The sequence below is a fragment of the Lepisma saccharinum genome, chromosome 13 (genome assembly GCF_977018435.1).
Source record: "Lepisma saccharinum chromosome 13, izLepSacc3.1, whole genome shotgun sequence".
NCBI lineage: Eukaryota > Metazoa > Arthropoda > Insecta > Zygentoma > Lepismatidae > Lepisma > Lepisma saccharinum.
In genome coordinates, this window is record NC_139241.1 from 75,994,482 (window position 1) to 76,135,632 (window position 141,151).

General features: G+C 38.5%; 2 protein-coding genes and 3 long non-coding RNA genes across 5 annotated transcripts; 2 read left to right on the forward strand and 3 right to left on the reverse strand.

Annotated features, from left to right (window-relative positions):
- Window positions 1-24,801: 24,801 nt before the first annotated feature.
- Window positions 24,802-44,818, reverse strand: LOC145997057 (uncharacterized). Its single transcript, XM_083133679.1, has 3 exons — window positions 44,713-44,818; window positions 37,159-37,441; window positions 24,802-25,080 (listed from the first exon to the last, which is right to left on the reverse strand). The coding sequence occupies exons 1-3, from the start codon at window positions 44,737-44,739 to the stop codon at window positions 24,899-24,901; spliced, it is 492 nt and encodes a 163-aa protein (XP_082989805.1). The 5' UTR covers window positions 44,740-44,818; the 3' UTR covers window positions 24,802-24,898.
- Window positions 44,819-53,183: 8,365 nt separating this feature from the next.
- On the reverse strand, window positions 53,184-56,967 carry LOC145997058 (uncharacterized). The gene is made up of 3 exons (XR_014442859.1): window positions 56,943-56,967; window positions 55,607-55,760; window positions 53,184-53,936 (listed from the first exon to the last, which is right to left on the reverse strand). It is a non-coding gene; the product is annotated as an uncharacterized LOC145997058 (long non-coding RNA).
- A 14,459-nt stretch (window positions 56,968-71,426) lies between these two features.
- Window positions 71,427-79,739, forward strand: LOC145997060 (uncharacterized). Its single transcript, XR_014442860.1, has 3 exons — window positions 71,427-71,498; window positions 78,240-78,369; window positions 79,595-79,739. It is a non-coding gene; the product is annotated as an uncharacterized LOC145997060 (long non-coding RNA).
- Window positions 79,581-83,869, reverse strand: LOC145997061 (uncharacterized). Its single transcript, XR_014442861.1, has 3 exons — window positions 83,785-83,869; window positions 81,450-81,615; window positions 79,581-79,964 (listed from the first exon to the last, which is right to left on the reverse strand). It is a non-coding gene; the product is annotated as an uncharacterized LOC145997061 (long non-coding RNA).
- A 5,390-nt stretch (window positions 83,870-89,259) lies between these two features.
- On the forward strand, window positions 89,260-90,195 carry LOC145996827 (uncharacterized). Its single transcript, XM_083133359.1, has one exon. The coding sequence runs from the start codon at window positions 89,260-89,262 to the stop codon at window positions 90,193-90,195; it is 936 nt and encodes a 311-aa protein (XP_082989485.1).
- Window positions 90,196-141,151: the final 50,956 nt, after the last annotated feature.

Below are 141,151 nucleotides of genomic sequence, written 5' to 3' on the forward strand. Positions count from 1 at the left end.
ATCACGGCATACTGACCGTCAGGATCAAAATAGGCAGACGGAGGATAATCATGGGAAAAGTAATCAAAGAAATACTGGTTATAATCAAGGTTCGTCAGCATTTCGTGGGTCTTACAGGGGCAAGTCAAACAATGCACAAAACAGTGGGAATACGTCGCGACAATGCTTTACGTGCGGATCTACCGGTCACTTTGCAAGAAACTGTCCTAGGCGTGTTTCATTTACACAGAGGGGAGGATATTCAACTGATCGTGGTCGTGGATCATTTTCTTTTCAAGGCAGAAATTCACAGAATAATCGGCGAGGAAATTTCAGCAGGAATTACAGTAGAGAAACACGAAGTCCTTCTCCCTTCTCTGGAAATGCAAAACCCCCAAACATTTAAAGGGCCAGCGAAACAGGGGTCGTTTTAGCCCAAGGGAAGGAAAACCCCTGAGGAAACGAGCGTATCACGCCGAAACTTGTTCGTCATTCTTGTCAAATAATGATCACTCTTCTCAAAGACCTATGATTAATGTTAATATTTTCGGGAAAAATATACCCGCTCTTATAGACACAGGTAGTACTTGCAGTCTATTACATTTTGGAATGTTACCTCCACATTTTAGGATTTATGCACGAAAAACTGGATCTGTAACCCTATCCACTTTATCAGGAGTTGCATCAAGAAACACTCCAGTTTGTAATTTCCATTTCAGAATCGGGCAACATAAATTTACAATGCCATTGGCTATCTGTGGTAATTCTTCATTGCGTAATCGTATTATTTTGGGGGCTGATTTCTTTAACTGTTTTGTTAAGTATTTGACTCCAACCGGCGTAATGTTACGCAGATCACGAGATTCATTCATACCAAACGTAATCGAAACTCAGTTACCAATGAGTACAAACAAGATTCAAAACCGGGACAAAAACGACGATCAATTTAGTCTAGAGACGACAGTATTAGCTGCAGACAGTCAATATCCCAGACAAAGTAAAGATACTATAATGATTCCACGTATTTTTAATCATCCGCGTAAATTTATCTCTTTTGCTTTACCAGCTAATCGCGACGAAGTTCCACAGCAGGAAACAACATTCCGGCAAAAGGAAAATAATCCGGACGAAGACGCGGAAACACTCACGGACAATCTTCCTTCCGGAAGAAAGAGTTTTACACTGCCGCATTCTAATGATGTAACAGATAAGACTCTTTTTCGAGATCTTCCGTTCTGCGACAAGAAGGAAAACGAGAATAATGGAAGAGCAGCGTCTAAACTAAAGGTTTTTTTCAGCGCATTCAGTAATTTTAAAACCGTATGAATATATGGAACTGATAGTGACTTTTTCTCCAGCTGTTCCATCTAATCAAGATTTTGTTTTAGAGGTAAATAATGGTCTTTATGACCAATATCGCTGTTTAGTGCCAAGATTGCTTATAAATTCATCAACCACACTGCAAGTTCCTATTATAAATATGAACCATTTTCAAGTCCCCTTTCCACAAAACTATGTTCTAGGTGTTTTGTTTAAACCGGAAGTTATTTCTTCTCCTCCGGAAGAAACGTCACTTGAATTTATCAACGCAATTCGTGACGATAAATTAAAGAGCGCATTCACGTTTTCAAAGAAAGAGTTCAACGTGAAGACAGATTTGGATATTTCAAAAGATATAACTGATGAGCAGAAAAACGAATTGTTACAATTATTGGAACAATTCAAGGATTGTTTTGCGTCATCTCCCGAACAATTAGGTGTTACAAATGCATACGAGGTTACTATTCCACTTGTAGATGATATCCCAGTCCGACGTACTCCCTACAGGGTGTCCCCAAAGCAACGTGACTTTATTAAGTCGGAATTAGACAAAATGCTTAGTCTCGGGATTATCAAAGAATCCGAATCTGAATATGGAGCCCCAATTATTTTAGTAGCAAAAAAAGATGGCAATTGTAGATTGTGTGTGGATTTTCGAGGATTGAATGCGAAGATGAAGGTCCCAAATTACCCTCTTCCATTAATTTCGGATATAATACACTATTTGAGTGGTGTAAAATATCTCTCTACGTTGGATTTGTATTCCGCGTACCATCAATTGAAAATTGCCGAGGAAGATCAATATAAAACCGCTTTAGTTAGTCCGGTAGGAACGTATGAGTTCACTAGACTCCCTTTTGGCCTTGCAAATGCACCAGCTGCATTTCAGCGATGTATTGACAAAGTTTTTGCTGGACTAAAATGGAACAGTTTATGCGTATTCTTAGATGACATTATAGTCTTCAGTGATACATGGGAACAACACATGGAAAGGTTAGAAAAGACGTTCCTTGCTCTAAGGAAGTCTAATCTCAAGGCAAAGCCATCAAAATGTCACTTCGCCTTTGCAGAAACAGAGATTCTGGGTCATATTATCAGTAGAGATGGGATAGCCACCGATCCGCGTAAGGTTTCAGCAATTCACGATATAGCAATCCCAACTAATTTAAAACAAGTTCGTTCCTTTTTGGGATGCGCGAATTTTTTTTCGCCGTTTCATCCAGAACTTTTCTCTGATAGCTAAACCGTTAACAGACCTAACAAAGAAAGGTGTACCATTTAACATGGGAGAAAAACAAATTGCTGCATTTAATGAGCTTAAGCACCGTCTATCAAGTGCACCCATTTTACGACATTTCGATCCTAAATTAGCGATTGAATTACATTGCGATGCATCTCAGCTTGCCTTTGGAGCAATGCTCTGTCACGTCACAATTGACCAAAATAATCCAAAACGACATATCACACAGCCAATTGCTTTTGTGTCAAGATTGTTCACAGGAGCGCAGATAAACTATAGTATCTGTGAGAAAGAGGCCTACTGTTTAGTATTTAGTGTTCTACACTTTAGGCAATATTTAACGGATACGCCGTTCACGGCTGTCGTCGATAGCGCCGGTGCGTGCTGGCTACGCACAGCGAAAGATTTGACAAATCGTTTGGCTCGATGGAGTATTCGGCTTAGTACGTTTAACTTTACTATCCGACATCGTCCAGGAAGAGTACATTGCGTACCGGACTGTCTCTCCCGCTCAGCTAAAGAACCACTCACAGACCAAGAGCGCGATTTTATTGATCATGGAGACGCAATCTGTATTATCGATCAGCAGATCGGTACAACATCAAGTATGCGCTCTCAAGAAATTCGTGAACGCCAATTGCAAGATTCAGAGGTAAAAACACTAATTGAATTAAAAGAAAGGGACCCAACACATCTGTCTGTCCGTTATTACGACTTAATCAATGGTGTCCTATATAAACGTCATAATGACAGAAATCTACTTGTCATTCCAAACAATATGATACAGGACGTGATGTCCGAAGTGCATGACTCGCCATATACCGGAGCGCATACAGGCCAAAGTAAAACTTTGCAAAAAGTAAATGAACGATTTTATTGGAAGACAGCTCGACGGGATGTTCACAATTACGTCCGTACGTGTCAATTATGCCAGGAGAAGAACTCTCCTACGGGTGTCAAACAGGGTTTACTACATCCCATACCTACGGGTAATATTTGTGAAAATTGGTCATCAGACATATTTGGACCGGTTACTTCTTCACATGGGTATAAATATATCCTATTTGCAATAGATGCACTATCCTCGTGGGTCGTTGCACAACCGTTAAAAAACATATCAGCGAAAAATGTCGCTAACTTTTTGGTAAATAAGGTTTACACGGTGCACGGACCCATTAACACTTTGCTCACCGATAGAGGTTCAGTTTATAAGGCTGCTTTGGTAGAGAACATATTGGATGAACTTAAAATAAAGCATCTAAACACCTCAGGGTACCATCCGCAATGTAATGGGAAAGCAGAACGCATTAACAGAAGTTTCGCCAATATTTTAAGTAAATATACGGCACGTAACCAAAAGGATTGGTCCACATTTTTGAATCTAGTCGTATATGCATATAACGTAAGTCCACTAGAAGGGATAAATATTTCTCCATACGAGATAATGTACGGTAGGAAGCCCACATTTCCTTTGGAGGTAGGATTAAATTTTAATCCGACGGACCCTTTTTCCATGAAATTTAGAGAAAAGGCAAAGGATATCCAAGAATTGGTAAGAAAACTACACGACAAAAGACATCTAGCCTCTAAGCGACGTTACGATAGCAACAGAATAGAACCTACGTATCAGGTAGATGATTTAGTAATGGTTTACATGCCTGCAAAGAAAAAAGGACTTTCGGATAAACTGCGCAGAAAATACGACGGTCCTTATCGCATTACAGATGTCAGAGGAAATAATGTTTATGATTTACAGAAAGTCAGAGGACAGAAAACACTACGGGTTAATATTTCTCGGTTGAAAAAGTATTGGCCTCGACCAGGTCAATCGATAGATTAGATACGATTAACTTATCCTTCCATTATACGAACTCAACAAAGAGAAACGTATTTTTAACAGACGGGCTTAACATAGCGAAATTCGACAGAAGAGATATCAAGGGAATTTCATTTTAATCATCTAAATTAACGAACGAGGAAATTCTTTCATATAGGCAGGTCAGTAGACAGAATAAATGAAAAGAGGTGATTAATTAAGCAGTGTGATTAATCGGGACGCCGATTACATTACATACACTATTCAAAATAACGTAAGCACGCAAAGTACTGTGAGAGAATTTAATTCAGGTTGTCCGGATAACAAACCCGTCTCTCTCTTGATTACCAGTCAATTGTTTCCGTCAGGATATCACGGATGTACAGCTCGAGTAAAGGCAATGCACAACTCGTTTTAAATATTCACGTGATTCTTCGTCGGGATAACTCTTTTCTTCATTTACTTTAGACTCTTCGGTGGTTTTGTTACGCGAAAATAGGAAAGATGGAATAGACGAAACTATTTTATTGTCATGACACTAACACCTATCCTGCAGAATTCGTTTTCCGTCAACACTATTAAGAAGCGAAAACAAAATCCCTCTTCCTTATGAGTTATCTGAATACTGCGGTTGACGCTTTATCTGATTTCCGGTCGACAGCCTGAGTAGCTCCGAAAGAACACACAATTGTTATCAATCTTTCGGATATTCCCTATTAACGTGAATATGAAAATAAATTACTTCTTTTCTGAATATACAATACAAAAGGAGTGCGAATTTTTACCATTCTTATTAATTTTTTTTTTCTCTTTTCCTTATTTCAGGCGTTTATACCACGATTCTCAATAGACTTCAGGTATAACATTATATTACAAATTTACGCGCAGTTGGAACGCTTTATTTTGCTCGAGCTATTAGCATATCTTTTAACAAACTGTATATGGGATTCTTATCCTTATTAATTTTTTTTTACTACAGTAATTTTTAAAGCTTTCGCTCTATGTCGCCTAAAGTGATAGGGAAAATCACAGTGGAAGGATTAGATCTGGCAATTACGCAAGACGGCCCTCAATTTCAATCTATTGTAGACGGTTTAGCCTCTCGCCTACATGTTTGCACACCGCGAGTCCTAGAACAGTCTAAGGTTGAATCAATAAATAAGCATTTGCTCATTCTTTATAAAACACAGACGGCAGATAAATTCTTTGCCGATTGTACAGAAATTGTCAACAATTTCGTAAGGCTCCACATTAAAGCAGGTATATACAAGAATTTTCCAAGTACCATAGATACTAGAAAGGACGACAGGGACGCCGTTGATTTGTATACCCAATTCGACGAGCTCTTACCTCACAAGGCGCCGTAAGAAATATAGTTGCAGAACTCTATTCCATGGTTAATATATCATTGACCAAGATTTACACCTAAATATCTGATTATTTAAAGGCAGATTAAGTTCTTCACTAGTACATTATGTTTAGGAAGAAATAATATGCAGTCATGAGTATCAACGTTGATCATTGGTTCCATAGGTTAAGTACTGAACCATTTTTTATTCCTCCTATAGGAGATATTCGTGACCACGTATGTGAGTTAGTCATATTTTCCGAGTTGTTTTTATTTGTCAAGTTTGTTAATGGATGTGAAGTAGAGGCTCACATTAAAGACAACTTTTTGCAAGATTCGTTGCAGAGAATCAAACATTTTGTAGCTAGGTGCTATCGCAACTACGATTTAGATTTCATGTTCGACTGTGAATTTCAGGCTAGAACAGGCACGCTTGAATTAATTGCTTATTAAAAGGCTTATTAGTGAATATTTTTTTTTTTCCTTAAGATGGGCGATGAAAGTCAAGATTCTTTTTCAAGTATCACTACGTTACCCTATGTATCATCAGACGATAATATGTCTATTGCAGACGATAGTCCTTTTGAAGCATATGGACGTATACTATCAACGCATGATTTTGAGTCGGATATTCTTCCAGAATACCCTTCTCTCCCTTTTCGGTGGAATTATCCCAACGCCATGGATATTCAGGCCTGTTTTCTTCTTCCAATGCCTAATGAAGAAATTGAGCTACTTATTTTTGTTTTTATGAATGTCGATTTTATCCAGGCATTCATTTCAGGTGAAAATCCTTTCATTGACGAGGGAGTCAATATTTTACCTATGGTCCTAAATCGTAGTTCAATCGCATATGTGTATGTAACTCATGACTTTGTGAAATTCTTACGTAATGGGCTTGATATGTTATCTTCCCCACAAGAACGTGTTTCGTGGCTTAATGAACGTTCCTCAGAATTGAGGACGTTTGTAACTTCCGTCATCAATTTGGCGGGAGATCTATGGACGCTACATTCGCATTATGACCCAAGCACGGGTTATTTGCATTACTGGCCCTGCTTTCTGGAAGCATTTATTGGTCTCTATGAAGACTAATACCTTCATGTCTTCTTCATGATGTACATAGCTTCGGGTATTATTAATATATATATATATATATATTTTTTAGTAGGATTAAGGATATATTGTATTTACAATTCCACTAACCTTGGAATTTTAACTAAAAGATTAACTTACCTCTGTTTTTGTACAGTTCATGTTTCATATCGCGAGCATTACTAGTTTTTGATCGATATCATTAATAGTATTAGTTTAGTATTAGGGATTACTCTTATTAGGTTCATAAGTACACTTTGTTAGTACTATTGGGCGCACACAATTCATATTTTTAATTGTACATAGTTTAATAGACCGTTCGGCATCCCACCACCTCGCTGATAACTGGGATGGGAAATTTTCTTTTCCTGTGTGATGTCGTATGTTCACCCAGCATCTGCATACAGTGTACTCAAATTAGCGATTATTTCGTTTTACTTTATATTCATACATTTTCTTATTCGCCACGCTTCGGGACGAAGCGCCTTTTCTAGAGGGGAAAATAAAATGTGAGATTGCAGTTGCTTATACGTTCTCTAGTTTCAGAACCATGAACTTCCTAATAGTACTATTATGCGTAAATGTTGGTTGGGCTATTCCAACAATTAGACTCATGCCGGGGGCCTATTGGAGACAGCTTCCCAAAGTGATCCTCTACGAAGGAAGTGTTCCGCTCACCTACAAGGAGAATCTTCCCCATAAGGATGTGGTCGATCAATCTCTTCTCGATTTGGCAAAACAGGAAAAGGTAAATATTCTACTGACGAATCCTGAGGACGAAATCTTCAACTCATTGGATCAAATGGTAGGTAATTTTCAGCAACTTTTTGTGTTACATTTAAATAATACTGATATAGAATTTCCATCACCACCTGATGAGTTTCCAAGAGCTAAGCGGGGATTAGGTTTAAATTTTATTGGTAATTTTGCAAATTGGTGCTGTGGGATATTAAGTGAAAACCAATTCCATGATATCCTCGTGAACGAACGTACACTGAATTCAGAAATACACAAGGTCACTTCTAGCTTGAAAAATGAACATCAGGAAGTGCATTTATTAAAGTCACAAATACGCGATTTAATTCAGCAAACAAATAGTTCTTTATATACTATTGAAACACAAGTTAATATTTTAAAAGCAAACTTCGGAGAACATCTTAAGACGCTAACTGCGAAAGCAAATAACACAAATCACAAAGTAAATTTAATGGCTTTAAAATCAGTTGTTTTGCATCAATTATTAATGAGTTCTACAATTAATTCCGAAATGAGAGAATTACGAACCGCATGTTTCGCAAACAAGATTCCATTGTATTTAATTACGCCTCAAACACTGAGACGAGACCTTAAACAATTAAAATTTACACTAGCAAAAAATGGATATCAGTTGGCCATACCAACTTCTAATTTAATGAAATATTATACTGTACCATTGGCTCACTGCTTGTTTTCTCCTAAGCAAATAGTTGTTACGTTAAAAATCCCAATCACGAAAATGGGAGATAATCCTATTCTTGAAGAATTTCTCACTGTACCTTTCCGCTGGCAAAATAACACTTGCAACATAATTCACCCACCGTTATTTTCAGCCACTAGTACAAATTCCGTTCGACTTTTATCAGGTACATTTCTCGCCACTTGTGACCCACACAATTCACCAATGTGTTATTTACCTCGTTTTGGTCACGACGCTACACTTGGCAGTTCTTGCGCCCAGAAGATACGATTAGGCGCTACGATTAAGGAACTAGCAGGACATTGCATGTTTCAATGTTATGAAGGAAATAATGTTATCATTACGGAAGTTGCTCAAGACCATTATGTCGTCACAAATCCACCACCTCAGATTCATGGCGAATGTAGCGATAAGGCAGTCACTTTAGAAACTTACGATACAGAGCCAGGAGCTCTGGAAATCACTCTTCCATGCAGTTGTTCACTAACAATAACCGATACTACGGCTATTCCAAGAACATTCCCTTGTGCTAGTCAGACTAGTGATAATCTACACAGCTATCATATTCTACCCGCCTCCTGGGGTAAAATACCAACAATGAAAATAGACGTATTATTCGCAGGGAGTAAAGCGGCAGAATTTAATCACTTTAACGATTGTTTAGACGCTGATTGGCCTAAGAAAATACCATTTCTAAAGATAACAACACAAACCGAATCAGTTAAAGATAATGAGGATTATACTGACAGCTTACAGGATATCGATACCGATATCTCAGACGGAAATTTAATTAAAATATCTTTTGGTCTCGTGTGGAATGTTATCCTTACTCTCACTGTAGTATGGATAGTTTATAAATATCGTATGATAACAGCTCAATTAATGGCACTTAAGCAAGTACAACCCGCAGATGCATTGGAAACATCACCAGAATTAATTCAGGATATTATAAGTTACTCAACTATTGCGTTAATGATACTCTTCGTAATTATTTTTATGTATTGGATATTTAAGAAATATGTGAGACAGTGTTGCAGACATATAACCCTAATAAGATCAAGACAGACTGTTCCGTCTACCCAAGTGTTATTTCAGAACGACACTTCCTCTAATGTACAGATAAACCCTGGAATCAAAAGAAGACCTAAACCTCTACCACGTAAACTCAATACGGCACATAAACCTGTGCACCTCTCGATGACAGCATGACTAGTCGTGTTGATTCCTATCTTTCAGTCTTCTATTGTAAAAGTTGAAAGCTTAACCATGAGAACATTCGTTACATCTGGAATATATATGACCGAAATTGAACCCCCTATCTTGTATGAAACTTCAGTACCTCTACTATACCAACTTCATTATAGTGGGGCATCTTCTGAAATTATAGACTGGGAAAATCTACCTTCATCTATAGGAAACACTCCTATTACCACCGACCCTTCACTTCAAGGATGGAGCTATTTCCTTATTACGAAAACCCATATCCGAACTCTATTTTTAAAAGAACAAGATATCACTAAAATTCGATATCGAATCCTACAATTCCCAGCAACAGACTGGATTAATATCCAACGTCTTGATCTTGCTAATGCACCCCACGTAATGCATATCCTAATTACTGCTTGTCAAAAACGAAAGATACATCCAGCGATAATATCCTTCCACACGCTAGCACAACATATTCAGACGCTGGAAAGTAAGGTAACCAAGTATAATTACACTCTGGCTATATCGTCCAATAACTTAGGACAGTATTATAACGTACCGATTTTAGAATGTACTATTGGACCCAACTACACCTTACTCGCACTAAAAATACCTCTTATCAGGAAACACTCTACTATACAAGCATATAACTTGAGACCTTTACCTTATCAATTTGACCAGCGTGTTTGTCAAATACAATTGACAACAGACGTAATATTATTCGACGAACACGAACATACTTATTACGAACACTTTTGTTCCATATCAACTGATATTTTATGCTTTATCACGCCTGTCAGAAACATTTTTACATCGGAATATCGATGTATTGACTCTATAGTTAAACAAGAAGTTCAATCAGTAGTGCAACACTGCCCACTACAATGTCATGATGAACCGATATTAAACTTACCTGTATTATTGAATGTTTCAACTTATTTAGTATTACCATCTTCAGATGTTGAGATCACAGTAAAATGTGAAAGTATACTCTTTAGTTTTAAACGTAATTCCCCTCATGGCACTTTAGTAGTACAACTAGGATGCCAGTGTGTTATGTGTATTGCTTCGCAATGCTATCGAGCACAATTTCCATGTATTTTACCAAATCCTACAAAAGCGCAGATCTCGCAGTTTCTGCCCATACATTGGATAGATCAGAACAACACCAATGATACCGAATACGAATGTACTGCCAATATTATTGAAAAGCCTATATGCAAAGTAGTGAATCAACCTACCGAAACGTCTATACAAAATGTGACGTCCTTGGTACATATTCATGTATGGCTTAGACTAGTGACATGCCTGTATATCTTTCTCACGGCATGGATCTCTTATAGGATCAATTGCAGAAAGCATAAGGCACAAAGAACCACTTCTGTTCCTGTGGCCATAAGAACTAAATTAGATCAGGCACCTAATTATGAAGCTCCACGATGCCCAATCTACGAAAGTATTTTAGAATAACGTATGTATCAATTGCTAAAGATATGTTAGTTTCAGAGCCTGGGACAACTATAAAAATCGAAGCCAGCCTCTCCGGGGATCCGGCAGTAAACCAGCCGCAGTACCATTCCAATGGACATCAGGAAGAGGAAGTGGACTCCAGGTCAAGATGAACAAGGAAGTGGAAGTTCAAGTGCAAAATAATGGAAAATAATAGACGCTCAAATACATAAAGACTATTCCGATAGAGCAATGTAACTCACCATATATATATATATATAATTGTATTCAAGTATAATACTTCTAGTATACTAGATTCCAGATAAATAAGTGACCAGAGTAAGATAAGAATAATGAACTGCAATATAGCACAGTCAATAGTTCCTTACGCAAGGATACTCCAATACTTAATATGATTAGATGGAGACCATCTAAGCTAGGGTGGGGCGTAATGTAACGTACAGAAACCTGGTAGTTACATAATACTGGCATTGTCTCGAACTAAGGAAAGACAAGAAAAAGACACACACATGCACACACACACATACGCACATTTATCTCATCCTCAGTTCTTGGAACTTGGTCAAGGATCTACTACTTCCTATGGTCGGTGCAAGTGAACTAGGAAAACCACCAAACAGGATATCATTGTGGCTTTTGCGATGCCAGGAGTGCTATATGGCCCTGGCGATTCTGGGAATGAACTTTGAACACAACAGGATGTCATAGGTGCATCTGTTCTGGGAAGGATGCACCAGATGGGTACGAAAGTACCCATCACTTCCTTCGTAGGTGCAGAGGCACCTGCACATCCTTAATTCCTAGAAAGGACTAACTAAGTACACAAGCCACTCAGTGCAAGTGTCCCTAAGGGAGAACTGAGGGTGAGACAAAGGACATACACAAATATAAAAAGGGCTGGATATAGAATGGAAGGGGTCAGTTGATTCTGAGAGTCCAGAGAGTCGAGAGTGCAGTCCTGATAATCCAGTCAGCCGAGGGGGAGTTCACCTACATCGATACCGAGACGCTGCCAGTCTACCTCGCTCCTCTCTACCTTAAGTGGGTAAGACGACGTTCCTTTCTTTCTCTAATATAACTGGTCATTTATTTAGCTAGAGTCAGGCCTTAGATTGTTGTACGACGCAACATGACCAATGTTTAATGCAGTATACAATAAACCATATTTAATCTACCTCTGTTGTGTTATGTTCTAGCGAGTAAGATTCCTTTTAAGTAACGTTTGTATCCCCAGAGCGTTACAATACTGAAGTCTTCCCCAAAATCAGGCTCTGATTAACCGTAGTTTAGCGTGAACAATTATTTTGGAAAAGGGGCACATATATATATAAAGTCAATATATCGAAACAAAGTTGGTCACTTCAATTAATGTTGGAGAATATAACAACTTTGAATTCTCATAAAATAAGTAACATGTAGATTCCAAAAACATTTATAATTACAACTTTCTGAATGGAATGAATCATGATGGAACTTACAAAACAACATAGACAAGCGTATATAGAAATATATTTCGGGGGTTCGAACCAAGTCTCAGGAAGAGTAATAATAATAATAATAATAATAATAATAATGACATCAAATGAAATTATTACTGATTGGAAAAATAAATATATTAATATACTATTATTATTATTATTATTATTATTATTATTAAAGAAATCAGCTCCCTTGGATGACAAGGCAATTCAAGAGAATGATGAATAGAAAGAGAAGATATCACGATAAATGTGAATATTACAGTACTTATTCCCAATTAGTAAAGATGTTAAGAAGGAATATTATAATGTAAAGAAGCAATACTGTTTCTCCTTATAAAACAATGTTAATGGTGACAGGAATGCGTGTTTTGGTTTCACTTTAATAGAAAGAAGAGAGAAAATATTATCACCGAAATTACTTATGATAATGATGTACTGTTCAATGAATATTATATTGGTAATGCCTTTAGTGCGATTTTTCACAAATCTTTCTCAAAAATAAATCATGTAAATTTTAAAAATATTAATCTTCATTCATACACCAACTTAATTGATGTACCTGTTACCTTGGAAAAGGATGTAAGTGATACAATTAACAAACTAAAAGGCAGGTCTTCAATAGGTCCTGATACCTAATTTTATTTTGAAAGCAGACAAAGATGGTTTTGTACCATTGTTTGCTAAAATTTACAATAGGGTCACTATCTTCTGGATTATTTCCAGATATCTGGATAAATGTGTCTATTGTACCTGTAACAAGACACAAGGTGGCAAAGTCAATGGTATTAATAATAGGCCAACTACTATATTAAATGTCATGGCAATGGTTTTTGAATACATAATTGCTGACTCTATTTGTATTTCTCTGTCAAGCAATATATTAATGGAAATCAGCATGTTTTCTTTTAAAAAAAGGTCTACTATTACAAATTTATTGGTTTTAATAGACTCTCTTAAATCTAACATTAGGAAACAATCCCAGATTGATATTTTATTTATTGACTTGGCTAAAGCCTTTGATAGTGTCAGCCATCAGCTATTGATTTATAAACTCGACCAAATGGGATTATCACCACGATTTCTGAAATGGCTTTCCAACTTTCTACTAAATTGAACTTTCTCTGTTAAGATTGGTGGAACAGTTTCCTCTAGAAAAGAAATATTTTGTGGAGTAATTCATTTTGCGTTGTTTTGAACCGAATATACAGGCGAGAAATGACACTCCAAGGCCCACAGATAGCTCTCGCTGTCTGTCCAGCTTCCATCCCTCCTATGGCTCTCCACGCCATTGATTCAGGTAAATTGTACTTTAGAGGCATTGTACCACTTGCCCACGTTCCTCAGTCAACTCTTACACTGTCCTTGAACTTCTACTGTCAGTCTCAAAGCTGTGCACTTCAGTTGTCAATTCAGATATGACGGCATTAACGATGGGCAAATAGCCAATTCAATCCAGCAATGGTATTAAATTCCATCCAACTTGTCAATAAAATTATGAAAATATTCACATACAGTAGAGCGTCGATTATCCGAACGTCGGTCAACCGAACGACCGCTTAACCGAACTGTGTACTCGCTCGCACCTGTTACTCTCCCACCCTACCGTCCATCATCCCCCTCACTCCCAAACCAAGTTTCCCACAGTAGTCGCCGCACTGAGCCACCGCTGGCGGAACATTGCTTCTAATGGGGCCTTCATAAGGCGCTGCTGACCGGCCAAGCCGCCAGTCGCTGTGTTTCAACAATCAGCACACTTCTGTCGGTGTATGTATTGTTCATGCAAAATGCGTATGTAATATGTACATATTTTTGTTTAATAAACTGTACCACATACTATATATTCCTACTAAAGTTGCCTTCGTACGTTACTTTGTAATACTTAAAGAGATGCCTGTTTTTATGAATAAATTTACTGTACAGTACTTCTTTTTGGCAAATAAACATGTACAGTTCGATTATCCGAACAAACCAGTTTTCCGAACACCCATGTCCCCCAATTACTTCGGATAATCGACGCTCTACTGTATTTTAATTGGTGTAATTATTATATTCTTAATTATTATCATTATGATTATTAACTTAGATCATAATTACTGTTATTGTCATTTCTAATAGTAAAAGTCAAAATATTAAAAATTATCAAAACTTTCCATTTACATGAGGGTATCTGGAGAGTAGGGTGATTACACACAGAAGGCAAAGAGTTATGACATGCTATCACACATTTTCCATCTCTAGGCATCCCAACATTACCAAAAAATCATATTAGAACCCGTCCTCCCGAGTGGTAGCGACAACTTTGCCTGGCTCAAGGCCTATTAATCACTGGAATTTTTATAGTAAGCACCAATGCTAAACCAATCGGCCAGGAGTCGGTCAGAAATATTGGAATGGACTTGTACCTACCTGATCCACTTCTGAGATCGATATTCCGACCTAAAAATAGTACCAAGCAAGCCGTTTATCTCGTCCATATCTTTCTTTTGATATATTACTTGACTATATATGGATGACTTTGTGATCTGACCCTTTCTTTGGGTCACAATATGACCTTGAAGGGCAAAACGTTTAGTGACATCCACCCTAATATTTCTGCCTGACCTAGAACTGATTGATTTAGCTTGGATGCCAATTTTATTAACATTAAACATTATTAACATCAAATTTTATTAAAGATATTTTAAGCCTTTTTGCTTCTTGGCTGCTCTACTAGGTGTAACTTTCCAGAACTTTGAAAGGAGAGGAATTTTCGAAACAGAAGACGCAAGCGACAAGCGACACGGCCACTTCATACTAGAATTAAGCAACCAGCACGCATGAGTGACCAACAGACCGAGCCGACACGTACAGCATGTAGCGTCTTTCCGGTTTGCTATTACTCCTGAAGATTCGTTTCCAAATGTCGCTTCGGCCTGGAAGCTCCTTAAGAAATTTTACATCATTACTTGGTCTACAATTAAATAAACAATTGAGATATAAAAAGCAGACTTATGCGTGTTACTTTTCTCTTCATAAACTTTCATCTTCTCGTATAATATCTAAGAAACTAAAAGTTAAAATATGCTAAACAGTAAGTCTTTCCCTGATTACAAACTTTATTCATATCCGCTATATGCAATGTAGAGATGTGAAAGTGGTGCCAAAATGTCGGAAAACTAACCAAGTTTATTAGTTGCATGTTTCAGTAATGTGGCTGTAGTGTAGCAGTGTCAGTGCCAAGGAATCCTGAATTAATGCTCTTGACATCGGGTGGCATCTTTCCATACAATGTTTCTTGGACTTGACAGGATTTTGGAATGAAGATAAATTCCATTTTTTAAATACCAACTTATTGATGGCAGATATTCTAGACGAAAGAATTCTGTACGTTGGAAAATTCCTCTGCACTGTTATTGGTGACCGGGTCTCGTGATACCAGACGACATGCTGAGCTTTTTCCTAATTTGTGAACATTTCCGGTTTTCTGGGCACTGACACTGCTACACTACAGCCACGTTACTCAAACCTGCAACAAAAAAACTTGGTTAGTTTTCCAACATTTTGGCACCACTTTCACATCTCTACCTTGCATATAGCGGATATGAATAAAGTTTGTAATCAGGGAAAGACTTCTGGGACACCCGTATAATAGTATTATATGGATGCGAAACTTGGTTCCTTACATTAAAAGAGGAACATAAATTGAGAGTATTTGAAAATAAAATCCTCAGGAAAATACTTGGACCTAAAAGGGATGAGGAGACAGGTGAGTGGAGAAGGTTACATAATTTAGAACTGCATAATTTGTATTCATGTCCAGATATTATTAGAATAATTAAATCAAGAAGACTTAGGTGGGCAGGCCACGTGGCACGAATTAGTGAGGAAAGAAGAGTTTACATGATTCTTGTTGGGAAACCTGATGGTAAGAGACCTGTAGGAAGACCAAGAGGAGGATGGAGGGATAACGTTGAGATGGAAATCGGTAAAGATTGGATTGATCTTGCTCAGGGTAGGAACAGATGGAAGGCTTGTGTTGCTGCAGCCATAAAGCTTCGGGTTTAAGAAGACTAGAAAGTTAGTTAGTTAGTTGTTTTACAATTTTGCACTGAAACCTTTAAAATATTGTAATCTTTTTTTCGATAGGGTTGAGGAGAAAATAGCAAACTTTGTGACTAGGATAATTTTCGTAAATTTGGTGATTTCGTGTTGAAAACTGAGGGATTGATCATGTATTGAATTTGAATCACAAGATATGTTTTTGTAAATGACCAACTTTAAAAGTTTAGCAAGAAAACTGTAGAAAAGTGAAAATGTGATTTTCACATGACCATCCTTCATCTTGACACAAACTTGACAACACGGGTTGCTTAATTTAAGGAAAAGTAAAACTCTTTTTTTGCACAACATTTTGTCCTTTCCTCTAAAATAAGCTTCCTCATTCCTTGGGATCCGTCCTGAAAATTTTCACATTTTGCTCGAGAGGCATGACGGGAAGGAAAAACAAAAGACGAGCAGACAGCGCATCGGGGCGTGTTGAACTATAATTTTCCGCATTGCATAAAACAATGTGTGGTTACCCCCTGCCTTTTTGTGAAGGTGTTATTACGAAATTGCGTACTTAATGCGTCTCTTTAACAATGCTTAGGTTTCTAACTCATTTTTCGTTGCAGTGATTTCATGTTGGTGGTATTTAATTTTATTATAGGAGCCAGTGGCGTGCTTATGTGTTTTTGGGGACGGTCCTCCATATTTCAGTTGCACACTTGGACATGCATAAAAGTGAAGTTCTTTATTAAATTAGTAGGCTTGATACTGAGATGAACATAAATTAAGAGTATTTGAAAATAAAATCCTTAGGAAAATATTTGGAACCTAAATGGGCTGAGGGGACAGGTGAGTGGACAAGGTTACATAATATAGAACTGCACAATTTATATTCCTGTCCAGATATTGTATATTATAATTCAATCGAGAAGACTTAGATGGGCAGGCCATGTGGTACGAATGGGAGAGGAAAGAGGAGTTTACAGAATTGTTGTTGGAAAACCTGATGGTAAGAGACCTGTAGGAAGGCCAAGACGAAGATGGAGCGATAACGTGGAGATGGATCTAAAGGAAATCGGTTAAGGATGGAAAAGATTGGATTGATCTTGCACAGGATAGGGACAGATGGAAGGCTTATGTTACTGCAGACATAAACCTTCGGGTTTAAGAAGGCTAGAGAGTTAGTTAGTTAGTCGCAACCAAAGCCGGAACCACTTGATTACACGGTGAGAGCGTTACCACTCCGGAGTCAAATCTCAGGGGGCTAACTGATAGCGGCAAAAATGTATTTTCATAATATTTTACTACGATATAATTTTACCAGTGACATATTTTACATTCAGACGCAAAGGTAAGTCAGGCCGGACCCTGTGGTCGAGTGGTCAGTCGCGCGGAAGGAAGAAGGTGGATCGGTGCTCTCCCCCGTAGCGTGTAGTTGAGACCGCGTGTGTATTACTACAGCGCATTGAATAACGTAGTGTGGAAAACGACCCAAGAAACTGGTTCCCGCGACTGATGAGAACATAGATGGCAGTGCGATCAATGTCGGTGCTAATTTTCTTATGAAAGTAATGCGGCTTTGTTAGTTTTTGGAATATAATATGTAGATTTGTTTGTCTTGAAAGGCGGTACGTGAATTGATGGAAACAGTTATATTTGTGCAGTGATTTTCAGTCACGAAATGACATTAATTTGGAAAGAAAAGTAAAATAAAATTAATAAATAAATAGCATGCGTAACACAAGAAGAAACATCGCAATGTGATTCCGGACGTCAAGTGTTGGATTCTGTACTAGAGTTTTATTTTTCTATGTTATTAGAATATAAATAGTATCCTGAGAGATATTTCATACCGAGGCGACAAACCACAAGTGTCGCTTAGAAGCGAGCAGTCCGTAATCAATGCAGCCTTTCGAACCGTAGGGACACAAGCTCTGACTGCACCGTTTCCTCAAGGAGATTTTAGACCAAAGCGTCACGCGACAAACAATACGAGGATTTCACACCAAAGCGACACGGGTCCTTCGGTCCAAGGCAACTTTCATATCGAAGCGACACATGTTGCTTGGAAAGGAGCCAATCAAGAGCAACATTTCACATATTAGCGGCATGACGGGAAGCACAGGCCAGCGTTCGGTTGGTGAAATCCTCAAGCGATAAGTGTCGCGTGCCGCTTGTCGCTTTGGTGCGCAATCTCCCTAAAGCAAGACACTCATTGCATCGCGCATGCACGAACAACAAACCACGGCAACATGTTGCAAGCTATTGAGGAAATGGCCCAGTTTGAGCGACGCACAAGCGACAAAGCGACACGTGTGACTTATCGTTTCGCCTAGATCTGTTGTTGTAATGTGCGGTTTATCGTGTCGCCTATCTGTTGTTCGCACAATTAGCAGCGAACGCTTGCTAATAGACTGAAGGCACCATGTCGCTTGTCACTTAGTTGGGAACTCCCCCTGTAGCGCGTCGCTTCGGTCTGAGCACCCTTCCTTTAAGGAACTTTCCGACCGAAGTAACAAGTAGCACGCGAATACGCCATATGAACTTGTCGTTTGCTGTTTGGACCCTCATGTGCAATGAATGCTATTTTACAGTCTGGAAGTGTGTGTCACTAGTGTGAACATCCCGTGTCGCTTGTCCCATTGGTTTGAAAGTTGCCTTACACTCATGTCGATGGCACTAAGAAAGTTTTGTGGGGTTCCCCTTGTCGTTTCATGGAATCATCATTATCATCATCGCCGCGATTAGTTTAAAGCGGAAGAAAAGAGACAGTAAATATCAAAAATACAAATGCTTCAGTGTGTATATCTTTAAAAGAAATGATGATGATAATAATAATGAACCTAATTCATACACAAAAATTTAGTTGCCAAGAGCATTCCACGCGTATTTTTTCTCCCGTATTATTAAGGAAAGTATGACGATAACAGGACGTGGTCGACTGTCTAGAATGTTCGTAAATATCTTCGCGACCACTGTACCAAATATCATAGCAATTATCACATTCATAGAAATGCTTCATGTAAAAGAATCAGACGTTGCAGCGAAAACTCCATTTACTTCCATTATAAGCAGACGAATACCAAGCACCGGGTCCAACACCAGCGCCTCTAGCGGATCATTTTCGAGTGGAACCAGCCAGAGAGCGCAGAACCGTGCCGTTTTCCGCACTACGTTATTCAAGGCGCTGTAGTATTACGTAATCGTCGAGTCGAACAAAACTGAAGTCTTGAAATGGCCATCAAGCGAGTGAACACGTTGAAATTGAACTTTAGACAACGAGAAATAAGCCCACGTCAAATGAACTACATCGCTGGATAAGTACGAAATTGAAACTGAAACCAGAACAGGTTGTAAGTATAGAAGTAGACTATTATAGAAAATGTGTTTTTGTGAAGTTATTGTCTAAAGTAACGGGTGAACAGTTATTATGCGAGTCGAAAGGAGTGTGTATGTATAATGACGATGACAGCGAACATGAAGTGATAATGACGTGGGCAGATGAAAATCATGTGATAGTGCGGCTGCACGTCGTACCGAGTGAAATGTCAGATGGAGCAATATATTCTGTACTAACTAACTACGGACAGGTGATCTTCCTTGATCACGAAACGTACTTAAAAGACCACACGATGACGAACACTCTAAATACTGATTCTTTAGAAAACCTGTAAGTACATGCAATGTTTTGGTTGTTTTTTGGTTGTCGATCTTCTTTTCCTTCAAGAGGTCGGTACAGACGATTTTACATGTGGCCACGACTACACTATATATAATAATTTTACAAACAACGCCACAGGTACTGCCATTTTGGTACGACAAGGTATACCTATTAACAAAACTTTCCTGCATCCCTCTGGGCGAATTACGTGCGTCGAAATAGGTAAAATCTGGTTTTGTAATATCTATGCGCCTTCAGGATCAGTGGACCGCGAGGCACGAAACACTTTCTATGCAACAGAAGTGACGACAGCTTTAGGGGGCAACCATATTGTCCTTGCTGGGGATTTTAACTGTGTGTTACGACAACAAGATCAATATCCGGGGTTTAACTCATACCTTAGTGTCTCTACCCTGGTCGAGGCCCTTCACCTAAAAGATGTCTGGGAAACCAAGCACCCACAACTGGAAGGATTCACCTTCATACGTCCAGACTCGGCCAGTCGATTAGACAGTTTCTATGTAAGTGCGAACTTATTACCCAAAGTGACATCTATAAAGATTTTTCCCACTTGCTTCACCGACCACCTCAGTGTGCAACTAGACGTGGCAATCGACCCCAAAACTGCGGTTCGGGGACGAGGATACTGGAAACTTAATAGTCGGATTCTTCAAGATGAACAATTTCGAACAGCCTTCAAACAAAATTGGAAGGAATGGGAAAATATGAGCAGGCGCCAAACTGACATCATTACATGGTGGGACACGTTCCTGAAGTCGTCAATCAAGCATTTTTATATAGCATACACACGTATGATGCACACGGATTTCTATAAGAAATACAACTTCTATTATCGCGTACTCCACGAGTTGACGACACAACTCATACGGGACGACCCAGTCCTGCAGGAACTGAAACGCATACAATCGGTCCTACTCAGGATGCACCACGAACGACTGGCAGGTTTCGTGGTGAGAAGTCGTCTCCCAACAATTGACCCCCAAGAACAAGACAGTATTGCCCATGTAAGCGCAGAACAGCGAAGTGGGAAAAGGAAACTCATAACGAGATTTCAACAAGGAGACGAATGCCTCACACAACATTCGTGCATGCCTATATGAACACTTTGCAGCACGATTTAAGGCATCCCAGGCGGAAGAAGAACACGTGTCATACCCCGATATCCCCACGCTATCAGGGGAAGATGAAGCCATCTTAAACCAACCGTTCACTAAGGAAAAATGGAAGCGGCCATCCAACAAGCTCAAAAAGGAAAAGCCCCGGGCATAGACGGACTACCGATTGAATTATTTCAAAAATTTTGGCCCACCATGGCAGACTTGCTTATGGGGTGGCTCAATGCCTGTTTTGCGCAGAAGAAGTTAGGTCGTACAAGCTCGACAGGGGTCATGGTCTTAAACCCGAAACTGATACATCCCTTAACACGTGAACATTATCGCCCCATCACTTTGTTATGTGCCGATTATAAAATATTGGCACGAGTATTAACGCGCCGACTACAACACTATGCAGCTACCCTACTAGGCCCTCATTAATTTGTGCACGGAACTAATGGCAATACAGGGTGCTCGGAAATTCCCCTTACAAACTCCTAGAGCTAGTAGAGGGGACTGAGTAGACAATATTTGGAATAGGAACCCATGTCCGGAAACGTACCGTCTCCGTGCTACAACCATGACAATGTGTCGGATTTGCCTGTGTTGGTATGCAACCGGGTAGGCTGTACATAACGTCAGAAGATCACCTGATAACATAAAGTGTAATCAATTATTACAACCATGTCAAATGAGGTGTTACGTAAGGTACAGAATTGAATGACGTGTGACTCAGTACATAATACAAACAAATTTATTTGGTAACAATGTCAAGGGAACAAAAAACACTTGTGTCGACAGTGGAACGCAAAAATTTGTTTCTGTCTTCTGCATTGGATGTGTCGCATACGGCACTGCTCAACTACAACAGTGGCTCGATGTGAAGACCACCAACGTCGTTGCACCCATTGTACCGACGTATCATGTTCCGGTGCACTCGCTCCATCACACCTGGTGCCCCGTCAATCTCTTGTGCAGCAACCCCTCTGTCTCTACAGGAGTCTTGTACACTACACTCTTCATACGACCCCGCAAGAAATAGTCCAATGGCGTTAAATCCGGTGATCGTGTGGGCCATGCGGTTGGACCACCTCGGCCTATTCACAAACAGGCACGTGAATGGGGCTCCAGGCAGGATACCGCGGCAGGGTAGACGTCACGTGCCATCAGGTGATCTTCTGACGTCATGTACTGCCTATCCGGTTGCATACCAACACAGGCACATCCGACACATTGTCATGGTTGTAGCACAGAAACGGTACGTTTCCGGACAAGGGTTCCTATTCCAAATATTGTCTACTCAGTCCCCTCTACTAGCCCTAGGAGTTTGTAAGGGGAATTTCCGAGCACCCTATAACTACCGTCCTCACTAGCATACGAGACATCGTTACTGTAATGAATGAAGCCCCTGACTCGGAAGCAGCTCTAGTGGCCCTGGACTTCAAAGGAGCATTTGACTCATTGTACCATCATTATCTATTTCGGCATTTAACTCAGGTTGGATGCGGAGAATCCTTCGTAGAAGCGATAAAGAGCCTATACATATATACTATATACGGGTTCATTTGTGTGTAAATGGAACATTATCCCCACCGTTTGTTCTTCAACGCTCTGTTAGGCAAGGTTGCCCCTTTTCACTCCTCGCCTTCTGTACAGCTCTTAGCCCCTTCCTACACCAAATAAATCAACGACTATGAGGAATACAAGCACATGGCATGACCTACCGAGTTTTCGCATACGCCGACGATGTCACAGTGGTGGTGCGCGATCACCAGGATTATGTTAACCTAATGGAAATCTTGGAACAATTACGAGTAAATACAGGCTTGTGTGTCAACCTGAAAAAAAATCAAAAATACTACCCTTGGGGACAATGGCATGGAACTGGACAGAATCTGTCCCAATGACCGTGACGGACGTATTGAAAGTACTCGGGATCTACTTCTCGAGAAACCTGGTCGAGACTTCCAACCACACATTTCAAACCATAGTGCCCAAAATACAAGCACTTCAACCGACTTCACCAACTGTCACTAAGCGCTAGAATCAAATATGTCAACACTTATGCACTCTCGAAACTATGGTATGTGACGCAAATACTACCCGTGCCTACCCAAACGGCTGCGAGAATCCGGAGAATGATCACACGCTTTCTCTGGCACGGTCACCTGTTCCATGTAGCTCATAACACACTATGCCTACCAACTCGCCTTGGAGGACTAAACCTGCTGAGTATCGACCGACAAGCGCAAGCCTTATTTTTGCACCGCCATATCACCATGATAGTCCAGCATCAAGATAGCATTACGGCTCGTGTGCTACGCTCCATGCTGGATGAAGTGGAACTATGTGCCCCAATTTACCCAGGAGTTATACCCACTAAATTTTTCTATTTACGAACAACCATAGTGGAAATTTGTTACATGTTGATGCTCCTTCCAAGTGTGGATCCTTCTGATATAACAGTCAAATCTCTATCAAAAATGCTGCAAACCCGGATGAAACATATTCCGCGTATTGTCCCATTATTCCCCAGTGTGCGCTGGAGCATCGTGTGGAGAAACATAGCGGCGACCCACCTCCCCAATCGAGTGCGCTCCATATGGTACTTAACTGTACACGATGCTATCGTCACTAGAGTACGATTGCAGAGATACCTTATGGCAGACAACTCCCTTACCAAATGTGCACAGGACGACACCTTAGTGCATCGACTGACGACATGTGTGACAGTCGTGGAACATTGGAAACACCTCAAGAAGTTACTGGGAATCATATGCCGCCGCTCCCCGGGCGACTTCACAAAGGTAAAGGTAAAGTGTTCCCCTGTGCATAGCACCACGCCATGAAGGCGTATAGGGGGTGTGGGGGTAACGCCCCACACTTTCTTGATCCGGTCGTGAGTGGGGGTGATGTGATCAGCATCACGCCCCTGACCCCTGACCGAACCCGGGACTTCATTGCTGCAGACAGTGGCGGCGATTAGGTGGGATCGTGGGGCAGTTGCCTCCCACTTTTAACCCCGTTTACCCCCTCACTATGACTCTTTAAAGCTAAGCCTTGTGTACCAAGAGAAAGTAAACTGTCCTTGCCCTCAACGCCAGATTTAGCACCCACTTCCACTTCTGGTTGCAGACTAATGATGCTCTGGCGTCTGGAATCACAGCAAGTATAATCCTCTGGGGTGCTGTAGTTCTGTCCACGTTCATTTCATCTTATGATAATTAATCCTCATCTTCACGATTAGCCAAGTTTTAGGAATGTTATCCAAAAATGACAGTATAATGAGATACGAAAAACGTCATAGCGTAAAATAAACAAAAATACAACAGTAGAGATTACAATTCTAGGGTGTTGTGGAAAAGACTCATAGGTCACAAACTGTTGCTTCTATTTCAGTCACACTCACTCAATTAAATAAAATATAAAGATTATAAACAGTAATGATCGAACATGTATATCATGACTTTAATGTTTACAATTAAAAGAATAAACATAACTGCTGTAAAATTGAATTTTTTGGACTTAAGTATTTTTCCCCGAATAGACTAGAATTATCATACACCCGTTACAAATAATAAAACTTCCAAACTTTAATTTATTTATTTTTAAAACAAAAATAGTACAAAAATTGATAAATTTGAGCATTGTCTTCGTCAGTGTATCCAACCATGCCGTCAAGACCTCACCAAATATCGTACTGTGGGTAAGAGTATGGTAAAGGTACATACTCTGGGTACCCGTAGTCATATACCGGGTACAGGGCAAACAGCTGGTAGCGTTGAACAGGTGGGTAGTAAGAGCTGTACTGAGGTGCATACACTGGGTATCCGTAAACAGGCGATGGGGGAACATAGCTCCTAATACCTGTAAGTAAGAGATTGTTATCAAGAAACTGGATTCGTTAAAGCTAGATGTGATAACGTTACACACACCGACAAACATTTACAGCGCACAGAAGTCAAGACGAACAAATTTTTGTAACTAACCTACTTACCTCTTTGTGCGATAAGTTCAACCCTTCTATTTCATCTTTTCATAGCCAGATGGACACACCTGGTGCTGTCTTCTGACACGACCAATGTTGCCAGTACACCTAATAATTTCAAAAAAACATAGTGTTTTTTTTTTAATACGCCATAACTAATCCCTAACTAGGAGCAAATGTCGGTACTACATGGTAACGAGTTGGTTTGGATTGACTTGACGTTGAGAGACACCTAGGAGAAAATGTCGGTACAACATGGTAACGAGTTGGCTCCGCTTGACTTGGCGTTGAGAGACACCTAGGAGCAAATGTCGGTACTATATATTAACGAGTTGGCTTCGCTTGCCTTGACGTTGAGAGACACCTAGGAGCAAATGTCGGTACTACATGGTAACGAGTTGGCTTCGCTTGCCTTGACGTTGAGAGACACCTAGGAGCAAATGTCGGTACTACATGGTAACGAGTTGGCTTCGCTTGACATTTAACGTTATTTTATCAATTCGATAAATACCAACAGAGACATTCCATACACATTCTGCAAATGACTCAACAGCTGTCTTTTATCCACGTTTGTTTCTACTTCGAACAAAAACTTTCTTTCATCTCAGTAACTTTTTTGCATACTGAACGTTCATGTAGAGAATAATTTTCTTGTTTAATGTTTAAATCATATCCACATAGACAAAGTTAATACCCAGTGTAAGTTTTATATTTTTGTCGCTTTTTTGTACAAAAGTTACGCAAGTTCAAAGTCTCGATTGCGTGATTTTTTGGACACCCTGTATTAACAACTATATTATCATTATTATTATTTTTTTTAAAAAAATATGCCAAAATATGTCTGAATTTTCTCATTTTGAGGATGCATACCAATTACAGTATACTTTTTTCAGAACTACTTCCGAAACATGGTAGGATATGAAGAAAATAGCATTGTTGTAACTGAAGAACATATGATCATTCATTATAAATGAGTTCATTATGTAATTAATGAACAATGTTTACTATACCCATCAGAGGGGTTTGGACGACTTAAACCCTACCCTAATATACCGCCATGACTACTGGCGTACACAGAGGGGGCTGCAACCCGTCCAGAAATTGTAAGAAAATCAAAATTTTGAAATTAAAGCATTAAAGAACTTGGAGAAAGAAACGGAGTAGTAAATGCAAATTTCCTTTGGAATGATTATTGCCATTTTTGTATTTGAACAACTTTCGAAACGAAAGTTATTATAGTAATTACGAAATTATATATCCTGTGTTCCTCCGCCCCAGAACGTAGCTATATAGTATCCACCTTTACAATTCCAGACCATCCAAAAAAATCCTGCGTACGCCACTGGCCATGACAGCAACATACACTTTTGAAAACTGATCAATATGGCGGTTACTGGTACCATATATTTCATATTATGAGCTTCTCTTTGTTATTTTTATTGTTTTATCTCTCTAATAGTATCATTATTATTTTTACCATAAAATATGGCTATAGGTATTAATTTAACTTACTTTGTGTTTATATTATTGTCACTTTTTATTAATTATACATATTGTTTTTAAATGTATTATCATTGTTCATGTGTTTTTTTAATTTCACTTTGTAACGTTCCAATGAAGAAGGGTTAGTTGTAAGAGCGGTGGAAGGGCCAAACAAACATGCTTAAATAAACATAATAATAATAATAATAACAATAATAACTTTCGAAGCATAGTCACAACATCTTTAAAATACTATTTCTAAACAGTGGCGGCGTTGGGTGCCAAAACGGGAGGGGGGCAAGAACAGTTTACTTTCTCTTGTTGGGCAAGGCTTAGTATTAAGAGGCCATAATGGGGGGGCACAAGCTTCCCAACGCTCCCTCTAATCACCACCATCAATTACAAAATCACCGCCAACCACGGTGATGTGTAGAAAAAATGTAATATACAGTCATCAGAGGAACGTTTCTCTTTCGATTTAACAGTAGATATCAGTGAACACAATAAAACATCGGGTCGAGTGAGAGGTACATCCAGCTGTTAACACGTCGCGAAAATTGGTTGCTAACAGCAACCTAACAACGTAACCATTATTAGAATTGCAATCGTGAGAATAATGCATGTAAGTTAGTTAGGGGATTAAGTTTCGTGCTATCAGCGTATTTGAGAAACCGGTTTCCGGCAATTGTTAGCGGCTGGATGTGCCTCGCATCAAGACCTAAAGTGTCGTTGCAGGGTTTATATTTAATTTAATAATTAATTCATTTGTGTTTTGGAGTGAATGGCATGGTAGTGAAACGTAAGATAAGGCAAAGAGAAGATTTACATTTCGGAGCTCAAACCATATTGGATTATAAACGTTTCATAAATATCCTTACTGCATCCTTTTTTAAAATAAATTCAGCTACGTTTAATGCACGAAGTGTTGTTAAACTAGAATGCTACGTAGAATTAACAAACAAAATTCTCAAAGAAGAGACTGTACATGAAATTGGATAGAATTCTTGCATGCATATTAAAAGCATGCTGCATTCGTAACTAATTTTGATGCATCTGTCGTTTAAAATCTATATTTGTCTAACTAGCGACATCTATCTTTACGTTCTGTAACTAGAGTCCATTTTCCATTTTTAACTCTATATTGTATAGATGTAACTTGTAGTAATGATATTTTTTATTTCAAAATTGTTACGATATAAAGTTATTATAGCTAGCCCTAATTTTTTATGTCAGCATATTATGAACAATATTATTTTATTTGTTTTTCCAGATTTGTATGTAGTTTTACAATCATATCATGCAAAGAGATAGAAGGATATTACGGTAGATGCGAAGAAAAAAGGGAGAGGTACAAAGGTATAAGGAAAATAAGAGAGAGATATAGATAAAACATTGGAGGGAAGAAACTGGATAGAAAGAGAGAGAGACAGCAAAAATATGCAGATACAAAGACAGAAATATAAAGTAGAGAAGAAAAATAGAAAGAAAGAAAGAGAAATCGAACATAGTGCCTCCTGGTGGCGAACAGGCCTTACTACACGAACAGACCTAACTACATGGCTACAAGGTAGACCAAGAAAAACTTTTGTGAGCTTGAATCTCATTAAACGTGACGAATATGTACGTTTAAAATCGAGCACATGATTTATGCTCGCCCTGTATTTACATTGTGTTTCAAAACCGAAATATCTCTAAAATCATGTGTTCTAACAAAGCTGTAGTATCATCTTCCGGATGTATTACAAAAATACCGGTACGTAGTTCGTGTTATCTGAGCTCCGTGGCACTATATAGGCCTGGGCATGGATGTTTCATTGTGAGTGCCCCCTTATTATATCATCATTCACCTTCATCGTCGCGATTAGCCAAAAGTGACAGAAAAGCGACCCTAAACAACAAGATTCAAATCAGAGAATTAGATGGGAGACTTTTAACCTTATGATTTCCATTGCTTTCGGTGTTAAAACACAGTGTTTCGTATTATGCTCTTTTAAACCATTTTAATATATTTTTCCTGCCTATTTATACAGGGTGAGCCTAAAGTTAATAGACAGACTAAACGCTTTACATCTACAACTGTTCTTTTCGCCTGGAAGCATTTAGTATTGTTTTATAGAGAAAGTCTTGAAGTTTACGACCTACACTCAGAGAACTAAATGCATCATATGGATTGATGCACCAGAATGCATGGATTGATGCACTAAAGTGTGTTTTATGGCTTCTTCAAAGAATCAGATTCACATTTTATGCATTCGGGTGCATTTCTGTATGTCGTGAAAGAAACACCAAAATGCATCATTTGTTTCAAGTGAGGATTTATTTCAGTCGAGGAGATGCACTTCAATGCATCAGTTGATGCGTTTTGATGCACCAGAATGCATCTTTTTGGATGATGCACTTAAACGTTTCGTCTGAGCTCCAACGTCCAAAAAGATGCAGAAAGGAGCATCAACTGATGCATTGAAGTGCATCTCGACTGAAATAAATCCTCACTTGAAACAAATGATGCACTTTGGTGTTTCTTTCACGACACACAAAGATACACCCAAATGCATCAAATGTGAATCTGATTCTTTGAAGAAGCCATAAAACACACTTTAGTGCATTAATCCATGCATTCTGGTGCATCAATCGATATGATGCATTTAGTTTTCTGTGTGTACACTTTTTGTGACGTCAGCATCACGTGAGCGCCCTTGATGTCAGTCGCGCAATATGGCCGTGGGCCAGGTAGAAAAGGCTTTCTCTTTTCTGTGCGCTTGAATTTGCAAAATCAAATTCCGTTCCTGTCGTACAGCGTCGTTTTAGAACATGGTATAGGACACAACCACCCACAAGGCAGTCCATCCAAGGTGCAAGAAATTTAAGGCAACTGTTTTTTTGTGCAAGGGAAAAGTTCTGGGAGTGGAGAACCGGACTATAGCATTGGTATATGTCGTGTTATAAAAAGGTCACACGTCGGTCCACGTGACGGAGTGGTTAGCACATCGCGCTACGATGCCAGGGGTCCAGGATTCGAATCCTGGCCTGGGCATGGATGTTTGTGAGTATTCATTCATCAATTTCATCATATCATCACCAGTGTTCAGGTTTTAATCATTAATCAGTGTAATTTAGTGGGACTTGCAGCAGGCCAGTGAAGCGGCGTGAACAGTTGGCAACACTGCCTCAAGACAGTCTCAGTCGGCAGCAGTGGAACATTCTACGAAGACGTGCGTGTGTGTTGCGGGAACACAATCTAGTTGTACTTCTTAGTTTGTGTATGTAATCATGTGTATTCTTCAAATATAGCATTTACAACAAACAGCGTCTACTGCATCCGTACAAAAACCAGTATGGTGAAACAGTTTCGGCAATCGCAAACATTTATGGTCCTCCGGGCCGGATGCCATTGTGGACGTTATCAAGTGCGTAGTTTGTGATGTGAAAAACAGTCATTGCAGTACAGTTATGTGCGTGTCGCTTCAAGAACACACTCGGTACATTCGGTTAGTGTATTACACACAGTGAACAGCAGCATTATTGTGTATTACATACATTGAACATAGCAGCATACGTATATTTCTCAGTACGGGTACTGAGAAAGTTACATGAACATTTCGGGCGTGGCACATTTCGCGCGCAGTTCATTTCGTCGCGGCCAGCAATTCTTCTCGTGTTGCAGCCACTATCAACAACGGAGCTCCGAGCAGCCTTGTTGACGTCTGGAGTCAGGAGCAGCAATCAGCTGTACAAAGGTCAGTCATTTCTGCTAACACAACACCCACACAAGCTCAATTCCTTCCCTCTTGTTTCTTTCCCTTCCTTCTACAATGAATCAAGAAGCACGAAAGAAATTAACACGACAGCGCGGAGTTGTAAAGGGGCAACTTACACGTTTGTTAGAATTCATTCAGAATTTTGAGGAAACTCAAAATATTGAGGAGGTGAAATGCAGTGCTCCGTATTTATCAGATGTTTGGGCAAAATTCAATGAAGTGCAAACACAGCTGGAACTCGAAGACGACGAGTCAGAAGAACATGAAACTTACCGCATTGAAGTTGAAGAGTTGTACTTTCAAGTAAAGGTTCAAATGCAAAACATAATTTCTAAACATGCTGCAATCAATAATCAGGGTCAAGAATCAGCTAATCAGAAATTTACAAATAAAGACAACCAGCTCAAGCTACCTTCGATTTCTCTTCCTACTTTTGATGGTAGTTACGACAAATGGTTAGGGTTTTCGGATACATTTGTAGCTTTAGTGCACAATAATAACACCTTATCTGCAATTCAGAAATTCCATTATTTGAAATCAGCTGTTAAGGGTCAGGCAATACGCTTAATCCAGAATTTGCCAATCACTGAAGGCAATTACACAATAGCTTGGGAACAGCTAGTTCAGCGCTATGAACACAAGAAGCTTATAGCGGCAACACACATAAAGGAACTCTTGCACATTCACTCAGTTAGTAGGGAAAATGCGTCAGATTTGCGTCACTTCGCAAATACCATTACAAGCAATCTTTCGGCATTAAAGGCATTACAGTTGTCGCAACCTTTAGAGGATGTAGTATTATTGCAGCACTTCGTATCTCAATTAGACATGCAAACAAGACGTGATTGGGAATTAACTCACACTGAGCAAGACTTCCCACCACTCTCAGAATTCTTTACATTTCTCGAGCATAAATGTCAAGCTCTAGAAACTATCAAACCGCAAATCAGCCAGATACCAAGGGATAATAAATTCAGTGACGCAAGGACCAAACAAAACAAAACTACACAGCAGTCACATTCATATTTGGCTTCTTCATCAAATGCATGTTTGTATTGCAAACAACAGCCTTCTCATTTTCTATATGCATGTCCAGGTTTTCTCAGTGCAAATGTACATCAAAGGAGACAGTGTGTGCGTGAAAACAAGTTGTGTTGGAACTGTTTGAAGCCACATCGAAGCAGGGACTGTAAATCAGGCAATTGCAGAGCATGTTCACAGAAACACAACACTTTGCTGCACGATGATCAACGGAAGCTCGGTGCCGTTCGAAGGGAAACACAGAACAGACACACCGACACCCAAGGCTCAGTGGCGGAGAGTGAGACTCACAATCGGGAGAATATGATAGCATCATACTGCAGTTTCAAGACCAGACACACATCGCATGTTCTACTTTCAACTGCTTTGGTACAAGTGAAGGATAAGGACGGAAGATTGGTCACATGTCGTGCTTTACTAGATAATGGAAGTCAATCAAATATCGTAACGGAGGAAACCGTACAAAGACTGCGTCTCAAGAAACAAAGGGCGTACATTCCAATTCATGGGATAAATAACTCAACGTCGGAAACTCGCTTCAGTGTGAATGTGAACATTTCATCACTCGCGAATGACTTCTCAACTACAATCTCTTGTTCAGTTCTGCCAAAAATCACTGGAGATATGCCTGCAGAACACATAAACTACGATACATGGAATATTCCAACGGACATCGCACTGGCAGACCCCACATTCAATAAACCTGGCAAGATAGACATTCTTTTGGGCGCAGGGCTTTTCTACTCCATACTGAAGCCAGAACGTCTAAGTAGAGAAGGCAATTACCCTGTTCTGCAAAATTCGCAACTTGGATGGATACTAGGTGGATCCATGCCTCAAGAATGCAACTCATCAATCACGGCATGTTTTGCAAGAACAGATGACAGTTTGGAAAAACAACTTGCACGCTTCTGGGAGTTGGAAGGAATAGAGTCACCACACAGATCTAAGGAAGAAGAACTATGTGAAGAGCACTTTAAATTAAATACAACGCGTTCCGAATCTGGTCGTTTCATAGTACGTCTACCTAAACGCCCAAATCATCCACACTTAGGAGATTCAACTCAGCAAGCCATGAGTAGATTGGAACAACTGGAGAGAAGATTGAAGAGGCAGCCAGCTCTGAAAGAAGATTACAATAACTTCATGAAGGAATACGAGAATTTAGGACACATGAGAAAGTTAGAATCAGACACAGTCAAGGATGACGCACAAGTATTCTACATGCCTCATCATCCAGTATTCAAGCCAGACAGCAGCACAACGAAGACCAGAGTTGTCTATGATGCCAGCGCCAAAACTACATCTGGAAACTCACTTAACGACATTTTACTAGCAGGTCCAATTCTGCAACAAGATCTGTACTCCATCATTCTACGATTTCGCACACACAGCATAGCATTCACGGCAGACACGGAGAAAATGTTCCGCCAAATTATGGTGCATGAAGACGACTTACCATTGCAGAGAATATTCTGGAGATACTCATCAGACAGCCCAGTAGACACTTATGCACTTTTAACGGTGACTTATGGCACAAAACCAGCTTCATTCCTCGCAACAGCGTGTACACAAATGCTAGCCGAACAGCAACAACACGTGTATCAGAATGGAGCAAGAGCTGTAAGGGAAGATATGTACATGGATGATTGTTTATCAGGCAGTGACAGTGTAGAGCATGCACTGAAATTACAACAAGAATTAATCCATCTTCTACGAAGTGGCGGTTTCAATCTTCGAAAATGGTGTTCTAACCATCCCTTAGAGGCAGTACCTCATAGCCACAGAGAAGTGCAGTTACCACTTCAGTTAGATAAGGATAAAGGTGTCAAAACTCTTGGTCTACTCTGGGATCCAGGCACAGACAAATTTTAAATCGCCAACAAGGCAGCATCAACATCTGCCCACGCAGCAGAAATAAGCAAAAGAAGAGTAACGTCAATAATCGCTTCAATATTCGATCCTCTTGGATTGGTCAGTCCTGTAGTCATCAGTTTCAAGGCATTTCTACAACAGTTGTGGTTTCAACGCATCGATTGGGACGAGAGCTTACCACCGACGTTATTGCAGCAATGGTTGCAGTTGTATAGAAACCTACCACGCATCAATGATATACGAGTCAGTAGATTCATCTTGATTGAAGGAAAAATCAATGACATACAGCTTCATGGGTTCTGCGATGCCAGTACAAAGGCTTACGGTGCAGCAATCTACGTTAGGTCAAGAAACAGAAGTGGTGATGTTGCAGTTAAACTTTTTTGCCCCAAATCAAGAGTGGCTCCAGTAAAGCAGGTTACACTTCCACGTCTGGAACTATGTGGAGCAGTTTTACTTGATAAATTAATGAAGAAAGTATTAGCGGTACTCAATCTTGCAATCAGTCAAGTATATTGTTGGACAGATTCGAAGATAGTCCTAGCATGGCTGTCATCGCCGCCAAACAAGTGGAAAACTTTTATCGCCAACAGGGTGGCACAAGTTCAAGATTCAACAAGTCCTTCACAATGGAGACACGTGTCATCACATGACAATCCTGCGGACCTTGTATCTCGAGGCCAAATTCTTCGTCACACGCAGAGAAAGAAGAAGTTACAGAAGAAAGAAAGGGGGTCACATCACTAGTCATTCAAGTTCCATCGACGACCTTCATCCACAAATTTTCGTCATTATCGAAACTAGTTAGAGTCATTGCCTATTGCCAGTGTTTCATTCACAACACAAAGAATCGTGAAAATAAGAAAACAGAGCAGCTAACAGCAAACGATTTGAGATTCAGCCTCGCAGCAATAATCAAGGCAACACAACAAGATGTTTTCAGAGAAGCATTCCAGGATCTTCAACACAATGGACAAGTGGCAAGAGATAGTCCATTAAGAAGTCTCTATCCATTCATAGACGAAAACAACATGCTTAGAGTAGGTGGGAGACTACAAAATGCTCAAATACCCTATGAGAGCAAACACCAACTTATATTGCCATCAGAGCATCATTTAACAAGACTCATTATACTAGCAGAGCATCAGAGATTACTTCACGCGGGCTCTCAGCTACTGTTGGCCTCACTTCGCCAAAAATACTGGATTCCGAGAGCAAGACAAGTCATCAGGAAGGTTATACATAATTGTTTACCTTGCTTCAAGCTAAACTCATCTGTGTCAGAGCAACTAATGGGTCAACTACCATCAACAAGACTTCAGCCAGGTAGAGCATTCCTCAATGCAGGAGTGGATTATGCTGGTCCATTTAATGTGAAATCAGGAAATGCAAGAAGCAAGATTTCGAGAAAATGTTATGTAGCAGTCTTCGTCTGTCTCACTACAAAGGCTATACATCTAGAATTAGTCTCAGATCTAACATCATCTGCCTTTATCGCAGCTCTAAGGAGATTTACTTCAAGAAGGGGAAAATGTAGAAATTTATACAGCGATAATGGAACAAACTTCGTTGGAGCTTACAGAGAACTACAACAATTGCGTCAGCTGTTTGAGTCTCAAGAATTCAAGACTGAAATACACAAGTATGCAGCATCAGAAGAATTCATATGGCATTTCATACCTCCACATGCGCCCCATTTCAATGGCTTGCAGGAAGCAGCGGTAAAATCAATGAAATACCACTTAAGAAGAGCAGCTGGAAATCAGCACTTCACATTTGAAGAACTTTCAACTTTGCTTTGTCAAATCGAAGCCTGTTTAAATTCACGTCCTATCACTGCTATGTCCAATGACCCTACTGACAATAGTTATCTCACCCCAGGTCATTTCCTAATAGGGAGTCCTCGAACATCCTTTCCCGAGCTTGATGTAACACATATAGCAGAAAATCGCCTGGATCGGTGGCAACGGATTCAACTGATCTACCAACACATCTGGCAGCGGTGGTCAAGGGACTATCTCAACAACCTGCAGCAGAGAACCAAATGGACAACAACCAAACCCAATCTCCGACCAGGGATGCTGGTGCTAATGAAGGAAGACCATGTTCCACCCCTCAAATGGAGGACTGGAGTCGTCGAAGAGGTCTACACAGGATCTGATAAACTTGTGAGAGTAGTGAACGTTCGCACTACTCAGGGTACATTTAAAAGACCAATTCATAAACTCATCCCTTTTCCAACAGAGAAATAATTTGTTGTAGTGTTTTATGTTGATTTAGTAAATCAAGGAGGGGGGAGAATGTTCAGGTTTTAATCATTAATCAGTGTAATTTAGTGGGACTTGCAGCACGCCAGTGAAGCGGCGTGAACAGTTGGCAACACTGCCTCAAGACAGTCTCAGTCGGCAGCAGTGGAACATTCTACGAAGACGTGCGTGTGTGTTGCGGGAACACAATCTAGTTGTACTTCTTAGTTTGTGTATGTAATCATGTGTATTCTTCAAATATAGCATTTACAACAAACAGCGGCTACTGCATCCGTACAAAAACCAGTATGGTGAAACAGTTTCGGCAATCGCAAACAACCAGGCTTCGGATAGTTATGCACTAAAATACCTTTATATATGCTCTTAAAATGCTCGAAATATGCTCTTTAAATGATCAAAATATGCATTTAAAATTTTAAAAATTTACAAACTCAAAAAATTTAGCCGTAGCTTGTAACTATTTATTAATTCCACTTTTTACATAAGTAAAAAAAATAGGGTTTGGCTTACCTTTTTGACAATTGACCATATTTTACACATGGTTTTCATATATGTATCTTCATCATAATTCCACTAACTGTTTCTGACTTCACTGAACGTCACGATTAGCAGAAGGTGGAATTTCACCAGCTGTCTCTCATTCTACTCAGCATGCACTTAATAACTACATATTGTTTCAGATGCTCAAAAGTAAACTTATGCCTGTTATCCACGAGAATGCTTTTATACTCTGAAAACACTCTCTGCACATCACAAGAAACAACAACAAATCGGAAACGTGCAGTTCACTTGGAATACCGTCCGCATTTTGTTTCCCTTCATGAAGATAGCAAATGTCCTTTAGGAGTTTGTAGCCAGAATTCTTCGCGAACACATACTGAATCATGTTTCTGAATTGCTCCAAAGGAAAGGAAACTACAAATTTTCAGACAAAAACAGCAGAATATGCATTTGTAACAATAAATCAGTTAACTATGCAATACATCCTAAAGACACTGAAAATATGCATTTGCATATGCATATATGCATCTTCGAAAATTAACTAAAAGTGGCACAAAGGGAAGTAAAATAAAGCAAGTTAATAAATAAACAATAAATAAAAGGTTCACACATTGAACAATTGTAACCTAGCCAACTTCAGGACATACTCTTCCAACCGTCTAAGTATTTCAGCCTCAAACTCTTCTTTATGTAAAACTTTGATACTGTCTATTTCTTTTAGGCTCACCCTGTATTATGTTAAAGTACTTAAATTCAAGGTTCTATGACAGTGTTGCCAACACAAGTAAAAATAATAACCACATTGCCAAATTGTATTGCTCTGGCCTCTATTTACGCTTTTTAGTTCCTAAATGCTATAATGATGAAGCAGTGTTGCCAACCCAAGTAAAAAGTATCACCGCAATTTTTTTACTCTTCCTCGTATTTCTCTGGATAGTGTGCTCTAGTCCCAAGAATGTTAAACGGGACGGCTGGGACAGAGCTTTACAACGGAACAGTCACAATCAAACAAATAAAAGTAATGTATACTCACTGACAAAGCCGGACTTGTAATCGAACAAATAACCTAATCCGTTCGCCCCGGCAAGATCAAATATATCAGGCTTCTTTTTCTTCTTTTTCTTTTTCTTCTTCTTGTCGTCATCGTCGTCTTCATCTTCTTTTTCATCTTCCTTGTCCTTTTCGTCTTCGTCATCATCATCATCGTCTTCCTTGTCTTTCATATCGTCTTCCTTGTCCTTCTCGTCTTCTTTATCGTCATCTTGAGCAAAGGCTGTTCGAGCGAAGCATATGGCTAAAGACAGAAGCAGGATCAACTGAAAGTAACAAAAAGAAAGTACCTTTAGAGAATTGTATTGTTGCCTTGTTGGCCATTAAGGCAAACAACTTTTCGTGAAAATACTTTTTTGTGTGTGGAACGCCTCGTTTCGACGCTACGATCCCTCAAAAAACTGAATTATTATCCTGAATATGTATGCAACTACGCAGTACAGGCTTCAAATTAAAGCTGATGGATTGAATTTGCAATTGAAATGAACAAAATCCTGTGGTTTGGCTATGAGCAATCGGTAATCCTTTTGGGTAAGCCTGAAGATGTTGCTGAGTAAAAATACATTTCGTTTCAATATTCAATTTGTTCAATATTGAACAATCTCTCGAACGAGGCCGAGAGTGTCGGTACAATTCAGGAAGGTACTGGAAGGTAGAACAGAGAAAATAGAAAAACGAGAGAAAAGATTGAGAGAATGATAAGGGAGAATAAGACGAGAAAATGGATGGAATTTATAACGGAAATATAGATAAGGAAGCGGGTCTGGAATATTTTTTTTGGCGTTGAGCCCATCCTTAACAAACATCTCGAGCGACACCACTAATGCACTGGAATATTTAGATTTGAACGAAGCGCCCAAAATCAGATTGTAGTGCAAATAAACGACACTAGATGTCACGCCACAAAAGAATCACGATTTTTGCAGAATCTTAACTATGCAATGCACAGATACTGGCACTTTCTCAATCTAGAATGAGATTTCATTCTCTTTCCTAAAAATCAGGACAAATGTTGAGCGTTTAATTGCGATTTTCACCTCATTATACCTGTAACTTTGAAAACCTTTGAATATATTGCTACAGTAACAAAATATTATATAGTTGTATAATATTACGGTATGATCTTACGCTCTCAATTAACCTGCTTGTCAATAATTAATAATTCGTGATAAAAAAAAAGGTAAACTGTTCCCCTGTGCATAGCACCACGCCATGAAGGCGTATAGGGGGTGTGGGGGTAACGCCCCACACTTTCTTGATCCGGTCGTGAGTGGGGGTGGTGATCAGCATCACGCCCCTGACCGCCTTTACCCCCCAGGGTTTCCCCCAGGTACCCATGTTATTCAACGCTGGGTGGGCGCCGGGGCCGCTTCCATCGTTAGAAAAGTTCCCCGATTTGAACCGGCCGGGGATCGAACCCGGGACCTTTAGCATGGTAGTCAGACGCGTTACCGACTGAGCCACCGCGGCGGAGTAAATTAATTGAAAATAATTATAGTGAATGAAAATCATCTATAACTTATCAAGTGATTGTAATATACAGGGTGGCCCAAAAAATGTAACCGAACACACAAGGTAAAGGTTTTACATTTCGGTTACCTTTTTTGGGTCACCCTGTATTACGAAAAACCAGTATCTGAGAGACAACTTGTGTAGTGAAACACTTTGAACGGACTGGACTCCAAGTTTGCGTTCAAACATTGCCCTACTGTCGGATTAAAACTTATAGATACTCGAGTTTGAACTGCAATTAAGAATTAACCAGTAGACCAACATAGAAGCGAGTCACATCAAAAGTTAGCCCATTCAATTCTGCTTTAATCTGTGCTGGTCATTTTTTTTAAAAAGTTTGACTTCTATTTTTTTATCGTCGTGAGAACAAGAAAAGTGTAGTTTTTTTTAGTTTTGCAAAAGATCGCTCTCTTTGATATTCTATAAATAAAAAACGGGTGGTTCGATAGTGATGACATTTTAGTATGGTGCAGGAAGAAAGGTTTTTAAACAAAATATTTAATTTTCAGATTTGTAAAATTTGTCAAAATACAGTTCGTATCGATTTGACGAAACAAGTTTTTCTTAGTATTGGGTAGTCCTACAAATATTGATTGAATTGTTGTTTTAAGTCCACATTACGCATAGAAAGCTTAACGGGACTGGACCTACAGTTTTAAGTGGATTCCGTACCACTATGTGCCTCCACCGGGTATCGAACAAGGGACGCGTATTTCACATGTGAAATAAAGATTTGGGACATGGTTTGTAATGGGGAAGTTTCTGGTTGGCTGGAGTCTTTTTTTTTTACTTTGTTGAGTATTTCTATGGCGTGCCTTACAATTTGACTATAGTCTTGAACTTGTTGAAAGCTAAAAACCACTTATATTTTCCTTTCTCATGTATCATCTACTTTTAATACATTGCTTTCATCTTTTCTACTTATTTATATTACAGCTTCACTTTCACTAAATCGATACTTATCCTCCCACGATTTATTTACATTCTATTACCTTGTGGTGCCATCTACATTTCTTTATCGAAACTCCTTTCTTTTCATTTTGTGTTGTTATATCTGGTTTGTAACAACTCTTTTTAAAACAAATAGGCGCGCGCTTATACAGTCAAAATTAAGGTTTTGGCGCTAAACAAGGGTTTGATAATTTTTTTTAAGTAATAATTCAAAATGTTTCTTGCTTGCATCTCACGAAAACCGGAAAATGACCCAATATATTTAGTAATTGTATGAGAATTTTCATGCAACGCAACATTTTTAAAATTATTCCCTTTATTATTTCCAATAAGAAAGTCTACTGCCTTTCCGAGTATTGATTACTATTCGAGTACGTTGTCTTCCCCGACCAGATGGTTCTGCTTGTGCTGGGGTATAGTAGTCTGTGGTTTACAAAAAGTGTTCGCCCTAGTCTATGAAAAAAATGCGAGTTTCCTATCATATAATAGATTATCATTGAGACAGTCTGCTAGCCAATAGGGAGCATTCATGCACAAACCACGCACCCAATCTCTATTTCAATGTTCACATGTGAAATACGCACCCGGGACCCCTTGAATACAAGCAGTGATGTTCGTCTGCGCGTAAACAACGATAGTCTACACGTATTTTACGTATTCTATGTAAACAACATGGCGAAAGGTGATAACTTAGCAAATGGCGCCGTGGAATTAAAACAAAATTATACTGCGTATCAGTTGCTGATGTGTGAGGAGAACGTTTCATACGATCCCTTCCAAATTCGAACAATTTCTCACCTAGGAAGAAACCTAATATAGGAAATATTCTAGTGATTTATGGGAAGAAGACCACTCTTGCCTCACGACTGCCATCTGTTGTTGTTTTTTGCATACTATTTATCTTCTTCCATAGTTGATAATAGAAGAGAAGAGAAATTTTGTTGTAAATAGGATTCCTTTCATTTCTTTAGGAACCAATATAGTTGAATAGGTCACTTTCCCTTCATGAAACACTTGAAAATTAATTTTAATGCACTTTAGTCTATGTAAACAACCCAATGTAACCTACGCGTAGATTACGTGTAGACAACGCATGTTGACGTAAACTAGGGTGAACAGACATACTCTTTTTAAGAGTATTATACTCTTTTAGAGGTTCATATGCTCTATACTCTTTTCAATTTGCAAAAATCCCCAAATATACTCTTTTCCATTAAAACAAAGGTAAATATGATATTGAACAACATATAAAATCGAAGTCACACACAGAATGTTCATCGGTTTCTGAGACACGTAAGTTGGATAGTTTCTTCAAGTGTATTGATGGATACAGTAAGTCAATATGGTTTGGAAACTAAGGTTGTTGGATTTGTAGCAGATAATGCACCATTCAATTTTGGTAGTATAAAAAATACAACATCAGGAAATTAAAATGTGCACAGAGAGTTGGAGTGCAGATTAGGAAAAAAATATTTTGCCTATTGGTTGTGGGGCTCATATTCTACAGAATGCAATTTCTGTACCTTGTGCGAAAATAATACCCATAGATATTGAGAACTTGGTTTTCAAAATATACAATCATTTTAGTATTTTTACTGTGAGAACAGAAAATTTGAAAAGATTCTGTGAATTTATTGGGTGCCATTATGAGGGTCTTTTATACCACTGAAATATAAGATTCCTCTCTTTACTTTAATTATACGTCAGTATGAAGCGATAAAGGCCTATTTTTTGAGTGAGGAAAATGCCCCAATTGCTATAGTCAATTTTTTTTCAAGATGATACAAGTGAACTATGGCTATATTTTCTGCATGCACAGCTACTCCTGTTTAATGATAATATTTTAAAATTTGAAAGGTGTGATATAACAGTAATTGAAGTTTCTGTTTAATATTTTCAACTCCTACAGAATAGAACAGAACTTTTTCCCATTCTCAGCAAAAAGTTTACTTATGAAACTTGTAAAAGAAGGGAGTATGAAGGAGGAATATGCTTTCTCTGTTTCAAATAGGTTTTATTGTGAAGTGGTAAAATACTTAGAAGCATGGTCACTTCGTTTTTTTGAAGATGTCAAGAAACTGAGGTATTTACTCCTTCACTCAAGAATTTCCTATGAACTATTTCAAGAGTCATTTCATATATCCATGAACAAGCAAAAAAAAATCAAATTCATTGGAATTTAATGATAATGATATTCTTGACACTTGCTGTGCAATAAAGCCGTAAAAAACATCTTGAAGATTGAGAGGGGGGAGAAAAGAAGCAATGATGGGTAAGTGGAGGTCAGTGTACAAATATTTAGTAAAGGATGGGTCAAATTTAAAAGTGATTGTGCCTCTTATAAAATTCATGTTTACTCTACTCTGCCTGGTACAAATGTTGATTGTGAGAAACTCTTCAGTGTCATTAAAACTTATTGGCGAGAGGAAAAACGTACACTCCTGGTGTCAACACTAACAAGTAATGAAAGTGAAATTTAATGTGGACATGACCACAATTAAGGACGATTTCTAGGTCCATACTCAAGAAAGCAAAATCATCCCAGAAGTATGAATGATGGTGGCCATTGGTGAGAAAGTATTTGGAATTAGCTAATTACATTAGAAACATAAGTAATTTGAATCTGTAGAGTGCATGCCTATTTTAAAGGGGCTATAATAGAAGCAATAACAAATAGCCACCCTTATTTTCGTTTTCTTTTTATGTTTTGTGCATGCGCACCTTCAACCTATAGATATACTCTTTTTGGTCAACAAATATCTAGTCACCCTACGTAAACTTATAGTCTACTGCACATCACTGATTACAAGGCAACGACGTTTCGACTATGCCATCGGGGAGGCCATAGTCCTACAAATATGATCTTGGTCTTGCTTTGAAGCTCTTTGCAACTATTTTTAAAATCCCATTGTCAGTTCTCATTACGAAACCGATTTTATTCAGATTCTTATTCAGCGGAGTAAAGATGTACGTGAAACGTCGCAACACGCACTGGCTCCGTGACATCCCGCAGTTTCCACGGTTCAACGGCCGGCCATCGCTGTGTGTGGTCTTTGTTCAATATCTGAGCATCGTCAAAAGGTACAAAATGACAACGAACTATACATCAGCAAAGTGACAGATGTTCGTTGAAAGGAAGCAAGGGGAATCCAGTTTCTATTTACGTAGTGGATTCAAGTCTGAACTTGTCAAGGAGCGAATTTACAATACCGGACCCCTCCCCGATTTTTGTAATATTTCGCATACTCACTAATTGAGGTCTCCTAATCACGAATTTGAAGTTAAAATTTGGCGGTCACGTGTAGAAATTGCAAAATAAGCGAAATTAAGTGGACAGAAACCCTGGATTTCTCCACGAAAGCAATGGTTATTTCAATATTTTACGTTTTAAAACGAAATTTTAACTGTTTACTTAACCTAACCTAACCTTACCGTGAATGGTTTGTGGGGCTATGCGTGAATGGTTTGTGGAGCACCGTAAAAAAAATGTCAGTTTCGTAGCACTTGAGCGACAAAGTTTAACTACACAATCGTGATCAAGTGTTCTAAATTATTGACTATGCGAAATATGAACGAATGCCCTGTATTATTAATAAGTACCCAACTAAAAGTTACTAAAAAGAACTTACGAAAGAAAGAACTTTATTTCCTACCTTCAAAGTCGCCATCTTCCTCACACCACGCAAATTACTGAACAAGTGAACGCTACGTTGAACAAACATGGTTTCCATGCTTGTATACGGAGAACGATCCCGGTAATTGAAAAGCTTATTTTGCAACTTCTACACGTCAATTAACAATTTCAACACGTCACCCCCACATGTTAACCTCAGACACTTCATCGGGACTACGTATTTCGTGAGTATAAGAACTATGATAGAAATTACGGAAGTGTCCAGTATTGTAAATTCTTACCCTTGTCAACAACGCCAAAGTACAGCGTGTCCATAAATATACTGTCATACTTTAAAGTGGTATTACGTCGCTTTGGATAATCGTATTTAAATGAAATTGGTGACATTTGAAAGAAAAACTCAAATATTTTTGTGCATGTTAACAATGGACACCAATATCAGCAATGGACAACAATGAACGAGATCAAACATAGAAACTGAAATAAATTCACTCCTGACAACAATGGACGATGCAGGTTCATTGTTGGATATTTAGCAGGCAGGCAGGTTACATGTGAATGTTTTCCTTTAAAATTATGTTGTTGTTACAGAAGATTTAAGAACGTAGTTGGTGTGTTTTAGAACAGGAAGATGGATTGGACGTGGCGGAAATGATGATTATGTCTTCTACAATTGGCCGCCGAGGTAACCTGACTTATCGGTCTGTGACTTTTTTTTATGGGGTTACATAAAAGATTTTGTCTATGTACCCCAATTGCCTCAAAACCTGCAAGAACTGCAAATTCGCATCACTTCTGCAATCCAGTCCATCCTTGTGGATATGTTGGAGCGTGTGTGGCATGAATGGGAATATCGCCTTGATGTCTGCAGGGCCACTCGTGGGGGCCACATTCAATGTCTATGAGTTGTAAAATAAAATATTTGAGTTTTTCTTTCAAGTGTCACCAATTTCATTTAAATACGATTATCCAAAGCAACGTAATACCACTTTAAAGTATGACAGTATATTTATGGACACGCTGTATTTTCAATTCATTTTCAATTTTATGATTGGTTGATTGATTGATTTGCATTATTTCACTTCGGTTTTGTTAATTTGTTTGGCTAATTTCGAAGATGGAGGATGAGTGATGATATGATGAAATTGGTGAATGGACACTCGCAAACATCCATGCTCAGGCCGGGATTCGATCCCTCAACCCCTAGCGCTTTATGATTTTTGAAATAATTATAAAAATTGAATTTCTATATCTGAGAGCCAAGGGGTAAAATCTCACTTTGCCCCCCCCCCAAAAAAAATCCTGCGAACGCCCTTGAATCTAACCGATACTTTCCGATACCGATATTACTGGTATCGGATGATACCGACACATCGGCATCGGTCCTAACCACAACACACTGGAATTTCTTGACACGTACGTCACACTACACACACCTACCTTCACGTCCATGCTTCCGACACTCATGAAGAAGTTTGAAGAGGGAAGGAGCTCCAATTTATAGGAAGACTTTGCTTTATATATGCCGTCCCCCGCCCCCCTCAAGGTTTCGCCAAAGACTACTTTATGCTCCCCAAAGACATGGCAGGGCGCTGCGAATATTTGTAAAGCGTTTCCCGTCACGAAATTACATTCTGGGTTTGAAAGGTGGGGGGGGGGGGGGGATGATCTATAACATCAGGCAGATGGCAAGATAAAGCTTAAGAACGGAGGTATGTTCTTTTCAAGGCCTTTTATGGCGTAAGATACATGTCATCTATATTTTTAATTGGTCCAGAGAACTGGGGAAGAATGTAACGTTCCGCAATTAGTCATGTGTTAATTGACGAAGTCTTTACATAAGACGTGCATCCGACGTTCGCGTGACGATCTTCTTTGTGAAACGATTCCGCAAGTCACCTGGAAACCTTTCGCAACAATGCTCGGGTTTTGCCTCGCTGCATTGTTGCGTAATTCGAGAACAATGACCAACAATGGTTGCGCTGTTGTTTGTTTACAAACTTGGAGGTGTTTGAAAAGTTCAAGGACGTCTGTTGTGTTAAGAGCAGATCCATAGGTTTGCAGTGACCCTACAACATTTGTTTGCAAATGTTTTTATTGTCTGTGTTTGTGTGGAAAGAACAACTGAAAAACGGAACCGTAAGCGTATTTACAAACCATATAGCAGAACCTCCAGCGATATTTGGCTTCTGATTGGCTGCCATTCCGGAAGTTAATGCAGCGTTTCTTCAAGGTAACGCTAGATGGCAGGGTTCAAATTAACAGAGTAACTTTCAAATATCAATTCCAACAAGACAGGAAACCCATTTATACTAAGGTTGATATTTTAGCACAATTATTTAAATCAATGTTTTAGAAGACAGAAATCAGAACTCATCTTGAAGTGAATGATTTTTTTATTTAAAGTCACATCAGTGCAAACATTGTAACTATCAATGACAATTGACAAAATTATGTATGTTCAACGTATATAATTTTAAACATTATATTTATTATATAAACGTATATTTCTTAACATAATTTCGACAGTCTGATTACAAACTTCATTACTATATAATCACGAGTCTCATTTTTCCCTATGAAGAAACAAGGAACAATGGACACGGAATTAAACACTTCCGGTGCACACAGCCAATAAGAAAGCTTTATATACCTCTGGTTCTGGAGCACTATCGGGTTTGTAAATACGCACGTAAGGCAAATGCAGGAAAGTGATGATAACAATGCTCTTGTCTGCTAACCAGCGCTCTAGTCAAGGGTGTACCACGCTCTGTTTAATTGTACTCAATAGGGTACACCTTCTACTTTCTATTACTGTAGCTTTTATGTTTAAATGCAATAATTAAACACTTGTTTGATAATTTTATTTTATTGTAAGAATACCTTCGCTTAACCTCTTTTATGCCAAGTATGCAATCACAGAGCAGAACGGTCATTTTGACAAAATCCTGTTTCCCTGCTGGCTGCTTTCAAGGTTCGCGCTTCTTGCCCAAGCATTATATAGCCCAGTCAATAAAGATTTCATGTCGGGAATAATTCCGTAAAAGCTGAATTTTTTTGTTAGAACATTACTAGTAGTGCAAAATCCCAAAAGTCCCCCCAAAACATCAACTTCGCAGACTCTCAGTTATTGACCTATATCTCCGTAACCAATCATCATAGGCAGGCAATCTTTTTCTAGTCTTAATCCTTATTAGATGGGCTACAAAAAAGATTCTGTTTAATTTTTCCATAATGTCGGTGGTTTTCCAGTAATTTAGAAAAATAATCCGCAAAAAGTGAATTTTTTCTTGTACTTTTTAATGGTTTTCTTTTAACTTTTGAACAAATTAAATCTCAAGAAATTGTCTCGAATAAAATTTATAGCATATTTTATAAATTTTAAAGCGATATAAGTTTTAATGCATAAAATGTGTCTCCAAATGGAGGATAGTACCAAAAAGTGTCTCTTTATCACAATCCGGCGGATAAGTCCGGAATCATTGACTTTTTAATAAAAGCAAGAGACTTGGTAGAATTAATTACTGTACCACCTAAGATATATTTCAGTCGAGTAGCCAATCGCCATCTGCGTTCTGACGTCCGCCATCTTGAAAAGAGTCCGCCATATTGGATATTTTTGATTTGATATATCTCTGGAACGGTGGCACCTATCAACTTCCGTTTTCTTTTCCAGAAATGTTCCAAATAGTGCAAAATTCAATAATATATTAATAAATCTATTTTTGAAAAATTAAAAATAGTAGTTTTGTAGAAAAACTCACTATTTCCTCGAACTAAGCAATAGTATTTTATATCTTGTATGGTTACGAGATGTTTGTTAGAAGACTTTAGGCGAACTGAACCCTTAATATACGATTTTTCTATACTTATAAATTTATGTTTAATAACATTTTAAAGAGGAATACAATTTATTTACAACCGAATTTGATTTCTGAAAATGTCCTTTTCCTGTTCTTGATTGACTGGGCCAATAGATATTTTCCAGTCTTACGGCGGGCGCTCTACATGCTGGCAAGGGAAGTTGGGAGAGCGGGGAAGCGACCAATCCAGCGCGATAAGAAACGCAGCAGCCTGTAGAACGAGTTGCGCGTAGCACTTCCTCCCGCCGCGTCGTAACTCTCGGCGACACCGCTGTTGTCTGATTAGTCTGCTGCGTATTGCCCGCTCCCCTTGCCAGCATGAGGGTCGCCCGCCGTAAGAGGAGAAAAGACCTACAGGCCTAATTGGTTGTTTGACCGCGAGTTCCTTCGTAGGTAAACGCGGCAACAGAGGGTCACTGCCATGAAGGCGATCTCCATGCCGGATCCTACGGCTGTACAGCTCGGATGTTGATGACCTAAAAAAATGTTTAAAAAATGACCTATAAATAATTTTCGATCTCAAAATCAAAGCTTGATTTTTGCATAAGTTACAAGAGAGTAGTTGATTATTCCATAAAACCTATTGTTTGGTGGTTTAAAGTACCGAAGCAAAGTTGGATAAATGCAATTAAGTACTAATGCAGTTTTTTTTTACTTCAAGGTTACATGAAATATACTTTATCACTTGGGCGTAATTTCCATTAATGTCAAACTTGCTAAAACTACAATGTTAGAAAATTGTAATATCTAAGTTATGTTAACAACTATTTAAAATTCACGAAACAACATAAGAAGAGGAAAATAAACCTCAAAATTGAAGAAAAATGCAAGAAAAACAGCCAAAATACTGAAAAATACCTTAAAAGCCTGAAAAATGCCAATGTTTTCATGTTCTAACTGAAGGTTTAGCAGGCTCAGAAAACAAATATGATTTTTCATCAACTTTCGAGTACTAATTATCGCTATTCTACAATCATCAATGGCATGTTTTGATTGATTGAGTTGGTGTTTTAAGTCCACTTTATACACAGTAAGGCTAATCGGGACTGGACCTACAGTTTAAAGTGGGATCCGAAACACTATGTGCCTCCACCGGGTATCGAACCCGGGACACCTTGATTATAAGGCGACGACGCTTCCACTGCGCCATCGGGGAGGCCCTCAATGGCATGTTTTATGGAAGTTAAATGATTTGAGTCATTTGACGGCAGTGACGTCACCTAGTACAGTTCAAAAGCGACAAGTTCATGAGGAATCTATACAACAGAACAGAGCACACCAAGATGCAGGCTTGGTCACTTGACAAGTGGACTTGTTATTCATTTGTGTCAAATCGCGGAGGTAGAAAGCCATCAAGTTGTTTGTTGCAGTTCTCCTAATGTGTGGAAATGTATGTAACAGGTGGCGCAAAAGTCATCATCCTATTTGAACTGACCTTTATTTTGACATCTTGTTGTTTATATCAGTAGTGTTTTGTCAGTTAAATAGAAGATACTCACGAAATTTATTGTGTGCGAAAGTAAATAAGTATACCCCACATACAGCTCGCGAAACATTAACTATTTTGCGTGACACTTTTCCGGGCAGAGTAATATCCCGTTTTGGTGATTTGCCATCAGTGATGTGCATCTACGCGTAAACAACGATAGTCTACATTCTACGCGTAGACTACTTTATACACGTAGATTACGTAATCTATGTAAACAACATGGCGAAAGGTGATAACTTAGCAAAGGGTGCCGTAGAATTAAAACAAAATTATACTACGTATCAGTTGCTGATGTGTGAGGAGAACTTTTCATACTCCTTTTTCCAAATTCGAACAATTTCTCACCTAGCAAGAAACCTAATAGGAAATATATTCTAGTGTTTTATGGGGAAAAGACCACTCTTGCCTCACGACTGCCATCTGTTGTTGTTTTTGCATACTATTTATCTTCTTCCATAGTTGATAATAGAAGAGAAGAGAAATGTTGTTGTAAATAGGATTATTTCATTTCGTTAGGAGCCAGTATAGTTGAAAATTTCACTTTCCTTTCATGAAACCTTTGAAAATTAATTTTAATGCACTTTAGATTGTCTACGTAGTCTATGTAACCTAGAACCCAATGTAATCTACGCGTAGATTACGTGTAGACAACGCATGTAGACGTAAACTTATAGTCTACGGCACATCACTGTTTGCCATGGCCGGCCAGGTCTCCCGATTTGCCTGCTCAAGATTTTGGTTTATGTGAATAAGCCAGATACGTTACAGCAACTAAAGGACAATATTCAGCATGAAATTGAAAACATTTCCCCGCAGATTCTTTCCAACACCACCAACGCAATAAAAAGAGCCCAAATTTAATCAATTCGAATGGTGGTCATTTATTGGATTGAGGACATAAAACTTACAAGTATCAATAAAAGTTTAACACAAAAAAGAAACTACTTTGTTTAATTTAAAACCCAAGCTGTAGGCTAAGAAAATCAGGTGATGACTTTTGCGCCACCTTGTATTAGAACATAGTTCGCACGGATGACGCTAGATAGCTCTTCGCTCGCTATGACGTCACGAGCGAATAACGATCAATCAGGCAAGACGAGCGTCACGTCCTCCTTGATTGTCTGTTATTAAAAAGAGTTGGATTAGTGTAGATAAGGTTTAGTTGCAGTTACGGCTGCATAATTAATAAGTACATTGTAGCAATTTAAGCTAAGGGATTAATGTTATCTTGATATCATTATGTAGAACAGTCGATAAGGTGTCTGACTGCCACGCGAGAGATTCGGGTTAGATTCCTGTGGTGGGTGATTTCAGGTGGGCATTGTACCAGAAATATCCCTATATGGAGCGGCTAACGGGTTCACCCAGCCTCTAATAAATGGTAACCTGTGGGACGGAGCGTGGTGCTGATCACATCACTTCCACAAATGTCACATTGTGAATGTATGGGTCTTCACCCCCCCCCCCCACATGCCTTGTAATTTATCTTCATTTTGAGTTTAATTTGAGAACTCGGGACTGGACCTACAGTTTAGAGTGAGATGCGAACCACTGTGTGCCTTCACCGGGTATCGAACTCAGGACCTCGTGGTTACAAAGCAACAACGTTAACATTACGGCTTCCGAATACAACTACGTTATTCAACTATTTACCCAATATTCAGTTGCATTACTAGCCATTGATCATAAAACTTAAATTTGTCACAAAAACTAAAATTTGTACTAAAAGAAAGTTTAATGCACTTCCATTGCTTATATCTTTTATTCCATCATAATAACCGAGGCTGAGCTTTTGTAACAAAAACGTGATAAAATCTACAACAGCCATTTCCGACGAAAGGCGACAAATATATAATATTTATAGTTTACATTCTTTGTTTTCTAAAAATTACAGGACTAAGAAGTTTCACTTTTGAAATCAAATCGGACGTTTAATGACAGTGCGAGACATCTAGCGGTAATATTCTCACGCTTTATGGCCTTTTTTCATGTTTACGACTTTTGAACGTCAGATATTCCCAATGGATATTTCTCAGGCAATGTCTGTTCGTCCTTGAACCCAACTCATCAACTGTCTTTGTCTGTGGTTTCGCTGCTATAAGGTACAGGGTGTTTATAAAATAATTGACAATTTTTGTAGATGCATACAACTGCAAGCGTGACAACATTTTGCCCTTGTAACAAACTACGTACTTGCATCGCCACCACAAGTATCTTTTACATTATTCAGTAACAGTAGCGGCGATTGGGTGCCGGAACTGGGGGGGGGGGGGGACAAGGACAGTTTACTTTTCTTGATATACACGGCTTAGCATTAAGAGGCCATAGTATAGCTCTTGTCCAGACTTACGTCGGGCGGTCTTCAAGATAACAAGGGAAGTGGGAAAGCGACCAATTCAGCGCGATAAGAAATGCAGCAGCCTATAGAACGAGGTGCGCGTAGTACATCCTCCCGCCACGTCGTATCTCTCGGCGCCACCGCTGTTGCCTGGTTGGTCTGCGGCGCATTCGCCGCTCCCGCACTTCCATTTACAGCATGTAGAGCGTCCGCCGCAAGAGTAGACAATAGTTTTAACTTGAGAAAACTTTTATCTTGCACGGTCTTGCCCACGACGTTCTGTTCACTTGAACTAGAAATTTTTCGGAGGGGACAGGAATTGTAAAGGTGGTGGATTTTACATGGCTGCGTTCTAGGGGACGGGATACACCACAATATATTTCGTAATTCCCGTTTCTTAACCTTCCTTTCAAAATTTGTTCAAAGACAAAAATTATAATTGGGGTCATTTTAAAGTAACTAAGCACTTACCACTTTGATTTTTTCCGAGTTCTTAACTGCTCTGATTTGCAAATGTTGATTTTCTCAAATTTTCTTGAGGGGCAGTAGCCTCTTCAGCCCCCCATCCTCAGGTGTACCTCTGAATAAGATAGCACTGAAGTCCAAGACATCTCAACCGGACCCTGTGGTCGAGTGGTTAGCACATCGCGCTGCGACGCCAAGGGTCCCGGGTTCGAATCCAGCTCGGGTTTGGTTGTTTGTGAATGTCCATTCATCAATTTCATCATATCATCACTCATCCCCATCTTCGCAAATTAGCCAAATGGCACAAAACGCGAAGTAAAATAAACTAAATCAATCAAGACATCTCTGAAAAATGATCCACACAATGTCCAATTAACACCCTTATGGATGACTCCTGAACGAACGTAAGGATATCCTAAGTATATCCAATGGATATCTTGGATATCTGTAGAATATCCAAAACCTGGACTCGAATATCCGGAATATATCCAACGTATATCCAACGGATGTCTTGGATATCTGTAGAATATCCAAAACCTCGACGCCAATATCCAAAATATATCCAAGGTATATCCTATGGATGTCTTGGATATCTGTAGAATATCCCAAAATTTCGACGCGAATATCCAAGAACTATGCATTAGATGTCAGTTGGATATTTTATGTTCTCTGTTGGTAAGAAATACATAACGTCGCTTTTCTAACCCTTGCGTTTAATCGCAACGATGAAGATGAATAGAAGACATCGACGAGCCAGCTTCAATGGAGGAGTATCAATGTGTTTGTTCCCTTCGTCTATTTCATCGCTCCATCCCAGAGGCGTCGCCCCAAAATCCACGTAGGACGACATACTGTATGTATATTTACATACATAAAGTATTTTGACGCCGATCTCGCCCCCCCCCCAAATTTACCTTACCCCTCATCGTCGCGATTGAGCAAGATACGTAAAAACTAAGGAATGCCTTTGACAAATGGGCAAGCACACATGCCCTGATAGGGATTCGAATCCAGAACCTTTCGAACCCATCGCGAACATAAATATATTTATGTGTACAGGTGCGTACCCGGAAATGTCATTTGTGGATGATATGATTGTTAATAGATGTCAGGCCTTTTTAATTTTCAATTGTCAGTGCTTCTTTTAACCATTCTTCCGCGAATCTGGCCCTATTTTCTTGATAAAAGAGGGCGCATTAAAGAAAAAAACCACTAAATCCTCCTTGAGCCCAACAACTACAGTTCCAGTAACATGTCATTTCGAAGTTACTTGAATGCAAATGTAAGTATCAGTATGAGAAATAAATTGGATTGAATATTTCAGTAAATATATATATACTGTGGTGTATTAACCTAATCCTTTTTAATCCTTAAGTTTGTTAAATCGATGCACTTAACTTAATCCTTAAACTTAAGATTGAGTTACTATTCCAAGGTGTATCAACCTAAGTTAAACTTAACTTACACTTAGGGATTAAGTTAGTATACAAGGGTGTATATAATAGTCGGTTAGTTCGTTGAACTACCCAACCTAGCAAATACCAATTTGGGGGGGGGAGGAAAAATATTAAGATATCCCTCTCATTCTCACCCAAGGGGCCCCTTGGTGCCTGGGCTTGTCTTGCATTAATGGCTTTCCGGAAAATGTGTCCTGCTCGACAGGTTAAGACAAAGAAACGTGAAATGCAAGAAAAATACAAATAATATTTCATAGTCAAACTTGTTTTTTTATTATACAGTCCTCATCTTTTACACATTTTTAATCAAACATATATATTTTACACTTTCTTGTTAATACAATACCATGAGTTTACAAAAGAGTTATTTTTCATTTACAACCTATCCTTGTTACGATGTATTATGTTGATCTTTATATAGAAACAAGTTATTCATTAAAGCAATGTAAAGTTTCGTTGAATAATGAGTCTGTCTTCTCAGGTAAGCAAGGAAGTGATTTCTGGGAATAAATGTGACTTATCGAGAGCTAAATTCACTTTCATTTTAAAGCAAGTTAAGATTTTGGGAACTAACGTCACTCTAATCTTATAGTAAGTTAAAATTTCGGGAGTTATTGTCAAACTAATATTCCATAAGTTAAAATATGGGGAGATAATTCTAATTCTAATAACTCAAATTCCTTCCAATCTTCGAGCAAGTTTAAATTTTTGGAGTCAATGTCACTGTAATCTTCAGCAAGTTAAAATCTTGGGAGCTAACGTCATTATAATTTTCTAGTAAATCAAAATTATTGGAGCTAACGAGAAGCTTCGACAAGTTTATAAAAATTGTCGCTCTAATCTTCAAGGAAGTCAAAATTATTGGGAGCAGACGTTCATCATGAAACACTTGCCCGATTCTTTTTCAAAATCTTTGAAATTTTCTTTCTCCAGAAATCACTTTACTGATGACCCTAAATAACTTGTCCACAGAAGACAGCACTGCTACCCAAAGAATCCCCCCATACCCATACCGAACGGTGGAAAGCCATACATTCCATAGCCATGATAACCTGCAAATAAAAACAAAATAGAAGTAAAACCATTTTTGTAAAGAAAAGTAGTACTTTTTTAAAATTTCGTTACGAAATATCTTACCGACTATATTCATTTCTGGTTATTTAAGATTTTGAGATAAATAGTAAATACCTAACCCAGGTACGTATCTAGAAATACAGGGTGTCCACAAAGTCCTGCTACCATTACAATGAAACATAGCTCCTAAACTATATGAGATAAACACATGCTGTTTTTTGCAACGTGTTCTACAGCTCTCAAAGTTTTAATAAGTAGTGGTATTTTATTATTTTTATTTTAATTTGTTATTGTTTTTTTTTTTTTTTTTTTTTTTGCAGATTATGTTGTGAGCGATAAATGACGACAGCACATAAGAAGGCACAATGTTTGTGGCATGCTGACTCTGGTAATTGTAAATAAAACTTTGAGATCTGTAGAACACGTTGCAAAAAACCGCATGTCTTTATCTCATATAGTTTAGGAGTTAAGTTTCATTGTAACGGTAGCAGGACTTTGTGGACACCCTGTATATTTCGGGGGAGGTCCAAACCAAGTGTCTCTTATTATTATTATTATTATTATTATTATTATTATTATTTAAATTAAAATAATTAATAATAGTATTAATTAAAATATTCAAATTTATTAATATTGTATTTATATTACATGGAAAGGTAAAAGGACGATTAAGGTTAGTGAAATAACAGCATTCATTATCTAGCTTACGTATAGCTAAGCTTGGCAAAATGTACATATAAAATAAACAAAAAACAACTGCCCTGGCAAGGAAATTAATCTCAAATAGATAAATAATTGAATATTTATTGAATATCAAAAAAAGGATTTTAGATCAAGTTGATGAAAACTGGTAATATTTTATGCATATTAATAAGAATAGTAATAAATCTTGCATAAATCTTCTTTGGTAGTCATTCAAAGTCGTATGATCCCAATAAAATCCTTGCTTTCCAATTAACTTCGGCGAAAATAAAGAACCCTCGATTGAACAACAAGCATATTTCACTATTTAATTTTAGATATTTTAAGGTTTCATTATTTAATTTTAGTTATTTTAACATTTCATTAATTTCATTATTTAATTTTAGTACTTAGTGAATATTTCGGGGGGTGGGGTGGGGGGTCGGGGCCCCCTGGACCCCCTATCTATTTGTATTACGCTATGCATTCTAGGTATACCAGCAAGAACAATATCAAATAAGCAACATATCAATCGAAACGTCCAAATATAACAGTTATATGTGTACACACACTGTATCAAGCGATATATCATGACTCAATGCCCCCTCTAGTTCGCTGTAGTTTTTGACACTAGATGTCAGGCTGGTGCAAGTAACCAAGTAGGCGAATAGCGGAGTTCATGTTCAGAAAATTCAACAAATGCCTGCCTGCTGCTTTAAACGTTCGTTTGATTAGTTAGCACGCACCACGTGACCATACACCACACATCACACTGCTCCAGAACGTAGCGCAAACGGTGCAGGCACCAAATCAACGAACTAGACGAGTCGGTGTTGCACCGTGTAACCAACTAGATGCGCGAGTGCAGAGAGAGTCGAAATGTGCAGCGAACTGGACGGGGCTATTATGAAAAGACATTTCAAAACATTATCAGTGAAAGCTTGCAGGAAGACTTCATAATTCTTACCATAAGGGAAGGGCATGGGCATTTTGTATCCGAACCCATACCCTTGATGGGCATAGCCAAAGCCAAATGTGTCCGACTCTTCAAGGTTGTCCTTGTTTACATCTTGTTCTTCACCTATGGCACACGACGTCAGCATAGTTGCTAGAAGCAGCACCTAGGGTGGACAGAAAGAAATAGATAGTAATAATTATAGTCTGGTACGTTACTAACAGGTAATCTTAATTAAACCTTATCCTTGGTGTATTGTTTTCTGAAAAGCAAAGTTCAGTGCCATTAGAATGGCGCACAAATGGGACAGGCAGGATGTAAATGGTAACTGGAACACTCAAATGAATCGACTGGCTTGTACCCATCCGTATAAAAGACAGTAAAATTGTGGTACTTCGTGCGAAGCTCTGAAAACTTATGCTGCTATTCTACCATTGATGTTTCTGACTTTTGAAGGAAAGTTAAAGACACAGAGCAGCCAAGGAGATAATGAAGTGGGAAAGAGAGACAGAGGGAGTTGTCGAGATGAAGGGAGAACGCGAGAAGAGACGGGGAACAATGGGAAGAGAGATAGGAAGATAAGAGTGAGAAAGAGGCAAGCCAGGACAAGAAGAGAGTGAATGGGATACAGACAGAGATATTAGTTAAGAGAGGGGAGACGTGGAGAGAGCGAGGAGAAACCCAGAAACATTGAGACAAGGGAGAGAAGAAATAAGAGAGAAGGCAAATATGTAGGACAGGTGATAGTGAGAAACAGGTAGAGGGGAAAGAAGAAGAAAGAGAATGAAGAAGAGATAGTGAGTAGGGGTAATAGAGATAGAGGTATAAAGCGGGCGGGACAAAACAGAGAACAGCGGAAGTAGCGACAGAAGAAGAATAGAGTGTCAAGAAGATAGAGGAGGACAAAACGAGCCGGACAACGGAAAATAAAGAGATAATTGGAGACACACAAGCACACACACACAGAGAGAGAGAGAGACGGAGAATAGCCGCATGACGTACTATCTGATACAAAAGTTGGTTGCACATAAAAATTTACATTTCAACTTCTGAAGTTGTCACAATTGGGCTTTTGATCGAACAATTAACGGGCCAAATAAATGTTAGAGAGTACATTGCGATATTACGGAAAATAGTTCTCCTGTGCCTAGTTCGAGTATATCGTTATTACATAAAAATAATGTCCCTATTAATTAAAATAACTTTTTGCAAGGTGTAAACAATACCTCGTCAATGATTATTTTCATGTCGACCCATATCACAAAAAAATGTACTGTATGTTAAAGGAAACAAAACCAAGAAACCGCAGATTGATTTTGATGTATTTTATGCATTTTGCGTAACGTACCTTCAAATCCATAACCCGGCTTGACTTCCGTCACTGGAAGAAGTATATTAAAAAATCCGACCACTTCCTCTTATATACTGACCTTGCGTTCTTTAGATAAAAGAAAATGTCTTAGAAAGATGTAAGTCGGTATCCTTGTTACCCAAAAGACACGAAAAGTCGCCAATTTTCGCGTGCAAAGCGCCACCCAGCGTGTCGACCCATCAAGAACTTATTTACAGTTCGCAAGTCAACGCTTGTCCGCACAGTACAATCATCTTATAACGTTACATCACATCCCCCGACAGGACACGATCTCGCATCAGTGATTAATTTCATAGGAATTTGAAGTTTCCAGAGTTGCTAACAATGCAAAGGAATACCCTTGAGTCCTGTGTTATCTCACCTCATCACATGTGAGAAGAAATGCAAATTATAAGAGTTACAAGGATGAGTTAAAAGTGTGTTATGTAAGACCATCCCAAGGTGGCGCATTTTTCACCCAAGATTCCGAGAGAATTTTTTTCAAGGATACAGGAAGACAGGGGAAGTAGCGTGGAAATATTAAAAGGTCAGAATATTAGTGGCATGCATGTATTCATTCTAGGCTTGCAATGTGTAAAAAAAACTAAGAAAATTCTCACTATAGTACTGGTATCAATGCTCAAATTGCAATATTTGACTAAAAAACTGAGGTACGGCATATCATGAAAAGGAATAGAAAGTAAAACAATAGAAAATCTATATAATTATTTTATTTATTTAAAGCGGAAAGAAACAATAGTAGAACAGCAGATTAGTTCCAGCAAACAAAACAACACTAAACAGTACCAAGATAAACAGAGCTATAGACTCGGTTAGTCTATAAAATTGTCCAAATTGAATGTGTCTATTTGGGAAAAGTTAAAACTACAGTAGATATAGCTGCATGAGGAGAATACAAAGAGTCACACAGAAACAACAACAATAGGAGTATGTGGTTCAGGAGAATCGAAAAACTATATGAGGTATAACACAGATAAAATATCAATAGGAATAGCAGGATGAGAAGAATAGAAGAAAAACTGTGAATATGCAGAAACAACATCCATAGGAATAGATGGATAGAGAGAATTGAAAAAACTATGTGAAGAGTCACAAAATAACAATGTCAATGGAGATAGCTGGAAGAGGAGAATAGAAAAACTAGACGAAATGTAGAACGATAAGAAAGAAATACAATGTAAGAAGGATGAAGATTAACACAGGAAGTCAACAGCTTGGTGAAGAGTATACAAAGCTAGAAGGCACAAGAAGAAACAGACAGATTGAAAACAGGAGAAGAAAGTAGCTAAAGAATAATGGCAAGGAAAGAACTAGTCAGATGAAGATAATCATGGGGGAATTACAAAAGGGAAGAAGGAAAACCTCGAGAAAGAGAAAAGTAAGAAGAACGGACAAGTGTGCTAAGAGGGTACGAGAAGAAAGCAATACTAGATGAAAAGAATTAGATGAATATGTAAGCAGATATGAAAGGGCAAATAGGCGAAGAGAAGCATAAAGAAACAAATATTACACGAAAAGAATGCAGAGAAAGGAAAGAAGAACAGAAAATGAAGTAGAAATTGAAATACTAAATGAAGTGATTGAGAGAAAGAAAGTTTTAGTAGAGGAACAAGCTTTCCCTTCATGGTAGTGTTATGATTGTTATTGAAAGATCATAGACTACGAATTTTGTATTTTCCTCTCATAGGATCGTAGGGATATGGTGAACAGAATACGGTGACGTGCAAGAGGAGGGGGACAGTGGGTTTCTTCCCCAGAAATGGAGTTGCAACGTATCGATATCAATGGAGCGATTCAGCTGGGAGGGTTTGCGACTGGCGTGTATATTTTAGTCAATCCTTCAGTGGTAATTGTGAGCCTGTGCTGCGTGGTTGTATACAGGGTTACCTCAAACTCGACGTATTCCTTTGAAGGCATGATAGTAGAGCGAATTTGGAACAAATTGAACCATAAAGTGCCTTATACCAAGGGGGGGTTCATTTTCGAGATATTCCAAATTTATTGATTTTGTTGAAAAACTCCCAATTTCCAATTTCAAATTTCAAATTAGAAAAAAGTGGTGATCGAATTCAACTTGTTTTAATTTGTATGTCATGCCAACACGTTGACAATGTTTTATCAACAGTAAAACAATCAAAAGCGCCGAACATTTTCAGAGCGCAGGTCGGGCCTCCGAGATGGCGCAGAGGTAGCGTCGTCGCCTTGCAAACAAGGGGTCCCGGGTTCGATACCTGGTGGAGGCACAAGTGGTTCGGATCCCACTTTAAACTGTAAGTCCAGTCCCGATTAGCCTTCCTGTGCATAAAGTGGACTTAAAACACCAAATCAATCAATCAATCAATCAAAGAGCAGGTCAAAACTTCCTCGATGTTTAAATTTTCAATGCAGTTGCTTACCAAAAAACAGCAAATATCTCAAAATATCAATGAGACACTAAGCGTACAAACTAATAGAAAAACTTCCTTGTTTTATCAGCTGTCCGACGACGTATTACAATGTTCACAAAAAATTTAAAAATTTTTGTAAAAACAAGTTCAATAACAACGGGACAGATGGAGCGCGACTATAAAGTGGAAATTGAAAGAATAATGAAATGAAAGAAAGTTTGTAAGTAAAAATGGTTTTAGTTCACAAGTCTTTCTCAAAATGTTCTCCCCTAGGTTATGTTGAATGCACACCCGAACATGAGTCCTTACTTCTGTTTTAGTTACTCTTGAAGTGAAAGTGCGTCGCATTTCTTCACTCGCATCGACGATTCTTTGTTTGAGATTTTCCACGGAAAGCACTAGTGTTGCGTAAACTAAGGCCTTCATGTGCACCCACACATCAAAATCGACAGCAAATAAGTTGGGACACCTTGCAAGCCACGGGATTGGCCCTAATCTGCCGATTCAACTCCTTGGAAAGTTGCATCTAAATCCATTCATACATACAAACCATATTTCATTTCATTATTCTTTCAATTTCCACTTTATAGTCGCGCTCCACCTGTCCCGTTGTTATTGAACTTCTTTACAGATTTTTTGAATTTTTTGTGAACATTATAATACGTCATCGGACAGCTGATAAAACAAGGAAGTTTTTTAGTACTTTGTACGCTTAGTGTCTCATTGATATTTTGAGATATTTGCTGCTTTTTGGTAGGCAAGTGCATTGAAAATTTAAACATTCAGGAAGTTTTGACCTGCTCCTTGAAAATGTTCGGCGCTTTTGATTGTTTTACTGTTCATAAAACATTGTGAACATGTTGGCATGACATACAAATTAAAACAAGTTGAATTCGATCACCACTTTTTTTCTTATATTAATTTTGAACCTGGGAATCGTGAGTTTTTTCAACCAAATCAATAAATGTGGAATACCTCGAAAATGGACCCCCTTGGTGTAAGGCACTTTAGGGTTCAATTTGTTGCAATTTCGCTCACCTATTATGCCTTCAAAGCAATACGTCGAGTTTGAAGTAACCCTGTATATTCAGGATCAAATGAAATCTTTCGAGGGTTCATAGCGTCGAAACGAGGCGTCAAACATAAAATACCTCATACTATGAAATATTTAACTAACTAACTCTCTAGCCTTCTTAAACCCGAAGGTTCATGGCTGTAGCAACACAGGCCTTCCATCTGTCCAGATCTTGAGCAAGATCTATATACTCTTTTCCATCCCTACCAATTTCCTTTAGGTCTATCTCAACGTTGTCCCTCCATCTTCGTCTTGGCCTTCTTACAGGTCTCTTACCATCAGGTTTCCCAACAAGAATCCTGTAAACTCCTCTTTCCTCTCCCATTCGTGCCACATGGCCTGCCCACCTAAGTCTTCTAGATTTAATTATTCTAATAATATTTGGCCATGAATACAAATTATGTAGTTCTAAATTATGTAACCTTCTCCACTCACCTGTCTCCTCATCCCTTTTAGGTCCAAAGATTTTCCTAAGGATCTTATTTTCAAATACTCTCAATTTATGTTCCTCTTTCAATGTACGCGACCAAGTTTCACACCCATATAATACTACAGGCAAAATTACTGTTTTGTATATTTTAACTTTTAGTTTCTTAGATATTAAACGAGAAGACAAAAGTTTATGAAGAGAGTAGTAACATGCATTTCCTGACTTAAGCCTACTTTTTATTTCCTCTTTAATATAATTTTCATTTGTTAATATTACTCCTAAGTATTTGAATTTGGAGACTGATTCAAACGAGTTGTTATCAATAATTAGATTTTGATTATTACATAACACTTGGTTTCGGCCTGTAAGCATATATTTAGTTTTCTCTTTGTTAACTTCCAAACCTATCTCTTTAGCAGTTTTGAAAAATATTTTAGCATTATTCTTAATTGTATTCACATCATCCCCCAGTAAGTCTACATCATCTGCATATGCTAACAACTGAGTCACACCATTTAATTTTAGTCCTTCTTTAGTCTCTTTTACCTTCCTAACAGCATATTCCAGGGCAAAATTAAAGAGCAATGGAGATAATGCATCTCCTTGTTTTAACCCATCATGAATTGTAAATTTGTCAGACATATTAATACCCACACGAATTTTACTTTCTGTTTCACTGGTGCATATTTTTATCATACTAACAAGCTTCTTAGGTATTCCAAACTCTACTATTGAAATCAATGAATAGCTGATCGACATTTTGATTATATTCCCACTTTTTTTCAAGTGTCTGTCTGATGTGAAAAATTTGATCTGTAGTTGATCTGTTACGTTTAAATCCACATTGATAATCACCTATAATTTCATTAGCATATGGGGTTAGTCTTGTTAAAATAATGTTAGACAATATTTTATATGTTGTTGAGAGTAGAGAAATTCCACGGTAATTATTGCAGTTCATTTTATCACCTTTTTTAAACACAGGAACAATTATGGATTCTTTCCACTGTTGAGGGATTTCTTCTTTATTCCATATTAAAGAAATTAATTTATGAATTTGACATATTAACGAATTTCCACCATATTTAATTAACTCAGCTGGTATTAAATCAATGCCAGGTGCTTTGTTATTCTTTAGCCTTTTAATAGCATCTTTAACTTCAGTCAAGTTAGGTTCTGGAACTAAAGGTTCTGCTGCGTGGACTTCATTTACTTCTGATTTATCTCCTACATGAACATTTAAAAGGTCATTAAAGTAGTTCTTCCATCTATTTAGAATTTCGCTTGGGTCAACTAGAAAATCACCGTCTTTATCTTTTATCAAGTTTACTTTAGGTTGCCAACCCTTTCTAAACTCATTTACACCTTTATATAAATCTCTGATATTTTTATTTTTGCTGTTTGTTTCAATTTCGTTAATTTTGCTTTTCAAGTAATCTCTTTTTTTACTTCTAAACGTGCGGTTAACTTCTCGCTTTATTCTATTATAATTGTTTAGATTTGTATCATCACAGGTATTTAACCACCTAAGTCTATCCTGATTTCTTATTTCTATTAGATTATGGCATTCATTATCAAACCATGGCTTACTTTTTCTCGGTTTATGGTATCCTATACTTTCTTTAGCTGCTGACTCTATTGCATTACGTATGTGCTCCCAATTCTTATTTACGTCTGTTTCATTTATATTTTCATCATCTTTTAAATCCTGTAAAACATCAAATCTATTTGACAGTTTAATTTGGTAATCTTTCTTAATTCTTTCATCAGCAAATTTTCCTGTATTAAATTTTAGAACTTTTAGATTTTGTTGCTTATGATTTATCACTGAGAGTCTTTCTCTTAATTTAGCAATTACTAAATAATGGTCACTGGCACAGTCAGCACCTCTATGTGAACGAACGTCAATTATACTAGTATGACTGTGAAATATTTGATTGATTGAATGATTGATTTAATTGAAAATTGTGAGTGCGTCAGTACTTAGGCTATTTTGCCTCCGTTACATCGTACGGGGCCCAGGTCCTTAACAAAAATTAAATAGTGTCTTGAGGACCAGAATATTCTTACCTGAGTTGAAAGCTGAAGCTGCAAAGGGGCACTTGAGGACAAGACACAGTACAACACCCACACAGCCCTACGGAGGATTATACTGGCCGTAAGTCAAGACGCCAGAGCCTCTTAGCGTTGGCCTCAAAGGAGAAGTTATACTACGTGGAACTGTGGCTGACTTTTGGGGTAAGAGATTTGATTTGATTGATTTAGTTTGATTTCTTTTAATTCGCTTTCCTGCCACTTTTGGCTAATCTGAAAGTTGAGGATGAGTGATGATATGATGACGGAACACTCACGAGGAGCAATACCCAGACTGGGATTCGAACCCCGAACCGCCTGCAACGTAGCTCTCTGTGCTAACCAGAGGCGCAACCACGATTTTTTGTCCGATGGGGGCAATTACCAGGATAAACGTACCAATAACATTTTATAATAATAATAATAATAATGTTAATAATATTATTATTATTATTTGCTTTATTTTACTTCGCTTATTGCCCCACTTTTGGCTAGTTTGCGAAGATGGGAATGAGTGATGAGATGAAATTGGTGAATACACACTCACAAACATCCATGCCCAAGCCAGAATTCGAACCCGGGACCAACATCATCATTATTATTATTAGTAGTAGTATCAAAGACATTATTATCCTCGTAAATTATGCAAAAAGTGGGTAGAAGTTGGTGCTAAAGCATTTGTGTTCGAACAAACGATTTGAATTATTTTTTCAACGCGTTCAATTTCACATTAATAATGGAAAACAAGCACACAAACTATTTTTGAAAGACAGAAAATGCTTGATAAATGCATTCCAAATATAATTCCTTTTTACATTAACATGTATAACTTTCACGCACGATAGGCTATATATTTCACATTATGCAACATGGAGCGACGTGGACACTAAATTGTGTACATATTCATATTATGTACAACATATATTATTTAAATACATTACACAACGAAATTAATCCATCTCACAATAAACCAACAGCAAAAATTAGATAAATTGTATCTCTTATGTGCACACTCCCTTTCCTCAAAACAATTGATTATGCATTTAAGACAAAATCAATGAAGACACAAGTCTTATTTCTCTGCCTGGCAATGCGAGCGAAGCGATGCAGAAAATTTTTGAATCCAATTTTTTTCCTGGCTGAAATCAATATTGATTTAATAGGGTGCAAATAATTTCACGGGACGCCAATGCATTCTCTCTTTTACAACTTTTGTGCCTCCTTAATGGTGTAGTGGTAACATCGTAGCCTTGTGATCAAGGGGTCCCGGGTTCGATACCCGGTGGAGGCACATGGCACAGTGGTTCGAATCCCACTTTAAACTGTACGTCCAGTTCTGAGTAGCTTTTCTGTGCATAAAGTGGACTTAAAACAGCAACTCAACTCCCAGAACTTTTCCCTTGCACAGACAGACAACCAGTTTCCTTAAATTTCTTGCCCCCTAGATGGACTGCCTTGTGGGCGGTTGTTTGCTATACCATGTTCTAAAACGACGCTGTACGACAGGAACAGAATTTGATTTTGCAAATTCAAGCACACAGGAAGCCTCTTCTACCCTGCTAACGGCCATATTGCTCGACTGACATCAAAGGTGCTCATGTGATACTGACGTCACGAAAAGTGTAGTTCGTAAACTTCAATACTTTCTCTATAAAACAATACTAAATGCTTCCAGGCGAAAAGAACAGTTGTAGATTTGAACGTTTAGTCTGTCTATTGATTGATTGATTGATTTGTTGTTTTAAGTCCACTTTATGCACAGTAAGGCTAATCGGGACTGGAGCTACAGTTGAAAGTGGGAGCCGAACCACTATGTGCCTCTACCGTGAATCGAACCTGGGACCCCTTGATTACAAGGCGAAGACGCTACCACTGCGCCATCGGGGAGGCCCTGACTATTAAGTTTAGGCTGGCCCTATACAAATAGGCAGGAGAAATCCATTAGAATTGTTTAAAATAATATAATACGAAACGCTGTGTTTTAACACTGAAAGCAATGGAAGGAGGATTTAGTGCGTTTTTTTCCTTTCATGGGCCCTCTTTTATCAAGAAAATAGGGCCAGATTCGCGGAAGTAACTGAGGGAGAAGTCGAGAAGGTAATTATACAATTAAAAAATAAGTATTCATCAGGGCAAAATGAATTTTCAAGTTCTCTACTAAAAAAATGTGCGAATAGTATTTTACAACCACTAGTAAGTATTTGCAACGCACCTTTAGAAACAGGTATTTTTCCTAGTGAGTACAAAATAGCAAAAGTGAGACCATTATTCAAGAAAGGCAACAAAGAAGAATGCTCAAACTATAGGCCAATTTCTCTTTTCTCGGTCTTCTCCAAAGTAATACAGAAAATTATGCTAAATATTGTCTTTTTCACTTTCGCTCTTTCTCTAAATTCTGCTCTCCTACGCTTTGTTTCTCTTTTAGCGCATTTCTTTCACGGGTGATCTTTCTGAGTGGGATTGCTTGGTAATACTCAGGGTGGATAAAAACATTCTTGATGATTTTTATATAAATAGATTTTTTTTTCTAAAACACGCTTAAAATTGCTTTTATGGTTTTTAGAAATATGTATTTTTCCATAGAAGGTCTTTATTTGGTAAACGCCCCTGTAAAATATTTGAACAGTTTGGTTAAAGCAAATAAAAAAAAATACATTTTTCTGTTTCTGATGAACCTACCACGAAAATGTTTGTTCAGTATGTTAATGAAACTGTAATAATTTCAGTAACATTTCTTCCAGTGAAAACAAAACATTCTGGATGTACTCTATAATTGTAACTTAAAATATATTTTTAAAGTCTTTGTAGCTGAATTTTGGCATTTTTAAAATTACAATTTACAAAATATCAGCTGCCATGTTTATTTACAGTTTAACGATAATGACACAATTTACTGTTTAACATGATTAGGATTTTGCATATTATTCTGCACAAAATGTTTGCTATTCTTGCCTATAATAATTATTGAATTTTTAAATCAAGATAAATTTAATCGTGTTTGCAGTTCACATATTACATTCCTTTTGGTATGAGCTTCACCCCATCCGTACAAACATTTTGTTTCCTTTCTTAGAGGCTAATAAACACCATTAACTGATTACGAGATTAATGTACTTTCACCAAAAGCGATTCTGATATCTACAATATTCTTATGTACATTATTCTATAATTATTTATTTAAATTGATTTAAATTTTGATTTAAATCAACCTTACTTTATAGAAGTAACATAGACGAATATAAAATTTACGTCGTTTTTTTCCTCAGTTTGTCCAATCGCGACGATGAGGATGAGTGATATAAAATTTATGAAGGAACAAAACACACATGCAAAGGCTGTGATTCGAACCCGGGACCCCAGGCGTCGTATGGTGGCGATATGTTTGGAGTATTAGATGTGACCACGACTACTATGAGGTAAACATACAATTGTGGATTTGCAATATTATGGTCAAAAGTAACGGAGAAAAATTCAACTCACCCATACAGCCCCTTCTCCTCAACCCAACAATCAGGTAACCAGAATTTTATTCCGGGGGGGCTCATCCCTGATCGGCAGCCGCCATTTAAGGCGGAAAAGGAGGGGGTAGAAGCCCTGAAGATGAATTTCTCAGTATATTACATATTTTTATACAATATATTTAATCCTGCTAAGGAAGTAAAATTTGTAGGATTTCGGTGGGGGCTTCAGCCCCCACAGCCCACCCTCTGGCAACGTGTTTGTCAACAAAGTCATTTACAGGCAAAGGCGTACAGTGTAGACTTTAGTGCTTAGCGTTTACATTCAATTCTCAGAAGTATTCGAATAATATTTATTGTGTTCGCAAATTAACAATGTTTTCAAATTTCCTTTAATTTTCTGATACCAGCGCCACTGAACAGCCATGATAATCCTATGCTTAGAAAATAATAGTGTAGCTATCTATAAATCAAATGATACGTATTAGCAATTATTATTATTATAATAAAGAACATGTCTAAATGTGAGTTATCGCCCTCAAAAAACGTGACATTTGCATCACGACTACAGTTCGAAAAAAGTCGGGACAGGAATTCAAAGGAATGGAATGTCCCGACTAAATCACGACGTCTGGTAGCCTAAAACTAAAACTAACCAGTATTGACTCCCTCTATCGACAACAAATCCATTATTTATGCAAGGACAAAATCGAAATTTTTGCAAATTTGAAAAATCGTCGGTTATTTTTTGTAGCCTTTTATAGGTACACATTTAAACATTTTATGGCTCGAAGGGTGTGGGGGACACATGGCCCCTCCTCTGGGTACGGGCCTGATACCTTTTATCGGGTCCCCTCGGTCTGCTGTTCGCGCATGCGCGGTGAATGCTTGCTTGCAGACTGAAAGGGCCCGTGTCGCTTGTTTCTTCGATGTGAACACCGCTGTCGCTTGAGGATTTCGCCAATCAAATGCAGGCATTTTCAGTCACTCTCCTGACCACTTATCGTGCCACATTTCTTGTCCCAAGCTAGTATAATAACCGGTTTGTATGACTACATTAGTCACAGCTGAAAACGCTAAAAGTATCCATCGTTGTTAGCTTGTTTAAGATCGCGTAACAAGCCAAACAATGACCTTGAAAGATCACAAGACAAAGATGGTTATTCTTCATTTCTTCAAGCGTGCTTACGTGTCATAATGTTTAATTAATTTAAAATATCCCCCATTTCTTCATTCTCCTTTCAGTACGCATAATAAAATAAAAAAGAACATTTGATTACGAACAAGTGCAATCAATGTGAAACATTTCTATACAGAATAGTAAAAGGATTTTTCTTCTTTATGGAGATACTACTGTTTCTGAAATTGAAAATTACAATCTAACGGAAATTACAAACGCATTTGTAAGTGCACATTCGTATCCTGCGCAATTTGAAAATTTGAACTTGGTTTCTAAGTATACAATGTAAAACAATGCCATCTATCAGTTTTATTGGTTAACATATCTGTTGAAGTAGTCATTATTGTCACGAGATGGCACTGTTAGTTTTATATTTGCTCTGCACATTTTCTGGTTACGTTTATTTTGAGAGTCAGGAGCCACACGTTGTAATTCGTTACTTTCATATCATTTACAAAATTTCTTCAAATTCTTCTCCAAATTAGTTTATTTTGCTCCTAGCTTCTAATATTTCATAATCCCCCGCGTAAATATATTTTAACTTATGCTTCTACTATCTGCGTACACTCCCCTTTGTTAATATAACAGGTAATTCATTCATTTCTATATACCATATTTCTCTCTATCGTCAGTTGACCTACGCTTTGCCTTCTGTTTGAAGAAGTGAATAGGTTTCCACCTTGTACAAAAATGCTGATTAAAGAATATAAATATAATATATATATATATATATATATATATATATAATTGGGATGATCAAATCGCGATAAAAATTAATTCGGATATCGGATAATTTTCTACATGGATTTAAAATATTATGATATCCGAATTACCCGTACATTCGGATTATCCGAATTATGTTATATCCGAAACGGATATCGGATAATTTGAAATTCTGATATCCGTTATCCGGATTTTGTGACCATCGTTAAAATATAATGCAAAAATAGCATAAATTGTTGAGGGGCTCCTCCTTCCATGTTCTGCAAAAGAATGCAATTGAGGCAGCCCACAAATGTGTCGTATACCATGTACATCGCAGGCAATAAAAATGGTACACCTAAGGGAAAGTCTTACAATACCGACCGTCTTACAGTACCGACCGGCTTACAGTTCTCACTTCCGCTGATCTATGGCAGGGTACTACAGTGACAGGTGGAGGGATCCTGTAGTCATACCTCACATAGTTCGGGCGCGATGTCTTTTGTTCAGTAGTGAGGAAAATGCGATGCGTTGAATAAGTTTCACGATACTTTGAGTGAGAAAAGTTACCTTTAGGACACCATTGGTTCTTTCTAAGGTAAGTCCATCATGTGTTTTGCAATGCCTGTGAAAGGTACATGTGTTAGGTTAATGTTTATGGTAAAAGTTATGTAATATATTTACTACATAGTGTGCTACCACCTGCAAGGTAACAACAAGTGTGTCGTCCAGTACCGACCAATATTAACTATAGAAGAAAATGTGGTCTAATTTGAAGATAGTGGTCAGATCCTTTTTTTATCACTACAGAGGAACACCGAAGGAGAGGAGAAAAGAAAAATGGGCAGAAGCAGATATGAAGGCGGCTGTAGATGAAGTACTTTCCAAGCGTGTGCCACAACGACATGCTGCGTCTGCTTTTGGTGTACAAATATATAGTTATTGCATATCACAGTATTACAAAATATAGTTATTATAATTGGACAGACATAATAATGTAAAAGGTTGCTTGTTTTATTGATTTTAATAATTGTTTTGTATTTCACTGTCATTAATATTTGATGGTCGGTACTGGACGACATTTTTCAGTCTGTCGACAATAATACATTTTTATTTTTCTCAACATGTAGCTATTTATAAGTAAATATAAAACATATAATATCTTTTTTATAGCACAGGAATTCTGGAAGAATAGAAAATTGCTTTGAAATTCACAGTTCTATCACTTTAACAAGAGTTATAATGAAAATACTTAAGGTGGTCGGTACTGCAAGACTTTACCATATATCCTGAAGGCGTTATGTGTGTTGCCTACCTCCACGGCGGTGGTAGAAGTTGCTGTTGTAAATTTGCTGTAAAATCCATTTATGCACGTATAGTTAGGCAACACGCTTAACACCTTGTAGGGAAGAGAGTATTTCGGGATCTAGGTGTCCCTTTTTTATTGCTGGTCAGTGTACCTAGTGTTCTTCTTGTTCGCTAGGGGGCATTCAGGTCGCCCCTCGGGAAGGGGGAGTGTCTCCCACCACTCTTGCTCTATGACGTCGACACTGTTGCCTTTAATAGGGACATGGGCAACGCCTTCGGGTGTATGAAGGCCAGAGAATTGAATACAGATCAAGTAAAGCTAAGAAAGAAGTTACTTTCAGTAGACACGCTGTCGTAATTAAATACGTTGTGGGGATTACGATATGGTTTAAGGTCACAAATTATATGATTTGGAGGCGATGCGCCATTGGCCTTGGGGCCAATGTATTTAGTTCATTTCAATAAGGGTTGAATTTTACTTGGTCTACTGTATTATATTACGACGGGTATGGGAGGGGAGGGGGCAAGTGCAGGTCACCTGTTCCCCAGTCTGATCTAGTACCGCACGCCACTGATTCTTGTGTATTATTATTGTCTTAGACTGTTGCGGAAATTCTGGTGTGGAGACTGAGAATTAATTGAAGACTAAAATTGTTAAACGTTGTAAGTGCCACAATAATTCAAACACCGTTTTCCACGTTAAACTGTGAAATGTGCCATGCTTGATAATGTGGTAAACGTGAAATGTGGCTGGTAGCCCTCTGAGTAGTTCAAAGGGCGTGTAAAGAGGTCACTAGTGTGCACGTTCTTACGGACTGATGTGCTGAACGATGCGATTTCCCAACACGTTCGTTTTTGGCACTTACAACGTTTTCCACTTTTAGTCCTCAATTAGTGTTTCACATGCCAGTACTATACCTTGTCCCGGCTAACTGTAGAGCAGGACCGCGAGTGGTGAAAGCGCAGTGTTGCCAACCGTGCGGTCCTGACTGTACATGCACGGACGTACGGTTCAGACCTTAGTAAAGTAAAAGTAAAGTAAAGTGCTCCCCTGTGCATAGCACCACGTCATGAAGGCGTATAGGGGGTGTGGGGGTAACGCCCCGCACTTACGCTAAATGCAATAAAAAATTGCACTTTCTATTTGTTTATCCCTAATATTTCCCTAAGAAATTCTTAAACTAAGCGTGGACCTGGAGACAAAAATACGACCCGCTTGCCATGTGCGTACGGTATTGTGGCTTTCGCAAGTTTGCAACACTGCAGAGCGAAGCAAGGAAATCGGGTAACTCCCGTCGCGCATTACGCAATCCCGTTTCTCTCACTGTTCATTGGTGGAGCCGTCGTGCGTCACTACTTGCGCAGAGACTTGTTCTCGTTCGCCTGGTCTACAGTTAGCTGGTACACGGTATAGATCGTACCTTTCCTTGAAACTTCTAAGCGTCACGTAAGCATAATTTTGTTGGAAATCCAAACTAAATACGAAATTAAAGCACTTCCTACAAGGACAAGATAAGATTCTCAGACGAAACATTTAAAAATACATAAAAATCGTGAAAATTTTAAAAATTGAACAATTGCGTTTAAGCAAAAGAATAATTACTTGTACCGTTACAGGAAGAAGAATGATAATTATCCATGCATTCCTCCTGTAACTCTACTTCCAGGTCTTACATGATGCTCCTATAATTGTGCTTTATTTGGGGATTAATATGTGAAACATCCTTGTTAGGTGAGATTCTTGTGGAGACGGAAATCTTAAGAACAATCCTTGAGTTGCAACGATTTATTGCTTTTTAAGTATTCTTGCCAAGGTTTGCCTTACCTGCGGTATATAAACCTTTGGAATGTGGTGCTGCTTTGCACTTCCGGTATTATTCGTGTCTCACACACTTACGTGCTCGGAATACACCATGAAGGTAGGTGCATGTGTGGGGTATCCATACAGGATATGTGGGAATCAGTTAAACCTCTTAATAGCTACGTACATGTGTGCAGTTCTGCTTAATACTTTCGTCGGTTACAAGTTCACGTTTAGTGCAAGGGAGTATCATGGTTGGTTGATTTGATGTTGTAAGTCAACTTTATGTACAGTAAGGCTAATCGGGACTGGACTTACAGTTTAAAGTGGGATCCGAACCACTATGTGCCTCCACGGGGTATCGAACTCGGGACATAATAATCACGTTAAACTCAGGTAATTATTATTAGTTTTGAAGTTCGTGTTAAATTCAGAGAAAATAAATTCAGGTAATTATTATTAGTTTGGAAGTTCATGTCAAGTGCAGCAGACCGAAGCTCTAGTAATTATGATGAGTGCTGAAGCTATGTTAACTATTTAAACATTCAGACTTGGGAGATTATTATAAGTTCCCGCCGAACTGACGTGATTATTATGTTTTCACAAACTCAGGTAATTATTATAAGTTTTAAAGTTTGTGTTAAATTCAGAGAACATAACCTCGGGTAATTATTATAAGTTTTAAAGTTTGTGTTAAATTCAGAGAACATAACCTCGGGTAATTATTATAAGTTTTAAAGTTTGTGTCAAATTCAGAGAACATAACCTCGGGTAATTATTATAAGTTTTAAAGTTTGTGTTAAATTCAGAGAACATAACCTCGGGTAATTATTATAAGTTTTAAAGTTTGTGTCAAATTCAGAGAACATAACCTCGGGTAATTATTATAAGTTTTAAAGTTTGTGTTAAATTCAGAGAACATAACCTCGGGTAATTATTATAAGTTTTAAAGTTTGTGTCAAATTCAGAGAACATAACCTCGGGTAATTATTATAAGTTTTAAAGTTTGTGTTAAATTCAGAGAACATAACCTCGGGTAATTATTATAAGTTTTAAAGTTTGTGTCAAATTCAGAGAACATAACCTCGGGTAATTATTATAAGTTTTAAAGTTTGTGTTAAATTCAGAGAACATAACCTCGGGTAATTATTATAAGTTTTAAAGTTTGTGTCAAATTCAGAGAACATAACCTCGGGTAATTATTATAAGTTTTAAAGTTTGTGTTAAATTCAGAGAACATAACCTCGGGTAATTATTATAAGTTTTAAAGTTTGTGTCAAATTCAGAGAACATAACCTCGGGTAATTATTATAAGTTTTAAAGTTTGTGTTCAATTCAGAGAACATAACTTCGGGTAATTATTGTAAGTTTTAAAGTTTGTGTCAAATTCAGAGAACATAAACTCGGGTAATTATTATGGCTTTAAAGGCTTATATTAAGTTTTCAGGACTCAATCTCAGATGAATATTATGCTTTGAAGCTAATAGACAAAAGCTCTGTTATTATTATACTACTAGACTTTTGACTAATTGCGAGGATGAGTGATGATATGATGAAACTGATGAAGGGACGCTCACAAAGACACCCATGCCACGGCCTGGATTCGAATCCGGCACCCCTGTCGTCGTAGTGTGGTTCACTGCTTGTTATTTTGTTTCTTATGGTAGTACTTAAATTCTGAGAATGACAACTGTGTATGATGTAGTGCAGCGTATACTACTTAACATGTTATCATTCTTAATTGCTTGCGTGTAGCTATTCTATGCAGGGTTGTGAAAGGTCCCATAAATTCTAATGGGTTCTATTGGGTTTCGCTGCTGGACCGAAATTTTCTCTCGCACAATTTAAATTCGGTCCAATTTGCGTATTGTTTCATTGGAAAAAGGTTCCTGGACCGAATTTAAATTGATCCACAAAAAAATGTTCCTGGACCGAATTGAAATACTTTACAGATAAAAAGGTTCTTTATGGTCCAGAACCCGTTTACGCTTGCTGATTTTCTCTCCTGGACCGGAATTGAATTCATTTAAAATTCCTGGGCCTTAACAACCCTGAAATTGATAAGGCATATTTTGACATATTTTACCAATTTCGCGTTTTTACAACACATTTCTTCAATTTTCTCGTAATAAGACATATTTCTGTAAGGAAAAGTAAAGTGCTCCCCTGTGCATAGCACCACGCCGTGAAGGCGTATAGGGGTTTGATTTGGTTTGATTTGGTGTTTTAAGTCCACTTTATGCACAGTAAGGCTAATCGGGACTGGACCTACAGTTTAAAGTGGAATCCGAACCACTATGTGCCTCCACCGGGTATCGAACCCGGGACCCCTTGATTACAAGGCGACGACGCTACCACTGCGCCATCGGGGAGGCCCTAAGGCGTATAGGGGGTGCGGGGGGGGTAACGCCCCACACTTTCTTGATCCGGTCGTGAGTGGGGGTGATGTGATCAGCACCACGCCCCTGACCGCCTTTACCCCCCAGGGTTTCCCCCAGGTACCCATGTTATTCGACGCTGGGGCCGCTTCCATCGTTAGAAAAGTTCCCGGATTTGAACCGGCCTGGGATCGAACCCGGGACATTTAGCATGATAGTCAGACGCGTTACCGACATATTTCTGTATAGTTTCGTAATTGTCTTGCATATAATCGGTTATTTTATAATTTTGTCGTCGTACCTTTAGCGCAACGGATAGTTTATATTATCGATGGCAGGATAAGAAAATTACAGATGAAGAAATTACAGTAAAACCTCGTTAATCCGGACCCCGATAAACCGGACCGCTTAATCCGTACAGGAAGAGGTAAAGAAAAGCAGAATGCAAGGTTTTAAATGTGGCTAGAAGTCAAGAAGAGAACTTCCCAAAGAAAGGGCAGTCAACCACTGATTAAATTCTGTTTCACGCAGACTTTGTGCTGTATAGTGTATTTAGGCCTATGCCCTTTAAATACACCATAATACACGTGTTTTGTTGCTATAAACGGAGTTTTAATGTATTTTCTAGGTTCTTTGAGGTTATTTCAGTTAATCCGGACTTTCGTTAAACCGGTCAACTTATCCCCCCATTAGTCCGGATTAACGAGGTTTTACTGTAATATCAGATGCCGTTTTTCCTGCCCAACTAATACAGAACAATAATACCCCATTTTTATTTACCGGCGACAATTGATAGCTGTGCTAACATTATTGAGGGAAAAAGGTCTCCGTCATAGTTGTGTGGGAACGAGAATTTCTGGGTGGGAGTAAGCAAGTTTCAAGTTTTCTAATTTATTTACATTTTTTTCGCTTCTCACAAATGTAAGATTAACATTCGGTACATTACAGCCCCTACTATATCGGCAATCGAGTACGGGAGTTTCAAGATCACTTGTTGCTTGAGCCAGGCACGTATCAGTGTGTAGCAGTGCGAGTGAATAGATAGCCTCCTGTAAAGGAATCTGTTACGGTAAGAAATTCGAAAGTAACGTATCGTACCCAAAGTAAAATACGAAGGTATTGGGTAAGAAGGGACAAACATTCTCTGTCATTCTTAGCATAGCAGGAAATAGAGAAAGGAATAAGTAATGAGGCAAAGGTTAGGTTATTGACTTGAGAGGCGTATGTGGAATGAGCGTTGGAATCGTGAGGGAGCGAGGACGGTTGGCGAGGGTACGAGAGAGAACGGAAGTGGTGGATGAACAGAGTGAATTCTGACTGAGAGGTCAGATATGTGACAATTGAGAGGATAAGTGTGGAAATAACCTTCATCTAGATAAATCCATATCGGTTCAGACATGGAGAGTACAAAACCCACATCTAACTTAAGTTAATTCTATTGCCATTCCTTTAAATGCAACCTCTTGCATATATCACATTTAAGCCAAGCGAGTGATTACCATCTGAAAGATGAATGATGAATAACTACACTACCCAATAAAATCTCAAGCTCTCTAGTTCGATTCCAACGCAGTATTAGCATTGCGTTACGGTAGTGTTGTGCATATTTTTGGCTTTACTGGGAATATTTCTGCATTTTTATGACATAATTACATACATATCTTACAGTTTTATAGGACATAATGTCCCGGCCCCAATTTATTACATATACCACATAAACACGTGTTACTAAATTGCCCGATCTATATATTTTACCTTTTGTATCGTACTTATCATTAACTAAAATATACCGTAAGGATTGAGCTACATTTGTTGAATGCTTTGCATCGTACTTATCATTAACTAAAATATACCGTAAGGATTGAGCTACATTTGTTGAATGCTTTGCATCGTACTTATCATTAACTAAAATATACCGTAAGGATTGAGCTACATTTGTTGAATGCTTTGCATCGTACTTATCATTAACTAAAATATACCGTAAGGATTGAGCTACATTTGTTGAATGCTTTGCCTTAATATATTACCACACCACGCGGGAGTGGTTAGCACAGCGCGCTACGACGCCAGGGGTCCCGGGTTCGAATCCCGGCCTGGACATTGATGTTTGTGAGTGTCCATTCATCAATTTCATCACTCATCCCCATCTTTGCGTTAGCCAAAAGGTGGCACAAAAAGCGAAGTAAAATAAAGCAAATCAATCAATCAATTTATCACACCATCTTCCCCACCTTGTTGGGAGTTTGTTGCTCTACTTTCGTCAGTTGCGTATTTAGGTCAAGTTCACGTTGTTCACTTGCAGGTTTTGTATGGTGCTTCCTGTTCTCAGCCGACAAACACGTTCTACAATTGATGCTGAAAGATAAGCATAGTTCTTCGGTGTAGCTCACATGTTCATGGACAAGGTCAAAGGATTTGTGTCCAGTATCATGGAAGCACTTTCGCTGCATAGCTATCTGGCTGTTGTACCGTGCGTCAGGCTTAGGCCATCTGACTATGTTGCACAGCTGCGTGATAATTGATAAGTAGGTAGCGGAAGTTGATGACCTAAAAAATATAGGTAGCTATATGACCTAGAATGTCCTAAAAAATGGGAAAAAATTACGTACAGAATGCAAAACATTACCATCAAATTTGTTAGTTTCAGGTTAAAAATTGAAATAAAACGGAAATTAAACAAAATTCAATATTGCTTTAAAAAAATGCACCAAATGATACCACATGCACATTCAATTAAAATATGCAACGAGGATTTCCAATGGAAACAACCGAATAATTTTAAAACAATTTTATGAAAAAGTCATAGATGAATGAATGAATTGGTGTAAAATGCGTTAATTTCCCACATCTTTGCCTGGTGATGTAGTGTGGTGTGTTTATGTCGCACTGTAAAGAAAAATAAATCCTGCGAGATACATATATAGGCCTATGTTCACCTTGGTGAAAAGACTCCAGAATATTACCAAAATGAAAGAAGTGACAAAATATGACGAAACAATACACCGAATATTGCGAAAATCGGGGAAAATGACCTAAAACCTGAAAATTGGCAAAAAAATGCAAAAAAAAAAAGCACTTTAAAATTACCTTTTTTGGGTTCTAGACGAAGTGTAATATTGTGTATATTTAATGGGCATCGTGTCCGAGATGTCAGAAAAAAAAAAAATAACATTTCATCAACTTCCGCTCCCTACTGATAAGCAACTCTCTGACCTGACCTTGGCACGAGAAGTAGCTAGGTAGCTAACGATCACAATTGTATTGCGAATGTTCTTGGTAGCGAAAAGAATACGGCCACAAAAAAACTTTTTCGCTATCGCTCGTTTAGCTGTGAGGAATTGTCTATCAGCGCTACAGCAACGAGATCAGTTCCACACATGTTGAACATCGACATCAAAAATCAGACGAAGTCAGGCTGGCACGATATGTCAGCGTTACTCGTTTCGAGTCCTGGTCCAACCTGCATTTTTCACTTAAATTTCCAAACGATGTCCTTGATTGCCATTAACGTCGGTACAAACACTGTTAGTAGCATAATGCACAAAGTGATAGCTCTGAACTTGCAATGATATTGGAAAGATCATTAACACTTAGCAATAATTGTTATATTCTACGAAAATTGCTATTTTGTTATTACAGGGACAGAAACAATGAAATATATATACCCGAAAGATATAGATTTAAGGAATCGAAAACTTTTTGGACTCAATTCTCTTAAAATGTGGAAAGAATTAATTTGATCCAATTTCATATTCGTAATTGTATTTAAAAGTATTATCAATACCTCAACACCTTTATAAGTTATCCTGGTTCGCCTCCAGGGACAGGCAATGAGAGAAATTAGAATTCGGTGTATTTGCAAAAATTTCGAAAAACTGAAATATTCCCGACAGCGCCACCTATGAATTATTTGTATCGTTGTCTCGTTGCATATATACGGATAAATTAGTAACATCGTAAATGCCTAATGCAATATATCCCCCTCCATATGAGACAATTTATACTTTATAAATTAATTTATTCTAAATTATTTCTGGAAGGCAGGAAATGTAAAAGACACTGCAGGAATTCCGATTCGTGTTGCCACGCTACGTCATATAATAGTATTCGCAAAAGCATAATGTGCCTTATGAACCTACCTTGCATGTGCAACCTTGGTTTAAGTGAAATTATATTCTACTTTCAATCATCAAAGTAGGGTTATGCATGTAGAATTATTGAAACTCTTCAATACGATTAAATCTTGTGAAAACCTATTACTACAGTCGAAATAGTGTTCAGAATATTTAATAAATATGAAAAATATGCTTCCATCGTCTGTATTTAGATAGAGTAATCGGGACTGGATTTGAATTTTACAATCACTCCACAGGGCATGGAACCCGGGACACATTGATTACGAAACAGTAGCGTTGGCCACTACGGTACTGTTGTTCATTAATTATCCTTAACGTTTATTTTTTTATTTTATTTTTATCTAGATTTTGTTTCTGGCTGCTCTGGTGCTATGCGCCATCACTGCAATCGTATTTGCACAGAAGGAAGAAACCTTGAAGACTTCTAACACCTTTGGACTTGGCTATGGATATTATGGTTTTCCATTTGGTATTGGTATGTGTGCTACTACTATTTACACCATGCAGAAACTTTTTTAGTTATTAAGTACTCAAACAAGCATTGTTTGGCGCCAAAAGCGTCTCATTACTGAAAATATGAAGCTAGGTTTCAATCTTGTTAACAGATGGCACCACAATCTAGAAATCTCTATCTGAAAACAATCTCAATTGGTTTTCTGGAACTATACGCTGTTTTTCAAGAAACAATTCTGTAAATATTCTTTCTCTTGAAACTTTAATAGTGTTACTCAGAAAGATAAATTTTGGATCCATATTGACATTTTTAAAAACTTTCTTATGGAGTCATTAGTCTAATATAATCTAAAGCTGAAAAAGGTTTATAGTATATTGCAGCATTATGAATACTTTTCCATGTCTTCTATGTGCCACCCTTTTAGAATTACGCATTCAATTTGATAAAGATAATTGCACGTAACATAGTTGCTTATTAATTTTTATGTATATTATGATACTTATGTGATACTTATCAATAATTTATGTAGCTTTATTCTAAAATAACTACCAGAATGTACCCAATGAGCGTCACATACTTACATTTAAAAAAGCCGTTCTCCGGAAATATTAGCTACTCAGTTCTAGTTCTACGAAATAACCGATGCATTCAAACACGCGATAGTTTGATTTGATTACCACATTATTTGTATATCTCGCTTGACTGCACTAGTTTGGACTGAACGATCTACAGTTCTAACATTCCGTGGTGGAGCCTTTGAGAGGTCACTTTTAAGGAACTGTTGAAATTTAATCTATTTTCGTGATTCATTTAACCGACTCGTTCGAGAGAATCGGTTCATTTGATTCTTTTGAATAAATCGCTCAAAGGTTTAAAAAATCGTGTAATTCGTTAAGACGACCCGTTGAAATGAATCTTTTCATATGATTCGGTTGGATGCGTTGTTCAATTTATTCATATAATTCGATTGCATGATTATTTTGAATGAGTTGTTCATGTGAACGAACGGTTCAAAATATTCGATTCATATGATTCCTTTGAACGAGTCATTGAAAGGGATCAGTAGATTTGTATCATTCATCTGAATGAGTCTTCCAGCAGAATCGATTCGCATATCTCCTTGAAATGACTCGTGGGAAAGAATCGATTCATATGAATTAATCAGTGGAAAGAAAGTCATAGTTTGAGAGGTTTTATAGACTTGATATTCTCTTTCCTATTTATTTGTTTTATTTATTAATTACAGCACATCCTGGATTTATTGGCTACGGAGCATACGGCCCAATTCCATATCATTTTGGCTACGGGCCCTTTGGATTTTATGGCTAAATATATTACCTTGGAAATTGTAACATAAGATGAATGTACATATTGTAGCCATTTTGGAAAGAATAAAGACATAATAACACTTATAATTGTATTTCACAGCATATTCACACAACATAATTACTGCACTATATTGAATGAATTTACTTCCAATTGTGTACATTCTTTACAGAGGTTTTAATTTGTCCATTGTTGGATGACGTGGTGGTTTCATCCATAATATGGAAATCCGCCGTGGAATCCATAGTGGAAACCTGAGTGGTATGGCCAGTATCCACCATAAGGATAGCCTATAGAGAAATTAATATGTATTTTTATTATTAATGTATTACATGAAACAAATAAATACTAAGCTAGGAAAATAATACATGCAATGGCAGTCATATTTCCATGACGTCATTTAAAATGATTAACACAGAAATCACTGCTAGAAAATAACAGTGATTCTCAAGTATTAATCGGGGTCTAAGGGGGTGTTCCTTTCACTGTACACCCAGTTGTCGACCTCACTTCCACGTAATACACCCTGGACTGTATTTAGCAGACTAGCGAGGCTCTGGCGCCTGGACCTACGGCCAGTATAATCCTTATAGGACTGTGTGTGTGTGTGTGTGTGTGTGTGTGTGTGTGTGTGTGTGTGTGTGTGTGTGTGTCTCCTGTGTTTTATCGTTGTTTGTGCTGAGTGCCCCATTACAGCCTCAGATTTTAACTGAAGTCATAATATTTTATTCTTACAGTTGTGTTATTAGTAATATTTTAAACAAGCAGGAGCGTATATTCCAGGCTAGCTAGGCTATCTGCGAAGCGTGAAGCCTACAAAGTAAAATACTGAAGAGACATCTCTTAGAAACTGTGTGAATTAAGCTGATTTGAAAAAGAAGATAATGGCGATTCTGAAGTTGGCACCCTGAATTCTTAAGAGTTGGCAACCTGAATTCTTAAGAGTTGGCAACCTGAATTCTTAGGAGTTGGCAACCTGAATTGTTAGAAGTTGGCAACCTAAATTCTTAGGAGTTGGCTACCTGAATTCTTAGAAGTTGGCAACCTGAATTCTTAGAAGTTGGCAACCTGAATTCTTAGAAGTTGGCAACCTGAATTCTTAGAAGTTGGCTACCTGAATTCTTAGAAGTTGGCTACCTGAATTCTTAGAAGTTGGCAACCTGAATTCTTAGAAGTTTGCAAACTGACTGCCGTTGGGATGGCAACGTGGCTTCCTTGAAGACGTGAAGAATGAATCCAGTCTTCTCCCTTCCTCCATAGCCTAGGACCAGGTGTCATTTGAGATAGCCCAGGTCTTAGACTAAGCATACGCCACTGTAAACAAGGTGAGGACTGGACCCCGTGAACGATGCAAAATAGCCTCAGTGCTGACGCACCCAAATTTTTTAATTTGAGTTTTTGCTCTAAGCGCAGATAGGATAATCGGGACTGGACCTACAGTTTAAAGTGGGATCTGAACCACTATGTGCCTCCATTAGGAATCGAACCTGGGATCGCTTGATTACAAGGCGACGACGTTACCACTACGCTATCGGGACCCCCAGCAATCACAGTATAACCTGCAAATCATAGTTTTCCTCGTCACTAGCCTGTTAATCTTTCCTTTAAACGAATTACACTTGGTGAAAACAATTTTAAAAAACTTAGAGGTGACAGATAATATCTGCTTATACAAAGTGTGCCACACTTTTTAAGGTTGAGTATTTGATGAATTTGCCACTTTATGTGAACAGGAGTGTACACCGAACTAAACAAGGTAAATAAGTTTAACTCACCTCCATACCCATAGCCGAAAGGTACACCATAATATCCCAGCCCATAACCTAACCCATATGAGCTTTGGGTTTTCAAATCTTGGCTTCTTTCGGCATATCTTTCGCCTCTGACTGGGGCAGCAAGAATTAGATCGATGAAAGCACCAATCAGGAGACAGAGAAGAGCCTGAAATTGTAATTTATTTAGAGTTAGTAACTGTAAATTACACATGGTAATGGAATATGTGTCATTCATAATGTTGATGTTAAAGTAACAATCATAACAGCAATTTAATCACCGTGATTTATCAATCACAGTGACAACTGTCATTCAATCCTTTCCCTTGCACAACTCTGATTAGCTGTTGTTTCTCTTTTAACATATTAGACATTAAATTTATCAAGATCACTGACTAGATTGCCTAATTCATGCCTACAATAACTGTTTAAATTATTTGAAAATGTAAGAAAACTCTACTGTTCTCATGATTAAAATGTTACATTTTTATCTTAAGTAGCTGCAACAGATTGAAAAACACTAGATTAACTTACATCACAATTGAATGACTGGTATTACAAAACCTAAGTTAGTTTCAATTAGCCTATTGAATGAAAAGGATACATTTCTAACAAACATAATTTCTCGCTTGTGCTAAATTTGATTATTCTCGTTGCATTATTTCTTTAAACTGATTGTGACATAACTGGTGCTTAGCAGTGACAGATTATTTTGACAATGTCCGCCTCTTTTAAAACTTACTTCATGTGTATCGTCAGGCCATAAAAATGTTCATATATGTATGAGAAGTCACTTGTGGAAGGATAACGTAAGCAAATGCAACTTAAAGAAATGAAACACATTTTTAAAAATAATAATGTGCGCAAAGAGTCTTGAAAGTAAATGATATTAACAATTAACAACTACATGTGAAAAACCAGTGAGTTACAAAAACAGCAAGTGAAGGAGTAAGTATAATTGTGTCAAAAAAGTTACTTGATATTATTCAGTTAATATTTCGTTTACAGTGTGTTATAAGCTTCAATAGAAGTCACGACGTCTCTAAACTTTACATTTATTGATTTTTCTTCATTCAATCTTCTCTGCCAATTCGGATTTTTCACAACAACCTCCAGGCTTTGCGATGTTGCGCCTTAAGCTTCATGTCAGTGTACGATTTACTTAATTTAATATCATCTATTATCCCATAACTTCTTCCTCCCGGATCATTTTCCCGTTAACTAGTTCTTTCCAGTGCGTCTTTTAGCAGGCCAGTGATACAGACAATTTATTTTTCTTATCTTGATCACTTCCAACATTGCTCTTCTTTGACTAACTCTTTCAAATAGCTTAATTTCTGAATTGTCGGCCCATAGCTCCTTCCTAAAGCTTCTAGTCGCTTTTCCTCACCTAACATGAAAACTTGTAGCCTTCCAAACAACAAATATCACTGATTTTAAATTAATAACACTAATTTAATACTAAACCTGAGAATTGAGTTACGATATCAACTTGGAGACAAGTTACCTTCCCCACACGAAAATTCCTCAAGATGGATCGTAGCTATATTATACACAAACATACCGAGCGATCCATTGAAGTGTAGACCGCCGCGTCAGTGTTTGCGCTATCGGCAAGCGAGGCACTCGCGGCCGTATGTCGGCACTGTATACTGTCCGTGAAATCAAAGGCGCAAGTTTCCGTAACTAGTTTAAAGAGTGGTTTATGCAACTTTTACACCCGGGTATCTTGTTTCAAATCGCCTTTGAACTTCACGTGCCGATTGAGTTAGCACACATGAATCATAAATAAATACACGCTATCTAGCAGAAAACATTTGCTGAGCCATAACTCACATTGCGGTTGAATACACTAGCAAAAGCACAGTAACAAGCACCCTATTACTTCACAGTGTCGTGTCTACTTTCAGAACCTCTGTAAAAACCGGTTTCTAGCCCCCCTCGCAAACTTACGTTAGTGGGTGTCTTAGTAATAAAGGTGTATCAGAGATGTGTGCGCATCGAAGGCGACTAGCTTGAACACCTCCATTTATTAATCTGGTAAGTATAGCACTTTTAAAAAATAATTACGGAAACTGTTGTGCGCTTGCTTCATGGACACTCTACGATGCCGACAAACGACCGCTAGTGCCTCGCTTTCCGAAAGCGCAAACTGACGCATCGGTCTACACTTCAATGGATCGCTCTTTATATATTTATGTCAATCTTACCCCCAATATTCACTGCGAAAATATCACAAAACGAAACTACACGTCGTACTTAGAATCGTAAGATACTCCTGGAAACAAAAATATAATTAAGATTAATATTTAAAGTAGTGAACACAATGAGCACATACCTGTTTCAGAGCCATATTGTGCTCAACGTATCCAAACGGTTGTTTGAAATCTTCGAAATCTTAAGTTAGGTGCTGTACCTGAACGTCAATATATATACGAATCTCAGAATACATGGAAAACTCTCCCCTTGCACAATTTTTGTCAAACCCTGACCTATAAACAGATATCTGTGTTCAACTACCATGAACTTAGTTTTCGATCTTCGAAACTGTATGCAAAAGGTTTTAAACAATCATTCATTATTCCCCACGTATTGTTTTTCGGTACGTGAATGCAATATCCAAGGATTCTTGAGAACACGCCCAGTTTTAGTTTGAAATTGTGAAGTAACTTCTCTTCTTTCTTCCAAATCACTGACAGTAAGATTGTAAACCGTAAAGGCACGACCATGTTGAAAGCTCTTATTTTCCCCAAACAGGACAGTTTCGTAGTTGTTGCGAAATCCCGCGAGGAGGCGTTGCAGTCGCTTCTTGGAATTATGAATTTAAAATTACAGTTCTGAAGTATAATGTGACAGGCATCTTCTGTAACGGTCTGTGGATCCGTGTGTATCGGCCTTGCCTAATAATAGTGTTTCCCAACCTACAGCACTCATATCGTGGACAACATGTCACTTTCTCGGAGGAATTAAACGTGAAAATTGAAAGACCAGTTCGAGCTTTGTTTACGGTTGGTAAACTTTGGTGAAACTAACTTAATGCAGAAAAGACATAACAAGTTTTAATTTTGCAAATTTGGTTATATTTTATATGATTCCTGCTACAACTGTTTTAACCTTCCGTCACTCGCGCTGTTGTAAATAGTACAACAATGTATAATTTTTAATAGTAAAATGAAAAGCGTGGTCACCAACAATGGATGCCACCAAGGTATTCTTTTGTTGTTCCTTCCGCATATTTACTGCTAAATATGTGGTTTTGTTAGTCACTCGTTTAGTTGCAACAGAAGAATGAAGCAGTGAATGTGTCTCTGTTGTACTTTTTACAACGCGTGAGTACTCTTGTATTCTTTTTTCAATTCCATCCCCAAGACTAAATTGCTTGAGATACAATGTCGAAACGAATCAGAAAAGAGGAGGACCTATTACGGGTACTTCAGGAAGTGTTAAATGAAGAGGAGGGCGTCAGTAACCTTGACCTTGGTGAAAGTGATGGTGACCTAAGTGATGAAAATATCGAATACAGTGACCATTACGGTGACACAGAGTCAGATTTGACAGAAGATAATGTAGATCATGAGAGAGAGGAAGGTACAGAGGAAACAGATTTTTACACAGGAAAAGACAATACTACAAAATGGAGATAACATGATATTTCGAAATCCTCAAAAACTAAGAGAAAGAACATTGTGAAAATCTTCCCTGGGCCAAGAATATTGTTGAAGAAATTGAGGCGTTCATGAAAAATTTTTTTAGAGTTCTTAGTGTATATTTTGTTTCACATTTTTATTTTATTCAATGATTACTAGTATTCATGATTGATAGAATTAGTGCAAAAACATTAATAAATATTAAGAAAATAAAAAAAACTACTTTATTGAAGAATTACAATTGTATAACTGAAAATAGTGAGTGTTGTAAAAAATACAACGCGCGAGTTCTCATGTGACAGAAATAAGCGCGAGTGCCGACATTGCCATTGGCTGGTAGCTTTTTGAGGTGTGATAATAATCTGTGGTGATTAGGTTAGGCTTGTGGGTTTTGGTTCTCTAAGGAGAAGAATACGACGAAAAATGGTTGTAGCAGCAATACCGACCTATTTTATGCCATTCAAAAGTCGAAAGCATAAGCAGAAATGTAAAACATAAACACATCAGAAGTGTGGGATATTCACACTATAATAACCAAATGTAATTTCTGAATTACATTGCATTATATTACATTTTCAATATAATACGATTTAATTTACTATACAATATACGTATACTATTGCACGAGACAATAAGACTCGTTTTCTTCTTTTTTTATTGTCATTCAAATTATTTCCAACCACATTGTGGCTTAACTTTCTCATGAACCAATATGATGTCAGGGCTAATTCGAAAAGATGTCCATTATATGCAGTGAGGGGGTGCCCCCCCGGAAAATTTCAGTAACCTGACAGAGCATTCGGACGATAGTTGTGAAATTTGCAACCATGTTCACTTTGCTTTTTTCATTCACTTTTAATTAACGTACTGTTTCTCCGTTTTTCGCAATAATAAGCAATGTTGAAAGTGAAATGTATTTATTTTAAGTTCTGTGAACAGATTTACACCTTTATACAACACCGTGTATTTTACATATATGCATAAAACTATTTTACAGGGTAAGGTTAACTACTTAGAAGGGGCTTATAATAATATACATTCAATACATAAGTCAGAAATTTACAAAAAGATAAATAAAAGTTCTTAAAATAGCTTACATTATTGTCGAATTCCATTTCTATACATCTGCACTGATACATTGTTAACCTTGTAATTATAGACTACATATTGCGTTTTTCTAGTATACTTTACAAATTTAGTTGCAAATTATCGTTCTGCATCCATTTGCTTATGTAATTTAAATCCTTCTGTAACAAATAACAATCATTAATAGAATTTATTCCTTTATAGTTTCAGTTTTCTTCGTAATTAAAAGTAAAAAATGAACGATTTTAAATGAAAAAATAAATTTTCATTTCATTGAAACTCAACAATGGAGACGTGTAGAGCTGCAGGGATGGCGTAATGTGAGCTTCTATTGTTGTAAGAAATTTCAGCTTCTTGAAGCTATTGTAACGGTTAGTCAGTAGTTTGTTGAGGAATAGTAGTAACGTGCTTGTGCTTCGAAATTTACACATAATTTAAGTACGTGTTAGAGATAAGGGGTAAATTAAAAATATTAGTATTGTTTTTATTGGTATCCATCATAATTTGTTGCCAATGACATACCCCCTCCCCGGGAAGTTAGATTCTCCCTCCCCTCCGGAGAAAAGTGGTTTGATTAAACACTGATTAAGTGTCACTGAACTGAAGCCCTTTTTTTAAAAAATCACCCACGTTGGGCGCTTAAAGACACGCCCTTGCAAAAAAATTCAGTTTAAGATCATTCAGAAGACAAAACCTCTTCATTAAGATTGTAGTTGTAACGGAGTGCAACATAGTAACAATTACTGCACTTTAAAAACAATGTACTGAATCTTCGAACTATGACCTGTTAGCTTTACATAATGATGTTTGTAAAGAGCTTGGATCAGATACTCCTAAAATTGAAGCGAGTGCTATCAGAAAATCTTTGAAGTGTTCAAAAACATTAAATGAATAAATAACTTTCGCTACCACCATCTACCGACGTCAAGGTTGAATACTTTTTATTTTTCAACTGAAGTAAATTAAAAGCATTTTTGTGTGATGTATTTTTTTCCAGGAGTTAGTTTAGTGCGTTCACTTGGAACTACCTATTCTCTACATTTACATTGAACGTATGAGGAGTACCCAGGGCAGACCCAGTGTCGACGCCAGAGGGGCGATCCCTCTTACCCCTCCCCCAAGCAAGTAAGAAAAACTGTTGATAAAATGCTCCTTTAGCACAAATATGCACTTATATGGCAGTTATATGTAACTCTTAGAAAATATTTCCGGGTACCTTCCCCCTCTCCCCCTCCACGGCTGCCTCCTCACTCACGTTTTTCTGACACCTTTACTGGGTTCAAGATGGGTGCTTGGCCTATAATTAAAACGGTTTAAGAGATCTAGGTTTCAAGTTAATATACGTATGTTCTAAATTATGTACTTCTATACACCGCTATCAGTTTATTGTTATCTCTGTTGTTTCATGGGGAGAATAAAATGGCAAAAAATGTAATATACAAAATGTAAAATAATGTATTAAAGCCGTTCCCTGTGTTTCCAAGGGCGCTATTGCTCGCGACTAGATCACAGAAAACACAATGCCTTGCTGGGGTTTGAACTCGGAACCCTTGGCGCGCTGTGCCAACCACTCCACACAGCTATTAAACTTTCGTATGTTAAAGTGTTATGTCCTAGCTATTATTTCGATTACAAACATACACAAGCCATGGCACATCTCAACCAGATTCTACAAAATTGTTCAGATGATTTCATGAGTCCTGAAAAAATTGAAGATCTTACTTAATCTCCTATAGACTCGATCAGTTCTTAGTTCGATACTCGGAGGAGGCACATTGAACAGTGGACCGGATCTCACTGCAGGTCAAGTCCCGGTTAGCCTATCTGTGCATACAGAACTTTTAATTTAAAATTCAAATCCTATAAGCTCGTTATAAACAATTATTAAACATTTAATTAAAGCCTGACACGGATCCCGAGTTGCTCAACCTAGGGCCAGCTCTAGGGGGTATAACGGGTATCGTTATACGAGTCATATTATATTCAACTGTATTCATGTTTTTTCTCTATATTATTGATAATGATTATTGAAAATTAACCACGGCTGTTGCTGCGCGCATGCTTATATTCTTGAGGACTCACAGAGCAAAATATTTATATCTGTTGGCAACATTGTGCAGCGCGATACGAGTAACAGATCTTTTGAACGGTTCATTGGTAATAACTGATCTTGATTTCCGAACGGGATCCAGCAAGAAAATGCTTCTTTCTTTAATGTGATTTGGCGAGTTTGTGAAAAACAAAGATTAAACCATGGGTTTTAATCATTCTCGGATATACGTTGGATATGAAAGCAGTTCTGCACTGGGAATTGGACTTGTTGCCGGAAATCGCAGGTTGGAATCTGAACGTGAGGAACGGGTCGCGGAAGAGCGATTCAGGAGTTCGGGGAGAAAATATGGTAGACGCAGTAGTGAGCTGTTTTGATGCTGCAGATATCAAGGGACATCGGTCCATTTATAGGCGATCCATCCAAATTGAAGGATGCCTATGACCCACAAAGGATAAGATTACCTGTTTCACGAGAAATTTGTGAGCGCAAGTGAAGGTGTGAGCGGATATGTGAATTTTATTTTCGCTCAATATTCACAAATTGAAGGACCCGGATGCATTGTAAGTAGGAATCCTTTTCGGCTCGGGTACCCTTTTCTACACCCTCGATTTTTCGCACATTTCACATATTATCGTTACGAAAATTAGTTCTTCATAACATACGATATTTCTAAATAGCGCGGAAAGTAATTTTTTAAGATCTACGTGCTATAAAACTTACGTTTTTCAATATTTACATTCCTTATGTAACGTCGAAACGGTTTTGCAGCGATTTGATCATGGCGAATCTTGGATTCATGTCACAGGCGCAGGTCTGAACATTTTCTTCTTCTTCTTATGTTTGACTTCTGCAATGGGATAATTTGCATTTTTTTCTTCTTATGAATGACTTGTGCAATGGGATAATTTGTGATTTCAATATATTATTTATGTAATTTATTGGCGGTTGAGACATGGCAATTCTTTTGTGCGACTAAAGACATTGGAATTTATTAGTGTGACATTGAATTAAGAGAAAAGGACTAAATATGAGATTGACAGACGTTCAACGAATGAAGGACATAGAGGACTTTGTTCGACGAGACATACGGGACATTGTAATTGACTTACAGGGAGATGGTCTGCTGGCTGCTTCGAGGAAATGTGCACGGTGTTCCAGAAGATATCGTAGGAATGTGTTTATGAGATTAAGGTACGGCACAGGTGATTCTGAGTTGGCTTGGTGGCGTTGTCCAAAGTGTAGGTTTGATCGTTCCGTGACATCGGGAACATTCTTCGAGAATATGAAGTTGCCTTGGCGCGACATATTCTCGTTGATGTTTCTTTGGTGTTGCGGGAGTAGTGTTCGTTTGGCATGTGATATTTGTGGTTTGCGGAAGAAGAACGTTATTCAGTTTTACCGGTATCTGCGAGATATTTGTTCCTGGAAGATACTTCAGTCAGACGACAGCTTAGGTGGTGTGGGCTCTGTTGTACAGATGGATGAGAGTGTGTTTTGCAGGAGGAAGTACAACAGAGGAAGGGTAGTTCCGGAACGGTGGGTTTTCGGCATGTACGATTGCAACGCAGAAAGGGGCTTGCTTCTGCTTGTTGACGATCGTACATCCGAAACCCTCGTTCCGTTGATCGAGAAGCATGTTCTTCCAGGAACGGAAATCTGGTCAGATGAATGGGCGTCTTACAAATGTATTTCACGTCTTGGTGGTGTTTCCCCTTACATTCACAAGACTGTGAAACATAAGGCGCACTTCGTTGATCCGGTAACAGGAGTTTGCACTAACAGGATTGAGGGATATTGGTCTGTTGCGAAAAGGCATATGAGGAAAAGGAATGTTATGTGGTCCCACTTTTTGGAGGAATATCTGGATGAGTTCATGTGGTTTGACAGGTATGGAAAACAGCGACGAGACACGATGAGGAATATCATTCAACATATTGTTGAACGGTATCCTCAGCGTGTGTAAATACGTTATCTTGTGGAACATCGTGCACATTTCTTTTCGGCAACTGTAGGCCGTTTTCTGAATGACTTGTGGGCTGGGATAATTTGCGACTTCTTATTTTTATCATGGAACGACGGGGTAGGGCAATATTCTGTGGAAAAGGACAAAAAAGACGACTTATTGCATACGACTGACTGCACTTAACGACTTTTAGTTTCAACTTCCACCTGAAATGCCTGGCCTTGGGGAAAAGAGGTAAGTTAACTTCTCAGCTTTACTTTCAGCATTAAATTTGGCTAATTTTTGTTTCTTCATGAGTCAATGCGACAAAAGTGAGAAATAGTGTTCGGGGCAGGTGACACCGGCTAATTTTTAATGCCTTGGTAAATGTGCGATAACGCACGGAAACCTTTCACTCGTAGCCCCAAAAACCATCCACGGATAGCCCCACAAACCATTCACACATAGTTAGGTTAGGCCTGTTAGGTTAGGTTCCATAAGCACTCAATTCACCCCTAAATTCATCGAAAAAAGAAAGCGCGGCGAACATAGTTAAAAATACGTCCGAACTATTGCAAACGACAAAATCGCCACTTCAAACGGCTGTAGAGTCGTAAATACTTCTTTCCGCGCTCCAATGTTTTTTTATTCAGAAATAGGATCACATAACCTTCATAATGAAAGAAAAAAAATTCAAAATTCGAGGGTGTAGAATAGGGTACCCGACCCTCCTTTTCTATCTAAGTGCTTACGGATAAACTCAAATCCAACTTGGAATACATGAAACTCATCGGCATTATACGTGATTTAAGCTAGCTTTCGTGTGCGTATATTATGGCCATAATACGGAACTTAAAACGTCGTTAATTTGCGCGCGAAGCACATGCTAAGGGTAGCCATCTTGACGAGGAAATCTCTCGCTGCCTAAGACTGTGTAAATATTAATTATTGTATATAATTTTAATTTATTGTGCTCAATTCATTCATTATTTTCTGTGATATTTGTCAAAATTTACCTCATATCGAATGAGAGATTTTGTAACGTATGTTTACGTCTGTTAGCTGTCAATAATTTTGGCTGCTAAAACTTACATAGACAAATTTCGTTGTTGGTTTTCATACGTTGAAATGGTATAAAATTGTATTCGTCAGCAACGTCAAAATGATCTAAATGATAATTTTTCAAATTATTTCACACGTAATAATTGACGGTGTCAATGAGCATGGTGTGATCGATTTTAAGGAAAAAGACCACGGTCACATCAGTTGATATTCACGTATTAATACGCCATTGTCTGGCATGTTGGTAAGGTGCAAAATGTTGCTTGCACAAAATGTTGTGTTATGTGTTCGTCGTAATTCAAAATAAAATCCAGCAGATCTTATTTCTGCAATTGTTTTAGTTAATAAATGCTCATAAATCAACTCTCTAGTGTGAATATTATTAATTTACAGATTTCAATTCATGTAAGATAACCATGTGCATACTAATGTCAGTGATCTCTTACAGGTGGGGGGTTCACTTCTTACTGGTCACTCGTGCATGAATAATAACTCAATAAATTGTTACTTACTTTTACCTTAGCGTATTCGTTATCGGGAAAGAATTTAAATTAAGTTCATCTTTCGGGTGCGTCAATAAGTCAACGGAGATGGGCTCATTTTAATATACAGGGTGGACATGTGACAGCGGAATTTAGTATAAAGCATAAGTTCATTTCTGCTGCGGTTTTAAACTTCTTGAGGTCAATAATGGTGAACATAAACTTTTAGGGTAATTTTGGTCAAGATTCTTTAGTTTGTTTAAGCTTAATGGTTGTAATTCTTTAACACGGCTACCAGCGTTACCGATGAGATGGGTGGGGTCACGTGTGAGAATTAGGTGTGATTTCAGTGTTTTGTAATTGAGATGTCATCTAAATGGTTCACATTAACTTAGTATACCTACCCACCAGGCATTGACATTCTGATTGGGAGTTCTCACCTCTCAGGGTTCGTCACATTAAGATTATGAGACGTCAGTGTTAAAAGTTTTATAGGCATTAAGCAAATTTTTATTTTAAATTTTTGGCAAAAAAAAAAAAAAAAAAAAATGGGAACTGAAAACGAACCTGTGACGTTGGAATCGCTGCTCGCGTTCATCAAGCAGAGTGATGAAAGGAATGATCAACGGTTCCAAGCGTCAAAAGCAAGTATTGAGTTGCTGAAGTCAGAATTAAATGACAGTAACCAATTGCTGAAGTCAGAATTAAATGACAGTAACCAATTGCTGAAGTCAGAATTAAATGACAGTAACCAATTGCTGAAGTCAGAATTAAATGACAGTTACCAATTGCTGAAGTCAGAATTAAATAACAGTAACCAATTGCTGAAGTCAGAATTGGATGACAGTAACAAATTGCTGAAGTCTGAACTTACCGCTCACACTAGTATGTTGGTGGGGAAACTTCAGTCAGACCTCAGTGATACCAGCAAATGTATCTTAGACTTGCAACAAGATGTGGTCAAAACAAATGAGGGTCTTCATGATCTCACTTTGACAGTCTCTCAATACAGATTAGAATGCATGAGTAGAGCTGAAGGGTTAGATAGGAAGTGTGATGAATTGGCACGTAGGTTGAATTCGGAAGTACAGGGTGTTCATGAAACTTGTGAACATTCGAATGATGCTGTTACTTCTCTTACGGTTACAGATTGCTTGTGTATTTCACGTTTGGTCAAATATGACTACTGCACTGGCACTCGGACTTCCTGGTCAGAAAGGGGTGCACAGTGTGCCAGCGAACTTAACCAGAACGTAGCGTTAGTACAAAAACATTATGAGGGAAATGATGGAAAACATATTGTAGGCAAGGAGGGTGCTCTTGGGGCGTCAGGTAACAGGGATGAGCCTTTCTCTGTCGGCTTCCACAGGGATGTTATTTCTATCCCAAAACCGAACTTGCAAGTTTCTCCATCAGGTATTTGTTCCGAAGAATGTTGTTCTCTGGGTTCGTCTTCGTGGGGTAAGCTTGTTCGCACGGTGCAAAGTGATACAGGGTGTTCAGAAAGCAAATTGAATCTTCGTCACACACCCACTGATACAAAATCTGCTCAGAATAACTCTGTATTGTCTGAAACTGGTAATTATTTACCTGAAATGTCCTTAGATCAAGATCATTCGGTACTCATTGTAGTCAAACCAATATCTGATTATTCACCGCAGACTGTTGTGGGGAATTATGTAGTCGAACTCAGAAGTTGCAGTTGGTGTGGTCCAAGGCATGTTCCCATGGGCAAAAGAAAGGCCAGTATGATATTTGTCGTTTCTTCGATGAGATTAAGAACTGGTTATTCAGTCAGGTCCAGGAGGCGCATCAGAGTTAAAATGAAATCACCAGGGGAAACTCAGGTCAAGAAAACTTCTGGAGTCAGTCGAACAGTTGTGGGAGGGAGAGTGCCCTTACATCCTAGCCATATTAAGAAAAGAAAAACAAAGAAGTGTCCTCGGAAACATATCAGAACAAAAGTTTGGGGGGAAACTTCTAGTATTTGTCTTCTTTGGGCATTGTCTCTTTTGTACAGAGTACGACTGGTTTGGCATCGTACTCATGTCAGAAGAAAATCTCATGAAATGCGATTGGGAGAGTATGATTGCTCAAAGATGAAACCTAGTGAGGTCATCGGAGCTATCATCACTCTTTGATTAGTTGTAGTAAGTTTGCTTTGTACAAATGTAAATATTGCACGTAATATATTTTAAATGAGCAAATATTATAATTTATGTATCTTTGGGGTGCTTAGAAAGAAATTTTGAGTATAAATATTTTTTTTTTAAATATTAATTTGGTTTTGATACGTAATTTCATTGGGGATCTTGTGTCAAACTAATACTCAGGATTAGGAATCTTAAGGACAATTAAGTGCAGGAATTCTGAGGATAGAAGCTTATGTAGAGTTATGGTATTTCACCATCATTTAGAAGCAAGTGACTTCTCTATAAGCCTTAGATTCGATTTCGTTTCCATGACGTGGGTAGCTTCATTTCAAATATGTTGCTAAATGTGCATACTACGTAGTATCGTCGTGAAATTTTAGTACGAACCTATTGAAGCAAAAATTGAGAATTCGGGCGTTCTGAAGGAACGTAGGGGAACATCAGGGACACTAGTTGTCGTATTTGTTCATCCTCTTAAAGATGTCTCCACGCATAGGTTATGTGAGAACGGAAGAATGTCGAGAGGACGTTTGCCGCATAATGATGGTTTGATCCTGACACGAGTCCGTCTTGGAGCTTCTGTAATAGAATGTGTCTCTCAATAACGATTACAGGGTTATAATAAAGGTTAACTGTTATAGTCAATATTCAATAGATACGAACATACTTTATCTAAAATTTGGGATAGCAACGTGAAGTTATGAGTCCTACGGAAACTTACTTTTGATTCGCTCATGACTAGTTTCGTGGTTTATTTGTGGTGTAAATACGTAACTAACGATAATAATGATGAAACATTAGGTGACAGAATTTATTCGCCGCGTACTTACGGGGCTGATGTCATCAGCTGTTTGTTGTTGCTTCTGTCTATCAGATAATTATTCTTGCACGTATTCAGTTAAGGTTGCTGAGTTTGTCCGAACATGGATACATATCTGTGAAAAAACATTTTCCTGACTATTTGGCAGATCAAGCTCTCAAATATTATAGAAACTCTTTAAACACTTATCTTGTGTAAAATTAAAACTTTAACGTTATTTTTGCCTTCGTTTAAACATGCCAAGAAGATTGACTGACATTCCGCTTGTGAACGAAGGTGATAATATCACTTGGGAGGGCAAATTGGTCATGGCAAATCTAACCAGTTTCAATAAAAGGCAAGAAAGGTTAAAAAAGCTTAATGTAAACGAGGCAACTCATCCAAAGGTTAAAGTAGGAAATTTGGTTTTCATTAAAAATCAAAATTCTGGCGGTGTGAGAGATAAGGTAATAAAGAAATATTGTGAACTCTTTGTTGGGCCCTATCTTTGCATCAAAAATAGTGGTAATTCCACACTGGCATTGATTGATTGTGTTACAGGGGAAAGATATGATAATCAATCAATAGAAAATTGTAAATTATGGAAATGTTCCTTGGACAAATTGAAGTATTGGGTAGAGTACATGCAAGACGGGAATTTTACAGGGGTTCAGGAAATATTGATGAACCTGAAAAGTACCTGGGAGCAAGGAGATTCCTTGGTCAGGGATTTGAAGGGAAATGAAGATTAGAGGGTAAGGGTAGGATATTCTTGTTGCCAAGTGAGATAGTGCCTGCGGCGGGCAATGTTGCCAAGTTGGTACAATTTCGCGGCGGGTTTGAACATGAAGTTAATTCCTATTGTTCCTCCCCTCTAGATCATTTTCATACGGTAGTTCAAGTCGGTGGTTTGCTTTTGTGCACAGACTTGGGTCAAGTTAGGAATGGAGGTGATCTGATAGGAGAGATCGTGCTGAGTTCAAGGTAGAGTTCACTTCACTGATCGTAAGGGGCGTAAGTTGAAAATAAATTTTGGGGCTTGGTGAGAAACGCAATTAGATTTGCACAAAGGTGTGGGCATCGAGTAGGATGTCAAGTCTATCGTCAAGCTTGTACAAAGTTAATATATTTTTTTTTGTTGAAGGTTTCTTTGATGTCAAAGCAGTTGATGTGGTGGTTATTGTGATTGGATGGTTCAAATTAGCGTTTGCCAGAGGTGGTCTGTTTAAACTAGTGGGCCATACTTTTTGTAGGGACTGCGTGCCATCGTGAGATTTAATTTGCAAATCAGCACCAGTTGAGGTGCACTAATGTTGAGTGACCAGTGCGATTTGAACTTCGCACATATTGTAAAGATTCTATAATCAAAAGTTGATATATATGTAAATATTTTGATATTGAGTGATGATTGCTAATATTGTAAATGTAGTGTAATACTAATCTTGTTATGGTGTGTAAATTTGTGTTTGAGTGTACCTTCATGTTGGATGTTGTAAGGAATAAGAAATTGTGTGTTAATTGGGTTCAGCCTCTTGTTGGGCGCCAATTATAACGGGTATCGTTATACGAGTCATATTATATTCAACTGTATTCATGTTTTTTCTCTATATTATTGATAATGATTATTGAAAATTAACCACGGCTGTTGCTGCGCGCATGCTTATATTCTTGAGGACTCACAGAGCAAAATATTTATATCTGTTGGCAACATTGTGCAGCGCGATACGAGTAACAGATCTTTTGAACGGTTCATTGGTAATAACTGATCTTGATTTCCGAACGGGATCCAGCAAGAAAATGCTTCTTTCTTTAATGTGATTTGGCGAGTTTGTGAAAAACAAAGATTAAACCATGTGTTTTAATCATTCTCGGATATACGTTGGATATGAAAGCAGTTCTGCACTGGGAATTGGACTTGTTGCCGGAAATCGCAGGTTGGAATCTGAACGTGAGGAACGGGTCGCGGAAGAGCGATTCAGGAGTTCGGGGAGAAAATATGGTAGACGCAGTAGTGAGCTGTTTTGATGCTGCAGATATCAAGGGACATCGGTCCATTTATAGGCGATCCATCCAAATTGAAGGATGCCTATGACCCACAAAGGATAAGATTACCTGTTTCACGAGAAATTTGTGAGCGCAAGTGAAGGTGTGAGCGGATATGTGAATTTTATTTTCGCTCAATATTCACAAATTGAAGGACCCGGATGCATTGTAAGTAGGAATCCTTTTCTATCTAAGTGCTTACGGATAAACTCAAATCCAACTTGGAATACATGAAACTCATCGGCATTATACGTGATTTAAGCTAGCTTTCGTGTGCGTATATTATGGCCATAATACGGAACTTAAAACGTCGTTAATTTGCGCGCGAAGCACATGCTAAGGGTAGCCATCTTGACGAGGAAATCTCTCGCTGCCTAAGACTGTGTAAATATTAATTATTGTATATAATTTTAATTTATTGTGCTCAATTCATTCATTATTTTCTGTGATATTTGTCAAAATTTACCTCATATCGAATGAGAGATTTTGTAACGTATGTTTACGTCTGTTAGCTGTCAATAATTTTGGCTGCTAAAACTTACATAGACAAATTTCGTTGTTGGTTTTCATACGTTGAAATGGTATAAAATTGTATTCGTCAGCAACGTCAAAATGATCTAAATGATAATTTTTCAAATTATTTCACACGTAATAATTGACGGTGTCAATGAGCATGGTGTGATCGATTTTAAGGAAAAAGACCACGGTCACATCAGTTGATATTCACGTATTAATACGCCATTGTCTGGCATGTTGGTAAGGTGCAAAATGTTGCTTGCACAAAATGTTGTGTTATGTGTTCGTCGTAATTCAAAATAAAATCCAGCAGATCTTATTTCTGCAATTGTTTTAGTTAATAAATGCTCATAAATCAACTCTCTAGTGTGAATATTATTAATTTACAGATTTCAATTCATGTAAGATAACCATGTGCATACTAATGTCAGTGATCTCTTACAGGTGGGGGGTTCACTTCTTACTGGTCACTCGTGCATGAATAATAACTCAATAAATTGTTACTTACTTTTACCTTAGCATATTCGTTATCGGGAAAGAATTTAAATTAAGTTCATCTTTCGGGTGCGTCAATAAGTCAACGGAGATGGGCTCATTTTAATATACAGGGTGGACATGTGACAGCGGAATTTAGTATAAAGCATAAGTTCATTTCTGCTGCGGTTTTAAACTTCTTGAGGTCAATAATGGTGAACATAAACTTTTAGGGTAATTTTGGTCAAGATTCTTTAGTTTGTTTAAGCTTAATGGTTGTAATTCTTTAACACGGCTACCAGCGTTACCGATGAGATGGGTGGGGTCACGTGTGAGAATTAGGTGTGATTTCAGTGTTTTGTAATTGAGATGTCATCTAAATGGTTCACATTAACTTAGTATACCTACCCACCAGGCATTGACATTCTGATTGGGAGTTCTCACCTCTCAGGGTTCGTCACAGGGGGAGGGGGAAGGGGGGTTGTTTGAGTCTTGTGCGATAAGTGAAATCCCTCTGTGCTTACCCTACCCTCAACGCTGCATGAATTAAGTGACAATGTTTTAAAAATGTGGAACAAATTGTAGAATTAATTAAGTATATATTTTGTGTGTGTTTGCGTGTGTTTATGCACGTTCTTCCTTCAGACAGGAAATTACATGTTTATAGCATTATTTGGTTTCAATCACTTACTGTTGTAGTACTCTGCGAAAAAAAGTATCGTGACCATATTACGTCACTAGATGCTTTAAAATTAGACCTCGTTTAAATCCAGATAAATCTTAACGTACCATAAAGATTGATTCCGTAGGTGTGACTCTGGTGGACGCATTACGTAGTGGAAGTTTCGTATGATGTAGATTGAAAAAGATTCAACGAAACGTAATTAGTTGTACATAATCAGCTTCTTATTAAGATCTTACAAGGATAATACAGCGTAAGTTAACGCAGGATACTTTTGTATTGAACAAATAGAGCTACAAAACAATTCTACAGAACAAAAGGGGCCTTTACGCCGTGACGTCACCTAAAGGTGCAGTGTAATACGCGGCTCACCTCTAGAAATTCAACTTCTGATGTTCCTTGCTTTGCTAGTTCAACTAGCGACACCTACGACTAGTTTCCGGTAGCTTGCTGTTCCCTGCGTGGTGCTTGATTGAAAGTTGTGTGTTCGACGTTTTCGTGTGATACTATCAGAGGGGGCCACTCCGCGACTTGCACGTTATTGGCTAAAGCTTGTGACGTCACCAAGCGGACACGAGCGGAAGAAAGCTATGCGTAGAATGTAGCAGATGGCCCATGAAAGGCTGTGTTTTCATGCATCTTTTGATATTATACACCAAAGCTGTTACGCGATAGAAGAATACACTTATTCCGAAACAATGCATAGTTTATTTTTCATACATTATATGCGTGATATATTGTCCCTGTAGGCTGTAGTCCACTGCCAGCTTTTCTTTCCAGCTAACATATTGCATTTGTCCGGGCATATTCTGATATGACTTTTTACTGAATATCCTGGAATTTCCCTTTAATATTTTTACGCTACTTTTCAGATTCTCCAGTTGATCGCCACGATGAGGATACATTTGTTTTTGTTATTTAGTGTCTTCTTCCACTTTTGGCTAATCGCGACGAACAGGATGAGTGATGATTAGTTTAAATTGCTGAAGGGACACTCGCAGCAGGCACGTATCCAAGGGGGAGCTTAGGGGGCTCGAACCCCCCGAAAGTTTGCGGTTTACAATAGTTAAAATGAGGTTTTTGGTTTCTTGCGGTGTGAAATAAAATAACGTGATGATAATTTAAGGAGAGAAATAATTATCGAGTCAAGCACGTATGCAAGGTGGGAATCAGGGGGCTCCAGCACCCCATTCAGGAAATTACGCTACATAAAATTAGGTTCATGGCTTCTTAAATAATGTGATGATAATTTGAGATAAATAATTTTCGAGCCGAGACAAAGAATGTTCTATAACCCTGTTATTGTTAATAGCGCGCACCCAAGGTGGGATCAGGGGCTGGAGCCCCTCTTAATTTTTTCAGTTTACACTACACAAAATTAGTTTTTTTTTGTATTTGATTTATTTTATTTTACTTCGCGTTTTGTTCCTCTTAGCTAATTTACGAAGATGGGAATGAGTGATGAAATGATGAAAATGATAAATGGACATTCACATCAACCATGGCTGAGCGGGATTCGAACCCGGGACCCTTGGCGTCGCAGCGCGATGTGCTAACCACTCAGCCACAGGATCCGGCAAAATTAGGTTTTTGTTTTCTTAAATAGTGTGCCGATAATATATAAGGAGAGAGATACTTACCAAGGCAACACGGAGAATGTTCTATAAGCCTGTTGTTGATAATATTGCATTAAAACTTTTCTTACGCTTTCGGTGTTGTCGCAACACTATGCAAAGACTTGTCAGCATTTGGAAGCTGCAAACGTAGCGCCACACGTAGGACGATTCATTGTAATTTTTTAATCTCTGGAAAGCGCGAGAGGGAACGTTCTTGAATAAGAGAAGGAGTCGAACTACTGGCAACATTAACGAATCGTTTTATCTGTGGAACGTTCTAGATTATAATGAGGTTAAAATACGCGGCTTTAATTTACAGGTTGATCTGTACAACAGAATCGGTTAATGAGTATTCAAAGGTAAGTGTGATAGTTCATACAGTCTATTGGTGGCTTTATAAGATCTAGTGATTCGAAAATGAAAAGGACTAAATACCATTAAGTAACGAAGTCTACTACTAGTTCCAGTTCATGTCCAAAGCAGAAGACATTAACGACAGCGGATTTTCCGGAGCCTCAGTGTAGTGCTAGTTCGGGTCGAGGGCCGAAGAGATCGAAGGTCTCTATCTAAAGTGAATATTTAAGCAGTAACAGGTATTGGAGCGGTTAATTAAAAAAGAAATAAGCCGCACAGATCAACTGAAAATCAAAGTTTTGAGTCATGAGTTAGTTTTTCCCAGGATTTTAGAAGAGGAGGGTTATGCATACTATTTTTGGTGGTCAGTCCTCATTTCTCCATAGGGCCTCCCCCATGGCGCAGTGGTAGCGTCATCGCCTTGTAATCAAGGGGTCCCGGGTTCGATACCCAGTGGAGGCACAAGTGGTTCGGATCCCACTTTAAACTGTAGGTCCAGTCCCGATTAGCCTTACTGTGCATAAAGTGGACTTAAAACACCAACTCAAACCAAACTCATTTCTCCATCTTTTCCTCTCTTTGACGTTCATTTTTGTAAGGAATATTTGGTCAAATTGGGTTATGACCTCACCAACCCTCCCTTGGGCACGTCACTGGAGATAAATGAATAAGCATTTAATCATATTGGGAGAAGAAACACTAGATGTGTTGGGATCGGAAGGGTTTTCATTGTGAATTAATTGTTTCGAACTGTATTCGAGGAGACTTACTTTGTCTTGTGCCAATATACGACAAGACTGCGGAAGTTGTGACAGACAATGTGAACACTTGCGAGTGCTTAGGCCTCAATATGAATAATTTGGTGAGTTTCGGCTTTTATAAGAACTGTAAACATGGGAGGACAAGACACAGTAGTGGTGTTCAGGCTCGAATCGGAGAGAAATATTCGAGAAATTTCTGCGTCCAGTTCGCAGCCCACAGTTTGAGTCTCGCGTTGTCGAGTGGATTGTCCATCCCGTGCGTGTGTAACAGCTTCGTAAAAACACTCGAAGACGTCATGGATGTTTTGATGTCTGATGATAAGAAATGGACAAACACACATACTGAGATGGTTCCGGCACACAATGTTAATGCATGGAAACAGAGGAGTTGAGTGGTAAAAAATGTTCCTATTTCACGTTCTGAATAATTTGGCAGCCTTGAACAGTGGCGACGATTTTGGGGATAGTTGCTCCCCATTTTTTTGCCTTCACACTATGACCTCTTTATGCTAACCCTTGTATACCAAGGGAAGAGAAAGTAAACTTTTCTTGCACCCCCCACTCCCGTTTTGAACCCAATTGCCACCATTGGCATTAAACATACAATTGTGAGGTTCTATCTATACCCCTTAAAAATATGGTGTTTAGTCCCCCACGAAAGGAATTCCTGGATACATGCCTGACTCGCAGAGAACACCTATGCCCATGCTGGGATTTGAACCGGGAACTTCGGAGGCGAAATCGAAAGTCGATCACTTAACGCCCTCGGCTACCGAGCCGGTGAATGAATTAGATGATGGCTATTGTATAAAGGGTGTATTTTCGGGAAACATTGAAATAGCAATATTTCTTCCAGGTAATATATCCTAGGAACTTAATTCTTGCGGGCTTACTAGGTTCTGGCATGTGGGCCAACAATCTGTGTAGTACTCTGTACTGTTTGTGATCCACATGGATTTGTGATCATCCATTTCATCTACTCACCATTCATTTTCATCTTTGCGATTAGCCAAAGGGAAAATTATACTTGAAATAAAACAAAAGCAATACAAATACAAAACAAAAATAATGGAACGATTATGCTGTTACGTTTTTCTGTATTTTAGGCACGTCGCATGTATCAGCCAACAGTCAGAGATTGCTTTTCGGTCGAATGATACTTCTTATAATGGGAGGTAAATGCAAGCTGAGAATTATAATTTGATCTCTTATCCACCTGAGTTGAGGATCTAAATTTTTGGATTTTATTTGTAACAATATTTACTACTGCGAGAAATTAAAAAAAACTTACGGCTAATTTCGTCACTGGCTTCCTATTCTGTAATAGTTACATTTGTTGTAAGAACATAATACAGGGTAAGTCCAAATGATGGACCCGATTACAGAAATTTATTCTGTGAAATCTAATAAACATATGTTATTGTGAGACATGAGCTTCGACAGGTTAACTTTCAAAGTTTAGTTTCCATGCAGTGTTTACACTTTCTACCGCTAGGAGTCAGCAGCGAGCAGGAAAATGGTGTTGACTGGAGAACATTTCAGAGATCTTTCTATGTGCTTGATTATCATGTGAACAAGTCTGTGATTAGTGTGTAATAGCATTTCCGTACCAAATATCGGAGAGAACCACCTACGGGGAAGGCCATTCGTAAGGGGTATGAACATTTCAGAGATTCGGGCTGCATCTGTAAACGAAAATCGACTGGCCGTCCATCGACTGGGGAAGAGACAGTGGAACGAGTGCGCACATGTTTCGTGCGTAGTCCACAGAAGTCCACCTACCGGGCAGCGAGAGAACTTCAACTTCCACAGAAAACTGTCTGGCGGGTTCTGCGGAAACATTTACAAATGAAACCCTACTGCTTGCAACTAGTTCAAGCCTTAAAAGACACTGATTATGCTTTGAGCACGTCCTTCTGTGCTGATTTTCTTGCATTAATGGAAACGGATGGGTTCTCTGAGAGGTAAATTTAGTGATGAAGCAACTTTTCACCTTTCAAGGAAAGTGAATAGACACAACGTGAGGATTTGGGGAACTGCTAACCCCCATGAATTTGTGGAATACGAACGCGATTCTCCCAAAGTGAATGCCTTTTGTGCCATTTCCCATGAAAAGATTTATGGGCCCGTTTTCTTCCATGAACGTACTGTGACAGGACTTGTTTTCCTTGATATGCTGCAACTATGGCTCCTTCCACAGCTTGCAGAGGATAGCGGAGATTTCATTCTCCAATTGAAGGTGCCCCCGCGCATTACCATGACAGCATTCGGGACTGTCTCAATGGGGCATTGGAACAACGTTGGATATAGGCCGTGCATCTCCGGAGGATCGACCTCTCCTTCATTGGCCACCTCGTTCCCCCGACTTAACCCATATGATTTCTTCATGTGGGGTTTTGTCAAGGCTCATCTTTACGTACCACCACTTCCAACAACATTGGATGACCTGTTTGCCCACATCACAGCAGCCATTGCTGATATTGACTGCACCATGCTACACAAGGTTTGGCAGGAGATAGACTATCGGCTTGATGTGTACCGTGTTACGCGAGGTGCTCATATAGAACACTTGTGATTTGTTTGAAAAAAACTTTGACAGTTTACCTTTCTTAGCACATGTCTCACAATAACATTTGTTTATTATATTTCACAGAATAAATGTCTGAAATCGGCTCCATCATTTTGACTTAACCTGTACATTAATTTACTTTGTATAAATATTACATTATCCATCGCTTTTCCTAATTAAATCTCATACCATATCCAACACACACACAAAATGTATTTTACTAATAATACAGGTAGGTTTGGTTTGAGTTGGTTTCTTAAGTCTACTTTATGAACAGTAAGGCTAATTGGGACTGGACCCACAGTTTAAAGTGGGATCCGAACCACTTTGTGCCTCCACCGGGTATCGAACCCGGGACCCCTTGATTTCAAGGCGATGACGCTACCACTGCGCCATCGGGGAGGACGTGTTCCTTGCATTTTTCTTCCAGACGGCCAAGGGTACTTGCAAGGGGCACAGAGGGGCAATTGCACCCTTCGATTTAAAATTTTATACAAATAAAAATACATTTCGTAAAATTATCTTGCTCGCTTCGCTCACAATTTCTCCTATTCTTATAGTCCAAGTTCAGAGCCATAGCTATATGGGGCGGCGGGAGTCGGCCCTGGGAGCCCCCGTAATATTATTTTCGCCCTATTAAAACAATTTCTTTCTATGAAACTTAATATCAAATATTAATGATGACATTGTAATCCAAGAAGTCATTGGTCAATCAAGGGATTCCTATTTTTTGTCAGGTGTCGAAACATGTATTTCAACTATAATATAATACAATTCACACAATATTTTGCAAAATGGTTAACGTAACCAGTAGGCAAACATTGTCTGTAGTGATACAAGAGTCTCCCCTTTGTAGGAAATAGAGTCCGTGGTGGACTAAGGGACCCATGTTTTAATGTTTTAGCAAGGTCAAAAAAAGTATTACAATTTTTTCCACAATTCATCAAAGTGCAGATCCTAACCATTATTATGTAATTAATCCGATTTTGCTTGTACAACACAACACAATGGTGTTGTTGGATTCTCGATAGATTCCTTTGTGCGTAAAAAATCTTGCGTACTGGAAACTAGAGGGAATCATTATGAAGCATGATTTTTAAAGGGCTCCCTTAATCAGTTCTGCAGAGAGGCCCAAAGCTGTTGTTAGTCATCAATTAACATTATCGACCTGTAAATATCAAGTAGGGTGAAGGCACATAATGGTTCGGATCCCACTTTAAACTGTAGGTCCAGTTCCAAGTAGCCTTAGTGTGCATAAAGTGGACTTAAAACACCAAATCAATCAATTACAATATATAGTAGGTATAGTCCCTACTAGCCTATTTATGTTAAACTTTATATTCTTTGGCAGCCTGGAAAGGTCATTATCGAAATATTGCTATTTGATGTTGCTCGAAGTTTTTTTTTTTTCGTTGCAGTTTCAAGATACTATCCCTTTTCTGTTACTTATAGCTTTTGGGGGAGAGGGGCAAGTGCCTCTGTGTACCCTACCATAATATGTGCCAATGCGACACAATCCTCTAGGATTGACTTCGCCCCCCCCCCCCCCCCACAAAGAATTCCTGGCTACGGGCCTGATTGAATAGCTTCTTTGGTCATTATTTACATGACAGCTCTACTCATTGATTGACGAGAAGATTGAAAGGATGTGCAGGGGAGAAACGCCTGTCCTGTAAGTCGTACATTATATTTTCAGCACAATTTCTCAACAAACGCACATAAAGTAAAGTAACAGTGCAATTGTTAATTAGTGTTCGCTACCTACGAGATGTTCAAAGTATTATTTTCGCGGACGATGTTTCAACTTCAAAGCTAATAAATCTTATCTTGCATTCAATATTCAATGAAGCAATACTTAGAAACTGAGTTCCGATTGTGTAAAGGTTTTTGAAAGTTGCATACGTGATGATACGGAAGGCGAGTGTGGAAGATAAGGCCAGAGGCGCAACCACGAAGTTTTATCTGGAGGGAGAAAGTACCAGGATAAACGTACCAATAATAATAATAGTGATAAAAATAACATTAATAATGGCATTATTATTACAACTGGTAGTGTAGTAGTAGTATCAAAGACGTTTTTATCCTCATAAATTACGCAAAAGGGAGGTAGATGTCTGTGCTAAAGCATTTATTTGGAACAAACGATTTGAAATATTTTTTCAACACCAGAAATTTTACATTAGCTAATAATTGAAAACAAGCACACAAACTGTATTTTTGAATGGCAGAAAATGAATGATATATGCATGCCGAAGATATTTTTTTGTACATATAACATGTATCACTTTCATATGTTTTACACATATGCAACATGGAGCGACATAAAATAAGAAAATACATATGCAAGATGCTAACACTAAATTATGTACGTATTCAAAGTTTTTTTCATTACATATATACAAAACATATTATTTAAATACATCACATTACAAAAAACGATTATATTGCGAACGAAGCGAGAAAGAAAATTTCTTGATCCAATTTTTGCAATTTAAAACAATATTGATTTAATAAGGAAGAAATAATATCACATGGCGCCAAGGCATTCTCTCTTTTACAACTTTTTTTTTTAATTTAGATTATTTGGCGCCCATGGCCGACTCCCGACGCCCCCTAGATACGTCTCTGAACTTGACGAGACTGAAAAAAGCTGGCACTGCAAGCAAAGCGAGCAAGAAAATTTTACGAAATGTATTTTTATTTGTATAAAATTTGAAATAGAAGGGGGCAATTTCTCCTCTGTGCCCCCTGCAGGTGCCTTTGGCCATCAATGTTTGCCCCTCCTAGAATTGACTTCCGTCGAAGGTTGGGGGACAATGCCTCTGCCCTCCCCTGTGGTTGCACCACTGAGTAAGTCCGAAATTTGAAGGAACAAATTGAATCAATCCTGCTACAGCAACTTTTTGGGAAGCGATGATCACTTTATTCCAGGCGATTTTCTTCTATTATTATTGCACGTGGCAAGAGCACAAACAGGTTGATTTGTTCTCATTCTACCGGCATTCAAGAAAAAGTGTGTATAAGTAAATAATCGACCCATTTATCTCAAGCTTCCGTATACGATAACGAAGTAAGTTCCATTCTGTCCTCTTAATGACGTCATAGCGCGCACAGAATCATGGGAGAAAATCTCGGAACCTCGGGAATGGCCTACCTTATAAAGGTACCTTGTGATACTATTGCATTTAACGTTGTGATTGTTTAAACAGCATAAAATATTTAAACGCGTGAGTTATTTCGCGAGCTTAATGCGAATACTGTGTCATGAAGTGTCTTGTCTAATTCGCGATGACAGTAAACTGGTACATTGATGCAACCGACATTGTGAATTCATAAATCGTATCGGCTGTGTTTCGTTGGAAAGTTTAAAAATGTATCTTTGTATCGGTCAATAATGAACGTGTGCGACGTACTATAGCTACACATGTGACGTAAGAATAATAGATACAAAGTGATCGATTTGCCCAACATGACAAAGTAGAAGCAAAAAAAATGTGCAAGGGCAAGAAGTGACTTTGATAAGGTTAGCTAACGATTTCTAACTTTTAAAATCTACGCCGGATTGATATTTCAGTGAGGTAGAATGTACGTAAAATGTTCTCTTGATTCATAACTGCTTACTACACGACTTACTGTGCTGCAAAAAGCGGTAGGTTGAATGTTTATTGCATGTATCACGTCAATCGCAAACTACCTTTAACTTGCGGAGATTATGTCTGGGGTTAGAGAAGAGTTGGCTGCCCATGCTTGCTTGCAAATAGAAGTTTAACGAAACAGGTTGGTTTTTGCTCCTCGTCAGTCTGTCTATTATAAAGTACGCACCTTTGAACCTCTGTACTCCCGCTACAAAATTGAAAATTATTGCATGGGTTACAAAGTTCATAAGAAATCAATAAACATTTGGTAACTCGTAGTGTATTTTCAAATGTGCGTAATTACATGACAATCGGAGTGTTGCCGATTCTGTAATTAATATTCTTCAAGCTCTTTTGCTTTGAAATGTACTTTTTTTTCCCATTACTGCAGTGTTTGGAAATAACTGGACTGTGGATTTGCCTTAAAATGCCTTTTCTTGTTCCTTGACCAGGAAAAGTATAAGCCTATTAAATTGTAATTATTCTTTCTTCTCAATGTTGAGGGCTAATAAAAGTAAATGTTAAGGTGAAAGTGCGATATTTTGCCTATTATAAATCATCATAAGGTTAATCTAGGTATATGTCTTAATATTAATATCCCCTTATTAATTTACCAGCTGCGACAGCAGACTTTTGAGATTAAAGAAAATTTAGGCCGCCATTTCTAAGACGAATAAATTAATTTTATGGTGACTGTTGAAAGGTAAATGTGTTCTGAGCTCCTAATGCGGGAAAGTGACGTACAATTTGTCGCTTTTAATCAATTTTAGTGCCTGTGTTGTATGTTTCGCACCTTTTGTGCTTCCCCGTTCTGAGAGCTTTTAATGCCTGTAGGCCTCATCCTGGCTATAATCCTTTAACATCCCTTACATTGCTAATATCAATGTGGATCCCACTTTAAACTGTAGGTCCAGTCCCGATTAGCCTTACTGTGCATAAAGTGGACTTAAAACACCAAATCAATCGATCAATCAACCTAATAGCGATGTGACGACGGATAGTGTAAATTCTATAGGATTGGACAAAAAATTATTTTGAAATTTTTCGATAACACCTAGTCAGTATTTATGTTGTGAGAATTCTTTAAATATACGTATAATGATGAAACGCGGGAACTTTATTTAAAAAATAAAACATAGTAACAGGCGAACTAATGCGTGGGCTCGAGCCCCACAGCCCACTTTAATTGATTTGGGTTTATTTCACTTCGCTTTTCTTCCACTTTTGACTAATCGCGAATGTGATGTCCAGGCCGGGATTCGATACCGTTGGCCCCTCAGGCCCCTTTAAGTTGACCTTACTGCGCCAAATGCAAGCGCGGATCGAGCATTTTTGTCGGAGGGGGCTAAACATACGTATTTTTGGTAGGGCACGGAACTTCATATCTGTAGAAAATCTGTGGAATAGTATGAATTCCTTATGAATCATAGATGGCAGTAGCTGCTACTGAAATTGAAATGCGAATTTATTAAGGAATGTAGACGATATTTGCAGTGATTTTGCAAATAGATATTGAAATTACCTTTCTTTTTAAAAAGACCGTTGAAAAGGTTAGTATACTAATTGCTGTGTATTTCATTTTTGTACAAATGCATCATTTCCTGCTTTTTTCTTTTGACAATAGCAGTTATAAATAGCCATTAAAATGTTTTGCTTTACGTATGTAATTTAAGACATTTATAGACCGCCTTCATATTAATGAAAGTGTTCTTAAGTTTCTGAATTCTATATATAGTACATTCACCCGGGTTCCAATCTCAGCCTGGGAATAAGTGTCCTTTTCGTGAGTGTCAATTCATAAATTTAGTCACTCATTTTCATCACCTGCGAATTGTCAAAAGTGGAAGAGAAGCGACGCGAAGTAACAAAAATCCAATGAAATTAAATGTTTTCATCGGTTGAATCTGTCTCAGGTACAATTACATGAAAATTGAGTTAGGATAATAGTCTATCATTATTTTTCATTAATTAATGATTTTTTCTTGTATCCTACGCAGTGGCGGTGATTCCGGGGGGGGGGGCATGAGGGGCAGTTGCCGTCTACTTTTGCCCCCGTACTATACTCAACCTTATCTACGAAGGGAAAGTAAACTGTGCTTGCCCCCCCTCCCCCCAGTTTGAGTTCATTAAGAAAAAAATGTTATTAGAAGCTACACTGTAGATAATTGTGTTTACCAATTTCAGAAGGCTTCACTGAGTCCAATGCAAATTGCAATACATGGCATTTTCACTTTAAAATTGAAGGATGGCGCATTTTACTTTGTAACTCAAGAATGACCAAAATGTCACTCACCATGTTTCACACCAGAGCCCTTCATTTATTACTTTTAAGTTATTGTACTGGTTGGGACTAGATGAAGCGTAATATGAACGAAATAATGTGCTTCTTTGCTAGTATTGGAAAAATAGCAAATGTGTAATGTAATTTGATAAACATTGATTCTCGATTCCACACTTCGCCGTTCACCTCATATCTCGCTGAAATCATTGAAATTCTCCGTTGCTGTTCACAAACACGCACACCATATTAACAACAAATACTATGTATTCATAAAACTTGATATGGCACATACGGGTTGTGATGAGTGACCCTTTCTGAAGACGCGCAAATGTCAACCTCGTGCTTGTGACTCTCCTTTCATACATTTCATCACCATTCATCCTCATCTTCGCAATTAGCCAAAGTTGCAGAAAAGCGAAGTAAAATAGTCAACCAACGAATAATATGGCACATACATTAGCTATATATGAATCAGGAGCGTATATTGTAGGCTAGCTAGGCTATCTGCGAAGCCTGAAGCCTAGAGAATAATATACAGGAGGAAAATCGATCAGAAATTGTGAGTTGGCAACCTGATTTCTTGTGAGTTGGCATCCTGATTTCTTGTGAGTTGGCAACCTGGTTTGTTGTGAGTTGGCAACCTGGTTTGTTGTGAGTTGGCAACCTGATTTCTTGTGAGTTGGCAACCTGATTTCTTGTGAGTTGGCAACCTGATTTCTTGTGAGTTGGCAACCTGGTTTGTTGTGAGTTGGCAACCTGGTTTGTTGTGAGTTGGCAACCTGATTTCCTATGAGTTGGCAACCTGGTTTCTTGTGAGTTGGCAACCTGGTTTCTTGTGAGTTGTAACCTGATTTCTTGTGAGTTGGCAACCTGATTTCTTGTGAGTTGGGAACATGATTTCCTATGAGTTGGCAACCTCATTTCCTATGAGTTGGCACCCTGATTTCTTAGGAGTTGGTAAACTTATTTCTATTCATAGCCTAGGACCACGTGACATAGTGAAATAGTCCAGATCTTGGACTCAGTATACGTCACTGATATGAATATTATTGATATCTAGAAAACTACGCCTCCCCGATGGTGTAGTAGTAACGTTGTCGCCTTGTAGTCAAGGGGTTCCGGGTTGAATACGCGGTGGAGGGACATCATATTTGGGATCGCACGTTAAACTCTATGTCCAGTCCAGTCCAGATTAGCCTTTAAAACAACTCAAACAAGCAATATACAATTTGTAAGCCACATAATGCTTTATTCCTTACGATCAGATACAAAGAGGCTAGTTTTCAGAGCGAGCATACGCGTATCTTCTTCACCCATAGAATCCCAGACCATAGCCTACTCCATAAATTCCACCTCCATAGCCGTATCCTCCATAGAGTCCGTGTCCAATTCCCCCGTACGGTCCGTATCCAAATCCACCATAGCTAAGGAACGGGTATCCAATGCCTGAAATGAAGCAGATACGAGTTTGTAGGATTTTTTCTACCCGTTTAGGTTAAAGGATGATGAAGAATGATGATCATACTAATGACGTCACTGTTAAGTAATTTCTCTTAAAATTCATATGGTTTCATAGCTTATCTGAAGTGTCGATAAATAAGGACGTTGAATCTTGGAAACTAATAGACGGACAGACTAATCGAAATAATTTAGTGTTGCGTTAATCCATTACGAGTGTGAAACTTGGTCCCCTTACTTTAAAAAAGAGTATTTGAGAATAAGATCCTGAGGAAAATATTTGGACCTAAAAGGGATGAGGAGACAGGTGAGTGGAGAAGGTTACATAATTTAGAACTGCACAATTTGTATTCATGTCCAGATATTATTAGAATGATTAAATCAAGAAGACTTAGGTGGGCAGGCCATGTGGCACGAATGGGAGAGGAAAGAAGAGTTTACAGGATTCTTGTTGGGAAACCTGATGGTAAGAGACCTGCAGGAAGGCCAAGGCGAGGATGGAGGGATAACGTTGAGATGGACCTAAAGGAAACCGGTGAGGATGGAAAAGATTGGATTGTTCTTGCCCAGGATAGGGACAGATGGAAGGCTTGTGTTGTTGCAGCCAAAAACCTTCGGGTTTGAGAAGGCTAGAGAGTTAGTTAGTTAATTCATTGTAACAGGTTACAAAATTTACAACGTTTGTAACGTTACTTCTTTACTTGACTTATGTTAAGGTTTTGTAAACAAAAATTCGGAGGATTTTTTGACAATGGTAAAGCATTTTCTCTACCATTTCCCTCCGTTTCATTCTCTTCCTTGTCTCTCTCTCCCCCTACGTATATCTTTCCAATCCTCTTTCTTTCTTTCCTTCTCTCTTCCCTGCTTTCTGTTTTCGCCTCCTCCCCCCCCTTTCCCAGTTTCGTTTCTTTCCTCTTCCCTCGCTCTGTTTGCATTTTTTCATGTATCTCTCTTTCCTTCTCTATCCCCCTTATGCCTCCTCCCTCCTTGCCCTCACTTTTCACCTCTTTGTCTCCTTCCTTCTATCTCTTCGTCTGTTTTCCTCTGACTCTTTCCTTCCTTCTATGTCTTGGTATCTTTCCTTTCTTTCCTTCTCTATAACTCTGTGCTTCTCTCCGCCCCTCCCACCCCGTTGTAACAATCACATTGACTTCAAATAAATTTTACTAAGGATAATATGGCACATAGATTTCAGTGTTGCATTTTTTCAGTCTGCATTTCAAGTGGCCATTACACCTGATTAATAACAATATATGCACAATTAAAGTACTGTGCAATAGTATTTTACTTTGCATTTCTGCCCCTTTTGCCTAATGGCTAGGATAAAAGTAAGACGAGAATGCAAGACAGAAAAAGTATAAAATCTAATTGATTTATATTATTAGAGAACAATTACTAAACAAAAACCAACGCATAATAAAACAATTTAAATTAACTTGTAATTTATGGATATTTTGATCACTTGGTAAAGGAATTACTTCGCTGCTTTATACATACAGAGTGTCCATAAAGTCTCGCCCCACCCTGGGTATTGTGAGCGGCTGTCTCTACGTACCTCCAATTGTCCTTGTCCTCCTGGTAGCAATCTCAGGGGCCGCGATGATATGCGGTTTGTGTACGACGCTTGCCAAGAGGGGGTGTACGTATTTGTAGACACTGCTAGGGTATCTCCGAATCATGCTACAGTGTAGGAACAAGTGAAGGGAAAGGGTAGCGATCGACAACGGTAGGGAGAAAAGAAGCAATGAAGCATGAAGTAACAATTGCACAGCGGGAAACAAACACATGCAGCGCGTGGGGAGTCCCCAAACACAGTGGGGAGACACCGCAGCAAGAACAAAGCACGGTGCAACAAAAGAGAAGGAGGACCGGACGGGGAATGGTACCTGTCAAGGAGACAACAAATGCGGGACGAGGGATTCCCCGTAGCAGCACCGAGGGGATGTCACACAGAGGTCGTGCGCCAGCAGGACAAACACAGCAACTACGGGCACAGGAGGTTTATTGCCACGCAAAAGTGCACTTACAGATAAGAATAGTACGTAGTACGTAGTCGTACCCCGGACTGACGTTGTTACAAAAGTTGCTCAAATTGACGACCACCACATTCAATGCAGGCATTGCAGCGTCGCAGGAAATTCTGGCGAACCCTATCAAAAATCCCCGGCATGGTACACACCTCGGCCGATGCTGCAAGTATCCGCGCTACCAATGTTTCCTTGTCAGGCACCGGGGTCTCGTAGACGAGTGTTTTCACATGGCCCCACAAGAAGAAATCCATTGGTGTGAGGTCAGGCGAACGGGCGGGCCAGGGGACGGGGCCCTCTCTGCCGATCCAGCGCTGTGGGTAGGTACGGTGCAAAAGGGTTCGCATTGTGCCATCAAAATGTGCAGGCGCTCCATCCAATTGAAACCACATACGATGTCGCACTTTGAGGGGTACATCTTCTAGCAGCTCTGGAAGGACTGATGCAAGAAAGGTGCGATAGAGGCGGCCATTTAAACGTGGTGGCAGCAGGTATGGACCGATAATCTGTTCATCGATGATACCTGCCCAGATATTCACTGCAAACTGGGTCTGATGGTGCACCTCGACTGCTGCATGTGGATTTTCATAATCCCACACATGGCTGTTTCGGCAATTGAAGATGCCCTCACGGGTGAATGTTGCCTCGTCCGTGAAAAGCACGTGGCGCAAAAAACGGGGATCGTCGGTACAAAACTGCAACAGTCGTTGACAGAATTCCACACGTCGTGGGTAATCCCCAGCCTGCAACGCGTGGACTCGCTGTGGATGATAGGGATACAGCAGATCATCATGAAGGACACGCCACACTGTCGACTGTGATACTCCCACTGCACGTGCAATGCTACGGGTGCTAGTGGACGGTGTGTCGTCCACGCGAGCAAGTACGTCCTCCTCGACCTCCGCGGTGCGCACATGTCTTGGGTGACCGACATGATGGCCTGCACGTAACACACCCGATTCACCAAGGGTACGGTGCACGTTTGAAAACAACCTGCTGTCGGGTTGTCGCCTCTCCGGATACCGTCCGCGATAAAGGCGTGCAGCTGCTCGGTCATTGCCATCTGCAAGGCCGTAGACAAAATGCTTGTCCCTCAGTTCTACAAATGTGTAGCGTTCCATGGTACGGTGAGGATAGTGCCAATTATGGAATACTGTACTGCAGTGCACAGGTGGCACACACACACACACACACTGGTCACAACGGCTTCGAAACAACGTACTCAATTGTCGTACGTCAAGCACACCACCACTGACACGCTCCCTGACGCTGCACTTCCAATCAGCCCACACGTCCGCACGGCGCTGTGGTACAATCAGCTAACGTTCCTGAGCCACCCGTGCCTGTGCTCTTCACTACCTGACCACTGCCGTCAGGTGGGGCCATGTACTCTTGGGCCTTGTCATCGTGGAACACATGTAGCGTCCTTCATTCTTGCCCCATTCACCCACAACACGTACTTCGTCCGTCTTGCTCGAGCCGACGGGGAGCACTACGTACGACCGTGTGGTGTTTGTGTACACCAATGTGGGGTAACCCAGCAGTTGAACAGACGTGCATACCCCCACGTAGCTTCATTACACGATTGTCCCACGCAGTTTTATCTGTCCAGCCTTGCTCGGCCCAGTCTCACACCCACGCGGCAGTGTGCGGCTGCGGTGGTGTGAGGCCACGCTTGGTTTCGGAGCGGAAGGCGGCGGCCAAGGAGGGACTCGAGTTGTTCGGCTGGGGTTGCGCTCGGAAGCAAGCAGCCGCGTCAGGTCTGGGAACGGTGGACCTGGTGATCGGGATGGAAACATTCCGACCTCGTCCATTAGTGTCGTCCACCGTACGGAGTGGTGGGGTCCGTACGACACTCCAGCAGCCTTTCGCCCGCTCCCACCCAGCGATGTGCCTCCGGCTTCATTTCTAAGAGGCTGATTGGGCCCCATCACGACGTTTGTTACAACGTCAGTACGGGGTACGTGGTCCTATCTGTACGTGCACCTTTCATTAGCAATAACCTCCTGTGCCCGTAGTTGCTGTGTTTGTCCTGCTGGCGCACGACCTCTGTGTGACATCCCCTCGGTGCTGCTACGGGGAATCCCTCGTGCCGCATTTTTTGTCTCCTTGGCAGGTACCATTCCCCGTCCGGTCCTCTTCTCTTTTGTTGCACCGTGCTTTGTTCTTGCTGCGGTGTCTCCCCACTGTGTTTTGGGGACTCCCCTTGCGCTGCACCGCCAGCGCCGCCATTTCTGCCCCGAACCATGTACGCGTCTGTTGCCTGTCGAGTGTCACGGACCACTTTGCTTGCATTCTCGGTGTGTTTTTAAATCCTACGTCATCCTCCCGTGGTTCTGCAACCCCGCACTACTTTTCTCGAATGCACTGCTTCAGTCATGGTGTGTGTTTCCCGCTGTGCAATTGTTACTTCATGCTTCATTGCTTCTTTTCTCCCTACCGTTGTCGATCGCTACCCTTTCCCTTCACTTGTCTTGCGGGACACTCCGATTTCCTTTGTGGAACCCCATGCGCATGCGTTGCGCAGCTGCCGCCTAGTGTTTTTCGGATGGGCGACTTTGGTGTTCCTTTTGACTTCGTTTGTTCCGCCTTTCTATCTTCACTGGTACTGGCTGTACAGAGGTGTGAAGTTCATTTTCACACGTTTTTGACGTTGTCTAGCTCCTCACGGAGGCACCTCTCGGCAAAGTGGAAGGGGAACTTTCGTCTCTATTTCATGGGAGGTATCTGTGGTTTTCGTTTGTACTATACCTTTAGAATCACCCTGTATACGAATATATATGAATTATTATATTTGGGTGGGTGTGTAAATGAAGATCATCCTCCCCCACACCAGTCTCCAATGATTTCGCACCCTGCTCCCCCCTCCCTCTTTCTCTCTATCCGTCTTCCCCCCCACCCTCTCTTTCCTTCTCAGTGTACATATGAAATTACATAGGAAGACATGCAGTGAAGAGAACACATGTGATGCTGGCTTAAACAGTTTAATACCATTGCATAACAAAGTGACAAGTGCATGGTTGGCATCGCGTTGTGCGATGAGGGAGACCCATCTCGTTATCGGTTTAGTAGTGTAATTGATGCTATAACCAGGACGAGAAATGATGAACCCCCCTCAGGAAGATTTGGCTACACTTAAAACTTGCTCAACATGCCCATATGAGCTTTTTGCTCAAGTGTGGTACTCTGTCTAATCCAAGATTTTTGTAAAAATGCCCTCGGAATTTCTGTGAAATGATGAGCCCCCTCAGATTGATTTGTCCACACTTACAAAAGGCACTTCTGTGAGATTTTTGTCCATAAGCTTGTTAAAAATATGCCCCTCTTGATATTTTTTTTGGCTACACTTAAAACTAAGCCAAGATACACACACACACACACACACACACACACACACACACACACACACACACACACACACACACACACACACACACACAAGCACATTGTTGAACCCAACTGATATTTTTTATTAAGTATAGAGTTTTGATTTGAACCCCAAGAAATTTTATATAAATACCAAAGCCAAAAATATTCACACACATACACACACACACACACTAAATATACAAAACACACTGCTGAACCCAACTGATATTTTTTTATTAAGCATAGAATTTTGATTTGAACCCCAAGAAAATTTATATAATAAACATAACAAAATTCTAATATTTATTTTTGTTTAACAGGTACAACAAGTTTTGAGCACATAAGCAGTTTCTGAGGAATACAAGGCAGCAGCAGCAGCAAGCAATTAACTTATAGAAGGCAGTGTGTATTCTATCTAATTGCATGGATAATCTTGACACAGGATTTTTTGAGAGAATATGTATTTCAAAATACATAAAATCTAAGTCACTTGTTGATGATTTAAAGCTTAGATTCTTTGGCCTGTCCGAGTATGACCTGTTTACAGTGCAAAATGAAACTGAAATGCAGTGGGTGCTTGCCAGTGACAGGCCATTCCAATGCCTCTATCTCAATTTTATCACCAAGTTTGAAAGGCTTGTATACAGCAGGTTCAGGAGAATTGTTGGATTGTTTGTTAATTTTTATACAGACAGGTGCCATTATGATTTAAGGTTGAAATTGTTTGACAATTATTGGTTCAACAATTGCTATGAGCATTGTTTAGAGTATAGGATGCCTATGATTGCATCTCAGAGTTTAAATTGGAGACATTATACATATTCAAATAAAATTATTAACAGATTATCTATAGATAAGAAGATTTAATTTGTTACAACTGATAATGGGAATTTGTACAGTGGTGAAGATTTCAATCCAGAGTTTGTATCATATTCCAACTATATATATTTGAATGAGCTTGTCATGTATTTTATAAGGCAAAAATTTAGAGATTGCACTTATGATTGTATTGTTGAGGCACTGGGGCAGAATAATTTGCATGACATATGCAACTGTGGGAGAGTTTTGTCCAGCCTCTCAGTGTGATTTCAGGCACAGGAATCTGGCAGTTGGGAATCAACTCGCAGCAGGCAGCCCTGATTATTTCAGCAGAGACAACAATCAAGGTAAATAAATATTTGCTGCAAGTGTAAATCCCTGCCTATTATAGCCAGGCTCGGGTCTGTATGCAGGAAGAGGCAAGATATTTGTTTGAAATCTGCTTGGGTATAATTTTCTGAATCCTGTACCTAATAATAGCATCACAGCATAACTCTGATAGAGATAGGGACATTGAGTATCAATATTCAGAACAAACCTCTATAAGATATCACAACCTGCAACAATCTGGATGTCTGAGATGTTTTATTGATTCTGTATTTTTCAGGCTCTCTTGTTACAATCTTGTTTCTCTCTATTGCCTTCACTATAATAATATCTGCAACATGTTCTATGATTATATGCTGTTTAGGATCTTCTCATCAGTGTAATAAATTTCCTGTCTTGTTTCACATGCAGTTCCAAATCCCTGCCCATCACAGCCAGGCTCGGGTCTGTATGCAGGAAGAGGCAAGATATTTGTTTGAAATCTGCTTGGGTATAATTTTCTGAAGCCTGTACCTAATAATAGCATCACAGCATAACTCTGATAGAGATAGGGACATTGAGTATCAATAAAATATTCAGAACAAACCTCTATAAGATATCACAACCTGCAACAATCTGGATGTATGAGATGTTTTATTGATTCTGTATTTTTCAGGCTCTCTTGTAACAATCTTGTTTCTCTCTGCAATATTGCCATTACTATAACAATATCTGCCACATGTTCTATGATTATATGCTCTAACAACATAAACCTGAAAACATATCTGTAATCAATAACTTGTCAGTAATCAATTCTAACAAGTTTAATTTTTAATAGGCTCTTCCTGTCTTGTTTTACATGCAGTTCCAAATCCCTGCCCATCAGTGCTGTAGAAATATCAGCCAGGCTCGGGTTTATGTGTGGGAAGAGGCAAGATATTTGTTTGAAATCTGCTTGGGTATAATTTTCTGAAGCCTGTAGCTAATAATAGCATCACAGCATAGCTCTGTCAGAGATAGGGACATATTTTTCAGGCTCTCTTGTTACAATCTTGTTTCTCCCTGCATCACTATAATAATATCTCCCACATGTTCTATGATTATATGCTCTAACAACTTCAATGAAAACATATTTGTAATCAATAATAATTATTCTTGTCAGTAATCAATTCTAACAAGTTTAATTCTTAATAGGCTCTTCTCCTCATCAGTGTAACAAATTTCCTGTCTTGTTTCATATGCAGTTCCATCCCTGCCCATCAGTGCTGTAGAAATATCAGCCAGGCTCGGGTTTCTGTGTGGGAAGAGGCAAGATATTTGTTTGAAATCTGCTTGGGTATAATTTTCTGAAGCCTGTAGCTAATAATAGCATCACAGCATAGCTCTGTCAGAGATAGGGACATATTTTTCAGGCTCTCTTGTTACAATCTTGTTTCTCCCTGCATCACTATAATAATATCTCCCACATGTTCTATGATTATATGCTCTAACAACTTCAATGAAAACATATTTGTAATCAATAATAATTATTCTTGTCAGTAATCAATTCTAACAAGTTTAATTCTTAATAGGCTCTTCTCCTCATCAGTGTAACAAATTTCCTGTCTTGTTTCATATGCAGTTCCATCCCTGCCCATCAGTGCTGTAGAAATATCAGCCAGGCTCGGGTCTGTGTGTAGGAACAGGCAAGATATTTGTAGTTGAAATTTGCATGCAATAATCTGGATGTATGAGATGTTTTATTGATTTTATGTTTCTGTATTTTTCAGGCTCTCTTGTTACAATCTTGTTTCTCTCTGCAACATTGCCACCACTATAATAATATCTGCCACATGTTCTATGCTAACAACTTCATAATCTAAACCTGAAAACATATCTGTAATCAATAACAGTAATCAATTCTAACAAGTTTAATTTTTAATAGGCTCTTCTCCTGTCTTGTTTTGCATGTAGTTCCAAATCCCTGCTCATCAGTGCTGTAGAAATATCAGCCAGGCTCGGGTCTGTATGTAGGAAGAGGCATAGTTGAAATCTGCTTGGGTATAATTTTCTGAAGCCTGTACCTAAAAATAACATCACAGCATAACTCTGATAAAGAAGCAGCCATTAATGCAGATATTTGTGAAAACATTGACAGGCAAGACAGTGACCCTGGAGGTAAATCCAGAGGACACTGTTGCTGCTATAAAGCAGAAAATACAGGATAAGGAGGGAATCCCTCCCGATCAACAGAGGCTCATATTTGCATGCAAGCAGCTTGACGATGACAGGGTGCTTTCAGATTACAACATACAGAAGGAATCAATAAAATATAGTTATATTCAGAACAAAACCTCTATAAGATAAGACAACCTGCAACAATCTGGATGTATGAGATGATTTATTGATTTTATATTTCTGTATTTTTCAGGCTCTCTTGTTACAATCTTGTTTCTCTCTGCACCATCACTATAATAATATCTGCCACATGTTCTATGCTAACAACTTCATAATCGATGCATGAAAACATATCTGTAATCAATAATTGTCAGTAATCAATTCTAACAAGTTTAATTCTTAATAGGCTCTTCTCCTCATCAGTGTAAAAAATTTCCTGTCTTGTTTCACATGCAGTTCCATCCCTGCCCATCAGTGCTGTAGAAATATCAGCCAGGCTCGGGTCTGTGTGCAGGAAGAGACATGATACCTGCAGTGGTACATAAAATTTTGAAATCTGCTTGGGTATAATTTTCTGAAGCCTGTACCTCATCACAGCACAGCTCTGTCAGAGATAGGGACATTGAGTATAAACTTAATTGAAAACATATCTGTAATCAATAAGTCACTAACAAGTTTAATTCTTAATAGGCTCTTCTCTGTGTTGTTTCACATGCAGTTCCATCCCTGCCCATCAGTGCTGTAGAAATATCAGCCAGGCTCGGGGGGTCTGTATGCAGGAACAGGCATAGTTGAAATCTGCTTGGGTATAATTTTCTGAAGCCTGTACCTAATAATAACATCACAGCACAGCTCTGTCAGAGACAGGGACATTGAGTATAAACTTTATTGTGAAAACATATCTGTAATCAATAATTATTATTCCTGTCAGTAATCAATTCCTTCTCATCAGTGTAACAAATTTCCTGTCTTGTTTCACATGCAGTTCCATCCCTGCCCATCAGTGCTGTAGAAATATCAGCCAGGCTCGGGGGGTCTGTATGCAGTAACAGGCGTAGTTGAAATCTGCTTGGGTATAATTTTCTGAAGCCTGCACCTAATAATAACATCACAGCACAGCTCTGTCAGAGACAGGGACATTGAGTATAAACCTCTATAAGATATGACAACCTGCAACAATCTGGATGTATGAGATGTTTTATTGTTTTTATGTTTCTGTATTTTTCAGGTTCTCTCTTGTTACAATCTCATTGCCCTGCCACATGTTCTATGATTATATGCTCTAACAACTTATCTGTAATCAATAATAATTTTTCTTGTCAGTAGCACTTCTCATCAGTGTAACAAATTTCCTGTCTTGTTTTGCATGCAGTTCCAAATCCCTACCCTTCAGTGCTCAGCCAGGCTCGGGTCTGTATGCAGGAAGAGGCAAGATATTTGTTTGAAATCTGCTCTGAAGCCTGTACCTAATAACAGCATCACAGCATAACTCTGTCAGAGATAGGGACATTGAGTATAAATTTAATTGAAAACATATCTGTAATCAATAAGTCAGTAATCAATTCTAACAAGTTTAATTTTCTTCTCATCAGTGTAACAAATTTCCTGTCTTGTTTCACATTTCCAAATTCCTTCACATCAGTGCTCAGCCAGGCTCGGGTCTGTATGCAGGAAGAGGCAAGATATTTGTTTGAAATCTGCTCTGAAGCCTGTACCTCATCACAGCACAGCTCTGTCAGAGATAGGGACATATATCTATAATCAATAATTCTCAATAATCAATTCTAACAAGTTTAATTTTCTTCTCATCAGTGTAACAAATTTCCTTCTTGTTTTACATGCAGTTCCAAATCCCTTCACATCAGTGCTCAGCCAGGCTCGGGTCTGTATGCAGGAAGAGGCAAGATATTTGTTTGAAATCTGCTCTGAAGCCTGTACCTCATCACAGCACAGCTCTGTCAGAGATAGGGACATTGAGTATAAATTTAATTATATTCAGAACAAACCTCTATAAGATATGACAACCTGCAACAATCTGGATGTATGAGATGTTTTGTTTCTGTATTTTTCAGGCTCTCTTGTTACAATCTTGTTTCTCTCTGCAACATTGCCATCACTATTATAATATCTGCCACATATCTGCCAACGTATGTTGAAACGTTTATAAAGGAACAATGGTGGAAAATATCAGAATCAGATTATCAGCAGCAGCTATAAAGCAGCAACAGTGTCTTCTGGATTTACCTCCAGGGTCACTGTCTTGCCTGTCAATGTTTTTACAAATATCTGCATTATATGTATATTTATAATGGCTGCTTCTCTATCAGAGCTATGCTGTGATGCTATTATTAGGTACAGGCTTCAGAAAATTATACCCAAGCAGATTTCAAACAAATATCTTGCCTCTTCCTGCACACAGACCCGAGCCTGGCTGATATTTCTACAGCACTGATGGGCAGGGATTTGGAAATGTGAAACAAGACAGGAAATTTGTTTCACTGATGAGTTAGAATTAATTACTGACAAGATTATTATTGATTACAGATATGTTTTCAGGTTTATTTTTTTGCATCGATTATGAAGTTGTTAGATAGAACATGTGGCAGATATTATTATAGTGATGGCAATGTTGCAGAGAGAAACAAGATTGTAACAAGAGAGCCTGAAAAATACAGAAACAAAACATCTCATACATCCAGATTGTTGCAGGTTGTCATATCTTATAGAGGTTTATACTCAATGTTCCTGTCTCTGACAGAGCTGTGCTGTGATGTTATTATTAGGTACAGGCTTCAGAAAATTATACCCAAGCAGATTTCAACTATGCCTGTTCCTGCATACAGACCCCCCGAGCCTGGCTGATATTTCTACAGCACTGATGGGCAGGGATGGAACTGCATGTGAAACAAGACAGGAAATTTGTTACACTGATGAGAAGGAATTGATTACTGACAAGAATAATAATTATTGATTACAGATATGTTTTCACAATAAAGTTTATACTCAATGTCCCTGTCTCTGACAGAGCTGTGCTGTGATGTTATTATTAGGTACAGGCTTCAGAAAATTATACCCAAGCAGATTTCAACTATGCCTGTTCCTGCATACAGACCCCCCGAGCCTGGCTGATATTTCTACAGCACTGATGGGCAGGGATGGAACTGCATGTGAAACAACACAGAGAAGAGCCTATTAAGAATTAAACTTGTTAGTGACTTATTGATTACAGATATGTTTTCAATTAAGTTTATACTCAATGTCCCTATCTCTGACAGAGCTGTGCTGTGATGAGGTACAGGCTTCAGAAAATTATACCCAAGCAGATTTCAAAATTTTATGTACCACTGCAGGTATCATGTCTCTTCCTGCACACAGACCCGAGCCTGGCTGATATTTCTACAGCACTGATGGGCAGGGATGGAACTGCATGTGAAACAAGACAGGAAATTTTTTACACTGATGAGGAGAAGAGCCTATTAAGAATTAAACTTGTTAGAATTGATTACTGACAATTATTGATTACAGATATGTTTTCATGCATCGATTATGAAGTTGTTAGCATAGAACATGTGGCAGATATTATTATAGTGATGGTGCAGAGAGAAACAAGATTGTAACAAGAGAGCCTGAAAAATACAGAAATATAAAATCAATAAAACATCTCATACATCCAGATTGTTGCAGGTTGTCTTATCTTATAGAGGTTTTGTTCTGAATATAACTATATTTTATTGATTCCTTCTGTATGTTGTAATCTGAAAGCACCCTGTCATCGTCAAGCTGCTTGCATGCAAATATGAGCCTCTGTTGATCGGGAGGGATTCCCTCCTTATCCTGTATTTTCTGCTTTATAGCAGCAACAGTGTCCTCTGGATTTACCTCCAGGGTCACTGTCTTGCCTGTCAATGTTTTCACAAATATCTGCATTAATGGCTGCTTCTTTATCAGAGTTATGCTGTGATGTTATTTTTAGGTACAGGCTTCAGAAAATTATACCCAAGCAGATTTCAACTATGCCTCTTCCTACATACAGACCCGAGCCTGGCTGATATTTCTACAGCACTGATGAGCAGGGATTTGGAACTACATGCAAAACAAGACAGGAGAAGAGCCTATTAAAAATTAAACTTGTTAGAATTGATTACTGTTATTGATTACAGATATGTTTTCAGGTTTAGATTATGAAGTTGTTAGCATAGAACATGTGGCAGATATTATTATAGTGGTGGCAATGTTGCAGAGAGAAACAAGATTGTAACAAGAGAGCCTGAAAAATACAGAAACATAAAATCAATAAAACATCTCATACATCCAGATTATTGCATGCAAATTTCAACTACAAATATCTTGCCTGTTCCTACACACAGACCCGAGCCTGGCTGATATTTCTACAGCACTGATGGGCAGGGATGGAACTGCATATGAAACAAGACAGGAAATTTGTTACACTGATGAGGAGAAGAGCCTATTAAGAATTAAACTTGTTAGAATTGATTACTGACAAGAATAATTATTATTGATTACAAATATGTTTTCATTGAAGTTGTTAGAGCATATAATCATAGAACATGTGGGAGATATTATTATAGTGATGCAGAGAGAAACAAGATTGTAACAAGAGAGCCTGAAAAATGTGTCCCTATCTCTGACAGAGCTATGCTGTGATGCTATTATTAGCTACAGGCTTCAGAAAATTATACCCAAGCAGATTTCAAACAAATATCTTGCCTCTTCCCACACATAAACCCGAGCCTGGCTGATATTTCTACAGCACTGATGGGCAAGGAATTGGAACTGCATGTAAAACAAGACAGGAAGAGCCTATTAAAAATTAAACTTGTTAGAATTGATTACTGACAAGTTATTGATTACAGATATGTTTTCAGGTTTATGTTGTTAGAGCATATAATCATAGAACATGTGGCAGATATTGTTATAGTAATGGCAATATTGCAGAGAGAAACAAGATTGTAACAAGAGAGCCTGAAAAATACAGAATCAATAAAACATCTCATACATCCAGATTGTTGCAGGTTGTGATATCTTATAGAGGTTTGTTCTGAATATTTTATTGATACTCAATGTCCCTATCTCTATCAGAGTTATGCTGTGATGCTATTATTAGGTACAGGCTTCAGAAAATTATACCCAAGCAGATTTCAAACAAATATCTTGCCTCTTCCTGCATACAGACCCGAGCCTGGCTGTGATGGGCAGGGATTGGAACTGCATGTGAAACAAGACAGGAAATTTATTACACTGATGAGAAGATCCTATACAGCATATAATCATAGAACATGTTGCAGATATTATTATAGTGAAGGCAATAGAGAGAAACAAGATTGTAACAAGAGAGCCTGAAAAATACAGAATCAATAAAATATCTCAGACATCCAGATTGTTGCAGGTTGTGATATCTTATAGAGGTTTGTTCTGAATATTGATACTCAATGTCCCTATCTCTATCAGAGTTATGCTGTGATGCTATTATTAGGTACAGGATTCTGAAAATTATACCCAAGCAGATTTCAAACAAATATCTTGCCTCTTCCTGCATACAGACCCGAGCCTGGCTATAATAGGCAGGGATTTACACTTGCAGCAAATATTTATTTACCTTGATTGTTGTCTCTGCTGAAATAATCAGGGCTGCCTGCTGCGAGTTGATTCCCAACTGCCAGATTCCTGTGCCTGAAATCACACTGAGAGGCTGGACAAAACTCTCCCACAGTTGCATATGTCATGCAAATTATTCTGCCCCAGTGCCTCAACAATACAATCATAAGTGCAATCTCTAAATTTTTGCCTTATAAAATACATGATAAGCTCATTCAAATATATATAGTTGGAATATGATACAAACTCTGGATTGAAATCTTCACCACTGTACAAATTCCCATTATCAGTTGTAACAAATTAAATCTTCTTATCTATAGATAATCTGTTAATAATTTTATTTGAATATGTATAATGTCTCCAATTTAAACTCTGAGATGCAATCATAGGCATCCTATACTCTAAACAATGCTCATAGCAATTGTTGAACCAATAATTGTCAAACAATTTCAACCTTAAATCATAATGGCACCTGTCTGTATAAAAATTAACAAACAATCCAACAATTCTCCTGAACCTGCTGTATACAAGCCTTTCAAACTTGGTGATAAAATTGAGATAGAGGCATTGGAATGGCCTGTCACTGGCAAGCACCCACTGCATTTCAGTTTCATTTTGCACTGTAAACAGGTCATACTCGGACAGGCCAAAGAATCTAAGCTTTAAATCATCAACAAGTGACTTAGATTTTATGTATTTTGAAATACATATTCTCTCAAAAAATCCTGTGTCAAGATTATCCATGCAATTAGATAGAATACACACTGCCTTCTATAAGTTAATTGCTTGCTGCTGCTGCTGCCTTGTATTCCTCAGAAACTGCTTATGTGCTCAAAACTTGTTGTACCTGTTAAACAAAAATAAATATTAGAATTTTGTTATGTTTATTATATAAATTTTCTTGGGGTTCAAATCAAAATTCTATGCTTAATAAAAAAATATCAGTTGGGTTCAGCAGTGTGTTTTGTATATTTAGTGTGTGTGTGTGTGTATGTGTGTGAATATTTTTGGCTTTGGTATTTATATAAAATTTCTTGGGGTTCAAATCAAAACTCTATACTTAATAAAAAAAATCAGTTGGGTTCAACAATGTGCTTTGTGTGTGTGTGTGTGTGTGTGTGTGTGTGTGTGTGTGTGTGTGTGTGTGTGTGTGTGTGTGTGTATCTTGGCTTAGTTTTAAGTGTAGCCAAAAAAAATATCAAGAGGGGCATATTTTTAACAAGCTTATGGACAAAAATCTCACAGAAGTGCCTTTTGTAAGTGTGGACAAATCAATCTGAGGGGGCTCATCATTTCACAGAAATTCCGAGGGCATTTTTACAAAAATCTTGGATTAGACAGAGTACCACACTTGAGCAAAAAGCTCATATGGGCATGTTGAGCAAGTTTTAAGTGTAGCCAAATCTGCCTGAGGGGGGTTCATCATTTCTCGTCCTGATTATAGCATCAATTACACTACTCGGTTTCGTCTCGTCTCTGTAACATCCTATAGACAGTGACCGAGCCTTGCAAACCGGAATACAGAAACGGTTCTTTTCATTAAACCGGAAATTGATTTCTCAAACGGAATGAAAAACCCTCTTGGACAATCGAAAAACGGATTTGAAAAAGGCTATTTCATTTTTAACCATGCCACTCACCATAACCAATTCCTATTGAGCTAGACGTTTCTAGATCCTTGCTCCTACGGCCTAGCGTCGTTGCCATGGTTACGAAGGTCGCCAGTACCACCAACGCAGCCTGAAAATTAATGCAAACGTATGAGAAATGTAAACATAGAACCAGAAGACGGATCTGGATGCAAAACTTGGTCCCTTACATTGAAAGAGGAACATAAATTGAGAGTATTTGAAAATAAGATCCTTAGGAAAATCTTTGGACCTAAAAGGGATGAGAAGACAGGTGAGTGGAGAAGGTTACATAATTTGTATTCATGTCCAGATATTACTAGAATAATTAAATCAAGAAGACTTAGGTGGGCAGGCCATGTGGCACGAATGGGAGAGGAAAGAAGAGTTTACAGGATTCTTGTTGGGAAACCTGATGGTAAGAGACCTGTAGGAAGGCCAAGACGAAGATGGAGGGACAACGTTGAGATGGACCTAAAGGAAATCGGTAGGGATGGAAAAGAGTATATAGATCTTGCTCAAGATAGGGACAGATGAAAAACCTGTGTTGCTGTAGCCATGAACCTTCGGGTTTGAGAAGGCTAGAGAGTGAGTGAGCGTGAGTGTAGACGGATCTAAGCAGATATGAGAAGAAGCGATTAGAAAATAACTTAATACATAATGACTTGCTTATTTGTATGTATTGCCAACCAATATTCCACATCTAAACTGCCACCTCGGTTTCCAAGGGCGTTGAATGGCAGGGCGTAGCCACTAGAAGGGGAGAAAGGGAGCTGAACAATACAATTTCGTGCAATGAAAGGCTATGCCATACACTAACATATCCCGATTCAAGGGCGTGCTAATCCCCTGATATGACAGATACTTTAATACAGGAGACAGAAGCGTGATAAAGAGTGCCCCTTTCTCGATTGTTCACAAAAATATCTATTTTTATTATATTATATAGAGTCCTCAAAATCGGATCGGCCTGCAAACCGAATCGCCCTAATGTTTACTGTCTCCAGCGCTGAACATATGGCGTGGTGGTGCATTTTACCATACTCACTGAGTGACCCCATGCCTCGTGCAGACTGTACCGGACGGGTACAGTGTTCACTGTATTCATTGTGACAAAGCGATTCGAAACATACCGTTGACGTGAGCCATTGTGTGTGTTGACTGCTGTGAAATATTTCTTCAGTACTTGGTTAAGCTAATAAGGTAAGCATTGCTGTAATAGGTGGTGATGCTTGTGTATACGTAGGAGGAATACTACACAAATGTGATGTCATTGACTTTTTCATGGTCATTGTTGCTGTTGCTCGTGTAGGAGGTACTTTGCAGTTCGTATACTAATCCCTTAAATTGGATCATAGTGCAAATCGGATCACCACACAATAGCACAATATGTAAACAGAATGTATGATTAGATGTTAGAAAACAGAAAAACACGCATATAACACACACACACACACACACACACACATATATATACATATATATATATATATATATATATATATATATATAGAGAGAGAGAGAGAGAGAGAGAGAGAGAGAGAGAGATTAATAACATATGAAAGATAGATCTATAACTAGTAAAGTCGGGAATAGAAATAATGGCATTAATGGAATTCAGATACAATAGTTAGATATTGAAAATAACAGTAACAATTTTGAGCAGGCAATCATGGCAAGGAGAAAGACCAAACCACACGTTCGTAGGCCTACAAAGCAGTGGTCTGAAGTTGCAATGGCTGAGGCAGTACGTGCTTGCAAGGAGGAAGGCCTGTCGCTCCGAAAGGCTGTTTGTTTGTACGAAGGTCCCTTCAACGACGAATTTCTTCAGAGGAAGTGAAGGATCATGGACATCCACCCACTCTGGTCAAAGAACAAGAAAAGGAGTTGGCGGATCGATTAATTTATCTTTCTAAACGGGGTTTTGGGCTTACCAGAAAACAAGTGAGAAAAGCTGCTTTTGAATATGCGGAACTCAATAACTTAAAACATACGTTCAACAGGGAAATGGGTGTGGCAGGAAAGAACTGGTACTTTGGTTTTATGAAGAGATATGACACTTTGAAACAAAAAAAAACAACTCAAGGGCTATCCTCTGGTACAGCACCTCCACTTTCTATGAACAACTCTACTGAACCTCCACAAGATAGAGTAGATTATTCTCAGAAACGGTCCACTTCTTCACAGTTTACAAACATCAGTGGCGTGGCGTGACTTTTTCAAAAGTGTTACCGGTCGCGGTCATCAGACGCTATCATCTCCACCCTACCCCCCCAAAAAAAACATGCCTTTGATCTGTTTTTTTTCGTTCATTTCGTTCTTTTTTTTGCAATCCGCTCAGTGATTTATTTAGCCACAATCATTCCTAGAAAGAACTACCACTCATGAGAGAGTTACCGCGAAAATCCAGTGAATAGTAGTTGAGCCTTGTCAACCATCTCTGTTTCTTTGCAAAGAGGTGGAAAGGGAAAGAAGAACCACACATTCGGGTCAGTTTGATGTTTCTGCGGTGAGCAGACGACAGAATGCCCCTCCTCCAGCGGTGGAAGGGAAGTCCAGATGTACGTTCTACTGTTGCCAACTTAGTTTTTTGGAGCAAGGTTTGTCCAAATCACGAATCGCAACAAGTACTTATATTTTCGTCTATTACTAAACGGTCTCAGTTGTAGTTAAATCCAGCTTTGGCTTTGCAGTCTAGCTCTTGTTGCTTCAGAGAAATAGTATCCTCGTTTTAGGCGGGATTTAGCTCTTTTCTGGAAATCCAATGTGACAACACTTGCTGATCCGGTAGGCCGCAGCGGCAACAGGGCCCCTAAACAGGCATATGAATAACCCCCTAGCACACTTGCCTCCAAGTCTTTCCCCGCTGTTGCCTTGCATTGGCGCCCTTTCCTCCTGTTGCCTCTTGAGGGTAGTGGAACGGCCTGTCTCTTCGCTTTTGTCAGCTGCAGAAAAAATGTCCTCTGCAATATACACTCAACTCCGTTAACTTATTTAACAATGTTGTTATTTTATCAAGAAAAAAGCTTTTTAATTTCTTTACATTTTTCTGTTACCTGCGGTAACACCGGTTACATGCACGCCACGCCTCTGACAAACGTACCCTCGCCAAAAAGGGCACCAACACCAGCACGAAAAAGAAAACAACAAGAGAAGAAAGACGCTCATGTCACATCGCCCAATAATGTGAAACAATTACGAAACCTTGCAGCAGCATCTAAAAGTACAGAAGTTCACAAAAGTACAGAACATCACATTACAGAAAAAGAGAGACGGCATTTCTTTCACTGATAGCTCCACCACTTCTGATGACCAATCGTTAGAGGAAAGTCAAGGTAACGACAAGTGTGGATTTTGTGAGCGGTTATACTCAGATTTAAATTACAGTTTTATGAGCCATTGGATTTCTTGCATGCGGTGCTCACCGTGGTACCATGAAAAATGTGTTGGAGCACAAGGAAAAATACATTCATTTGTGAGAAGTGTGTTGTGTAGGGAAAAGGTGTTTTGTGTAGTGAAAGGTGTTAGTAAAATTAGACAAATATGTTTGTCACTGCAGTTAATTTCAGATACTACCATATGATCCGCTTTCAAGGACACGTGATCCGGTTTGCAGGACATTTTTACAAAACAAATATTTTGTAGTTCTTTTAGCTTTTCAAGTGGCCGCGGTGGCTCAGTCGGTAACGTGTCTGACTACCATGCTCAAGGTCCCGGGTTCGATCCCCGGCCGGTTCAAATCCGGGAACTTTTATAACTGTGGAAGCGGCCCCGGCGCCCACCCAGCGTCGAATAACATGGGTACCTGGGGGAAACCCTGGGGGGTAAAGGCGGTCAGGGGCGTGATGCTGATCACATCACCCCCACTCACGACCGGATCAAGAAAGTGTGGGGCGTTACCCCCACACCCCCTATACACCTTCATGGCGTGGTGCTATGCACAGGGGAACACTTTACCTTTTTTTTTTTTTAGTTTTCAATATGTAACTTTATTAATATGCAAATGTAAAAAAACAGCGTTTCGGGAACATATGTAGCAGCGATGTACCTGTCGGATGCTGTTCAGTTCGTGTCGAAAACAATGACTACTTTCGATTTTATGTGTGTTTCATTTCAAAGTGATCCGATTTTGAGGATTCCAGTTTTTTCCCCAGAAAACATTGTCTAATTCTTCACCACAGCTAAGATTTGTGATTCTGCAGCTGTAGACCTTCGGGTTTAGTGATGCCATTGGGTCGGCCACTTAGGGTCTGGTGCGGGGCTCAGTCAGCTTGCAAAAAGCGCCAAAACTAAATACAAGGAGCTCTAAACCTGGCCTTTCTTAGCTAACCACGGTAACAGTATGGTATAGTGAAAACACATTTCACTCGTTTATTTCCTAATTATTTACATTTGTACTTACCTGTTATGCATAGCGGTACATTTTTGAACGTGGGATTTTGCCTTATTCACTGAAAAAAACCGTAATTTTTCACATTACAAGTATTTATTGTTCGTTTCTAATTCGCTTTCGTGACACACAATATGGCGGGCAAATCTTGACTCACGTTGTCTATCGTCAGCTGATATGCAGTGTTTCCAAACTTATTAACCGTAAAATGCCGCACAAACTATTCACAGAAGATTTTTAAGCGAAAATTGATCCACAAACCATTCACGGAAGGTTAGGTTAGGTTCAGTTAGGTTAGGCAAACAGAAAATTAAATTGAAAAAAAATCACAATCCAACCTTCATACGTCATCTTGTAAAACTACCCGGTGGTTGCTACACTTACAGGGGGTTACATAATCGAACGCACGGAACATTTGATTCACGTTAGTCGACGTTAATGGTGGCAAGAGCTATCGTGCATCGGAGATACATTTATGTCGAAAAATACATGATTACCGACCGAATAAGTTGAACGAAGAGATAAAACACTTCCACGATCTTCCAAAAGTCTACAGAAACTCAGTTCCGTAAGTAGTTTCTCATGTAAATTTAAAGGAATGTGTTTTCACTATACCATACTGTTACCGCTAACCACATGTGGATTATTGGACCTAAGCGGCATTGTGAGTGAGGATTTGTTAGTTTTGGCGTATGTTGCAAGCTGGCTCAGTCCCGCACCAGATCCAGATATTTAGGGATGTGTTAAAATCTTTAACTGTACATAAAGAAATGTTAATTCTGTCTTTTGTTTCAAGTCCTCTTTATGCTCAGATAGACTAATCGGGACTGGAATTGCAGTTTAAACATCAGAACTACTGTGGAATGTGCCACTACTGACAAACGAACCCGATTACAAGGCTAGAGCTTTATCACAACACTGTCACATTGCATAACTTACAATATATAAAAATACTTCAAACGCTCTAAAATTCCTGTAAGTTCCTAGGAATTATTTTTGTCATTTTTAACTTTCCTTGCCCGGGTATTTGTTTATCCCAATCTTCTATTAGACAGGTAAATAATGAATTGTAACTATAGTGTAAAATGTAAGTAATTTAATTTAATCCTGAATGTCACCAATTAGCTTAGCGACTCCGAAAACTTTGGATGGATAAGACACTACTGTAGGTCATTTCTCACTCCCTCTCACCCCTCATGCCGATAGGTGATGAACTTGGAGTTGAACGGCATAGGGAGTATCACTATTCATCTTAGCGACCCCGCAAATTATGGATTCCACACTAATATCGGTCGTTTTCGTAACACAAACTCATATCAGCCTGAATGTTAGACAACCCGTGAAACACCACCGTTGTGCGGGATTGCATAGAGTCACGGATGTCTGTCTGTGCGGAATTTAATATAGGTCGTTTTCGATTATTTTTACATGTCACCCCTTCCCACCCAACCCCTATGGGTGCCAGGGGTGTCTTATCCCCACAGAATTTCTTTCGAGATTGCAAGTGATACGTGTACCAAGTTTGGTTGAAATCGCTCCACGCGTTCGAGAGTTATGCCGGAACAAACATACACACACACACACACATCCATTTTATATACGTATATAACTACTCAAATTGTTTTTATTCTTAATGCATTTTCTTATAATTTAATGTCTTTGCAATCTTGAATCACAAAATTGAATTGTGGCCGCGGTGGCTCAGTCGGTAACGCGTCTGACTACCATGCTAAAGGTCCCGGGTTCGATCCCCGACCGGTTCATATCCGGGAACTTTTCTAACGATGGAAGCGGCCCCGGCGCCCACCCAGCGTCGAATAACATGGGTACCTGGGGGAAACCCTGGGGGGTAAAGGCGGTCAGGGGCGTGATGCTGATCACATCACCCCCACTCACGACCAGATCAAGAAAGTGTGGGGCGTTACCCCCACACCCCCTATACACCTTCATGGCGTGGTGCTATGCACGGGGGAGCACTTTACTTTACTTTTGCAATCTTGAATTTTATCATTATTTTGATCTCTACTTTTGGAGGCAGGTTAGCAATAAAGTAAATTCAATTCATTTCAATTCAGTTGTAATATTTTCCCTTTGCAGGTCTTCATTCACAAGAGCTGCTTAGTGGTAAGTGAGATTTGCTGATACTTTGAACAATTGAAATTTTTAATATCAATAGCCTTTCCCTTACTACACAATGATTAAATCACAGATTCGTGTATTTCAGAATATATTCGTGGTGACTTCTAAACCTTGATCCATTTATTTACAATTTTCAAACGCTACATTTTTGGAGATTTTTGAAACTTTTCTTGGAGTGACTTTGTCAGTTGCAACGCCCTAATAGTAATTCATGTTGAGACGTAAATTAATTGCAGTTACTAACATTCAAAAGTTAGCTCAGGCCGTGTCCTAAAGGTGAAAGACCGTACTTGAAGCGAGCATACTTGGAGAATGGTCTCGCAGTTCAGTCTTGGACTGGAAGCGAAAATCTTTTGAATTGCACTCTGCGACGTTACTTCCAAGAGCATACTTCATACTTCAAGCCTGTTGTTTGTACCTTTCAGACACAGCCTCAGTTATAGATACGAAATTCATTTATTGCGCAACTCAGAATAGACTGTTTGACCGCGGAGAGCAAATATAGCTCGAACGGGAGAGTCCAAACGCTAGACGGGAGGTGGGTTGAAATAATGTGCGAAGCAACACTGTAGGATTCAGACCAGTATTTCGCTTGTATGCGTTCCGATTTTTTATGACACCCCTTTTGTGTCTTTCTGATGGTCATTACAACTTGAAGAAACTCTATCTAAGTGGAACGGGGCGATTTTTAAGTAATCTACATTTCCGTCTGCGTTCAACTTGCAACCGTACCACCCCTATTTTTCCCCAATCGACTCGTCCAGTCAGTGCATGCAATATAACAATACCTAAATCTTCTCTGCCCTCGCTTAGTTCTACGCTACGTAGGCTCACGTGGAGACACCAGAGGGGGGATTAGGGGCTGGTACCCTCTTTACAACACCCCGCAAAAAGAATCGCCGGAACCTTGAAATGTTTACTAACCTATCCGAAACACTAGGTTGAGCCCTCATATAAGTTCCTAGGTACTCTACTGGATTCGAACTTGGAATGTTGTGAATCGAATGACGATGTCATTGTGGGCGCAAGGAGGGACTGGCGCCTCCACAATAAATAATAATTTAAGTACATAAAAAATATTTTTGTTGAAACATGGATTTTTATGTTATTTGGGGCATATTAAATATGACTACCCCCCAGAAAATGCCCCTGCCTATTCCTTGTCGTTCCCCGCATAATCTCTGATGCGGCAGCTATAGTTGTGCAACAATTAGGATAATGATTCAACAATAAGGCAATAATGTGAAAATTTCTACGAGATGGTACTTTCATTGTGTGTAACGGACACCTAGTTATCGGAATTACTTAACATGGAAAATCAATTGTAAATAATTCCTTACCGTTTTGTAGAGAGCCATTCTTGTCCTACACGAATCGCTATTGTTGCCCAATCTCTATTGTCTTTTATATAAAAGTCCCTGGGGGTGGGGTGGAGATGGTAAAAAATAAAATTTGTGTGACCAGAATCGAAGGCCTTACTTCTGGCATTTCCTCTGCCTGAAGGTAAATGGGGGGGGGGGGATTTTGAGTGTTTCGGTATTACGCTTGTTTACATTCCACAAGGAGAACAAAGGAGGTGGAACCTTTGATACACTCGAATGCTTTTTAGTTAAGATTTTCATGATCTTGCATACGCATTTAACGGTAAGGTTGATACAGTCATAACTAAGGCTGGACGATATCGGAAATTTGATATCGCAATATCGTCAAGAAAATATCGTCACAAACGATACGATACGACATTTTCAACATATAGTGATAACTGCGATATATTGTCTCCACGATATATATCGCCGACACGATATATATCGCGAAACTATCGTCTAGCTGATATCGCCCAACACTACTCATGACTTATATAGAAATTCATAGTATGAAGGGGCCTTTCAGATGGCGCAGTGTCGTCGCCGCCTTGTAATCAAGGGGTCCCTGATTCGATAACCGGTGGAGGCACAAGTGGTTCGGATCACACTTTAAACTGTAGGTCCAGTCCCGATTAGCCTTACTGTGCATAAAGTGGACTTAAAACACCAACTCAATCATATTGTGAAGAACGAAGTAAACGACTCGCTGACTGATTTATGTGGCTGGTGATGTGATGGTTGTTTTTGTGTGTCCCTTCATCAATTTCATCTAATCATAATCATTCATCCTCCTTATCGCGATTAGCTACAGTAGACAAGCGACGCTGAATAGTACCTGGAAGTTGCATTTTAAGTAGGCAAGCGCGAGAGAACTCATGCTATTCGTTTCAATTGTACCCACATGGTAACGGATAAAACAAAGTTACCATAAGGGACAGGAGGGGCTTGCTAATGTTTTTTTCCTCCTGTTTCTCTATATTTCTTTATTTTCTTCTTCCTATCTTTATATTTCCTTTCGTCTCTCTATATTTCTTTATTTTCTTCTTCCTATCTTTATATTTCCTTTCGTCTCTCTATATTTCTTTATTTTCTTCTTCCTATCTCTATATTTTCTTTCGTCTCTCTATATTTCTTTATTTTCTTCTTCCTATCTTTATATTTCCTTTTGTATCTCTATATTTCTTAATTTTCTTCTTCCTATCTTTATATTTCCTTTCGTTTCTCTATATTTCTTTATTTTCTTCTTCCTATCTTTATATTTTCTTTCGTCTCTCTATATTTCTTTATTTTCTTCTTCCTATCTTTATATTTCCTTTCGTCTCTCTATATTTCTTTATTTTCTTCTTCCTATCTTTATATTTCCTTTTGTATCTCTATATTTCTTTATTTTCTTCTTCCTATCTTTACATTTCCTTTCGTTTCTCCATATTTCTTTATTTTCTTCTTATCTTTAAATTTCTTTTTGTTTCTTTCTTTATTTGCTTCTTCCTATCTTTATATTTCCTTTTATCTCTCTATATTTCTTTATTTTCTTCTTCCTATCTTTATATTTGCTTTCGTTTCTCTATATTTCTTTATTTTCTTCTTCCTATCTTTATATTTCCTTTCGTTTCTCTATATTTCTTTATTTTCTTCTTATCTTTATATTTCCTTTTGTTTCTTTCTTTATTTGCTTCTTCCTATCTTTATATTTCCTTTCATCTCTCTATATTTCTTTATTTTCTTCTTCCTATCTTTATATTTCCTTTTATCTCTCTATATTTCTTTATTTTCTTCTTCCTATCTTTATATTTCCTTTCGTCTCTCTATATTTCTTTATTTTCTTCTTCCTATCTTTATATTTCCTTTCGTCTCTCTATATTTCTTTATTTTCTTCTTCCTATCTTTATATTTCCTTTCGTTTCTCTATATTTCTTTATTTTCTTCTTCCTATCTTTATATTTCCTTTCGTTTCTCTATATTTCTTTATTTTCTTCTTATCTTTAAATTTCTTTTTGTTTCTTTCTTTATTTGCTTCTTCCTATCTTTATATTTCCTTTCGTCTCTCTATATTTCTTTATTTTCTTCTTCCTATCTTTATATTTCCTTTCGTCTCTCTATATTTCTTTATTTTCTTCTTCCTATCTTTATATTTCTTTCGTCTCTCTATATTTCTTTATTTTCTTCTTCCTATCTTTATATTTCCTTTCGTCTCTCTATATTTCTTATTTTCTTCTTCCTATCTTTATATTTCCTTTCGTCTCTCTATATTTCTTATTTTCTTCTTCCTATCTTTATATTTCCTTTCGTCTCTCTATATTTCTTATTTTCTTCTTCCTATCTTTATATTTCCTTTCGTCTCTCTATATTTCTTATTTTCTTCTTCCTATCTTTATATTTCCTTTCGTCTCTCTATATTTCTTTATTTTCTTCTTCCTATCTTTATATTTCCTTTCGTCTCTCTATATTTCTTATTTTCTTCTTCCTATCTTTATATTTCCTTTCGTCTCTCTATATTTCTTATTTTCTTCTTCCTATCTTTATGTTTCCTTTTGTTTTTCTATATTTCTCTTTCTATGATTGAGAATCTCTTTCCTACTTTTCTATCTCCATCCTTCTTTCTTTTTCTGCCCTCTCTTATTTCTTTTCTTTTCTCCCATTTTTATCTCTGTCTTTCCCACTCCTTGTTTCCCTGTCTCCAATCATCATTGGCTCTCTTTATTTCCTTTCCTAATTCTCTCTCTCTCTCTACTTACTCTGTGTGTTTGTTTCAATTTAGGGTAAATAGTTATACATGAATTTTTTTTTATTTTTTTTTTAAGAAAATAAGAATTTTTAGTTCAATTGGTGATATTAACTATTATCAAGGGTATAACATAAGTCTTCTACATTTCTAATTTGTATTTGTAATACACTTTCTATCCAATCATTTATGATGTATGAATTACACAACCATGGTTTTACTCGGGTCATGAAATTTCCATGACTATTTTTGCACATGAAGCCTTTTCTGTCGAGCTATTTTGAACTCTTTACTTCTCCTGACAACTGTACAGATGAATATTTGCATATAATTTAAAGGCACCCGTTTAATTAAATTTCTGTTGTGCAAAAATCTACAAAAGGGAGAGAGAAAATAGTTTTAGTTTTCAGACTCCAAGTTTTGTAGCTGCTGCCATCTCTTGGTGTGGTTGAGTAACTAAGAGAGGTGTGTTGTGTAGCCTCTGGTACGTTATTTGATTATGAGGATAAAATGAAAGTTTATTCTAAGCTGGAAATGACGATATCCTTTTTAAATAGAAAAGGTGTTGAAGATGGGTAGCTAATAAAATTAGATGTGTGTGTGTGTGTGTGTCTGCCTCTTTCCGCATCTCTCCTCCCCGCTGTTTCTTTTTCCTTCTTTCCGTCTTTCTTCTACCTCACTCTGTCCCTCTATGTTTGTCTCCTTCTTTCTCTCTGTATCTCTTTCTGTATGCCTCTTCCTTTCTCTTTCACTCTTCTCGTCCTCCTTTCTTTCTTTCCTAATTTCTCTCTTCTCTCTCCTCTCTCTCTGTACAAGAAAACCTACAAAAAGGAGACGAGGAAAATTGTTGCCTTGACCTAATGCCAAGGTTTGTAGCTTCTGCCATCTGTTGGTGTACTTGAGTACTAATAGATTAATTCGTATTTTCTTTTCCCGCTGTTTTTATCTTTCCTCTCTCTTTTCCCTTCATACTCTTTATCTCTCTGCTTGTGTAGTGTTTCGTTCACCTTCATTTCTCTCACTCTCTTTTCACTTTCTATGTGTGACACTCTTTCACTTTCTCTCTCTCTCCGCCCTCCTTTTCCTCCAACACTCGCCCTCTCTCTCTTTCTTTATCTTTCTTTCTATCTCTTTATCTATCTTTTTCTCTCTTTCTCTCTCGTTCTTTCTTTCTTTCTTTCTTTCTTTCTCTCTTTCTCCTTCTTTCTTTCTCTCTTTCATTCTCTCTCTTTCTTTCTTTCTCTCTCTTTTTATCTCTCTTTCTTTTTCTCGTTCATTCTCTCTTTTTCTCTCTCTCTCTCTTTCTTTGTATCTCTTTCTCTTTCCTTCTTTCACTCTTTCTCTCTCTTCTCTATTTCTTTCTTTCTCTCTTTTTCTCTCTCTTTCTTTCTTTCTTTCACTCTCTTTCTCTATCTTTCTTTCTCTCTCTCTCTTTCTTTTTCTGTCTCTCTTTTTCTGTCTCTCTCGTTTTTCCTCTCTCTCTCGTCCTTTTTCTCTCTCTTTTTCTTTTTCTTTATCTTTCTTTCTTTCTCTTTTTCTTTCTCTCTTTCTTTCTTTCTCTCTGTCTTTTTCTCTCTCGTTCTTTCTTTCTTTTCCTCTCTCTTTCTTTCTCTCTCTCTCGTCCTTTTTCTTTCTCTTTTCCTTTTTCTCTTTCTTTCTCTCCCTGTTTTCCTCCCTTTATCTGTATTTTATAACGTCATTCAGTCTCTCTCCTTTCCTCTTTACTTTTCTCGTTTGGTGTCGTCGTACTAAACGCAGGGCCATGAAACTAGGCGGGTGGCAGAAGTTCGCGCTGTTGCCAGGTCGGAGCACAACACCGTGTGTTCGGAATGAAAGATTTCGTTGTAGAATTTTGTCTTTGTAATCCATGTGACACAAACTGACAGTATTTGCTCGATAGAACAGGGATGACACAAAAGTATCGCGGAGAGAGAGGTCGGTCTGACGCTCGAACTAGGCAACGCAACTAAGTTGACGTTGCAACACAGTGCAGCGACTTTTGTCCCGCTCTGGCTTTGCTTTTCCCATATGTGGCCGAGTTTCGATAATTTCAAGGTTCTCTTGAACCTTATCCCCCCTCCCCCGCCCCGTGTCGTTTTAACGTGTGCTGTAATTATACCGCGTTTGGTAGAACCTGTCCCGCTTCCCGCGCTAGGGAGCGCTCAACAGTTTCGGTGTCAATGAGAAACGAGGAAAAAATCGTCTGCTGGGCAGCGAGGAGCGAATGAAAGCCAGAAGAGAGGCGTTTACGTAGACGCTGTTGCGACGTTGCGTATTTTAATTGGCTGCCTGGCTTTGACTTTCCCCAGCACGGAAACTGTTGAGCGCTCCCTAGCGCGGGAAGCGGGACAGGTTCTACCAAACGCGGTATACATACGGAACATATCACAACAGTAATATGTCGATCTTTCGGTTGGATTTCTCGCAGAGTATTATCACTAAACCTAGGATTTGTATGTAATTACATATTCTATTCCTTTCTAGATGCATACCTTGAACATGAAAATGTCAAAGAATTATGTAACTGACATCATTTCGCATAAGTTTTATATTACATATTTTTTTTACATATTTGCCAGGATATTACATATTTTACATATTTGCTAATTTACTTTACATGAAACAACATATTTCGGTATTTCCCCCCATATTTTGATCCTTTTCCCTATTTTCGATCTCTGAAACACGATGAAGAAAATTTGTAGCTCAAGTGATGTCATATTTTCTAATCAATGAGATGCATAGTGCATACGGTCCCCTAAAATTGACAGCCAAGTCGAAAGACAGGCTGAAGACCAAAAAGAAAAAAAAATACTGGAACTGTTATTTATCGAAAGATGCTGGAGTTTTTCTCCCCCTCATCCCCTCTGGTTACATATTTTCGTTTCGCTTTTAGGTTTAGGAAAAGGACCTAGAAACTTGGCATTGGTAGACAAGAAAGCTACTTTCCTGTACAAAAAAGTACATAAGTAGCTATGTACTTTCATTCGATTGTTCTTTCTGTAGACGCTTTTTTTTTACAATTTGTTTCGAAAGTAACGAAAAGAGCTCTCGTACATATTTACATATTCTACAATAATTTGCGATGTGTAAAGGAATTAATAGTTGACAAAATTGGTTTCTTAAATATGTGCACATTGCTGTGCTCTTTGAGTTTATAAATTTGATACATGTTGAATATGTTCAAATAAAATAGCCTGAATATGTAGCAGAATTCTTGAAATTGCTTGCTACTCGATTATCATTAGTCTAATATTACATATTCTATGGTGCTACATATTTATCAACAAATCCTTTTGCTACATATTTGGCTACACATTTTATCAATTATTGTTACATATTTATGTACATATTTTGTACTTTGACAAATGAGTGATATTATCTTGCAAGTTACGCAAAATTCGAAGTTCTCGTTGATTTTGTACCAATATGATGTGAAGAAACTGTATTTTGCGATTACGTAACAGGTATGTTTATATTTTTCTGTATTTTTTTTTAATATTTGGTAAATTGATGTCTATAATTGGAGTTATTTTTACAATTTTCAAACATCAT

Excerpts from the sequence above, each read along its gene's own strand:
- LOC145997057 (XM_083133679.1), bottom strand. The coding sequence starts at position 44,739 with ATGAGTGTCGGAAGCATGGACGTGAAG. Across the intron at positions 37,442-44,712 it reads TCGGAAGCATGGACGTGAAG|TTGATCCTGCTTCTGTCTTT; the intron begins GTAGGTGTGTGT and ends TGTTACTTTCAG. Across the intron at positions 25,081-37,158 it reads TTACAAGTCCGGCTTTGTCA|GTATTAGGAGCTATGTTCCC; the intron begins GTGAGTATACAT and ends TCTTACTTACAG.
- LOC145996827 (XM_083133359.1), top strand. The coding sequence starts at position 89,260 with ATGAGATTGACAGACGTTCAACGAATGAAGGACATAGAGGACTTTGTT.